Here is a 137,634-nt window from a genome sequence, read left to right on the forward strand (position 1 = left end):
TCAAGTTTAAAAAAAATGTTTATTGTGGTAAAAAAATGCAAAGGTTTTAGCATCTTAGCCGTCTCTAAGTGTGCAGTTCAGTCTTGTCACCATCTGAAACATCTCTGAGCGTACAGTTCAGTCGTATTAAGTACATTCACATTATTGTGTTGCCGATCTCTGGAATATTTTTACCTTACAAAACTGAAACTCTGTACCCATTAAACTCAGCTTGACTTTTAACAAAACATTGTTTTGTATGTTTTTCTGTTTTATTAATGTAAAGTTTCTGGACCAGCAGAGCTGAGGGTGCCCAAGCTTGTTCTGAGGCGACTCAACTGAGGTAAGCTTTCTTCTGAAGTCCCCTGTGGACCAACAGCAGGTCATGTCCCTGACCCCTTGGGTCCCCTGGGCTTCAGGGACCCAGTGGAGATGAAGACTGACACCTATTTCCACCTTAAAGAATTGGCTCTGGGCACTCATGATTGGCCATCCTCACCCAGGTGGTTGTGTGCATGGCCATTTGGAATTACTGCACAATAGTGGAAACGCTGTTCCCGTAAAAGGAGTAGTAAGCTTTGAAGCCAGGGGCGCTCTCAGGCACTGGAACACTGGTGCAGTTTTCTGGAGGGCAGTTTGCCAGACTGTGTATTGAAAGCCTGAGCCACGAGCCTCTTCTGAACCCATGGTCAACTAAGATTTTATTTTAAATGAAAATAAAAGTATGTACAAAGATAGATACACAGGATGTCCATCACAACATTGTATATGATAGTAAGAAGTCAGAAAAACCTAAATGTATAAGAGTTAAAGATCAGTTAAAAAAAAACAAGTTCCAGGACTTCCTGGTAGTCCAGTGGTTAAGACTGTGCTCCCAGTGCAGGGGGCATGGGTTTGATCCCTGGTTGGGGAAGTAAGATCCTGCATGCCTCATGGCATGGCCAAAAAAAAAAATTAAGGTCTATCTACATATGAATATGAAGCTACATATATAAATTGTGATTTTTCCCTTGGCATTGGAATAAGTGTTGTAATTTATCTGCATTTCTTCTCTCCATTAAGAAAGTTTATTCATTATGTGTAATTTTTAGAAAGAAAGAATTTGATTTATATCTTTAATTCAGCAAAAATGTATGCTAACCTGCAGGTGATAGAATTGTGAGTGATTTCTGTGTTTTCAAAATATTTTACCAAAAGCATATATTACTTTTGTAATCAGAACAAAGAGTAAAGTTCACTTAAAAATTAAAATAGGGGAGTTTCCTGGTGGGCTAGTGGTTAGGATTCTGGGCTTTCACCGCCATGGCCCAGGTTCAGTCCCTGCTTGAGGAACTGATCCTGCAAGCTGAGTGGCACAGCTAAATAAATTAATAAATAAAACAAATAAAAATCTCACATGCCACAACTAAAGATCCCACATGCCACAACTAAGATGGAAAACCGCTTGTGCTGCAACTAGGACCCCACACAGCAAAATAAGGAAGTAAAAATACTTTGTGTGTGTGTGTTAGTCGCTCACTTGTGTCTGACTCTTTGCAACCCCATGGACTGTAGCCCACCAGGCTCTCCTGTCCATGGAATTCTCAGGCAAGAATACTGGAGTGGGTTGCCGTTTCCTTCTCCAAGATAACCCAGGTCTCCTGCATTGCAGGCAGATTCTTTACCATCTGAGCCTCCAGGGAAACCCCCAAAAAAGATTTAAATAAATAAAAATACATAAGTAAAATGTAGTGAGTTTATTATTAAAAAATAAAATCTTTAGAAATGGGATGGCATCATGTATTTTTCACCTTATGATTGTTTCAGGTCAGCCCCATGGCTATTCCACATGCTTCAAATGAAACTTCCTATTTGCTGCCTCCAAACAAGGAGGACTGGGAAGGGCAGGGCATTCCTGACTTTGTCTACGGGCAGGAGGATCTCGTGATGGAAGGGGTTCAGTGGCCAAGGGGTGCACTCAGCCTCCTGAACACGCCGCCACTGTCTCACTTTGACTCTGCCCTCTGCTCAGCCTGGAGGCAGCGGATGGAGCTGGGGCTGTTCCGCTACCCACTGGGGGAGCTGCCAACCCAAACCCTCCCTGGGACCGTGGGTTTTGTGGCTCAGCTGAACGTGGAGCGAGGTGTGCAGAGAAGGCGCCCCCAGAACATCAAGAGTGTGAGGCAGGAGTTTGACCCTGAACAGTTTAACTTCAACCAGATCCGGCCAGGAGAGGTCCTTTTTCGTCTGCACCGGAAGCAGGATTGCCCCGGCACTGTCCAGCAAGAGGACATCCTGGTGGTGATCAACGTCAGCCCCTTGGAGTGGGGCCACGTGCTGCTGGTGCCCGAACCTGCCCGAGGGCTCCCCCAGCGCCTGCTGCCCGGGGCGCTGCGGGCCGGGGTCGAGGCTGTACTGCTGAGCTCACACCCGGGCTTCCGCGTGGGCTTCAACAGCCTGGGTGGCCTGGCCTCGGTGAACCACCTCCACCTGCATGGCTACTACCTGGCGCACCGGCTGCCTGTGGAGGGGGCCCCCAGTGAACCCCTGGACCCTCGGGGCCATCTGCATGTGCTCCAGGCCCTCCCAGCTCCCGGCTTCCTCTTTTACACCAGTAGGCCAGGGCCTGACTTGGAAGCCTTGATAAGCAGGGTGTGTCGGGCCACTGACTACCTGACTGACTGTGAGATTGCACATAACTTATTTGTCACCCGGGGGGCCCCTCCTGGAAAGACATCATCTTCCTCAGCTCTCTCGGGAGTCCGGGTCATTCTGTGGCCCCGGAAGCCCAGCTTTGGGATAAAGGAAGGTGAGGCATTCAACGTTGCCCTCTGTGAGCTGGCTGGGCACCTCCCGGTCAAAACGGCCCAAGACTTCAGCAGCCTGACAGAGGCGGCCGCTCTGGCCCTCATCAGAGAATGTCTGCTGCCCCCAGCCCAGGCAGAAGATGTGCGGGCTGCGCTGGTGGCCTTGATAGCCCGGGAGGAAGAGTAATCCTCCCAGCAGTATTCTAACTGATCGGAGAACTGTCCATCGTGGTGCTGTGAGCGCGTTCATGAATGCCTTCTCACTGGTTTCAGCATAAGGGGAGGGATAAAGAACCGGTAAGTTGTCTCTTTAAGGAGGGAGATTGTTGGAATAAATGGCATGAATGAGCCCTCTTGGATGTATCTGCCCCTTTTCACCTTGCTTCTTGGACAAGCCCCAGGGATGTCAAATCTGTTACTAAGAAGGGAGTATGTGCAGGAGTTACATGCTCCTGACTCTGTATGCTGACTTTAAGTGTTAGCAAAGTGATAGTTTATCACTTGTTCTGTTCTTGCCTCTGCTGGTTCTGCCTCTGCCCACCACTGAGTTGTGTTTCTTCATTCTGCTCCTGTATTCATCCCCTCCATCCATACACTGTATTTGTAGGACATATTTTGCCTACCTGGGCACCTCGAATTTCCTCCAGCCCAGTGCTGAGCTAAGTGTTCTTAAGGTATCCTCACAACTTGAGTGTTGCACATCCTTTTAATAGCCACATTTAGCAGATGAAGAGATGGAGACTGACAGAAGTTTAGTAACCCATCCAAGGTCAGGTAGCTCAAAAGTAGTGGAGTCAGGATGGCGACACAGGCAGTCAAGACACCATGAAGCTGAGCTGGGGCTGTGCACCTGTGACCATCATGTTAAAGTCTCCTTGAAATGAGGCAGAATACACATCACAACCCATTTCATAAGAAAGTGTAATCTTGAAATTCCTCTGAACATTTTGGTCATCCTCAACGTGCCTGTTTTTGGCAACTGCAGTAATTTTAGCTCAGTACCTCTCTCTACAAGCCTTTGCAAGTACAGGCTCTAGAAACATCACTTTATTTTGCTTGCTTACTCTGAAGGGAGTGCAGTGACCATTATAGCAAAGTGGACTTTGAGTGCTTAAGGTGCTGAGTCCAAATACCAGGATTTCCCCAGCTTTCCCTTAGGACTGATACTCAGAGGAAAGCCTTCTTCTGGTCCCAAATAAATCTTTACACAAAAATTAAAAGATAGGTTTTCTTTATGGTGGTACTTCTTAGCCATGTATACTTTGTGAATCGTCAAGAAAGGGATTTATGGAAGCCTTTTCTAAGCTTAAATATGGAACTTGGGAGCTGCTTTGTACCCAGGGCCCTGGGCTTTGAGCACAGTAGGACCATAAGAAGGGGTGATCCAGCTCAGGGCCTCTCCACCTCTTTGCTTGCTTTTTGCTTGTTTATATGTTTGTTTCTTGCTTTTTGATGGAGGGTCTCTTGTCCTAAGGGGTGTTGGACTTGAGCTAATGGGAAACCTTGAGTTTTAAATTGAGGGGTAACAAATTTGCATTTTAGCTGGGATGGATGGATGGATGGATGGATGAAGGAGGGAAGACAGGGAATCCAATTAAGATCCTGCTGAATGCTGGCAATTCAGGCAAGCAATGATGATAGTTCAGGTACTAGCAACAAAATATTTGTCTAAATAGTGAGAAAAGTGTGCGTCCTGCAAGGCAAGGGACTCCAAAACATTTTAAGGAGGAGGTAATAAAGTATCATACACTGAAGGAGGATCCAGAAATCTAGGAATCAGGAAATGTCCATGTCTTTTTAAAGGAGAGAAAAATTTTAAGTGTTCTTTAGATGTAGGCACATGGTACAATCTTAAAGTGACAAATTTGGGCTGAGTTTGGTAGAAGTGGCAATCAGAAGTCAAGAGTGGGTGCACCTCAGGAAGAGATGGCGATGGTGAAGGAGCAGTCTGATAAGCACCTGAAGGGCACGTGTCCTAATCACGGCTGTCCCTCCCAAGTGCCGAGACCGTCCAAGATGTGGTTACTAAAAACACTGAAGGAAGACAAGCAGATATTCATCCCAAACGCTGAGGTGGCCTAATTCCAGGGCCTTGGCCTGCGGGTTCAGGAAAGGATGGGAGTGGGACTTGTGTGAACTGGTGTGAAAAAAAGGATAAGTCTGTCATGCACTGGGTCAGCTGTGGCAAGAATCCACTCTTGAGTGCAGTGTGCTTAATTGCCCTTCCACTGCCAGTTCCAGGAGCAAGGAGGAGGTCCCAGAGGCCCAACACCTGGGAAAGAGCAGGAGCCGGCTGAAGGGCCGTCATGAGCCACCAGCTGAGTCTAGCACCGATAGGGCTGATAGGTCTTCAGCTTTTTTTTTCAAAGCGAAGTTACCCCTAGTGCTTCCAGCAATCGCCCGTCACAAAGAAAGCTCAGGTCACGGCCAGCTCAGCTCAGCTCCTGCACCCCAGAGTGCTGTATGGAGTGATGCTGGATGAGTGGGGCTTGTCAACAAATCTAACATTGCACAGGCACCCCCACAGACCCCAAACCTAGTGGAAAACATCCCATTCTGTAGTGGAAGTTTCTGTCCTTAAGGAACATCCCCTTAGAACACCACAAAGGTCCTTACCCCCATTCTTCTCCCCTCAGAGTCTAAGAGGATGGAGCTGAATACCTGGAAGACCAGTGAATCAGAAGAGGAATCTGAGGAGGAGAGTGTAAAAGGGGAAGCTGCCATCCCTTCTAATGCTTTTCAGCAGGCACGCTCAAAGGCTGACTACAATACATTTAGGAACAGAGTTCCTTTATACACTGTAGCCAAGAAAATACCAAAGAAAATTGTAACCCCAGCTGAGCCAGATGTCTTAGAAGTTGGGAGGAGAAAGAAGGCAGAAAACAGGTAACTGTCCCCTGGACCCCCTCACTTGCCCAGCTCGAGAATAACCCTCTGCCATTCTGCAGTTGGGCAAGGAATCCAAAGTTTTCCCTTCAGCCTGGGAAAGAGGACAGGAAATACAAGAGATCATTAGTCTTTTGGTACAACAAAATCCAGAACCATTTGCGCTGGCTTAATTTAGAATTTCAGCACATTTATATCATCCTGGTCTTTCCCAGGTGGTGCTGCTGGTAATGAACCAGCCTGCCAATGCAGGAAACATGGGTTTGATCCCTGAGTCAGGCACATCTACTGGAGGAGGACATGGAAACCCATGCCAGTGTTCTTGCCTGGAGAATCCTAGGGAAAGAGGAACCTGGAGGGCTACAGTCCATAATGTTGCAAAAGAGTTGGACACGACTGAAGCCACTTAGCACGCATGGTCTTTCCTTTAAGTGGCTTCTAGAGAGAATGAATCTGTGGGCTGTCTCTTCATCTGGGTGTCTGGTACCGCAGAGTCCTTTTCTCTCTCCCTGATTTCTGCTCTTCCTCCATTCCAGAACCCTGGCCATCAATCTGACCAACTGCAAGTATGAGAGTGAAGCACCTAGCTCATCACTCAAATGACTGGGCATCAGAGGATATTTAGGGTTGCAGTTTTCACTCTGAAGACCGTTCTCGCCATTTGCTCGCAGCCCCTGGATCTCGTTCAGTTCAGTTCAGTCACTCAGTGGAGTCCAACTCTTTGTGACTCCATGGACTGCAACATGCCAGGCCTCCCTGTCTATCACCAACTTCTGGAGCTTACTCAAACTCATGTCCATTGAGTCAGTGATGCCAACCAACCATCTCATCGTCTGTTGTCCCCTTGTCTCCCGCCTTCAATTTTTCCCAGCATCAGGGCCTTTTCTAGTGAGTCAGTCCTTTGAGTCAGGTGGCCAAAGTATTGGAGTTTCAGCTTCAGGATCAGTCCTTCCAATGGATATACAGGACTGATTTCCTTTAGGGTTAACTGGTTTGATCTTGCAATCCAAGGGACTCGCAAGAGTCTTCTCCAACACCACAGTTCAAAAGCTTCAATTCGTTAGGCTTACAACTTGTCATCTCCGTCCTTCAAACCTTAGCCTAGATTTACCGCTAAATCTGGACTCGGTGCAGCCCTGGGCTAGAGGTCATCCAGGCGACAAGAAGTCCGTTTCCTAGAGGAGTCCAGTTCCCACAGCTCGGGGCTGTCGCCATCAGAGAACCGCTGAGGGGACGCCCTTCCTGTGACCGTGGCGGAGACAAGCCGGCCTGGGCAGCCCTTCGGGTAGAGGGGCGGCTCTTGGCCAATGAGCTCCTCTTTAAAATTAATCGCGTTTGGCAGGAGCGTCCTCTCTCTCATTCTGGTTCCGGGAGTTGCAGGGAAAACACCCGCCCTCGCCCCGCCCCGCAGTTATTATCAGAAGGGCTGGGCCACAGAGGGGTTTAAACCCAAAAGCCACGCCCTCAGCCTGAAGCCGGAAGAACCGCGACCTCCCCCGCTTTCGCCCCCGCGTACTTCCGGTTCTGTCCCGGACTTCCGGTCCTGCCACTCCGCGGGTCGTGAAGGGAGGGGATTTTCCTAAACATGGCGTTTCCCCTGAACGTTTTGCTGGGCGGGCGTGTCTGCGCAGCGGTCGCTCGCTGTGGGTTTGCTACCCGAGGGGTGGCCATCCCGGGCTCTACCGGCCGAGAACCGGACCCCGATTTCGACTGGGAACCGGAGGAGCGAGAACTGCAGGAGGTGGAGAGGTACCGGCTCCTTCCCGGGCCCTCAGCCTGAAGCAGGCCTCGGTCTGGGCGCCCTTGTCCGCGCCCGGTTGGCGCTGGGCGTCCTGCAGCAGCCCTTCTCACCCGTTTTTAGGGGCGCAGGGGCAGGTGTTAGATCCTTTGGGACCACAGGTCCTTTCACCAAGGATGTATTTCATCACCCGACTAAAGAACTCAGCAACAGCTTATGGGCTGCTGTTCTTGGTGTTAGACTTCTGGGGCGGTGTTCTGGCTGGGCGACATGGCCAGGTAGTGTTTGCAAAGTGAAGTGCGCTGGACGCTCTGTGACTGACCCCAAGGCTCGTAAACCACCCATCTAGCGTCTAGGCATGGTTTCTGCCATTGGTTCTCTCCCCCAGCGCCCTGAAACGGCAGAAAAAAGCCATCCGGTTCCAGAAAATTCGAAGGCAAATGGAGGCGTCAGGTGCCCCGCCCAGGACCCTGACGTGGGAAGCCATGGAGCAGATCCGGTAAGACTATTAAAATTTTTGTTTTGAATACATAGTACATTACATGTGGCTCAAAATTAAAGCAGTATAACTGCATGTGTGTTGAGAAGTGTTAACCCTCCTAGTCTCCTGTATTTTTAATAGTTTCCTTGTGTCACTATCTAGGTTTCCTTCTGCACATTACAAGCAAGCTCATGTGAATGTAGAATTTTATTTTCACTTTCGTAGTCTCAAACAGAATTTATAAATAACTTTTCTACACTTTACTTTGTTCATTTAATATATTCCGAAGATCTTTCAACTTCCCAAGAGAGAGCTCCTCATTCTCTTTTGTAGATGCTTAATAAATTGTAGTTTATATTACTGGTCTTTTATGGTGGGCATTTGAATTGTTCCCACTCACTCACTGTAACAAATAGTGCTCTAGTGTGTACCCATCAATGTACATATCTGCCAGAAGCATTAGACACATTCTCAGAAGTAGGGTTGCTGAAGCCAAAGGTAAATGAATTTGCATTTTGATAAATATTGCTAAATAGTCTTCCAAAGGTCATGTTCCATTTTTCTCACCAGAATATTTCTGGAGTTGAGACTTAGAATAAGGGGGATTTTATAGAGATGATCAAGATTTCATGAGCCTACAACAACTCTCTTCTGTCAGCTTCCTCTCTTGTCTTGAATGCCAGCATTTTTAACCCTTCCATCTTCTTACCTGTCACCTCCCCTTTGGGGATCATTAAATAATCTTTTTATTTCAGAGGAAAATCAGGCCATTAGGTAAAAAGTTGTTAAAGCTTCTTGGACTCCTCCTTACCTTCCACTTTCAGTCTTGTATTCTAGTCATGTCACTGGGGAAGTGGCAGTACTTCACTTGTCTAGGACCAGTCCTCTGGGTGCTCTAGGTCAAATCCCTCCCTAATTCCTCAGGTACCTTTTTCTGTCAACTTTTCCATGTTGTGCGCTGGGCTCAGTCTACCTAAACAACCAGTGCTGTGGCTGGACCAGCTGTTGTGTCTTAAGATTACAACATGCCCTTCAATGACCTCAGCTTTGGCTGGGGATGGGTGGAAGTTTATTACTTACAGGACTTGAAAATTAGACAGCCCACCTGAGGCCACACAGCAGGGCCATGGCTAGAGAGAGTTGCAAGGGCCTGGAGTTCTGCTTTTACTGGGTTTGAACGCTGGGGCCTGAGTTTTTTTTTTTTGGGGGGGGGGGTAGGGTTTTTGAGGGCTCACTCTTAATTGGCGAATTCAGTGGGAATTTAAAGCACAGGAAGAGAAAAAGCACGTGGCCCAAGTGGTTAATTATTGAACTCAACCATGATCTCTAAAACAAAGGTGCCTCAGTGGGGTGGCTGGAGCCTGGCTTTTTATCTAGTTGTGTGGCTGGCAGTGTGTTTATTGAAGACAGCCATCTTCAAAGTGCGTGCCTTGGCAAGCAAAGCTTAAGTCAGTCACTTGGATTACAAAAAAAAAAAAGGAAACCCAACTGTCAAGTTTACTCTACACTCCCTCCTCCTTTAGTTCCCTCCTGGCTCCCTGCTGTCATTTTTGTTTGTTTGTTTCATCATGACAATGAAACTGCTCACAAATAAACCAGTGACTTCCTCAGTGCTAGGCATAACTGACTCTCAACACTTTAGCTTGTCTAATACTTCTCAGCATTTGACCTTGTCTGCATTCTTGAAATTCTCCCTTGACCCTTACAGGTTATTATTGTTCATTAATATACAGATTATAGTTCAGGGAATCTAGCTGATGACTGCACCCTGTTAGTTATAACTATCACTGGGTTGAGCTTCAAAATTTTGAGCAATGAAAATGTGCTCATGGTGTTCTGCTGCTTAAAATTCTTCATTGCTTCGCTGTTCTGAGATAAACTCCAGAATCCCTAAACGAGACATGGTCTTGAACCAGGGGACCACTCACCTCTCTTCGTAGGACTGGTTTTCTGTTTGCTCTCTGGGCTTCCCTTCTTCCTCCGACACCTTAAGTATTGTAGATTTTTACAGTGTGCCCTAGGGCTTTTATCTCATTTTGCATATTTCCCTGCCAGATGCCAGGTGGCTTCAACCACTCCTGCTTTTGGCTTATGACTTCCAGTTTTCTCATGTCCAGGCCACGTTCTTCTGAACTCTGTAGTCAGTTGTTCACTAGACATCGCTGTTTGGCTGTCGCACAAGTTCCTCAAACTCAACATGTACAAAATAGAATTCATCATTGTTCCCTGACAATTTCACTCTTCTATTTTTGCTATATCCCTGAATGTTCCCACCAACTACCTACTCAAAAAATACTGACTCTCAACCTGTTTCTTAACCCAGTATTTAGTTCCTTACCAAGTACACCTATTTGGCTTTCTTAAAGTATTTCTCAAGTCTCTCTCCTCTTCTGCTCTCATTGTCCCTGCCTGAGTTCAGACTTGCCTGAATTCCTGACAGCCTCTTGCCTGATCTTTCCACCTCTGGTCTTGTGCCAAAATTTACTGTTACTGAACCAGGTAACTGAACCACTTTCGTTTACCTGATGCCCAGCAAGCCAGTGCTGAAACCTTGAGGTCTGCAGCAGAGAAAGGGTTTATTCACAGGCAGCCAAGCAAGGAGACTTGAGAACAAATCTCAAATTGGCATCCTTGAAGGAGGAGAGGGTTAGAATATTTATGGGGTAAAGAAGCAACAAGGGGGACTTCCTGGTGGTCCGGTGGGTAAGACTCCACACTCCCAATGCAGAGGACCCGGGTCCAATTCCTGGTTGGGGAACTAGATTCTGCGTGGCACAACTAAGACCCAGGGCAGTCAAATAGATAGATATTAAAAAAAGAGAAGCAGGGTGGTTTGAAGCTTCAGGAAAAGTTATTGATGCTTAGAAAAAGGTGAAGTAATTGGAGCTCTGCACAGGGGTATCTGAGTTATGTGGTTCTTCATGGGATGCACGTTCAGAAAATGCTGGGCACCATTAGCATGATCTCAGGATGGAGATTTTGGCCCTTGACAATGAAAGGGCATTCATTGAACACTTACACAGGCCCAGTTGAATGGTCAGGGGTCTCCACTGGCTTGAGCTGGGCAAAACTAGCCCCATGGCCTGAACAGCAACTTAAGCAACTGTCACTACACTGACCCCTGCTCAGAAGTGTTGTCTACAGGGGGCAGTTAAAGGAATCGTGTGAGATAACTGTCTAGGCTGTGAAGCTGGGAGGGTATGCACTTTGCAGGAACAGTTAGCGCATGCTTGGTCAGTGAAAGCGAGTTACAGGTTATTGTTCATTAATATACAGGTTATAGTTCAAGGATACTAATTGATGACTGCACCCTGTTTCATTTTGAGCTTCAAAATGATTTGCTCATGGTGTTCCGCTGCTTAAAATTCTTTCTTTGTTCACTGTTGCTCTGAGATAAACTCCAGAATCCCTAAGCGAGGCATGGCCTTGCTCCTTCTCCCACTGTCACACAGATAGAGCTCTTCCCGACAAAGGGGATGTGCTGCTTTGTATTTCACCTGCTGCCTGCTCTGCCATCAGTTCTTTGACTCCCTGTTCCTCTCCTCCCCTCTCCCAGCTTCTTACAACTGCTCATGTTTTCAGACCAGCGCTAGGGTAGACTTCCTGAAGAATTCTTAGGCTGCCCCACAGGTGTGGTGCTAGCCTGTCCCTGCCTCACCCTCCCTGGTTCTCTCATAGCATCCTCTGCTGAGATCCTTCTCATAGTGTTGCTGGTTTTGCTGGGTTAATACATTTGTCTCCACCACCAGATTGTATGTTTGTTGTTTTTTTTTAATGAATGTCTATTTAGGGATAGGCCCTGGGCTGAATATTTATTATACAATCAATAATTTATTAATAGCCAATTTAATAATCAATTTATTACTCAGTCAACGCAGCAGTCTTTTCTTGCTTTGTTTTTTAGCTGCATAGTGGGGCATGCAGGATCTTACTTCCCTAAGCAGGGATCAAACCTGCCTGCATTGGGTCTTCCAGCTCCCTGCATTGGAAGCACGGAGTCTTCATCACTGTACCGTCAAGCATGTCTGGATTGTATGTTCTTTGAAGGGAAAGACCGTCTTGCATCCCGTGGATCTTCCTGGGGCCTGTCATGCAGTGAGAGGAATCCAGTTGACATTAAATGACTAAAAGTAGTTGGGTGTTGCTGTCGGCACAGAAGAATTGGCTGCAGACATTTAGTGGTACAAGACAGAGACTGTGTTTGCAGTTTTTCCAAGCCTTCTTCTTTTCATGTATTAATCACTAGTGTTACATAATCTGTTAACTGTTGTGATAGGCGATGTCTTCACAGATGGAAAACCTGCTTCTTTTTTTCACAGGTATTTACACAGGGAATTTGCAGAGTCTTGGTCAGTTCCCAGATTGGCTGAAGGCTTTGATGTCAGCACTGATGTGATCCGAAGGGTTTTAAAAAGCAAGTTTGTACCCACATTGGAACAGAAACTGAAGCAGGATCAAAAAGTCCTTAAGAAAATCGGACTTGCCCGTTCGCTCCCGGAGCTCCCAGGCCCTGGAGATTCCTCCAAACCGCTTTCTGCAGGCCAGTCTGTATCAGGCTCTTTGCTGTTGCCTGGTGATGAAGCCTCATCCAGAGGCCATGGTCACAGCACAGCTTTGAAAGCGATTGAATTGAACACTCAGAGTACAAATGTAACAACGGGACAGACGGAAAGGAATAAAGGAGCCCAGGGCCTGGAGGCGGGGAAGAACTCTGTGCCTGTTGCTGCAGATCACCCTCCCAGCACTTGTAGGGGCGCCAGAGGAACTGACAGTGGTGGATTACCCAGTGACAAGAGGCTGGAAGAGCTGAAGGCAGGGGAGGTAGGTGACCAGATCTTCAGCAAGAGAGTCGTGCAGAGGGGACGAGAGTTCTTTGACAGCAATGGGAACTTCCTGTACAGCATCTGAGCCAGAGATGTGCCACGTGACACACAGCTGGGCGAGTATATTTGGTTCTGCCTGGATTTCTGTGCGTGGATTTCCACCTTGGAAGTGGGGCGGAATGATGAGCCTGTAATGTGGGATGAAAGGTTTGAATCTGACAAAGGGCAGAGGACTCACAGGGCAGATGTGTCCGGGAGCAGGGCAGTGACCCGCCAGGTAGAGTCCAGCTTCCTGGAGCACAGCCCCTGCTCTGACCCACATGCATCTTCAGGATTCACCCTTCTCCCTTGGGCTGTCCGTGTGTTAAAAAACCTGTATTGCATGTGTTGTTACAAGTTTCTGTGATACTTGAAGTATATTTGTGAGGAGAGTAAGTTTGTCTTCTCACCTCGTTTACTTCTTGATTAATGAACACTTAACAGTTCTGGAACTGCTTAGTCAATTGGTTGTCCTCATTATGTGCAAAATAAAGCAAAATGAAGCAGTCTGTTTCGATTGGTGCTCTGTGGGATTGGGAGGGTTTGTTTACTTGGGAAGGGAAGGGAAGAAAAACAGAGCCTCTAAATGTTGGGAGAGAAATGTGGCCAGAGATATCGCCAGCAGAGGGCTCTGTGCTCATCAGCCCTGCTTAGTTACAGACTTGGACAGTTAAAAACTGGCCATTAGGCCTCCCCTAAACACTATAAGTCTAAAGTCGCTCTTATAGTTGCTGGGGCCCTGAAGATCAGGGTGTGGGGTCTGTCCAAACACAATAAATACAGGGCAGGCACAGGCTTTACAGGCTCTCAACATAATCTCCAGCCACTTCCAAAAGCTTAAATAGAATCTTATTTTACAGTTTTCATCAGATTTTTACAAGGCTCTTGTGATCTAGACAAGAACAGATAATAGATGACTTACAAATTTGGTATCCAGGGTTTTTGGATATACCCACAGCCATGCAGCTGTGAGTGAGGGACAGCACAGAACTGGGACTTGAACCCAGGTCTCACTGTTTAGGTCTTCTTAAATTCCTGGAATCCAGCATTGCCTGGCATGATTTCTGTTAACTCACTGATTCTTTTAGAAATAGTTGATGAATATAATCACCAGAAAGTGATTATCAAAAGACAGAGACATATCCAGGCAACATGAGTCCAGCGGTAGTTCTCAACAATGTCTCACTTTAACAATTTACCAGCAAAAATAGGCTAGTCAGAATTTAAATGTATGCAGAATGTTTTTCTAATAGAGACGTAGATATCCCAACCCTGTCATTCATGTATCTTGTTGCTATTTCAGATGTCATTAATAGCAATTATAATATCACTGATTGCTGTTAACTGGAGCATTCGCTCGGTATAAGTGGGCAAGGCCCTATCACATGCCAGTCAAAGTTAGGGGAATCCAGGTTCTGGTAATAGAGTAGTGGACACACAAGGCCCTCGTCACTGCTCTGTCACTTTCAAGTAATTTACAAACAAGTATTTTTATGATTTAAAAAATAATTTGCCATGAGAACCTTCGAGCAGCAAAATGCTATTTGATTGCTTAAACAGGCATTTCTAACGCCTGCACATCATTTGACTACGCCCTTTCCCCAGGGGGTTATGAAAACAATAGAAGCTTTTATTACTAGCTTAGATATGTTTTCAATTTACCTCATCCCCTAGCATCCTAATGCTCACTAGCTTAAATATTTTGTTCTCCGTTGTAAATGCCAATCTTAGGCTTTTGCGCCTACTAGTTCGTTGTGGGCAGGTTTTCATTTGGCTGGATCCTTACCATTCAGGTCTCAGGTCAAATGTTACTTTCATAGGCCTTCCCTAATCACCCTAGTCTAAAACAACTCCCTTCATGGTCTAGCTATCCGCACACCCTGTTTAATTTTTCCCAGTATTTGAAATGTATTAGTAATGTATTGGAGAAGGTAATGGCACCCCACTCCAGTACTCTTGCCTGGAAAATCCCATGGATGGAGGAACCTGGTAGGCCACAGTCCATGGGGTCGTGAAGAGTTGGACACGACTGAGCAACTTCACTTTCACTTTTCACTTTTCATGCATTGAAGAAGGAAATGGCAACCCACTCCAGTATTCTTGTCTGGAGAATCCCAGGGACAGAGGAGCCTGGTGGGCTGCCATCTATGGGGTTGCACAGGGTCGGACATGACTGACGTGACAGCAGAAGCAGCAGTAATGTGTTATTTGTCATCACCTTCCTTGCCCCATTAGCAAGTAGATCCCATAAGGGCAGGAGACCTGTCTGTTCATTGCTGTAGTTCCAACCGGACGTAGATTTTTTTTGCAGAGTGGCAAGTGGTATTTTAGTTCCATGACCAGGGGCTGAACTCATGTCTGCTTAAGTGGAAGCACGGAGTCCTAACCACTGTACCTCCAGGGACTTCCCCTAATACAGATTTCAATATTGGTTGAGTGAATGAAAAAATGGCTGGGAAACCTTACATGTGTACTCATTTGCTTCAATATCCAACTCTGCGACCCTGTAGACTGTAGCCCACCAGGCTCCTCTGTCCATGGGGATTCTTCAGGCAAGAATACTGGAGTGGGTTGCCATACCCTCCTCCAGGGGATCTTCCTGACCCAGGAATCCAACCCAAGCCTCTTAAGTCTCCAGCATTGGCAGGTGGGTTCTTTACCACTAGCCCCACCTGGGAAACCCAATCTATCAGCCAATTCACAATGGCAGAAAGTCCAGCCTTTTACCTTTGCCTGTCAAGAAGGCCTACACTTCCTACAGGTCAACCTGTCCCTGCTCTATACGGTCAGAGTCTCGGATCTTCACCCACTGGCACTGAGGTGTTTGGGGATACTGTCATCCTCTCCTCCCTGGTCCCTCACTGCCCCAGCCCAAGCTGGGAGGCTGGACAGGGGAATGGAGAATCCTTGGGCAGGGGTCAGAGGACTCCATGGTGCCCTATCCCCAGTCCTAGTTCTGGACACAAAGGACTTTCACATCACTGGATGAGGGGGAGCTGCATTAGGGGGCATAGGTGGGGCATCTGTGGAGGAGGCAACAAAAGACAAGATCCCCAAGCTGGAGTGAAACAGACTGTGGCTGGAATGGGCAACTCAGAGCAACTTTGGGGCCAGATTCAAGAAGCTAGCAAACATGATAGAAGGGACTAAAGTCCCTGTGACCTGGAGGGTGTATATGTCACTCATCTGTGAAGGGCAGCTTCCTTTCTGTGCAGCTGAGATTTGATCTAACCAAAAGGGAGGGGGTGAGAGGAAGCTCAGTGAAAAACACTTGATGAGCATAAAAGCTTTGTATTGTATTTTTTTTTAAGTTTTCAAATATTTGAAAGCAGAATATTGTAATGCAATGAACCCCTGTGTACCCATCACCCAGCTTCAGCATTTAACAAAATGGCCAAACTTTCTTTGTTAACATGCATGCCGCAACTAGTTTTCAGCCACGACAAAAAAAAAAAAAAAAAAAAAATCCCACATGCCACAGCTAAAGAGCCTGCATGCCTCATCAAAGGTCAGAGACCCCACATGCTGCAACTAAGAGCCAGTGCAACCAAATAAAAATAAAAATAGCAAATTTGAGACGTATTATTTCATCTGTAAGTACTTCAGTATGTGTCTCAGAAATAGGAACTCCTTTTTAACACAAGACATACGAACCATTTCTGTACCTTGAAAGTTTTAGTAATTCCTTATTATCAGCTAATATTCTGGTTGATTTCTTTGAATTAGGATCCACACAAAGTCCACACATTGCAATATTGTACTGTGTCATGTCCCAGAAGTCTTTTGATTTTAAAGGTATTTCCCCTTCCACTTTCTTCTCTTTCTCATTTGACAAGTTATTTGACCCATAAAATTTTGTGCATTTTGGATATGCTTGATTTTATCCTTATGGTGTCTTTTATCACGTTTCCACTACCTTCTGTATTTCCTATGAATCGGCAGTTAGATCTTGAGGCTTGATCAGGTTCAATTTGTACTTCCTACGCATCTCACCAGGAGATGAGTTTGCGATGTCATGATTGGTTAGTGAGTTAGGTATTGTCAGCCAGACCTGTCCATTATAATGTCTCTCATAAGCTTCTTAAAAACAAACCAAACCCCCAACAAGGTAGATAGAGATCTTTATCATCACCCGTGAAACTCCCTAAGCTTCCCCAATTCAATCACTTTTCTGAAATTTTCACTATAGTTTTTCCTGTTCAAGAACCTGTTGTAAATAGTAAAGAAGCCACTTTTGTGTCTGGCTTCTTTCATTTATTCAGTTATTTTTACTGTATGACTATGTCACAATTTATCCGTTTTCCCACGAAAAGCATTAATGAGTCAGAACTCTGATACTGAAAGGTGGTGAGACTCAGCTTCCATTGGCTCCTAACGCGTTCTTCTCTCCCTTCACACCCGCCTCCATCTCCGGCGTCTAGCCTCCCACAGGTCAGAAGCGGGAGAGCTCAGAGCTCGCCGCTAACTTTGTGGAGTAGATGTAATCGACAGCCAAGATGCCGGGTGATCAGTGCCCTCCGGATTCCCAGTTGGTTTCGCCCATTTCACGAAGTTCTGAAAATGGAGCAAGTGCCCAACGCTTCCTTGCGTGAGCTAGGAGAATTGGGTGTACCTTTCAAATTTAGTTTAAGGTAAAATCCTTTTATCACAGGAACACTCGCCTCTGGTCCGGGAAGACACTGGAACGTTGACGCGTTGCCGCGCGTTTTCAAATGTCCCTTCCAGGACGCCGTCCTTTTCCGGGTACCCTGAGCGGCGCTCGAGAGTACGGGACTTCCGGGAGTACGCCGCCCCTCTCTTTGGTATCTCTACAGGTGTAGACCCGAATCCTGCGGACAGGCGGAGTGGACCGGGAGGGGCGGGGCGGGATACGGTGACTGCAGGCCTGAAGCAAGGTCCCTTTGGCTGCAGCTGTCTGGCCGAGAGGTGGCCGGCCATTCATTCCTCCAGTGTGGCTGACGAGCGAGGGCCCCTTGGGGGGCTCTTTCGGGTTCTGTGCCCTTACCTGAAGGAGAGCCATCCTGCGCTTACCCGGGCCGCTGCGGGTCTCCTCGGAGCGGAGGGCGTCCCCCTTCTTCCACCTTGCGGCTCAGGTGACCCCCGCCATGGCTTTTCCCCATCGACCGGACGCCCCAGAGCTGCCTGACTTCTCCATGCTCAAGAGGCTGGCCCGAGACCAGCTCATCTACCTGCTGGAGCAGGTCAGTGCCCGCCACGTCGGGGGCCTTTACTGCATCAGTAGTTTAGCACTCACTGGATGCCTAGTTCTTTCTTACTGAATTCCGTTGATCTTGCCTTGGTCCTTGGAGCTTCTGTGGCAGGTCCAAAATGAAGCACAGGTCCTTTTTTTTTTTTTTTTTTAATACGGGCAAGGGAGACACCACTAGTGTCAGGCATCACTGGGGATGGAAATATGGTTAAAACAACTTGGACCTTAGGGATCTTACTTCCTGATCTATTCATAGGCATTACTGGGAGCCTATGAAGCACAAATTAGAACACATAGGGTATCCTGTGGTAAATGAATGACAGCTAGGGTTCATGAAACAGTCATTTCTAGCTGGAGTAATCGAGGAGTTTCGAGGAATGGAGTGTGAAGATAAACATACTTTAATTAGAGATGGGAGAGGGTATTCCAGGCAGATGTACTGGTAGGAGCAAAGTTGAGGAACCTGGAAAGGACAAGGCATGTAATACATGGAAGAGAGGGATGAAATAGACAGTAGGCATTAGGTAGCTACTGAAGGTTTATCCCTGATTCCCACCATTCCCTGACATCCAAGATTTCTCAACCTTGGTAACACTGACATTTTGGGCTGGTTAATTCTTTGTGGTGGGACTGTCCTGTGCATTGTAGGATATTTAGCAGCATCCCTAACCTCTGCCAGTAACACCAGATGTCAGTAACACCCCCTGGCCTAAGATGAGACAACCTAAATGTCTCCACACTTTGCCAGATATCCCCTGAAGGGCAAAATCAGTCCTGGTTGAGGACCACTGCTTACATGCACCTTACCCATCAGGCAAACTGAACTGCTCTTCTGCCCTTGCCATTCAGCCTGTTAGCTTTCCCTGGCCTTGGCTGAATTACCATCTCAATCTGTCACTGCCCACAGCCTACCCGTTTGTCAAAATCATGTTGAGAGGAAGCTTTCAATGACTTCACCCTCTCTTCTGCTCAGTGTGACCTCTCCTTCCTCTGGACAGATGAGAGAGCAGCGTCAGGAATGGTGAAGCAGGAAGTGGGTGGGAGGGTGAGGACTGCCCTGGGCTAAGTTTTCTGCCTTGAACATTGGTTCTGTTTGTAATTAGAAATAAAATGCCATTTGAAGAGATGTTTGGCAGTTGGTTGTGGGGTTGCAGGACACACGGTGCAGTTTCGTTTTGTTTGGCTCTGTTCAGCAGGAGATCAGTCGGTTTTTCAGGAGCTGTAGAGGAGGAGGCAGTGGAGCAGAGGAGCAGTGATGTAGAACAGGGCCTCAGGCGAGCAGGAGGGTTGAGTGAGAAGGATGTGACCTTAGAAGGTGAGGGACTTCCCAGGCAGTCCAGTGGTTAAGACTCCAAGCTTTAGTGCAGGGGGCATGGATTGGATCCCTGAGCAGGGAACTAGGATCCCACATGCTGCGTGGCCATAAAAAAAGATGAAATATCTTTCCACTGGAACCAATAATGAATAGAAGACAAAAATAGGTGAATATGTAAAGAAATGCCAACTGTGGCTATAGACAGTAAATAAGGTGCTGGGTTAGGTGAGGTCTAGTGCCTTTCCAAGGAACTCAGAGACTTTTTTTTTTTTAATGATTTTCTTTATTGACTTATGGCTGTGCTGGGTCTTCGTTGCTGCTCCTGGGCTTTCTCTAGTTGTGAGCAGGGGCTACTCCTCATTGTAGTGCATGGGCTTCTCACCGCGGTGACAGTTTTGTTGCAGATCATGGGCCCTCAGGCATGCAGGCTTTAGTAGTTGTGGCACACGGGCTTAGTTGTTCCACGGCATGTGGGATCTTCCTGGACCAGGGGTCAAACCCATGTACCCTGCGTTGGCAGGTGGATTCCTGTCCACTGTGCCACCAAGGAAGTCCCCAGCTCAGAGACTTCTATTAAATGGATGACTGAGTGAACTCTCTACTGAGGGGCTTGTATGACCTGAGAGTGATCCAACATACTGTGTCTCCTTCAGCTTCCTGGAAAGAAAGACTTGTTCATTGAGGCAGATCTTATGAGCCCTTTGGATCGAATTGCCAATGTCTCCATTCTAAAGGTAACTTGCCCCCATTCCCAGGTGGATCAGGCCCCTCTTTGCTCATTAAGCAGTTTTTCTTTTGATGAATGGTACAAATTACTGAGGAGTAATTACTACCCTTCTAGGGTAAATATATGATAGCAGAGTTGAGTGGACTGGGGGGGGATTGATCCTCTTTGTGTTGTTTTTGAATTATTTAAATGTTGATTTTTCTACTGACAGTTTGAGGAAGGTTCAGTGGAATGGTTGTTAGGGGGGCATTTTGACTCCTAGAGTTAGTGTAAATAGGAGGAAGCCCTTTCAGAAGACCCCTGTCTTTGTATCAGGCTTCAGGTTCCCAGTCACACTTACGTCTGTTGTTTGATTTGATTCTTGTCTGTAGCAACACGAGGTAGACAAGCTGTACAAAGTGGAGAACAAACCAGCCCTCAGCTCCAGTGAACAGTGAGTGTCCGGGAGCCTCGGTCCCTGCACATTTGCCTTTGATCGGTCCTTGGCTGAGATCTAGCCCCATGACATTTGTGATATCAAAGCATTTCACTTCCCTGCACTTTTACAATTTCTCCCCTAGGTTATGATTTATCCTCCTAATTGGTCTCCTTGTCTGCAGTTTCTCCTTTGTCCTCTTCTCTCTCTAACCCAATCTACCAGCTCTAACCACATTGATTGAAAGAAAGTGAAAAAGTCTCTCAGTCATGTCTGACTCTTTGCGACCCCATGGACTACAGTCCATGGAATTCTCCAGGCCAGAATACTGGAGTGGGTAGCCTTTCCCTTCTCCAGGGGATCTTCCCAACCCAGGGACTGAACCCAGGTCTCCTGCATTGCAGGTGAATTCTTTACCAGCTGAGCCACAAGGGAAGCCCAAGAATACTGGAGTGGGTCGCCTATCCCTTTTCCAGTGGATCTTCCCGACCCAGGAGTTGAACCAGGGTCTCCTGCATTGCAGGTGGATTCTTTACCAACTGAGCTATCAGGGAAGCACTCCCCCACCACACTGATTAATCTTTCACAAATAATTTCCTTGTGATCTCCTCCAGAACCTTCAGGCCTTCCCTTACTTGCCCACTAAAGTCTCCATTGCTCATCATAGATTCTAAAGCTGCCTCCCAGAAGGCCTTGCACCCTCTGTCCAGCCTGGCCTCTTGCACATACTCTCTCACCTGATGCACTTTCGTGTGTTTCCCCGCCCTACACACAAACCTCCATGCTTCAGGCCACTCCACCCACTCTGCCTGACTTTCTCTCCTCTCCTCACTGTTCTCGTGACAGACACCCAGCCTTCAGAGCCCAGCCCCACCTCCTCCACAAAGCCATCCCAGGGTTGCCACCCCGGGGTGATTGTCTCCTCCCCTGGATTTGCATGGAGCTCAGTGTTTGTCCTGTTCACCTGGCACTCAGTCACATGCTGCCTGTTGTCTGGTGTTTGTTTTTATTTTCAGTATTTCTCAACTTAAGTCATGTACACCCTCCCTTAGAGGAAAAAACCCTCCTAGATACATGGAGAATACATCCACAAATCCCAGTTTGAAAAACATGTCACATACTTCCTTGTATTATTTTTGGTTAATTATTTTGGTTAATTATTTTTGATGGTTAATATACTCCATGCATACGTGCATCTTATTTTGCCCAATAAACTGTAAATTATTTGAGGGCAGAAACTTCTGGGTCCACCATAAGGCCAATAAGTTCCCCCAGCTCATCACAATATACCTGCTTTATGTTTTTTAATTTACTCTTAATTGGAGGATAATTGCTTTCCAGTGTTGTTTTGGTTTCTGCCATACAACAGTGTGAATCAGGCACAAGTATGCATATGTCCCCTCCCTCTTGAGCCTTCCTCCTGTCCCTCACCCCATCCCACCCCTCTAGGTTGTCACAGATCACTGGACTGAGCTCCCTGTGTTATGCAGCGGCTTCCCACTAGCTATCTCTTTCACATGTGGTAGTGGGTTTATGTTGATGTTCCTCTCAATTTTTCCCACCCTCTCCTTCCCCTGCTATGGCCACAAGTCTGTTCTCCACATCTTCATCTCTATTCCTGCCCTGCAAATGGGTTCTTCTGTACCTATACCTGCTTTACTGAGGGGAGTCTTCTGTGGTGAGTCAGCCGAGAACGCTGGCGTGGCTTTGGCCGGCTGAGAACTGTAGCACATGGTGAGAGTTAGCATTACTATCACCAACTTCATGATTTTTCTTCACTAGGATTTTCCCCCACTTCTCTCCCATAGGTTGTGCTTCCTGGTGAGACCTCGCATCAAGAATATGCGGTACATTGCCAGTGAGTGTGTCACAGCGTTCGCTGTCACTAAGACCCCGGGGAGGGCGGGAATGTCTGAGGGCCGTGGCCAAAAGAACCCTTTCATAAGGAAAGAATTGTTCGGGTTGGCCGTGCCCCGAGGCTCGTCGCTGCCTTGCTTCTAGTCTAACGTAAGGCCCATGGCTTTCTGGGCTGCATCCCTTCTGTCTGTAGGTCTCGTCAATGCTGACAAAATGGCTGGCCGAACTCGGAAATACAAAGTGATCTTCAGTCCTCAGAAGGTGAGTTTGGACCCATGTGGGCGTGAGATAAGGTAGAAGAGCATGGGGGACTGGGACGGGGTAAGGGGCCAACCGCTGTGTCTCCCTCTAAGCGAATTCTGTGTGACTGAACAAAATACCTGCCATTGTCTTTTTATTAATGTAGCAGAGAGTCTCCTATCAAATTTCCCCAAATACAGATAGTACAGTGGTGAGAGGTGGCCTCTACATGAGTGTGTGTATGCTTGGTTGTGTCTGACTCTCTGTGACCCCATGGACTGTAGCCCTCTAGGCTCCTCTGACCATGGCATTCTCCAGGCAAGCATACTGGAGTTGGCTGCCATGCCTTCCTCCAGGGGATCTTCCTGACCCAGGGATCGAACTTGAATCTCCTATGTCTTTTGCATTTCAGGTGGATCCTTTTACCACTGTGCCACCTAGGAAGCTATCCTGTTTAGGAATATAAATATATGAAGTATAACATTATGACTAGGGCAAGAATATTATTGAGTAGGATAACCAATCAGATTACAAAATACTTTTTAATGTTATTTAAAGGAGCTATAGTAGTTAATTTCTAGTTTGGGGAGTCTTACAGAACCCTTTTTTTCCAGTTATACTTCCAAGGACAGATTTGTTTAAATAGGAAACAGAACAAGTTGGTAACAGTTTCAAATAATGCTGCAAGCCTCCATAACACACAGAAAAACAAAACTGAGATTTTAATGAATTTTTTTCTTTCTAACACCCTATCTAATCAAATTCTTTGACCTGATTTTCCATCACAGGACCGTCTCTTTAGTGGCTGTAGGGAGGAGGAGATCTCTCTTTCTTCCTGAGCTCCCTCTGTTAATTTTGAAGATTGGCAGTTTGCCAAGTGGGCAAAGGAATCCCATTAGTTAGAATTCAAAATAGGCCTATAAGATCTCAGGTTTTTTTTTTGCAGTGAAATAGCTAGGTATTTTATTTATAAAAGTAAAAATAAGATTTGAGTTTTGTGAATCAATCAGTTTGATCTTTAAAAGGAAAAATATGGGAAATAATATAAAAGATGTCAATTTATATAGCACACAAAAGTAGGCAGAATAATTTTATACAATAAACATTCATAGCAGATGCTAACAAAGTACTGGATAATATGCCACTTAGTAAAGGAAAATAACCTACACAAAGGTTAAAAATTGACATAAACCACTAACATAAAAATTATGAAAGCTAAACAAAATTGGGAAAATATTTATAAGTATTGCTATACAGAAAACTCACAAGTACCCGTAAGAAAACTTTGATTCTAATAAATGAATTAGCAAGAGTATTATTTTAATTACAAAAGGAATGGCTTAGAAACATTTGGAAAAGTCAGCATCATTAATAAAACAATGCTGATTATTAGATTTAACTATTTTTTGGACCTATTAATAAAGTTGTTTTCCCTTACTTTTTTTTTACTATGTCAATTATATATATATATATTTTAATATAAATTTATTTATTTTAATTGGAGGCTAATTACTTTACAATATTGTATTGGTTTTGTCATACATTGACATGAATCCACCATGGGTGTACATTGTGTTTCCCCATCCTGAACCCCCCTCCCACCTCCCTTCCCATCCCATCCCTCTGGGTCATCCCAGTGCACCAGCCCTGAGCATCCTGTATCGTGCGTCGAACCTGGACTGGTGTTTCATTTCACATATGATAATATACATGTTTCAATGCCATTCTCCCAAGTCATCCCACCCTCGCCCTCTCCCACAGAGTCCAGAAGACTGTTCTATACATCTATGTCTCTTTTGCTGTCTCGCATACAAGGTTATTGTTACCATCTTTCTAAATTCCATATGTATGCATTAGTATACTTCATTGGTGTTTTTCTTTCTGACTTACTTCACTCTGTATAATCAGCTCCAGTTTTATCCACCTCATTTAAACTGATTCAAATGTATTCTTTTTAATGGCTGAGTAATACTCCATTGTGTATATGAATCACAGCTTTCTTATCCATTCAACTGCTGATGGACATCTAGGTTGCTTCCATGTCCTGGCTGTTATAAACAGTGCTGTGATGAATATTGGGGTACACGTGTCTCTTTCAGTTTTGGTTTCCTTGGTGTGTATGCCCAGCAGTGGGATTGCTGGGTCATATGGCAGTTCTGTTTCCAGTTTTTTAAGGAATCTCCACACTGTTCTCCATAGTGGCTGTACTAGTTTGCATTCACACCAACAGTGTAAGAGGATTCCCTTTTCTCTACACCCTCTCCAGCATTTATTGCTTGTAGACTTTTGGATAGCAGCCATTCTGACTGGCGTGAGATGGTACCTCATTGTGGTTTTGATTTGCATTTCTCTGATAATGAGTGATGTTGAGCATCTTTTCATGTGTTTGTTAGCCATCTGTATGCCTTCTTTTGAGAAATGTCTATTTAGTTCTTTGGCCCATTTTTGATTGGGTTGTTTATTTTTCTGGAATTGAGCTGCAGGAGTTGCTTGTATATTTTTGAGATTAATTCTTTGTCTGTTGCTTCATTTGCTATTATTTTCTCCCATTCTGAAGGCTGTCTTTTCCCCTTGCTTATAGTTTCCTTTGTTGTACAGAAGCTTTTAATTTTAATTAGGTCCCATTTGTTTATTTTTGCTTTCATTTCCAATATTCTGGGAGGTGGGTCATAGAGGATCCTGCTGTGATTTATGTCAGAGAGTGTTTTGCCTGTGTTCTCCTCTAGGAGTTTTATAGTTTCTGGTCTTATTTAGATCTTTAATCCATTTTGAGTTTATTTTTTTGTATGGTGTTAGAAAGTGTTCTAGTTTCATTCTTTTACAAGTGGTTGACCAGTTTTCCCAGCACCACTTGTTAAAGAGATTGTCTTTTCTCCATTGTATATTCTTGCCTCCTTTGTCGAAGATAAGGTGTCCATAGGTGCGTGGATTTATCTCTGGGCTTTCTATTTTGTTCCATTGATCTATATGTCTGTCTTTGTGCCAATACCATACTGTCTTGATGACTGTGGCTTTGTAGTAGAGCCTGAAGTCAGGCAGGTTGATTCCTCCAGTTCCATTCTTCTTTCTCAAGATTGCTTTGGCTATTTGAGGTTTTTGTATTTTCATACAAATTGTGAAATTATTTGTTCTAGCTCTGTGAAAAACACCTTTGGTAGCTTGATAGGGATTGCATTGAATCTATAGATTGCTCTGGGTAATATACTCATTTTCACTATATTGATTCTTCCAATCCATGAACACAGTATATTTCTCCATTTATTAGTGTCCTCTTTGATTTCTTTCACCAGTGTTTTACAGTTTTCTATATATAGGTCTTTTGTTTCTTTAGGTAGGTATATTCCTAAGTATTTTATTCTTTTCATTGCAATGGTGAATGGAATTGTTTCTTTAATTTCTCTTTCTATTTTCTCATTATTAGTGTATAGGAATACAACGGATTTCTGTGTGTTGATTTTATATCCTGCAACTTTGCTATCTATTTTCATTGGTTAGCTCTAGTAATTTTCTGGTGGAGTCTTTAGGGTTTTCTATGTAGAGGATCATGCATCTGCAAACAGTGAGAGTTTTACTTCTTCTTTTCCAATTTGGATTCCTTTTATTTCTTTTTCTGCTCTGATTGCTGTGGCCAAAACTTCCAAAACTATGTTGAATAGTAGTGATGAGAATGGGCACCCTTGTCTTGTTCCTGACTTTAGGGGAGATGCTTTCAATTTTTCACCATTGAGGATAATGTTTGCTGTGGGTTTGTCATATATAGCTTTTATTATGTTGAGGTATGTTCCTTCTATTCCTGCTTTCTGAAGGGTTTTTATCATAAATGGATGTTGGATTTTGTCAAAGGCTTTCTCTGCATCTATTGAGATAATCATATGGTTTTTATTTTTCAATTTGTTAATGTGGTATATTATATTGATTGATTTGCAGATATTGAAGAATCCTTGCATCCCTGGGATAAAGCCCACTTGGTCGTGATGTATGATCTTTTTAATGTATTGTTGAATTCTGTTTGCTAGAATTTTGTTAAGGATTTTTGCATCTATGTTCATCAATGATATTGGCCTGTAGTTTTCTTTTTTTGTAGCATCTTTGTCAGGTTTTGGTATTAGGGTGATGGTAGCCACATAGAATGAGTTTGGAAGTTTACCTTCCTCTGCAATTTTCTGGAAGAGTTTGAATAGGATAGGTGCCAGCTCTTCTATAAATTTTTGGTAGAATCCAGCTGTGAAGCCGTCTGGTCCTGGGCTTTTGTTTGCTGGAAGATTTCTGATTACAGTTTCAATTTCCATGCTTGTGATGGATCTGTTAAGATTTTCTATTTATTCCTGATTCAGTTTTGGAAAGTTGTACTTTTCTAAGAATTTGTCCATTTCTTCCAGGTTGTCCATTTTATTGGCATATAATTACTGATAGTAGTCTCTTATGATCCTTTGTATTTCTGTGTTGTCTGTTGTGATCTCTCCATTTTCATTTCGAATTTTATTGATTTGATTTTTCTCCCTTTGTTTCTTGATAAGTCTGGCTAATGGTTTGTCAATTTTATTTATCTTCTCAAAGAACCAGCTTTTGGCTTGTTGATTTTTGCTATGGTCTCTTTTGTTTCTTTTGCATTTATTTCTGCCCTAATTTTTAAGATTTCTTTCCTTCTACTAACCCTGGGGTTCTTCATTTCTTCCTTTTCTAGTTGCTTTAGGTGTAGAGTTAGGTTATTTGACTTTTTTCTTGTTTCTTGAGGTATGCCTGTATTACTGTGAACCTTCCCCTTAGCACTGCTTTTACAGTGTCCCACAAGTTTTGGGTTGTTGTGTTTTCATTTTCATTCATTTCTATGCATATTTTGATTTCTTTTTTGATTTCTTCTGTGATTTGTTGGTTATTCAGCAGCATGTTGTTCAGCCTCCATATGTTGGAATTTTTAATAGTTTTTCTCCTGTAATTGACATCTAATCTTACTGCATTGTGGTCAGAAAAGATGCTTGGAATGATTTCAATTTATTTGAATTTACCAAGGCTAGATTTATGGCCCAGGATGTGATCTATCCTGGAGAAGGTTCCATGTGTGCTTGAGAAAAAGGTAAAATTCATTGTTTGGGGGTGAAATGTCCTATAGATATCAATTAGGTCTAACTGGTCTATTGTATCATTTAAAGTTTGTGTTTCCTTGTTAATTTTCTGTTTAGTTGATCTATCCATAGGTGTGAATGGGGTATTAAAGTCTCCCACTATTATTGTGTTATTGTTAATTTCCCCTTTCATACTTGTTAGCATTTGTCTTACATATTGTGGTGTTCCTATGTTGGGTGCATACATATTTATAACTGTTATATCATCTTCTTGGATTGATCCTTTGATCATTATGTAGTGTCCTTCTTTGTCTCTTTCCACAGCCTTTGTTTTAAAGTCTATTTTATCTGATATGAGTATTGCTACGCCTGCTTTCTTTTGGTCTCTATTTGCGTGGAATATCTTTTTCCAGCCCTTCACTTTCAGTCTGTATGTATCTCTTGTTTTGAGGTGGGTCTCTTGTAGACAACATATATAGGGATCTTGTTTTTGTATCCATTCAGGCAGTCTTTGTCTTTTGGTTGGGGCATTCAGCCCATTTACATTTAATGTAATTATTGATAAGTATGATCCCATTGCCATTTACTTTATTGTTTTGGGTTCAAGTTTACACACCCTTTCTGTGTTTCCTGTCTAGAGAAGATCCTTTAGCATTTGTTGGAGAGCTGGTTTGGTGGTGCTGAATTCTCTCAGCTTTTGCTTGTCTGTAAAGCTTTTGATTTTTCCTTCATATTTGAATGAGATCCTCACTGAGTACAGTAATCTGGGCTGTAGGTTATTTTCTTTCATCACTTTAAGTATGTCCTGCCATTCCCTCCTGGCCTGAAGAGTTTTTATTGAAAGATCAGCTGTTATTCTTATGGGAATCCCCTTGTGTGTTATTTGTTGTTTTTCCCTTGCTGCTTTTAATATTTGTTCTTTGTGTTTGATCTTTGTTAATTTGATTAATATGTGTCTTGGGGTGTTTCACCTTGGGTTTATCCTGTTTGGGAATCTCTGGGTTTCTTGGACTTGGGTGATTATTTCCTTCCCCATTTTAGGGACGTTTCAACTATTATCTCCTCAAGTATTTTCTCATGGCCTTTCTTTTTGTCTTCTTCTGGGACTCCTACAATTCAAATGTTGGGGCATTTAACATTGTCCCAGAGGTCTCTGAGATTGTCCTCATTTCTTTTAATTCGTTTTTCTTTTTTCCCTCTCTGTTTCATTTATTTCTACCATTCTATCTTCTACCTCACTTATCCTATCTTCTGCCTCCATTATTCTGTTGCTTCTCTCCAGAGTGTTTTTTATCTCATTTATTGCATTATTCATTATATATTGACTCTTTTTTATTTCTTCTAGGTCCTTGTTAAACCTTTTTTGCATCTTCTCTATCCTTGTCTCCAGGCTATTTATCTGTAACTCCATTTTGTTTTCAAGATTTTGGATCATTTTCAATATCATTATTCAGAATTCTTTATCAGGGAGATTCCCTATCTCTTCCTCTTTTGTTTGGTTTGGTGGGCATTTATCCTGTTCCTTTACCTGCTGGATATTTCTCTGCCTTTTATCTTGTTTATATTACTGTGTTTGGGGTGGCCTTTCCATATTCTGGCAGTTTGTGGAGTTCTCTTTATTGTGGAGTTTCCTCACTGTGGGTGGGATTGGACTGGTGGCTTGTCAAGGTTTCCTGGTTAGGGAAGCTTGTGTCGGTGTTCTGGTGGGTGGAGCTGGATTTCTTCTCTCTGGAGTGCAATGAAGTGTCCAATAATGAGTTATGAGATGTCAGTGGGTTTGGTGTGACTTTGGGCAGCCTGTATATTGAAGCTCAGGGCTATGTTCCTGTGTTGCTGGAGAATTTGCGTGGTATGTCTTGCTCTGGGTGTCTTGTTGGCCCTTGGGTAGTGCTTGGTTTCAGTGTAGGTATGGAGGCTTTTGATGAGCTCCTATTGATTAATGTTCCCTGGAGTCAGGAGTTCTCTGGTGTTCTCAGGATTTGGACTTAAGCCTCCTGCCTCTGGTTTTCAGTATTATTTTTACAGTAGCCTCAAGACTGCTCCACATATACAGCACTAATGATAAAACATCTAGGTTAAAGATGAAAAGTTTCTCCACAGTGAGGGACACCCAGAGAGGTTCACAGAGTTACATGGAGATGAGAAGAGGGAGGAGGGAGATAGAGGTAACCAGGAGGAGAAGAGGGGGAATCAAAAGGGGAGAGAGCAAGCTAGCCAGTAATCACTTCCTTATGTGCACTCCACAGTCTGGACCACTCAGAGATGTTCACGGCATTACACAGAGAAGAGAAGAGGGAGGAAGGAGTCAGAGGTGGCCAGGAGGATAAAGGGGGGAATCAAAAGGAGAGATACAGATCCAGCCAGTAATCAGTTCCCTAAGTGTTCTCCACAGCGCAGAACACACAAAGAGATTCACAGAGTTGGGTAGAAAAGAGAAGGGGGAGGGAGGAGATAGAGGCGACTTGGTGGAGAAAAAGAAGAGTCCAAAGGGGCAGAGAGCAGTCAAGCCAGGAATCTCGCTCCCAAGTAAAAATGGGTACTGAAGATTGGGTTCTTAAAGGTACAAAGTTGATAACATGTACCAAAAAGCATAGATTAAAAATCTAGAGTAGAGGTTGGATTCTCAAAAATACAATATTAAAGAAAAAAACAAAGTCACAAAAGTTATAATATATATATATATGAAGTTTGCTTTAAAAAATAGGGTCTTTTTTTTGCAAAGTAATAGTAGGTTATAAAAATGAAAATTAAAGGAGTAATAGAGGACTTGAAATTTTTTTTTAATTTAAAGAATGATAATAGTAAAAATATATCTTGGACTTTCTCTGGTGGTGTTGTGGACAGTGTGGGGTCAGTGCATTTTCAGATAGTTCCTTGATCTGGCTTATATTTCTCAAGATCTATAGGCCCCTTCCTATGTAGTTGGTGCTAACTACAGGGTTTTAATCTATTGCACCTGTCACTTCCAAGGCGGTTCTCTCTGTTTTGGCTTCTCCTGTTTGCTGGTCTCTTCAGTGTCTAATTTCTGCCCTGACACAAGGGGGCGGTGGTGGACACTTTTTTATGCTCACTTGTTCAGTAGTGCTGTGGGGAGGAAGGAACACTGCAAACAAATAACACTGGCGTGTGCTCGCAGTGTCTCAGCCACACTGCATTTTCCCCCGCTCACGGCGTGTGGGCTTTCCCTGTCTACACTCCTTAGGCTGTAGGTTGCTCTGCCAGGAACTGAGGCCAGCCCTGGGTTGTGTGCACTTCCCCAGGTCTAAGCCGCTCAGGTTCAGGTATTCGGGTAGTCCTCAGAGGTGCAGACTCGGTTGGGCCTGCGTTTTGTGCCCTTCCCAGGAGGTCTGAGCAGCTCAGGTGACCAGGTGCTTGGCGAGCACAGTCGCCCCCCAGGTGGTGGCTGCAACTTACGCCTCCCCCGTACCTGCCGCTTGGTTTTCTGGGTGTACAGCCAGCACACCTTCTCAGGTGTGCCATGTGTCTCTTCTGGGGAGCTGATCTCTGGCTGTGACCCTTCCGGCAGATGTCGACTGTCCAGTATCCCAAGAAGTCTTGGTTAGCAATGAAGCCTTGCAGTTTGGTCGAGGATGCCTCTCTAGGGCCGCGATTACCCCCTTCCGGCTCTGGCTGCCCTCGCCTGCCTGTCTCTGGTGGGGGATGGGCCAGTCCACAGCCGGCTAGCTCTGCTCAGTCCTTTGTTCTGTGAGCGGCCCTGGCGGTGTCTTAGGTTAGGGCTTTTTGCGGGATAGCTATCCCACAGTCTGGTTTGCTACCTCAAGTTAGGTCCCTCAGATTGCCCTCAGGGCATTCAGGCCCAGTCCTTACTCTAAGCAATGCAGCCCGCGCCTCCCTGCCCAGCCCCCACTTGCTAGTGGTGGATGCTGGCGTCTGTGCTGCTTCCCCACTGGGGGAGTTACCGTTGGGCATGTAATCTGTGGGTTTTATTTATTTTTCCTCCTAGTTATGTTGCCTTCTGAGGTTCCAAGACTCTCCACGGACTCGCCAGTGAGAGTGTTTCCCGGTGTTTGGAAACTTCTCTCTCTTTTAAGACTCCCTTCCCGGGACGGATCTCCGTCCCTACCTCTTTTGTCTCTCTTTTTATCTTTTATATTTTTTCCTACCTCCTTTCGAAGATGATGGGCTGCTTTTCTGGGTGCCTGATGTCCTCTGCCAGCATTCAGAAGCTGTTTTGTGGAATTTACTCAGCATTCAAATGTTCTTTTGATGAATTTGTGGGGGAGAAAGTGGTCTCCCCGTCCTATTCCTCCGCCATCTTAGGACCGCCCCCGATTTCAGTTTTTATTTATTTGGCTGGGCAGGGTCTTGGTTGTAGCATGCTGCATCTTTAGTTGATCCATGTGGGATCTAGATACTTGACCAAGGATTGAACCTGGGCCCCCTACATTGGGAGCCTGACACAGATATCACTGTATTTGACCACAGAGATCTAGGGCGTCTAGATAAAAAGATGAAGGTGGGTGTGAGGAAGCAGAAGCAGTGGTATCAGATAATTCTTCACAAACCCAGTGATGTCTGTGTTGGGCTCTTCTACCTAACATCTCTGGCATTGGAGACGGCTGCCTGTTCTTCCTTGAACCTCTGCCTTTAGAGATGCTATTTAGAGGCTCTAGTTTCTCTGTTCCCGCCTCTGTGTATTCTTTCTTGGTCTTCTCTGGAAGGTCTTGGACTGTGCACTCTTAATTTTGGTTCCCTAGAGTCCCGTCCTTAGCTCTCTTTTCTGTGTTCTTTTGAACAAACTACCTACTTTAAATGTAATGTATGTGCCATGAACCCCAAGGCTGTCTGTCCAGACCTCCCCCTGGTGTCTGCAGAGGTCCCATGGACATGTCCTAACCAGAACTCCATCCCTCCCCTCTCCACCCAGCTGCTCTTTACCTCCACCTGCTCCTCCTCCTCTGTTTCTATAGCACTGTCACGCCCTTCTTCTGAGCTCTACCTCTGGGACTCACTTTTCCATGACAGCTGAATACCCTCTCCTTCGTAAAGCTTTTCCAGTCATTCAGGGAGAAAAGAGCAATTGACTTAATAAACAGATAAAATGGATGGAAAGGAAACATAGTATTAGGCAAGATGATTCCAGTGGTCCTTTCTAGATCTGAGAGTCTAGGTTCTCTTGTCTTTTCAGTAACTGTGGTCCTCATCAGTGACCACAGAGGAATCCAGAGAAATGGAAAGAACAAAGAAGGGGGTTACTAATCAGCTTCCCTCTGTCTTTCAGTTTTATGCGTGCGAGATGGTGCTTGAGGAAGAGGGCGTCTATGGAGGTGAGAGGAGATGAGTGAGTGGAAAGGGGAAAGTAGGTGTGGGAGAAGGCCCTGCGGGTTGCCCCCTGCTGTATCTCCTCCTTCTCGCTCGCTGTCTCATTCCTGTTGGCATGGCAGGAGGAGAGTGTCCTTAGAGTGGGAAGAAGGACCCCAGCTTAGACCACTAGTGGGAGAGTATGGAAGGGATCCTGGGGGGTGTGCTCTCTTCCTTCCCTCCCAAGACCCCCACAAGGAAACCGTGTGCCTTCCCTCCTCTGTGTGCAACACAGACCTGGTCCCCAGTCCTTCCTGCTGGAAATCCTGCTCGGAATAAAGCCCAGAGCCCTCAGTGTGGCCTCCTGCACTTCTCCGGTCTGGCCCCTTCCTGCCCTTTAGACTCATCACGTGTGCTCCTCTCTCCTGAGTCACCGCCCTCCAGCCATGGGGACTTCACACATCTGTTCCTGTTGCCTAGAATATTCCTCACCCTAAGCTTCTTTGCCTACCTGAATCATACTTGAATTCTAAGCCTAAATGTCACTTCTTTAGGGAAGTCTTCCCTATATCCCTGGTTGGGGTTAGATCCTTGAGCTGTTTGCGCTCTTAGGTTGCTGTTTCTTCTTTGGAGCCTGCAACTGGAATCCTGTTTGTCTGCTGTGCACCCTCCCACTTCACTGTGAGCTCCAGAAGTTAGGAGCGTGTCCCCAGTACCTAGCCTAGTACCTGTACACATGCAGCTTTCAGTCAGTACTGTCAGATGATGCATAGATGAGTGAGTGTTTCATCAGCACTCTTGGTCGGCACTCTAATGGAAATACACCACTTACCACATTGTATTACAGGCTGTTACACACACATGTCCTCTCCTTATCAGCCTGTGAGCCCCTTCCGGGCAGAGACTGTATCTTACTCATCTCTGAGTATCCCGGGCTTAGTACAGTACCTGAGGCACTGGGGCAGGCCCTCGGGAAGTCTCACACGACTGCGGTGGACCTTCCCTCTTCATGTGGAGCCGCGTGCCTTTGGCAGGAAGGCTGACGCTCTCTGTACCCACAGATGTGAGCTGTGACGAATGGGCCTTCTCTCTCTTGCCTCTTGATGTGGATCTGTTGAGCATGGAACTACCAGAGTTTTTTAGGGACTACTTCCTGGTGAGTGCAGGGCACTTGGGTCTTGGCATCGATGAGTGGGGACAAACATGGGGTCCTGTGGGCTATGGATTCAACCTTCTTCCAGCTCATCTCATGTATCATGAGTGATACTGATTTGGAGGTGGAATGCTGCTGACTGATATTCACGAGGCTTCCTTTGGGGCCAATGAAAATGAACCCTCTGAAGCATTGCTGAGACCCTGCCCTTCTGCTCCGGGGCTTCTGGGCCTCGCCCCTTTCCAGATGAATCTGTCAGGTTGATCTATAGCTTTGTGGCCTACGTGGTTCCTGCAGGAAGGAGATCAGCGTTGGATCAACACTCTGGCACAAGCTTTGCACCTCCTCAGCACTCTATATGGACCCTTCCCCAACTGCTATGGAATTGGCAGGTGTGCCAAGGTGAGAAGTTCTGTTGCCCAGATAGCCCGTATTTCACCCGTTTTCTGCCCACTAAGATTATTCAAGGGCATCTGTGATGTGATGTATAGGCTTTTGTTGCTTCAGAAGAGGTCCCCAGAGCAGAGAACTCGTGTGGCTAACAGAACAGCAGGACACCCCTGGGTAGCATTCCTAAATATTTGGGGGCAGTGAGACTCCTTCACTGCTGTCAGGAAGGATGGGGAGGGATGGGAACAGATGGAGTAGAAGAGGTAATCATGTTATAATGAGCTCTTCCTTGGGGTCAAGGAGAAGGATTGCATGGAATGGGTTGGGTTCTATAAGTGTGGGGCTGCAGAAGGGACCTGGACTCAAGACTGAGGATGTGTTGGGCCCTAGCAGATGTCATATGAACTGTGGAAGAGACTGGAAGAGGAGGAGGATGGTGAAACCAAGGGCCGAAGGCCAGAAATTGGACATATCTTTCTCCTGGACAGAGGTGAGCTCTGTCAGCACTCCTCTCTTCCATGGACCCGAGAAAACATGGGAATATCGGGAATATAGCAGACATGGTGGCACAGTTGGGATCCTCCAGCGGGGGCTGTGAATCCCAGCATTGACCACGGGGAGGGGCGGCGTGGGCACTTGGGCCCCATGGACACTGAGCTGCTAACTGGGTGGTAGGCTGAGTCGAGGAAGACCCTCATGGTTGGGGATCTCGATTTCAGACGTGGACTTTGTGACCGCACTTTGCTCCCAGGTGGTTTACGAGGGCCTGGTGGATGACACCTTCCGCATCAAGTGTGGTAAGTGGCATCTCGGCGAGACAGAGGTGTGTTCGACTCCTCGGGCCTCCCCGAGACCCAGACTCAAGAGTGAAATGCTGGCTTCCAAATGGTTTGTGGTGGCTTTGTTGCAAAGTCCAACTCCTTTATGACCGCGTGGACTGTAGCCCACCAGGCTTCTCTGTCCATGGGATTTCCCAAGCAAGAATTCTGGAGTGGGTTGCCATTTCCTCTTCTAGGGAATCCTCCTGGATCAGGGATCGAATCCGCATCTCCTGCATTGGCAGGTGGATTCTTTACCGCTGAGCCACCACTGTGTGCTCAGTCATGTTCAACTCTTTGCGACCCCATGGGCTGTAGCCTGCCAGGCTTCTCTGTCCATAGAATTTTATAGGCAAGGATACTGGAGTGGGTAGCCATTTCCTACTCCATGGGCCACCAGGGAAGCCCCCAAATAGTTTGGGGGACCTTTAACTCATTTTTTTTTGCCCTGCTTTTGGGATCTTAGTTGCCTGACCAGAGATCGAACCCAGGCCCCTGGCAGTGGACCTAACCAGAGCCCTAACCACTGGACTGCCAGGGAAGTCCTGGGGACACCTTTCACGGCAGTTCAGGAAAGGGTGGGGAAGGATGGCTTCCTTGGAGATCATCAGAGCTGTCCCCTCTGCTCTCAAAGGGAGTGTTGACTTTGGCCCGGAAGTCACGTCCTCTGACAAGAGCCTGAAGGTGCTGCTCAATGCCGAGGACAAGGTGAGCATGCAGGTGCCCGCAGACGATTTCCCAGGCTGCTGCCACCACGAGGCTGCGGGCCCCGGTGCTGGGAGGGGAGGCTGAGTCCCCGGAGGGAGGGCCACCCCGCCAGCTGAGAGGGCACCCCAGGGCACACAGCAGGGATCTGACGCGTCCTCATCGAAACCGGCTCAGCTTTCTCTGCTAGAACCGCTGAGCGCGCGCCCTGTACTGTTGCTGCGCCGAGGAGGCAGGAAGACGAGAGGTCCGAGTCCGTGCAGTCATCTGTTCCTGTCGCATTCCCGTCACAGGTGTTTAATGAGATCCGGAATGAGCACTTCTCCAATGTCTTCAGCTTCCTGAGCCAGAAGGCCCGGAACCTGCAGGCCCAGTATGATGTGAGGCTCCTACCTGGGGCCTCTGTCTGTTTCCTTGGTGGCTCCCAGGCTGCTGCCTCCCTGATGCTACCGCTGGGCAGGGATTGGGGGGGACCTGCGGGTGTGCAGTGGTCACTTCTGTGTGAGGGCAGAAGGCCTGACTTCTCCGGCAATCCCCACAGCGCCGAAGAGGCATGGACATCAAGCAGATGAAGAACTTCGTGTCCCAGGAGCTCAAGGGACTGAAACAGGAGCACCGCCTGCTGAGCCTCCGTACGTTTCAGCTTGAGGCCAGGGTGAGGGGAGGGCTGCAGAGGAGCTCTGCCTCTGGGAGGAGATCCCGTTCATCTATCAAATAGTGCTTTAAAAAAAGAATTATTTTAATAATATCAGTGTTTCTGGTTGCTTTAAAAAAATTATTTATTTATTTGGCTGTGCTAGGCCTTATTGCAGCATGTGGGATCTAGTTCCCTGACCAGGGGTCAAACCTGGGCTCCCCTGTGTTGGGAGTGTTAGCCACTGGTCCACCTAGGAAGTCCCAAATAGTGCTCTTATTTGCTCTGAAATGGAAAGAAGTGCTCCTGCACTTTGCCTGAAGAAGTTTTTATTCTCCTGGACAGTAAAGAGACCTCCTTCCAGAAACAGGAATGTGTCAGCTCCCCTTTTGTCCTGTCTGCAGATATCGGGGCCTGCGAATCCATCATGAAGAAGAAAACCAAGCAGGACTTCCAGGAGCTCATCAAGACTGAGCATGGTGACTTGGCTACCTCTCCTGCTTCCGCTTCCTGGACTCCCGGCCCCAGCCCATCCTGAAAAGATGCTCTTTGGCACTTTCCAATGCTGGTTCCTGCTAGAAGTTCTGGGGGCCCTTTAACCCACCCCAAAAAGGATGGAGAAAGAGATGGGGAGACAGATGCCCATTAGCATAGCTGGCAACAAGCTGAGCCATTCCCCCAGTAATAGGCTCTCCTCTAATTCCTTGCAGCGCTGCTGGAGGGGTTCAACATCCGGGAGAGCACCAGCTACATTGAAGAGCACATAGACCGGCAGGTGAGGCAGGGCGGGACAGAGCGGGGAGCGGTGGGACCCAAGCAGGGGAAGAAGAGAGAACGTGTGTTACGGAACTTGAATTCTCCGACTCTTTCTTCCTGTGCAGGTGTCGCCCATAGAAAGCCTCCGTCTTATGTGCCTTTTGTCCATCACGGAGAATGGTGAGTCCCAGGGACCAAAGGTTGAAAAGTATACCTTAGGGACAGAAAAAGTCATTTTGAAAGAAAAAGAAATGTCCTAGCAGACAGAACATTCCCCTGTAATCTCATGGATTCTATTCCCTGTAATAAAGCAGGTTTTTGTTTGGGGTGGAGCATCCCCAGGTCGTTAAGGTGATTTATCATTCCAGCCCTAAGGAGGTCTGCATCTAGTCCCCTTCTCTGCAATAAGGCCTGTCCCATCGTAGGACTGTCAAGGGTAGAGCTGAGCGACGTGTGTCTTGTTATTCCATCTGGACTCCTACCCTCAACATGATTTCATAATCAAGACACAGTTCAGGAAAAACCAACTTCATAAGCATTTTAGCAGCTCGGATTCTGCAGCTTTTCATGGCAACTTGTTCTGAGTTTTGAAGTCTTCCAGTTTACAAATACTTTTAAAATTTGTTTATTTTTGGCTGCCCTGGGTCTTTGTTGCTTCAGGGTTCTCTTGTGGCACATGGGCTTAGCTGCTCCACAGCATGTGCCCCGGCACTGGCAGGTGTATTCCTAACCACTGGACCACCAGGGAAGTCTTGGCAGATATTCTTTAAGGTTGCTTTTTACCCAAAGAAGTCATTTGCTTATTCTAAATCCCCTTTATTGTAGTTGGAAGCCCATTTCCTCTTACATCTGAGAGTTCCCTGTCGCACTTTGGGAACCCATGTGGACACTTCTCCCATTCCTCACTTGCTGTTAAGCAGTTCCTGGGAGGACTGGCCCCTAGCCAGGGAAACACGCACAGGAAGGCCCTTCTCCCTGGGCTTGCATTCCCCTCCCCCACTCCACCCCCATGGATGAAACTGGCATTTGTCGGTGTCCCTTCGCCAGGGCTCTTTCTTGGAACCCTCAGATCCAGGCTTTATCTTTCAAAAAGCAGGCTTCAGTTGAGGAGTCAATTTAGAATTGACTACACAGGATACAAAGTTAATATCAAATCCAACTCCTTCCTTCTCATTCAGTTCAGTTCAGTTGCTCAGTCATGTCTGACTCTTTGCGACCCCATGAATCGCAGCACGCCAGGCCTCCCTGTCCATCACCAACTCCCGGAGTTTACCCAAACTCATGTTCATTGAGTCGGTGATGCCATCCAGCCATCTCATACTCTGTCGTCCCCTTCTCCTCCTGCCCCTAATCCCTCCCAGCATCAGGGTCTTTTCCAATGAGTCAACTCTTCTCATGAGGGGGCCAAAGTATTGGAGTTTCAGCTTTAGCATCAGTCCTTCCAATGAACACCCAGGACTAATCTCCTTTAGGATGGACTGGTTGGATCACCTTACAGTCCAAGGGACTCTCAAAGTCTTCTCCAACACCACAGTTCAAAAGCATCAATTCTTGGGTGCTCAGCTTTCTTCACAGTCCAACTCTCAACATCCATACATGACCACTGGAAAAACCATAGCCTTGACTAGACGGACCTTTGTCGGCAAAGTAATGTCTCTGCTTTTTAATATGCTATCTAGGTTGGTCATAACTTTTCTTCCAAGAAGTAAGTGTCTTTTAATTTCATGGCTGCAGTCACCATCTGCAGTGATTTTGGAGCCCAAAAAAATAAAGTCTGACACTTTTTCCACTGTTTTCCCCATCTATTTCCCATGAAGTGATGGGACTGGATACCATGATCTTCGTTTTCTGAATGTTGAGCTATAAGCCAACTTTTTCACTCTCCTCTTTCACTTTCATCAAGAGGCTTTGTAGCTCCTCTTCACTTTCTGCCATAAGGGTAGTATCATCTGCATATCTGAGGTTATTGATATTTCTCCCAGCAATCTTGATTCCAGCTTGTGCTTCTTCCAGCCCAGCGTTTCTCATGATGTACTCTGCATAGAAGTTAAATAAGCAGGGTGACAATATACAGCCTTGACATACTCCTTTTCCTATTTGGAACCAGTTTGTTGTTCCATGTCCAGTTCTAACTGTTGCTTCCTGACCTGCATACAGGTTTCTCAAGAGGCAGGTCAGGTGGTCTGGTATTCCCATCTCTTTCAGAATTTTCCACAGTTTATTGTGATCCACACAGTCAAAGGCTTTGGCATAGTCAATAAAGCAGAAATAGATGTTTTTCTGGAACTCTCTTGCTTTTTCGATGATCCAGCAGATGTTGGCAATTTGATCTCTGGTTCCTCTGCCTTTTCTAAAACCAGCTTGAACATCCTTCTCATTAGGGTGTGTGTTTTTTTTTCTGCGGGGAGGAGGGTTTGTTGATTGGTGGGTTTGGCTATACACGTTAGGACACCCCAACTGGCTCCTGAACCTTTATCTTTCTTACCCTCAGGTTTGATCCCCAAGGATTACCGATCCCTGAAAACCCAGTACCTGCAGGTAAGGCCAGGAGAATGTGTTCTTGAGGGAATTTGGTGGACATTTTTGAAATAGTTGAAGAATAGCCCCTTTCTGGTCCTGGTCACCCTTCTGTTCCCATGCGGCCCCGCTCTCAGCACAGACACCCTTCCCGCTGCCCTCATTCCATTCTGCTCCCTGCTGTATGTGGCTAGCGTGGGAGGGAATCTGAACAGTTCAGCTGTTGGAAGCAGTGGTGAGGTCTTGCTCTTGGACCCTGCCTCCCTTCAGCTCCTTGTGAGGCATCTATACAGGTTTCCTTCCAGGTCCTTCTCAAGTCCTGCCTTCTCTGTGACGCCTTCCCCCCGCCCCTCCCATCCATAATTTTCTGTGTTCTTTACTTGTTTCGTGCTGCCTTTATTGTCTGTTTGGCATTTGGTTATTTCTGACGTGACTTCCCCAGCACAGCACTATAAAGCAGTGATCCCCCAATTAAAAAAAAAAAAATTCTTCCCCACAAACAAGTGTGGGCTTTTCAGGACACAGACCGCATAATCCTCCTCCTCCCCACCTCCGTATCACCTCACAGGGCTAGGCCCTTGGTGGATGCTTGGTAGAGAGCTGAATTGCATTTTGTTCAGAGCTATGGCCCCGAGCACCTGCTGACCTTCTCCAACCTACGGCGAGCTGGGCTCCTAACAGAGCAGGCCCCAGGAGACACCCTCACAGCCGTGGAGAGTAAAGTGAGCAAGCTGGTGACGGACAAGGCCGCAGGTGAGCAGGGAGCACAGGTAGCCCCTTCTGCCCTCCCTGGCCCTCGGTGCCTCTTCTCTCAACAGGTGGAGCACGCTGGCCAAGGGGAGGACGAGCTGGGGGAGGAGAAGGCGATTCCTTACTGTCGCTGCCCTTACCGCCACTCCTCCTGCTCTCTCGTTAGAACAGCTTCCAGTTAGTGAACGCTGATGTGCTAAGCCTTTTAGATACACTTTCTCATGTAATCCTCCCAAACCCTCTCCATGGTAAGTTGTATTATCTCCATTTTACACATGTGGAAACCAAGGCAGAGGGAGGTTAAGTGACTTGTTCAGGGCCCCTCAGTCAGTCAGGTTTGACTCCAAAGGCCACACACTTAACCAGTAAACTGTAGCTCACCCTGTAGATTGCATTTAGTAGAGGTGCCCTATAGAAGGAGGAAGACTGTGGGTGGGGAGAGAAAGGTAGTGAATGTCTTGATTGGTTTCAAGGAACTGTAGGTAATCTGCTTTGAGGAGGGTCTTCAGGTGTGATAGGTCCTGCTCTTTGAGGAGAGGCGGTCCTGTCACTTCCTGAATGGTATCACCCAGAGCAGCATCGTTAATCCTTAAACCTTAGATAAAACCCAGCACAGATTTCTTTCCCAGGAAAGATTACTGATGCCTTCAGTTCCCTGGCCAAGAGAAGCAATTTCCGAGCCATCAGCAAGAAGCTGAATTTGGTATGTGGATCAGGAGTGGATAGGGGAGGCAGTGGGTTCAGTCCTTTGTGGAATACTTTGAGCCCGCAAAACCATTTCTGTTACTTTGTTTTTATAAAGATCCTATTGTTTGGGAACTTCCCTGGTGGTTCAGTGGTTCAGACTCCGAGTTTCTAAAGCAGAGGTGTGGGTTCAGTCCCTGGTCGGAGAGCTAGGTTCCCACATGCTACCAAAATGCAGCCAAAAACTGAAAATTAAAGGAAAAAGATTCTTTTGTTTGGTAGCATTATAGCATGAGTTTAATTTAATAATGAGACAAGACACAAAGGTTCATTCATTTGGTAAACATGTAACACATACCTACGAGTATCAGAGAATGAGCCAAGTGCTGCTTCAGTGACAGGCGTGTCTTATGTCACTGCTGGAGGGTCACAAAGGGGCACTCTTGCCAGGGCACATGCGCCCTCATTCAGCAGAACTGGCAGGTACTGAAGAGCTTCCATCTTTGATTATGGAGTTTTTCCCCAGCCCATCAAGGCTATTGCTGCTTTTCCCTTTAGTTGAAGTAAGAACTGCTCTTAGGGGTACACCACTTTTCTTTGACTCTGTAAAGGACTGGAAGGCCGAGTTGCCGCTTGCCTCCTGTGTTTTCCTTTACCCTCCAGATCCCACGCGTGGATGGCGAGTATGACCTGAAAGTGCCGCGTGACATGGCATACGTGTTCAGCGGTGCGTACGTGCCCCTCAGCTGCCGAATCATCGAGCAGGTGAGAACGTGGCCCTCTCCCATTCACATTTCCTGCTCGCTGCTTTCTCTTAGTCCCTGGCCTGGCCCAGCTTGTAACTACCCGAGCAACTAGCAAGAAACGTGACAGTCTGGCTGCTGCTGGACTTGAAACTAGTGCTTGTGCCTTCCCAGGTGCTGGAGCGGCGGGGCTGGCAGGGCCTGGACGAAGTGGTGCGGCTGCTCAACTGCAGTGAGCTGGCCTTCACAGGTGCATGGCCCTCCTTGCCCAGTGGGGGCGGGTGAAACAAGGGGAGGGCGCGATGCACCACCCAGGATGCGCCTGCGTGGCCAGTGAAGAGCCAAGTCTGGTCTGGTCTTTGCAGACATGACCAAGGACGACAAGGCCTCCAGCGAGTCCCTGCGCCTCATCTTGGTGGTGTTCTTGGGTGGCTGCACGTTCTCTGAGATCTCAGCCCTCCGGTTCCTGGGCAGAGAGAAAGGTGAGAACAGGCCTCAGTGGGATCTGGGGGGCCAAGGGCAGACCTCAGGAAGGCTTCTTTACAGGCCTCTGGGTACCACCTGCTGCCATCTTGCTGGGGACCGAACAGCAGGTAGCCCAGTTCCACCCAGCGTGGCAAGTTGCTGGGCCCAAGAGCATGGTGCTGGTGCACCTGGGACTACAGACTGGTGCTCTGACCCAGCCCGGCCTGTGGAACTGGTGGGGCCCCACATGGCTGGTGTCAGGGGCTCAAATCTGCCCTCGGTCATGTTTGGTGGTGCTCTTACTCCTTAGGGTACAGGTTCATTTTTCTGACGACAGCAGTTACCAACAGTGCCCGCCTCATGGAGGCCATGAGCGAGGTGAAAGCCTGAAGTTTTCCCTGCCAGTGTTGATGTCTTTCCTGGACGTGTTCCTCAGTGGGATGCAGGAGTCTGACTCGGAGCTGCTAAGAAAATGTCTACCAACTACCCGCCTAAGAGCTGGGGAGCAGGGGACTTTCTTGGGATCTAGAGAACCTATCTGAGGAGAGAGTTCACCTCCTGCCCCCCAGGACGTTTCTTTTTTGTTCATGAAGTACAGCCCCTGCTAATAAGATAAGGAGGATCTTTTTCTAAATCCTCTTTGAGTATCACTGTAAATAAAGCCTCTACTCTCAACGTATTATGTTTAGTTCTGGACAGGCACTTTCACAGTTTATTGGGGGGAGGTAGAGGGGGCTTTATATAGCAGCTTTGTGTGCTCCGCAGCTGGGACTGGGTAGTTGCTCTGGGCCTGTTCTGTTTCTTCCTTGAAACTTGCCCTGTAATTCATTTTCTTCAATCATAAAACGGAATAGATGATCAGTAAGCACCCTTCCAATTCTAAAATTCTGTGATTCATTGTATTTTAGAAAAATGAGTTTGCTATTGTTTCAACATAAGGAGGCACTTGAATTTTAAGCCTTCTGTTTCTTATTGCAGAAGGAAAGATGTGTCCCCTGTTAGAGCAGTTTTAGGCACTGTGCTCCTCTAAAGGCCACTAGTGCCCCTGTAAGTGCTAATTCTCAGGGCCTCTCTTTCCCTTCACCCTTTAAAAATGGTGAACTCTAACCACCATCTATTAGTGGTTGTCTTCTAACTTGATCTCACTGTTAATCCCCTTTTCCTTCTTGTAAGGCTTCCATGACAGTTTGGTCCTCGTGCGTCTCCTAGGCTGTATTTCCATCTCCTGTGTTTCCTCTGTCTGTGGATCCTCCTTTGTTGCCGTCTCCTTCTCTGTCTTTTGTTGTTATCCGCTTGCCGATCCCAAGCTTTTGTCTCACTGCTGCACTTCACGCTGTTATTTCCAACATGACCATTCCACGGGCAGTTGAAATTCAGCACGTCTAAAATAAACTCTCAAACTGAACTTCATGTCTCCACGTGGGGCCCCTACACCTGCCTCTCTTCCTCTGTTTCCCTAATTGACATTCTCATCATCTGCCCTAGTTTTGTTCATGCAAGAAATTATATCCTTGACCTTAGATTTTTTTTTTTTTCTTTTTATCCACCACATTCAGCTGGTCCCCCTACCCATTATTTCTAAATGCTTCTAGTTCATTTCTCTTCACCATCCCCATGGCAGATGTACTTGTTTTGGCCCGGGCTTTTTGCAAAACTGTCCCTTCCATTTGCTTCGCCTCCAGTCTGTTCCCCAATCCACAGTGCTGCCACTTCTTAAAAGAAAGATCCAGGGATTTCCCTGGTGGTCCAATGGTTAAGAGTCTGCCCAGCAATGCAGGGGATACAGGTTCGATCCTTGGTCAGGGAACCAAGATCCTACATACCTCAGAGCAACTAAATGCACATAACTAGAGTTATGCCAAATGAAAGATCCTGTGTCTGTCAACTGAAACCCAGCGCAGCCAAATAAATATTAAGAAAAAAAAAGAAGACCCAAATCTGTGTTGTTAGGTCATCAAAAGTATTCTTTCCACAGGAAAATGACAATGCTGTGCTGAAATTCCAAGGAAAATGCATACCTCAAGTATCTAGCTAGAAGCTTGACGATGTTACACCAAACTAGTGTGCAAGATCAAAGACACTGCTGACAGGACTGTTAGTTTGTAAAAAGAATTACACAGTCAGAAAAACATTCTATGGCCAAAGGAATAAATGGTGGCAGTGCACTGCACTTAAATTCTAGAACAGTACAGTTCACTAGGACTATAATATGATCCTTTTGTATACATACATTTCAAAGTGTTTTACATGCTGAATATATGCCCTGAATTATCTTCCAACGGTTCTATGACTTTGTTAGCTTCAGAACTACAGTGTAAAGCACATGATAGCAAAATTGTCTTATCTCGGGAAACTTACAACCCTGGCCACCTGTCTGAAGATCACAGTTTTTGATGCTTTCTGGAAAACTCTCAACTTGATCAACAAAGAGAGCAAGAAATTTTAAAAAGTGGTGCCTGTAAGCCACGTAGTGGTGCAAATGTTTGGCACACTGCTAACAAGTTAAAGGATGTTGAAAACAACAATGAAGTTCTGAAAGTGAAAAAACACACTGTCATGAAGGTTAAGCAAACCAGCATCTTTTACTTTTCTTTCATGGAAAAGGCAAATGAGAATTCACTGACACTACTGTTGGCCAATAAACATGGGGAAAATGTGCAATTTCCGTTATTAGCAAGCAAGCAACTATTCTTATCAAGCAAAGAAATGTCACAAGGACAGCAGTACTCCATGCTGCTGAGGGTAAGGAAGGTATTCTTCCAGCGAGGATGCCTTGGTGGTGAGGGCAAATTAATAAATACAACCTGTCTGGAGAGGGAGCATAAAGTAATTACACTAACCCTAAGAAAGAATGAAAGATGCCGAGACTGAGGTATGAAAACATTTGTACAAATGACACCTAAATATTCATCAACTGTAAAAGAGTTGAATTATGAATCTACACGACCATATATTACACAACCATGAAAAAGTGATACGTAAGCATTAAGTGCTTCCCTGGTGGCTCAGATGGTGAGCCTGCAATGGCGGGAGAACTGGGTTCAATCCCTGAGCTGGGAATATCCCCTGGAGGAGGACATGGCAACCCACTACAGTATTCTTGCCTGGAGAATCCCTACAGACAGAGGAGCCACAGGTCCGTGTGGTAGCAAAGAGTCGGACACACTCAAGTGACAGCAGCACACAGCTGCAAGCAACTTTGTGGAGTTTTGAGTCTTTAATTTTTCACAGGACAATTATATAAACCCATGTAGTTTTTTTTTTTTTTTAACCCATGTAGTTTTAAAGAAAACCACGATCCAGGTAATCTCATTTATTTACCAATCGTTACCTGGGAAGTCACAAACCTTGTGGAGATACTTCCTTCTATAGAACGGTGGTGTTTACCTAGCAGGATGGCTGGGCTTCCCAGCTGGTTGAGTGGTAACGGATCCGCCTGCCAATGCTGGAGAGGCAGGTTGGATCCCATGGACAGAGAAGCCTGGCAGGCCACAGTCCATTGGGGTCGCAGAGTCGTACACTACTTAGCGACTAAACAACAAAAGTAGGATGGTTGGGAAGATTAAATGAGATCACCAGAAAAGCACCGGCCGGTGAGCAAGGTCCAACGTCCCTCCCTGTCCCCTTTAGGTCCTGCTTTCTTCTATCTGGGGAAACGGCCACCAAAGCTCTGTCTCCAGGACTGCTGCCTGAAAGAGCGAGGGAAACATATTAAGGCGCCAGGCTTTTCTGTGACTCCTGCTCCTGTCACCCCGCCGGCCGAGGGCGGCAAGGCGTTTTAAACGCACCAAGCCAGGGAGACCGGGAGACTCAGCGGTCTCTAGGCTGAGACGCGCACTTTGAAAACCGCGCCCAGCGCGCAGCCCCCGCCCCAAACCGCGGCGCGCTGGTGGGCGGGGAGAGGGCAGGGCTTCTAGAGGAGCGACGGGACGGGGAACCAATCGTGGGGCTTTTACCGCCTCCGGTTAGGTTTGAAATTCTGCCGAGACCTAACGGCTCCCGCAGCTGCGAGCTGGAGGGACGCCGCTGGTGCTTGCCGGGGGTTGCTGCGATCCGCCCGCGTGGAGAAGAAGGTCGGGGGCCTCGACGCCCGCCCGCTTGGAGCGTCCGTCATGAGGAGAAGGTGCATGTTTGTGGGGGGCGTCGAGGGGGCGCGGGAGGGAGCGACTCCCCTTCTGGGTGTGGGGCGGTGCGGGGTCCGAGGGGCCGCCCTCCACCCGGGGTCGGGGCGTCCTGTCAGCCGCGCCCGAGTGAGGCCGGGAGCGGCCGGGCTCCGCTGGGAAGCTGTGAGCCGGCGCGAGGGCTGCGGGCCGCTGGCGGCGGGGAGGCCACACCTGACGCGCCCTTGCCTCGGCGGCCTCCGGCCCCCGCAGGTCCAGCCGCCCTTAGCGGTGCTGATCCAGGTGCCCGGGATCAGCGGCGGGGTGGGGAGGCCGGTCGGGCCAGCGGCGCCGCGGGTGCGGGGCGGTCGGAGCTGGAGTCCGGGAGCCCCACCCTCTCCACACACCTAGCGTCTCAGGTGCTGCTTATTGGCACCGACGGCTTGTTTTATGTATGTCCTGAGTTTTTTGTGGTCAGGGTTTCAATAAAGCGGTCAAGTTTTAAATTTAGCGTTGCATTTCAGTGTCTCAGGGTTGCAGTGTTAATACTTTACTCGAATTGGAAACATAGCTTGGTTTTCTTGCAAGTTCAGAAACTCCCAATTAAGGAATACTTGTCCGGTCGTTTTAGCAACTTTTCAGGCATTGCGGGAGAAGGGGGGGGGGGGGTGGGGGGGAAGGGGTGTCCGAATTGAAATTGCGACCGGACTCATCACTCCGCCTCTTACCGGCCTTGTAACTTTGGGCAATGATGTTGAATGTCAGTTTGCTAAGTCGCTTCAGTCGTGTCCGACTCTGTGCGACCGCAGCCCACTAGGCTCCCCCGTCCCTGGGATTCTCCAGGCAAGAACACTGGAGTGGGTTGCCATTTCCTTCTCCAATGCATGAAAGTGAAAAGTGAAAGTGAAGTCGCTCAGTCGTGTCCGACTCTTCGCGACCCCCAGGACTGCAGCCTGCCAGGCTCCTCAGTCCATGGGATTTTCCAGGCAAGAGTACTGGAGTGGGGCGCCATTGCCTTCTCATCACTAAAATGAAAACAATGCCAGTGCTTGGATTTTTGTGTTAAAAGTGATACAGATGTTAACCTTATTTTCTGAAAGTAGTGAATGAAGCATTGTGATAATTCATTATTAAATAATTTGTAGTTATTGGTCAAACTGGTTAATGTATGGCTTTGAAGGTTCTTCCTTCTATGGTTAATGATTCTGACGGTTCTTTTCAAATGCTTGTCCTTGGGAGAATGGGAATGGAGTACAAATCACTGGTACCACTGGAAAACAGATGTTGGGTGTCAGGTTGTGGATGACAAATAACTTTTTAAAAGAGAGCACAGTTAAGCTGCTGTGTGTTTCAGCTAATGACACATTCTGCTGCTGCTACTGCCAAGTCGCTTCAGTGGATTGCCATGGCCTTCTCTGAATGACACATTCTGAAGACTGGTAAAATTTTAAATGACATTTTACACAAGACTCTTACTCCCAACTCCATTAGCAGTTTTTGGATTGTTCAGGCATATACTGCTTTCAAGAAAGTGAATGATGGGGAAGGAAAAGTTATCAATTAACTTTGGTTCCAGCCTGACAGATCTAACAACTGGAATTACTAAGCTAACAAAACCAGACTTTCAGGTAATCTGGTTTCAAGTATTCATATTTAAAGAAGACTATGAGAAATATGCCTGAAAAATATGGTTATCAGAATGGTCACTGAATTAACTATTGGCTTGATTTCTGAAGCAGGTTGTACAGAGGAGCTTAACAAGCTTTTTTAGAGGGCTATTTAGAAAAAAAATAGGATGGTAGATCAGTGGAATGCTGCCAGAAGGTAGGAAATCATTTAAAGGGCCATTTAGTATATCTTCTGGGCTAGTGACTTAAGAGTCTCCAGACTGGAAAAATCGGCCCCTTTCAACCTCTGTATTCTTGAATGGTATTCTGGTAGGCACCCTCAGTTTTTCAAATGATGTAGTATAAGAAAAAAATCTCAAATTTACACCTTTTCAGGAATTACCTGAAACCAATTAGCAAGGCAGTACATAATTGTACCATGGTAATTTTTTTTTACATTTTTTATGCTTTTAGTTTCCTTTAAAGTTTTATTGAAATACAATTGATTTACAATGTTGTGTTAATTTCTGCTGTATAGCAAAGTGATTCAGTTATCCATATATTCTTTTCCATTATGGTTTATTCCCAGGGTATTGAATATAGTTTTGTGTGCTATACCGTTTGAATCTGCTAATCCCAATCTTCCAATCCTTCCTTCCCCCTTGGCAACTGCAAATACGTTCTCTATATCTTTGAGTCTGTCGTGTGTCGTATTTTAGATTCTTGATAGCATGTGGTATTTGTCTTTCTGATTTACTTCACTTATGATAATCTCTAGGTCCATTTGTGTTGCTGCAAATGGCATTATTTTCTTTTTTATGGTGGACCAATATTCCATTGTGTGTGCATATATATATATATACACCACACCTTCTTTATCCATTCATCTGTTGATGGACATTTAGATTGTTTCCTGCTATTGTAAATAGCAGTGCTGTGAACACTAGGGGTGCATGTATCTTCAGATTATAGTTTGGTCTGGGTATGTGCCCAGGAGTAGAACTGCTGGATCATATGGCAACTCCGTTTTTTAGGAACCTCCAAACTGTTTTCCATAGAGGCAGCACCAACTTACATTCCCTCCAGTAGTGTAGGAGGGTTCTCTTCACACCTTCTCCAGCATTTGTTGTTTGTAGACTTTTAATGATGGCTGTTCTGACCAGTTATGAGGTGGTACCTCATTATGGTTTTGATTTGCATTTCTCTACTAATTAGTGATGCTGAGAATCTTTTCATGGGCCCATTGGCCATCTGTATGTCTTCTTTGGGTAAATGTCTATTAAGGTCTTCTGTGTATTTTTTGATTGGGTTGTTTCTCTTTTTTTTATTGTTGTATGAGCTGTTTGTGTATTTTGGAGATTAAGCCCTTGTCTGTCACATCATTTGCAAATATTTTCTCCCCATTCTGTAGGTTTTCTTTTCATTTTTTTTATTAATTAATTTTTGGCTGTGCTGGGTCTTTGTGGCTGTTTCTCTAGTTGCGTTGTACACAGTGCCTGGACTTCGCATTGCAGTGTTTTCTCTTGTTGCAGAGCACAGGCCCTAGAGCATGGGCTCAGTGGTGGTGCGCACGGGCTTAGTTGCCCCAGGCATGTGGAATCTTCCCAGAGCAGGAATCGAACCCATGTCCCCTGCGTTGGCAGGCAGATTAACCACTGGACCACCAAGGAAGTCCCAGTAAATTCTTTTAAACACTCTTCATTATGTGTGTATTGATATTGCCATCTGATATAGGCAACTAGTATCTGTGCAAAAGTTTTTCTTCAACTAGGACAGGAAACATTTACATTGGAATTTCTTGGCTAGAAAAATGTCTTAGAAATAAGTATATTAAAACTATGGAGAAACTGAAGTTCATGGCGATGTAGGCTGGTGATTCAGAACCCCTGAATATGCTGTAACAGAGAGGGGGCTAGTGAGAGCCTCTAGCCTCATTTCTTGCACAGAAGAGCTTCAGTGACTTGTTCCAGGCCTCCTGGCTGACTGGTAGCAAAGCACATCCAGAGTTTAACTTTAATAGATACTGCCAACAGTCTCAAGATGGTGTACTAATTCACTCCAACCAGTAGTGTGTGAAAGTTCTGGCTTTTCTATATACTCATCAACACTGATCAGGGGTTAATATCCAAAATATACAAAGAATGTATACAACTCAACATTAAGAAAACAAACACCCTTACTAAAAATGGGTAGAGGATCTGAATAGACGTTTTTCCAAGAAAGACATACAGATGATCAACGGGCACATGAAAAGATGCTTAACATCACTAATCAAAAGGGAAATGCAGATCAGAACCGCAATGAGATAATCACCTCACAACTGTCAGAATGGCTTTTATTAAATATAACAGATAACATGAATTGGCGAGGATACTGGGGAAAGGGAACCCTTGTGCACTGTTGGTGGGGATGTAAATTGGAGTAGCCAGTATGGAAAATAGTTGGCGATCCCTCAAAAAATTAAATATAGAACTGTCAGAGCCTTCCCTGGCCATCCAGTGGTTAAGAATCTGCCTTGCAATTCAGGGGATATGGGTTTGGTTTCTGGTCAGGGAACTGAGATCCCATATGCCACAACGAAAAGATCCTGCAGGCAACAATGAAGATCCCACAGCAACAAAGACCCAGTGCAGCCAAATTAAAAAAAAGAAGAATACAAACTTCCAGTTTCAAAATAAATGAGTTACAGGTATGAAATGGATAGTGTGCAGAATGTAGCCAAGAACTAGGTAATATCTTGTAGCTAGAGACCTATTGTAGCTAGACTTATTCTGGTGATCAGTTTGAAATGTATAGAAATATGTTCACTAATATTCACTGTGTTCTCTAGCAGGAATTAACATAGTGTTATAGGTCAATTATATTTCAGAAACAAGCAAATTCAGAGAAAAAGAGATTAGTTTTAGCTTACCAGAGTCTGGGGGTAGGGGGAAGGAAGAATTGGATGAGGGCAGTCAGAAAGTTATAAGTCAGGGTTTTAAAAAATTTGTATTTAATCAATGTATTTTTGGCTTTGTTGGGTCTTTGCTGCTACGTGGGCTTCCTCTAGTTGCTGTGAGCGGGGCCACTCTCTGGTTGCAGCGCGCAGACTTCTCACTGCAGTGGCTTCTCTGTTGTGAAGTGCGGGCTCTAGGGTGCGTGGCTCAGGTGTTGTGGTGCACAGACTGTTGCCCATGGCCTGTGGCAGGGACCAAACCTGTGTCCCCTGTATTGGCAATCAGAGTTTTAACCAACGAATCACCACAGAAGTCCAGATAAATCAGTATTAAGTAATAGGGATGTAATGTACAGCATGATCAATATAATTGGCACCACTGTATGTTATTTATGAAAGTTGTTAAAGAGTAATACTGAGTTCTAGTCATAAGAAAAATAATTTTAAAATTTAATATTTTACCTATATGAAATGATAATGTTTACTAAACTTATTGTGACAACACTTCATGATGTATGTAAATCAAGTCATTGTGCTGTATACCTTAAACTTATACAGTGCTATATATTAATTATAGCTTAAGAAAACTGGAAGGGAAAAAGATGAATAACAAATTTGCAATAAACTTCCAGCTGTTTTATAGGAGCTGACATTTTTGTCTGTTTTTCCATAATATACTGCCATAGATAGAATCATTGATTGAAGTCCAGATTCTGAGTATTATTCAAAAGATTGAATTTATACAGTGTAAGATTGAATTTCTACAATGTAACATGATACTGGATTTTGCTTTGCCAGGGTTGTGGTGTTTGTGGGGGGAAGGATAGGGGAGTAGTTAAAGATGAATTAAGTTGAATGCTTGTTTCCAATTTTTTTAGCCTTGAGCCCACTGATAAACTAGTTTTAGTTTCTGTAAATACAGTTTTTAGACTGGAGGCAGTGGCTCATGTATCTGGCTTCTCTTTTGCTTTTTAGTGAGGTGCTGGCAGAGGAGTCCATAGTATGTCTCCAGAAAGCCCTGAATCACCTTCGGGAGATATGGGAATTGATTGGCATTCCAGAGGACCAGCGGTTACAAAGAACTGAGGTTGTAAAGAAGCACATCAAGGTGAGTTTAGTAGCACTGGCCTCTTTGCAGTGGGACAGGGGTAAGGATGTTGGTGTCTCATCTAAAATAGAATATAGAAGTGACGCTAGGATGTCACAGGCTCCTCCCAGTTTTGTTTGCATGTTTGTTTTGGCCAAACCATGGGGATCCTAGTTCCCAGACCAAGGATTGAACCTGGGTCCTCTGCACCGGGAGTATGGAGTCTTAACCACTGGACCGCCAGGGAAGTCCCGTTTTTTTTTAAGTCCTTTCTTAAAAGTTTGAAACTGTGAGGTTTTTGGTGTTATTTGTTGTTGTTTGACGCTAATGGGGGAGAACCCAGGACTTTTACAGGACTGTTTTCTCTCTCATAGGACCTCCTGGATATGATGATTGCTGAAGAGGAAAGCCTGAAGGAAAGACTCATCAAAAGCATAGCCGTCTGTCAAAAAGAGCTGAACACTCTGTGCAGCGAGTTAAATGTCGAGCCTTTTCATGTATGTGGCAGGGTGTCAGGGGATCCTGTTTGGGTCTGAGATTGAGGGAAGAACTTTGATTTGGAGCTCCAGGTGGAAAGTTTCCTTATAGGGCTGATACTGGACATGAGAAATGGGTGGAACATGTTGCCTAGTTACTTGGTTCCAGCAAAGCTATTTTTTCACTTATATAAATAAGTTGCCCTGTTGAGAGGTGAAACACCTAAGTGTTGCAATGTTTCAATCAAAAACAAATTTCATATTCCTATCAATTTGTAGGACATAATTTTAACTCTGAGCTTAGTTAAAAGAGGAATAGATGATATAATTCCATTCTTTCTGTGAAAGAAAATGAAAAGAGCTACTTAAGAAACAAAAGTGATGAGTGATATAAGGGAAAGTTACCCCCCAAACCTGCCTTTGTGGATTTTTTCATACTTGAAAGCTGCACACCACTGAACCAGCCAGAGTGGCCACATGAGAAGAAATGTTTCCATAGTAGGAATATCAGGAGAGTGAGGTCAAACCCAAGGATGCTCATCTGTGTTTCTTGCTGCGAGTTTGCTGTCCCGTGCTCCAGCACGAGTCAGACATGAACGCAGACACCAGTAAGCATGACATGAACGACAGAGAGACCCCAAAACATAGCCCTGGTTAGAACCAGTAAAAACAGTGTTGGGATCATAAAAATGAAGACAGTGAGGGTTGGGAAGGTAACTAGAATAGAGGTGGGTGCAGGGACAGCACACAGGGGGCTGATGTGGCGCCAGTAAGGTCTCAGGCCCCTCTCCCTGTTACAGAAAGAACTGCCTGGGGATCTAGATGGAGGCAGCCTTGGAGGAGGACACTGTTTAAAGAGTTAAGGATAATTAATATCTTGTAGCCATGAGCAATCAGGCAGACTCAGACATCAACACAAATGGCATAAATATCATTGATTTTGAACAGAGATTCCTTTTAAAAAATTTTTTAATTGAAGGATAATTGCCTTACAGAATTTTGTTGTTTTTTGAGATTCCTTCTTTAGTCTTTTTTTAAAAAACTTTTGATATGAAATTGGATGAGAAGTTAGGTATTCAGTAGTACATCTCCCTTAAATTATATGACAGTTCCTAGTTTAATGTTGAATAAAATTTATAGGACATATAACTGCCACTTTTTTCTTCTGCTTATCAGGAGTAGAGCAAGGAGTACAAAATGGATTTTTATTGGTTAAGTGATAACCTTCAATTATTGGGATGGTTAAGTGATGTTCTTAGGATTATTGGGATAAACATTTAGTTAGGAGCTAAATAACCATAGCTAACTCAAAGCAAGTTTTTCAACCATTTTTACCTCTGATAAAATTGCCCTGGCACCTTTCCTTACTGGGGAACGTTGTTATGGGGCCCTCTCTGTGCCATATTCTGTTAGGTTAACAAATAAGTTAACTTATAAGTTTAACTAAAAGTCTGTCATCCTAGTCTTTTTTTTCCATGGTCTTTCTCCTCCTTTGAAGAAATCCACTTGGCACCTTAACAGTGGTACATTGTCTCCTACAGGAAGAAGGAGAGACAACCATCTTGCAACTAGAAAAGGATTTGCGCACTCAGGTGGAACTGAGGAGAAAACAGAAAAAGGAAAGAAAACAAGAACTGAAAATCCTTCAAGAACAAGATCAAGAACTGTGTGAAATTCTTTGCATGCCCCATTATGAAATTGACAGCACCTCAGTTCCCAGTTTAGAAGAGCTGAACCAGTTTAGACAACACGTGGCAACTTTGAGGGAAACAAAGGTATGCTAACATTGGTGTTTTTGTTCAGTTTGCCAAGTAGCGTGTGACTCTTTGTGACCCCATGGACTGCAGCACACCAGGCTTCCCTGTCCTGCACTATCTCCTGCAGTTTGTTCAAATTCATGTTCACTCAGTCAGTGATGCTGTCTATCCATCTCATCCTCTGTCACCCCCTTCTCCTCCTGCCTTCAATTTTTCCCAGCATCAGGGTCTTTTCCAATGAATCGGCTCTTTGCATCAAGTGGCCAAAATATTGGGAGCTTCAGTTTCAGCATCAGTCCTTCCAATGAATATTCAGGACTGATTTCCTTTAGAATTGACTAGTTTGATCTCCTTGCAGTCCCAAGAGTCTTCTCCAGCATCACAGTGTAAAAGCATCAATTCTTCGGTACTCGTCCTTCTTTGTAGTCCAACTCTCATACCTGTACATGACTACTGGACAGACCATAGCTTTGACTATATGGACCTTTGTCAACAAAGTGATGTCTTTGTTTTTTAATATTCTGTCTAGGTTTGTCATAGCTTTATGTCAACATTCATATGTCCTAAAAGTCATTTGACTTTCCTCCAGGTATCTTATAATCACCTTCTTTCATAGGCATCTAGGCGTGAGGAGTTTGTTAACATAAAGAGACAGATCATACTGTGTATGGAGGAATTAGAGCACATGCCAGACACAAGCTTTGAAAGAGACGTGGTGTGTGAAGATGAAGAAGCCTTCTGTTTATCTCTGGAAAACATTGCAACACTACAGAAGTTGCTCCGGCAGGTAATGTCACTCAGATTATGGCCTGGGATCTCCACAGTATCCAGCAATTTGGAAAAAAAAGTGCGGTTTTTTCCTTTAAGATAAAGATAGTATTGTGTGAAATACAACCTTGAATTTTTTTTTTAAACAAAAACCTTAATTTATATGTAGTTCTAAGAATATGAAATACAGGATTTGGGTGGAAAACTGAGTTATTTGAATTAGTTTAGTGTTTAACTGAAAAAAAAAATTTTTTTTTAGTTAAAATTTAAATCCTTATTTTGGAGATCTGACACCCTACTACCATAATAGCAGCCTTATAGTTTGTTTTCAGAATTCATGAAAACACAGCTCTTCACAGTCTTGTGAAAGTGCTTCTTCTCCGTGGGGGTAAAGATGTATCTTTGTAGGAAGCCAGAGGGCCAGCTTTCTCTCTGCTGCTGTCATTGCTGTAACCCCTGGCTTTCCTTGCTACAGCTGGAAGTGCGAAAATCACAAAATGAAGCAGTGTGTGAGGGGCTGCGTGCTCAGATACGAGAGCTCTGGGATAGGTTGCAAATACCTGCAGAAGAAAGAGAAGCTGTGGCCACGGTTATGACTGGGTCGAAGGCCAAGGTCCGGAAAGCGGTAAGGAACCCTAAGGGCACTGGGTCAGCTTTTTGGTGACAAGTGTGATATCTCTGAGGCTTCCCTAGTGGCTCAGTGGTAAAGAATCCACCTGCCAGTGCAGGAGATGTGGGTTCAATCCCTGGGTCAGGAATATCCCCTGGAATAGGAAGTGGCAACCCAGTCTGGTATTCTTGCCTGGGAAATCCCATGGACAGAGGGGCCTGGTGGGCTACATAGTCCATGGGGTCCCAAAGAGTGGCAGGCAGCTGAGCATGAGCACACACTGGTGTCTTCACCAGCTTCTGCCTTGCATGAACCTGTTTTTTTCTTTCTTTCTTGTTTTAATATTTATTTATTTGGCTGCATCAGGTCTTAGTTGCATGCGGAATCTAGTTCCCTGACCAGGGATTGAACCTGGGCCCCCTGCATTGGGAGTACAGAGTCTTAGCCACTAGACCACCAAGGAAATCCTGACTGAGCCTGTTTTTAAGACAAGCATCAGAAAAGGGTGGCAGTAGCCTGATCATCTGTTATTTCGTGTGTATGTTTCTTACATTTCTGACTCCTAGGATATCATTGTTATAGAGTGTTGACTTGCCACTGTGGTTTTGTGTTGTAATTTTATTAAAACGGGCTTTCCTTGTGGCTTAGCTGGTAAATAATCTGCCTACAATGTGGGAGACCTGGGTTCTATCCCTGGGTTGGGAAGATCCCCTGGAAAAGGGAAAGGCTACCCACTCCAGTATTCTGGCCTGGAGAATTCCATGGACTGTAGTCCATGGAGTCACAAAGAGTTGGACACAACTGAGCAACTTTCACTTCACTTTATTAAAAAGGGGGAAAATATTTTGCAAATTTACATAAATATGAAGCACTTTTAACAGGTCTTTTTGTTTCAGCTGCAATTAGAAGTGGATCGGTTGGAAGAACTTAAAATGCAAAACATGAAGAAAGTGATTGAGGCAATCCGAGTGGAGGTGGCTCAGTACTGGGACAAGTGTTTTTACAGCCAGGAGCAGAGACAGGCTTTCGCTGCTTACTACTCTGGTTCGTACAGAAGTGTCACTCTTCATGCGGCTGCTCACTTGTGTTTTACAAGTGCAGACATTCACTGGGAAGTATTTCCTCTGGAACAGAGGCATAAATTTCCAAGCCATTCAGCATAAATTGCCGTTCCTGTTCAAATAAGCATTTGCAAATGCTATTGGGAAATGAGGGATCTCTGAAGCAGTATAACTCTGTGGCCTGTGGTGTGAAGCTCAGGTTTATCAGGTGTTTACTCTGTGCTGCCAGGTGCAATGCCAGACTCTTAATAGGATTATCTCACTTAATACTCAGGTTAAGGGATGAGGAAGGATACTGAGGCACATAAATGTTGCACAACTTAACCCAGAGACACACAGCAGGTCAATGGCAGAGCCCACTTTTGAGCCCAGGAGTATGCCCCCAAGGGCCCAGTGGAATTCTGGTCTGAACTGAATATAAAGATGCTGCTGTCTTTACTGAATTCCACATTTCTGGACATTTTCTGTGACTCAGCCCTCTATTGGGCAGCATGAAAAGAAAGAATATGAAAGAAACCTAAGACAAGGCAAAAGATGACAGAAGTTTTGAGAATCTTAGTCATATTATTCTACGCCTTAGTCAGTCTCCAGCCCTACCAGGCTGATGGTGACAAACCTGGCTCTTATTATCTACAGCACACAATTACTCGTGTATCACTTTTACTGTAAGGGAGAAAAATCTGCTTCCATTTTAGGGGGATGAGGGGTTAGTAAATTGGGATACTAAACACTGGAGGGATTTCTTAAAACTACTGGGCCTGTATCTTGCAGAGGACTACACAGAAAATCTGCTCCAGCTCCATGATGCCGAGATCGTGCGGTTAAGAAACTACTATGAGGTTCACAAAGAACTCTTTGAAGGTGTCCAGAAGTGGGAAGAGAGCTGGAGGCTTTTCTTAGAGTTTGAGGTACTACTCTAGTTTTTCTCTTTTCCTTAGAGTACAGTGTGGTGTTAAGAAAACATCCTCTGCGTGGAGTCAGAGTCTGTTTCCTTTGCTGTTTACCAGGTTTTATCATTACATCTATAAATTACTGCTAACCCATCTGTATTTGTCAAGCTTAGAAACATGTAAGAGAAAAACCCCAAATTAATTCTTTCAATAAGGCTGAAGTTTCTTGCATAAAGGAAGTCTAGAGGTAGGCAGTGTAAGGCAGGTATGGCCATTCCATAGTCAGTGGGGTCCCAGGCTTCTCCAGTTCATAGCTCCTCCACCACTAAGGGGTGAGTCTAAGCTCAGGTCCACGGTGGTTCTGGAGCTCCCACCACAGCGTTTCACACAGCATGTGAAGGCAGGAGCACAAAAGGCACTGCCCCCCCCCCGCCCCCGAGATCCTTTCCCAGGCTCTCTTCATAGCACCTCCACTTAAATGCCACACCAGCTATGGGTGAGGCTGGGAGAACTGCTGCCGTAGATAAATCCAAGGTCTGTTTCTAAGGAAGGAGAGAAGAGTGGATGTAGGGGCAGGTAACTAACATTCTGTACTGTTCAAACTTTTGCTATTATCTTAGAAAATTGCCTGTTTATTGGGGCACATTTGTGTATTCTGTATTCCTTTTGTTCTGATAGACTTAGCACGAATAGGTTCCCTTAGAGCATTTTAGAGTTCAGAGCTGGGATCAGGTTGAGGCAAGTGAGGCACCTCGGGCATAAAATTCATGAGATTTATTTTTAGGTCCATACCAGTCCTGTTAGAGCTGGAACAGCCCTTTAGCAAATCCGGAGTTTAACTCCAAGTTTACAGGCAGGAAACTAGGACTCAGAAGAAGAGAAAACTGCGTGAGATCTCACAGCTGTTTAAAAGCAAGTGTTCGAGGCCTCCATGCCTCCTTACTTCTGGTAGAAAGCAAGGAGGAGGAGAGTGAAAGTCAGTAAAGAGCTCAACCATAGAAAAGAATGATATTTTGCCACTGGCAACAACTTGGATGGATCTATAGGGTATTATGCTTAGTGAAATAACTCAGAGAAAAGATAACTACTGTAAGACACCACTCATATGTGGAATCTAGAAAATAAACTAATACATATAATATAACAAAAAAACGGACTCACAGACATAGAAACAAACTAATGGTTACCAGTGGGGAGGGGGAAACTGGGAGTATACCGGCTAGGGGATTAAGAAGTACAACTACTATGTATGAAACAGCTAAGCCACTGGGATACATTGTACAGCATGGAACACTGTAGAGCATAGCCAGTATTTCATAGTAACTAAAAATGGAGTATGACCTTTAAAAATTGTGAATCACTGTGTTGTGCACCTGAAACCTATATAATATTGTAAATCAACTATAATTTTAAAATATATATATATAAAGCTAATAAAGAACCAAATATGCAACCCTTGTTTACATGCCAATGTTTAAGGAAAAATAAAAAACTAATTACCATTCCTTTTAGATATGCTTATAGAAAGTTACTAATCAAACAGCCTGGAAAGGAAACAGGATTTATCAGTTTGGCTCCCAAATTGTCAAGACTATTTCTAAACATTTTTGATTATCTGCCCCGTTTTTTAGTGTATTCACCTAATTTGTATTTATAAATTATAAACTTACATTACTATTCTGATATAATGTAGAATGTAACTAAAAACAGTAAAGTTAAAAAGAATAAGAAGCCTAACATTTTATATTTCTTGTCCATTTTGTGAGGGTTAATTTAATAAAAATCACACGATCTGTAAACCCTTTCACTGAACACATTTAAGCTGTGTTGTTTTAATACAGTGGGAGTGGGCAAGTTGGGGAGTCACCAGCAAGCCCTCTGAGTGTAGACCTCCTGCTTGTCCCCCTGCACCCCCCATTTCCCTTTGGTGGCCTCTGAACCAAGGAAAGGAGCCAGTGACATTGTGCAGTAAATATGAAAGCCTGTCTTACTTTTTAGATGGAAAAGGAAACAGTAGTTTTTCTGCACCCCAGTGTATGACCTTGCATCCCCCTGGGAGTAGTCATACCCCACTCCCTGCCTTAGAAAGTCACCGTGTCTCACTACTCAGAGTGGGTGGAGATGAAAACTCTGAAGTCTCCTTACAAATATGCATCCATTTATGAGAGCATGGATTCTAGCAGAAGTGACTGACTGACAGGCATTTACTAATTAAAATGTGTTTTTCACAGAGAAAAGCTTCAGATCCAAGTCGATTTACAAATCGTGGAGGAAATCTTCTAAAAGAGGAAAAGCAGAGAGCCAAGCTCCAAAAAACACTCCCTAAGGTAATACTGTTGCTGAGAGTGTTTGGTGCGTGACTACAAAATATCTCACTTTTTATATCCCTTGCTTTGAATCATTTTGCTCCCAAACTGTATTCTCTTCCAAAGGTTAGGCAAGGATAGTAAGTACTTGCTGGGTCTGCCTAATATCAAGTATTCCTTGATAACTGAATATCAAGTTTTATTATGTTTTTAGGACTGCCACAACAGAGTAGCAGAGACTGGGTGGCTTAAACAGCAAAAATTCATTTTCTCAGTCCTGGAGGCTAGAAGTCTGAGATCAAGGTGTCAGCAGGGCTGGTTTCTTCCGAGGCTTCTTTCCTGCCTCCACACAGTTTATCTTCTCCCTGTATCTCCACACCGTCCTCCTACTGTATGTGTGTGTGTTTAAATTTTCTTAAGTTGGATTAGGACTCGCCCTTATGACCTCATTTTAACTTAATTACATCTGTGTTCAAATAAAGTCACATTCTGAGGTACTGGGGATTAGGACATCAGCATATGAATTTGGCAGGGGGCACCATTGATCCCATAACACAAGGTGACCTTTTGAGAAAGTGCTTTGGACTTCATTAGTATTCTCTATTTTAATAATAATAGTTAACATTTATTGAATTAAGTGCCAGATACTATCTTAGAGTGCTTTCCATTTATTAATTCACTTAATCCTCACAACATCCTTAAGAGGTTGGTATTATTATTTCCGTTTTTACAGATGAGCAAACTGAGGGACTAAGCACTTAAGCACCTTGCCCACCTCTTCAGAGCCCGTAAGGGGTGGATCCCAGGCTGCAGCCCAGCCAGTGCTGCTCTGTGAACACTGTCTGCTTAATGTTGCAGCTTCCCCCGGTGCTGCCTCCAGCTTCCGGCACCAGAACTTTAGTGGTCAGGCTCGGGGTTCTCACTTTTTCCCGCCTTCAAGTATATTATGGATGAACCATGCCAGACTGATTTCTGGCCGCTCCGGCCTATTTCCCATATGGGTCCAGCTACCTGAAGTCAGGCTAATGATACTCTGAGGGGGTAGGAGGCGTTCTTTGGGAGAATCATTTCTTTTAGGTTTCACACCAAAGATTTGATGTAATTAACATGTCCTTGTTTCTGGTCTCAGTTGGAAGAGGAGTTGAAAGCAAGGATTGAAATGTGGGAAGGGGAGCATTCAAAGGCATTTGTGGTGAATGGGCAGAAATTCATGGAGTACGTAACAGAACAGTGGGAGATGCACCGATTGGAGAAAGAGAGAGCCAAGCAGGAACGAGTAAGTAAACCCAGCTTGGGAAGTGGGGCAGAGCAATGAGGGAGCGGCCCATAGTCTCTGCCAGGGCTCTCGGTTGGCTAGAGAAGTCGCAGCTCCCGGCAGCTCTTTTTAGCTCTGGGTGTAGACACTTGCATTGTATTTCTGGCCCTTCCTCTGCCCCCATCCCAGAGCTGTTCTCTTTCTGGGATTTATCACTCTTGCCCCTGACTTTCACATAGCAACTAAAGAACAAGAAGCAGACAGAGACAGAGATGCTCTACGGCAGTACTCCGCGAACACCCAACAAGCGCCGAGGACCGACACCCAGCACTCCAGGCAAAGTGCGCAAGGTAATGCGGAGCTGCCTGAACTGCTGGGCTTTGATGTGTGTCAGATGTTGAGTCCCGGATTAAACTCGGGGTGCCGGCAGCTGCCAACATTCTATAATGATGAAAACCTTCAGAGGTTCATTCTGTGATTCCGACAAGTGACCATGGCACTGTGTGAAAGACTTTCATGCCTGGCAAATAGAGTAGCTAATGCTCCTTAATCTCCAGACCAGGAAACCAGGAGTCCGTCCTTTCCTTCCTTCCCTCCTTTTTTTTTTTTAAACCTTTTCTTTGATAAATGGAGTGCTATTTTCCTCTTCGCTCCTCAACTCATACTTTATAACATATAAAATGTTTTTTAAAAATCACCTATAGTGTATAACTCCAGAAGCACCAATGAGAATATTTGGTGTTTTTCCTGCTTTTAAAAATAGTGTATTTTCATAAAATAGAGATCACATATATAATTTTGATTTCTGCTTTTTCAGAGAATTAAACTTTCTTTAAATATGCTCATTATTAGCTGATATATTCTGTTTTTTTGACATTCTGTCATTTATTAAACTAGTTCCCTATTGTTTGATATTAGGTACTTAATTTTCTATTAGAAAAATAATGTGATGAAATTTTTAGAACATGTTATAAATTTTTACCCATCACACCCAAAGTTTCCTTTTGCCCTTTTATATACTCTTTGCTTTCTTTACCCATCCCCCCAGCTCCTGGCAACTACAGCTTTGTTCGCTCTGTTACTATTGATTAGTTTGCATTTTCTAACATTTTATAGAAATAGAATCATACAGTGTGTATACTTCTGTGTCTGATTTTTTTCATCTGTGTTATGTCAGTAGGTTACTCTTTTTATTATTGAATAGTATTCTACTGGATGTATACCACGATTTGCTTATCTAGTTGCCTGTGTTGATGGATATTTAGCTTATTTCTAGTTTTCTGGCTACTACAAATAAAGCTGCTGTAAATATTTATGTGTAAGTCTTTGTATGGATATATGCTTTCATATCTCTTGGGTAAATACCCAAGAGTGACATGGCTGGGTCTTAGGATAGTTGCCTGTTTAACTTTTCGAAATAAAATGGTTGTCCCATTTTACAATTCCACCTGCTGGATGGAACACTGAACACTTTTCTAGACTGCTTCCCTGCTCACAGGAGGACTGCTCACTCCTCTGTAATATAAGGATGGGTTACTCAGCACCTTGTCTCATGTCAGTAATCCTGTCTCTTGTTGTAGCTGAACACTACCACCATGTCCAATGCTACGGCCAACAGCAGCATTCGGCCTGTCTTTTCGGGGACAGTCTACCGCTCTCCTGTGTCTCGACTTCCACCTTCTGGCAGCAAGGTCAGTATGCTCTGTGTACAAGCACATCTGCAACACCGGCTGGGCCTATGCACTCCAGGGTCTTTTAGGAGGCAGAGATACTGAATACTGTCCTCTGGACTGAGAAGGAGCTTTGAGACCGAAAAACAAAGCAGGTAGCTTCATCAAGTGCAATTATGAAGTTTACTGTGGGTAATTTACATACAGGCAGGATCCAGCGGACAGTGACCCAGAGGCATTTGCACCTGCACTCAAGCACCGAAAGGGGTAGAGAGGGACTTAAAGGGGCCAAAGCTTAAAATGTAGAAACATCTAGGAGCAGCGCGTCGGTACTGATAGGCACTGTGCAGTTTTCCTTCTCCCAGGGTCTCGAGACCACCACACCTGCCTCAGCGAAAGGCATTCTGCAGTTTTCGTATCAGGTGAAGGTCAGACTTGATAGGAACTTTGTCTGGCTTGGGCACATTCCTATGTGTAGATTGAAGGTCAGTCATGCAGGACGGGGAGAGGGTGGGACTGCAGGCCTAAGGTGGAGCTGACAAAAAGGAGTCAGTGTGGTTCAGCCACACAAGGGCCCGCCCACCTGTTCCAGTTTCTAAGGTCCTTGCATCTGGTTATCATTGAGATGCTGAGAGTTAACAGATGGAAGCTAACTAGTCTCTCAAAGACTAAATGAGAGAAGAGGAGAGAATGGTCATCCTGAGCCCTGACTAGTGTTGTGGAAGCACTGGGATGGCTGGGAAACCGAAGTCTCCATAGGCTCAGTTGAAAGCCTGGTCTTCGGTGCTCCTGTGTGAGGTCTCTGCATGTGGGTTCCAGCCCAGTGACACTGGATGACTAGGTGCAGACAGGAACTCTCACCCCAGGAGAGGGGTGAGGAGTGTGTGCTAAAATGTGTTCAGTCTTTCAAGTATTCTACAGACTATGCTCAAGATAAGGGTTCTGCAGATCATTAAGAATTTATATGTGTTAAACCAGAAGAATAGGATTACAGACACATGAATAAAGACGGTGTCAGCCTTTGATAACGTGTGTATGTGTAGTCATTATAAGGGTGATACATTGAAGGATCTTTTATCTACAGCCAGTCATCACTTCCACCTGTTCGGGGAAAAAAACACCCCGTGCCGTCAAGCATGGAGCCAACAAGGAGAACCTGGAGCTCAATGGCAGCATCCTCAGCGGTGGGTACCCTGACTCGGCCCCCCCACGGCGCAACTTCAGCATTAATTCTGTTGCCAGCACCTATTCTGAGTTTGCGGTAATTCACCTTTTCTAATATCTACCAGTCCATGGGGAGCACACAGTTGGGGCAGAGAGGGTATCTCCCCAGGGGCACCCAGGCTGTTAGTTCGGATGGAATTTTGGAGGCTGAGAATCCCTTTCCTGACATGACCATGGCATGAGGTGGGGGTGGTTTAAGGGTGGTATACAGGAAGAAAGATGGCAGCAGCAACCAGACATTTAACCTGGATCCTTCTGCTTAAGAAATACCATTCCCTGGCTGCAGGAGGTAACCTTTTTAATCACTGCCCTGGTGCTCTCTTGGTGGAGTCTTGGTAATTGTCTTAATTCTTTGTTCTTAGAAGGATCCGTCCCTCTCTGACAGCTCCACTGTTGGGCTTCAGGTCTGTATGGCAACCCCTGCATGTCCCATGTCCCTTTTCCAAGCTGATCTGTCATCTGCTGGCTTCACTCCAATGTGGGCACAGGGCTGCACTAACCAATAATCTCAACTGTACTATCATAAGACTTCTTTTTTTTAACAAAGGAAGCAGGAATCCCTAATACAGATTTCAAAAATAGTAAATATCTGGCTTAAGTCCCCAATAGACTAACTAAACAGACTAACCTGCCGATTAACTTGTTCAGACTTGGATTCTCAGCCCCATCTAAAGTTAGGCAAAGTTTTTTTATCCTGTTATTTCACAACAGAGAATTTCCACCCTCCCCAGTTGTGACATTAAGGGCCTCCAGTGTGCTAGAAAGGAGAGGCCCTATCACGTGGGGAGGGGAGCCCCAGCTGTGTGCTGCCTATCAGGTTTTTGGCCTGTGTGCTGATTATTTCCTGGAGTATATGTCTTACTAACCCCTCGGAGCTGCACTGCCAACTTTCTGTCTGCTCTGGGCTAGCCCATGCTCATTTCTTTGCCTTTGCCTATTTCTACCACATTGAGCTGCTAAAGAACATAGGAGGCACTGGAAGAAAGTTCTTTTTTCCCCACAGTGCTCTTCAGCTCCTAGTAACCTACTTCACATTTACCGACACTTAACTGCAGTGCCCTCTCCTTAGTGAGCCCTGAGTATCTTAACTATTGAGAGGCGAGGCCGTCCTTCACCATTGTGGGGGATATTGAGTGACAGCCTAGGGCATCAATTGTCTTTCTGCAGTAATGAAGAATGTGACAGCTGCCCAAGGCTACAGCTCATTTTGAGCTCTGAAGCTCGCTTTATATTCTTTTACTTTTGTCAAGTTACTTTTTTTTTAAAGAGTTGTTTTATTATTATTTTGGCTATGCTGTGTGGCATGTAGGACCTTAGTTCCCCAACCAGGGACTGAACCTCAAGCTGTCTTAAGCACTGATCTACCAGAGAAGTCCCTATCAAGTACTTGACTGTTGTGGTTCTACCTACAGAAGTGAGTACTTGTCACTGTGGTTAGCTGACTGCGGGCCACAAAGTCCAGCTTTCTCTTTCCTGTTTGCTCAGCCAGCCCCGCTTCATCCACTCAGTGCTTACATGTATCTGTATCTGTCTTTGGCTCAGTCAGGAAAGCTCCCCTGGTTTGGGCTGTTGTGGCCGTGGGCTCCACCAGGCAGCACTGAAGCCAGGAGACTAACCTCCACTAACACCTGTCCTTTCTCACTGGCTTTGTCTCGCATGCTTTGTCTTTTGCTTTGGTACCATGTGCTCCAGCACGAGATGAAATCACCAGCAGGTTAACAGGCCCTCAGCCCCAGGGATTGGTAGATATACACTCTGGCCCGATGTTTCATAAAGGGCTCAAAAGACCAAAGTTTGTTGCCTATCTAGCTTGACAACTCAGAGTACTTGGTGAAGTCTAAGGGATTTCTCTTCTGTGAGGTTTTAACAAAATGGACTGGCTGAGGAAAGCGATCAAGGCACATATACGCACCTGCTTAATCTGTGACTAAGCATTCCCTTCCCTTGGATTCCTAACAGCCTGTGCTGGGCTAGGGCCCACTGTCTTAGAGAAACGCCCTCAGAGGGCCATGTGCTGACATTCACTCGTGCTTATTTACCAGGGCAGGGCATGCATGAGAGGGGTCAGTCCTGCCATTGATGTTGTTTATTTTTCAACAGCGCGAACTTTCAAAGGCTTCCAAATCTGATGCTGCTTCCCGAATCCTCAATTCAACCAACATCCAGTCCTGAGAAGCCCTGATCAGTCACCCCTCTGAAGTTTTCTGGCCTAATTATACAGGGTGGCTTTAATGTTTCTTCAGTTTAGATGCTTGAAAGCCTGGACACGTTCCATTACCATGAGTCTCACTTAGAGAAGTGAATGAGTTACAGATGAAAGTATCATAAGCTTAGTGCGTCCTCAGACATTTGGTTTTGACTCAAGAAATACATTAAAACTTAGTTCATAGCAATAAGTGTAAATTTTAGCATATGGAACTTAATTTCTTTTCCTGCCCCATAACTGTACTTGCTGAAGTATGATCAAGGGCTTGTTATATTTCACCTTTGAGTAGGAAAATGACTGTGTCCATCCTTGGGGTATGGGACATGAAGCAGTTTTTTGTCTGTACACTTATAATTAGCAATTAACATCTTTTTTGTTTAGGGATGTCCAATTAATGCTACAGCTTCAATAGCTTTGTTCTCACCTAAAGGCCTGTCCCCACCACACAGGACAGCCTTCCTCCTGATGAAGATGTCTGTGTGTCAGAAGTTTTGATGGCCTGACTCACTGCCAAAGAGGTGACAGGGAGGCTGGGAGTGCCTTTGTTCAGTCGTGTAGTTTTGTCATGTGGGGCGATGCTGTGGGTCGGGGGTGGTGTATGAACACACGTGCTTGTCTGAACTTCTGGGCCCAGTTCCCCCATCCCTGCGCCCCTGTGCCTGAGTCCCTCCACCCTCTGCACTTGGTAGACAAGTAGGGAGGCTGCTTGGTGGGTTGGGCCGTTCCTGTTCCTGTCGTGGAGACCTGGAACTTTGCACATGTCAGTACCAGGGAGTTGTTCCTGCCATAGCGTCCACGATGAGGCTCCTCCTTTACCTACCCTATCGATCACTACTGCGTTCCCTGAAACACTATTTATTTTCCCTCTGCCTGCACCCCTAGTACTGTCAGCACAGTAAAATGGTTCTTGGAAGCTTACAGGTGTGGATTTGGTCTGTTAGTCACGCGTATACATGTACTGATTTTAAAATATATTCTTAAATTAAAATGTATACTTATATTTCAGAAACATATCGTAGTGGTGTTTTCATTGTTTCCCAATCAATTTTGGTTGGTTTTTGTCTGAAAAACGACTAAAAGAACATGCAAGAAATTTTTAGTCAGGATCATGATTTTTGAGTGTTTCTAAATTAAGAACATCTCTTGTCCTGAGAAAAAGTTTCCTGAGAGAAATAAAAAGCCTAACTCCCAAGTTTTCATTGCTAGTCTCTGTGTACAGCTGTGTTTTCTTTTGGGTAAATACCTAGGAGTGAAATGGCTGGATCTTACATATGGTAGATGTATGTTTAACTTTTTAAGAAACTGCCAGTCTGATTTCCCAAGTGGTTGGCTTATTTCACATTCTCATGATGTATTAAGGTGCCAGTTTCTTCACATCTTCTGCGACACTTGGTATGGTCAGTCTTTATGATTTTAGCCATTTTAGTAGCTGTGAAATGGTATCTCAATGTGGTTGTAATGTGCATTTTCCTAATGATGGTGTTTAACTTTCTTTTTTAATTGTTTAACATCTTTTTTAACATGCTTCTCTGTGATCATTCTTCTCTGAAGTACCTGTTGAGTTCATTCTTTTTCATACAGTACCCAGTTGTCTAGCACCATTAGCTGAAAAGCTAAACGTTCTCCCGTAAGTTTCTGTTCCACTGATCTGTCTGTCCTAATGACAGTACTATACGACCCTGTCTTAATTATGAGGATTTATATGAATTCTTAATATCAGGTAATGTTAACTTTCCAACTTTGTGTTTTTAAACATCATTTTGTCTGTTACAGGTCCTTTGCATTTTTGTATGAGTTTTAGGGGAAAAACCTTGTCAATTTCTACAGAGAAATCTGGTAGAATTTTTATTGGCATTGCATTGAACCTGTAGACCAACTTGGGGAGAACTAACAACCCACAAACAAGGCATCTCTCTCCATTTATTTCGGTTTTCTTTAATTTCTCTCAGCAGTATTTTATAGGTCATGTGTACAAATATTTCACATCTTTGTCAGATTTATCCCTAAGTATTTCATATCTGGAGGCTATTGTAAATGGTATCTTTTAATTAGAATTTCTGGTTGCTATTTGGCTACATATATAGTTGATTTTTGTATATTGCTCTTGTATCCTACAACTTGCTAAAAACTCACTTACTAAAAGAAAAATGAGGGAAAAAATATATATTCATTGTGTTGGAGCAAGTCTTTAATGCTTAGCCAGGCCATTCTGACCTAGAGAATTCCATGGACTGTACAGTCCACGGGGTCACAGAGTCAGACACAACTAAGCGACTTTCACTTTCAGGCCATATACAACTGTGCCTTAGCCTTCGGTTCTTGCTGTGTGGAGCCTGAATCCTAGGCAGAAATGAAAATTTAAGTGTTTTCTCAGGCATTTTTGAGCAAATATCCAACCCTGAGCATGTGTTATGCTTTAACTCCCCAACTGATCATTTCACTTGATGTAGAAAAAGAAAGATTCCACAACCTTTCATGATAAAAACTCAATAAAATAGAAAAGGAGACTACTTCCACACAATAAAAGCCATATATGACAAGCCCACAGTGAACATAATACTCAGTTACTTTTGCTTTAAGATTAGAACAAGGCAACGGATGTCCACTTTCAACATTTTTAATCAACATAGTCAGAGCCATTAGGCTATAAAAGAAATAAAAGGCATTCAAACTGGAAAGAAAGAAGTAAAATTATGTTTGCAGGTGAGTGATCTTATATGTAAAAAATCTTAAAGACTACCAAAAAGCTGTTAGAATTAATAAATGACTTCAGCAAAGTAGCAGGATACTAAGTCAATACACAAAAATCAGTTGTGTTGGGTGTGGGCGCAGCCGCCCCGGCCCTGGCAGTGCCCAGGCGGGAGTGTGCGACCCGGTGCGGAGGGGCTCGGAGGAGACGAGCGGGCCCGCAGTGGGCGAGGGACCCGGCCGGAGCCGCGGCGGCGAAGCTGCCGGGTCCTTCATGATGAGAAATCTGGGGACACTTCTCTCCTTTGTGTAGTTGATAGTTTGGGCGGTAAAGAGATGGCTGACAGTGTCAAAACCTTTCTGCAGGATCTTGCCAGGGGAATCAAAGACTCCATCTGGGGAATTTGTACCATCTCAAAGCTAGATGCTCGAATTCAACAAAAGAGAGAGGAGCAGCGTCGAAGAAGGGCAAGCAGTGTCCTGGCTCAGAGGAGAGCCCAGAGCATAGAGAGGAAGCAGGAGAGTGAACCACGTACTGTTAGCAGAATTTTTCAGTGCTGCGCTTGGAATGGTGGAGTTTTCTGGCTCAGTCTCTTGTTTTATCGAGTGTTTATTCCCGTCCTTCAATCAGTGACGGCCCAGATTATTGGTGACCCATCGCTACACGGGGATGTCTGGTCGTGGCTGGAGTTCTTCCTCACATCAATTTTCAGCGCTCTCTGGGTGCTCCCCCTCTTTGTGCTTAGCAAAGTCGTGAACGCGATTTGGTTTCAGGATATAGCTGACCTGGCATTCGAGGTGTCCGGGAGGAAGCCTCACCCGTTTCCTAGTGTCAGCAAAATAATTGCTGACATGCTCTTCAACCTCTTGCTTCAGGCACTCTTCCTTCTCCAGGGGATGTTTGTGAGTCTCTTTCCCATCCATCTTGTTGGCCAGCTGGTTAGCCTCCTGCATATGTCTCTCCTCTACTCACTGTACTGCTTCGAATATCGTTGGTTCAATAACGGAATTGAAATGCACTGGCGGTTGTCAAACATAGAAAGGAATTGGCCTTACTACTTTGGATTTGGTTTGCCCCTGGCCTTCCTCACAGCAATGCAGTCCTCCTACATTGTCAGTGTCTGCCTCTTCTCTATCCTCTTTCCTTTATTCATTATCAGCGCCAATGAAGCAAAGACCCCTGGCAAAGCATACCTTTTCCGGTTGCGCCTCTTCTCCTTGGTGGTTTTCTTAAGCAACAGACTCTTCCACAAGACAGTCTACCTGCAGTCAGCCCTGAGCAGCTCCACTTCTGCAGAAAAATTACCCTCACCGCACCCGTCTCCTGCCAAACTGAAGGCTGCTGTAGGCCGCTGAGTCGGTCACCCGCCATCTGGAGGGGCCGGGTGGGATCGGAAGGATGCTGTGGCAGCTCTTCTCCTGGTTCACCTCCATCCCCTCCCAGGGAAGGCAGGGCCCACCCTGCCAGGGGCCCTGCCCACATTCCCTTCTCTCTGAGGAATCCAGATTTTTGTCTCTGGTGCATGTAAGGCAGAATCTTCCTGCGACCAGTATGGATTTTAAACACTGGTGAGTCTGAAAGGTCCACAGGTGTTGCTGCAGCTCTTTTCTAGCATTTGTGAGCCCCGTGCCTGGACTGATTTGAATACTCTTTCTCCCTGTGCCATTTTCCTTCCATTTTCCCTTTCTGCCTCCCACCGCCCTTGGATGAATGGATTTTTGTAATTTTAGCTGTTGTGTTTTGTGGACCTGTTTTTTGTTTTTCTGTGAAGCACATATATTGGATGTGGGAGGGACAGGAGGCTCCGCTGCTCCTGGTCACTCCCTTTATAGCCATCACTGTCTTGTTTCTTGTAACTCAGGTTAGATTTTGGTCTCTTGCTTCACTGCAAAAAAAAAAAAAGAACAAAAACACAAGCCTGACGACATGGGACAGAAGAAAGACCTCACAGCCAGATCTCCACTGGGTTTGAGGAATGACTTTCTTTTTTCCCCTTGCAGGGGAAAAAGCTTTTTTCACTGGTACATTTAAAGCTCCCCAAAGATAGGGAGGTACCAATTTCGGACAAGTGCCACTGCAACACAGAATGCTCAGAGAACCTGAACTTTTAAACTCTGGAGGTCTGATCTTGACTGTTGGCCACTGCTGGGTCTGTCTGGTGTTTCAAAGGAATATTGGGTGCTGCAAATAGGAACTGAAGGGGTAAACTTATTAAACCCATTAAACCTGTAAAAAAAAAAAAATCAGTTGTATTTCTATACACAGTGAACCATCTGAAAAGGAAATTACAAAAATGATTTAATTTATAATGGCATCAAAAAGACTAAAATACCTGGCAATTAACCAAGGAGGTTAATTGCAGAGTTCCAAAGAATAGCAAGGAGAGAGAAAAAATCCTCCTCAGTGATCAGTGCAAAGAAACAGAGGAAAACAATAGAATGGGAAAGAGTAGAGATCTCTTCAAGAAAATTATAGAGATACCAAGGGAACATTGCATGCAAAGATGGGCTCAATGAAAGACGTAAATGGTAAGGACCTAACAGAAGCAGAAGATATTAAGAAGAGATGGCAAGAATACACAGAACTGTACAAAAAAGATCTTCACCACCCAGATAATCATGATGGTGTGATCACTCTCCTAGAGCCAGACATCCTAGAATGCGAAGTCAAGTGGGCCTTGGGAAGCATCACTACAAACAAATCTAGTGGAGGTGATCAGAATTCGAGTTGAGCTGTTTCAAATCCTAAAAGATGATGTTGTGCAGGTGCTGCATTCAATATGCCAGCAAATCTGGAAAATTCAGCAGTGGCCAGGACTGGAAAAGGTCAGTTTTCATTCCAACACCAGAGAATGCTCAAACTACCGCACAACTGCACTCGTGTCACATGCTAGCAAAGTAATGCTCAACATTCTCCAAGTCAGGCTTCAAAAGTACATCAACTGTGAACTTCCAGATGTTCAAGCTGGATTTAGAAAAGACAGAGGAACCAGAGATCAAATTGCCAACATCTGCTGGATCACTGAAAAAGCAGGAGAGTTCCAGAAAAACACTATTTCTGCTTTATTGACTATGCCAAAGCCTTTGACTGTGGATCACAACAAACTGTGGGAAAATATTCAAGAGATGGGAATACCAGACCATCTTACCTGCCTCTTGAGAAATCTATATGCAGGTCAAGAAGCAACAGTTAGAAATGGACCTGGAACAACAGAAGACTAGTTCCAGATCAGGAAAGGAGTGCATCAAAGCTGTATATTGTCACCCTGCTTATTTAATTATATGCAGAGTACATCATGAGAAATGCTGGATTAGATGAAGCACAAGTTGGAATCAAGACTGCTGGGAGAAATATCAATAACCTCAGATATGCAGATGGCACCACCCTTTCGGCAGAAAGCAAAGAACTAAAGAGCCTCTTGATCAAAGTGAAAGAGGAAAGTGAAAAAGTTGGCTTAAAACTCAACATTCAGAAAACTAAGATCATGGCATCTGGTCCCACCACTTCATGGGAAATAGATGGGGAAACAGTGACAGACTTTATTTTGGGGGGCTCCAAAATCACTACAGATGGTGACTGCAGCCATGAAATTAAAAGACACTTGCTCCTTGGAAAAAAAGCTATGGCCAACCTAGACAACATACTAAAAAGCAGAGACATTACCTTGCCAACAAAGGTCCATCTAGTCGAAGCTATGGTTTTTCCAGTAGTCAATATGGATGTGAGAGTTGGACTATAAAGATAGATGAGTGCTGAAGAATTGATACTGTTGAACTGTGGTGTTGGAGAAGACTCTTGAGAGTTCCCTGGACTGCAAGGAGATCCATCCAGTTCATCCTAAAGGAAATCAGTCCTGAATATTCACTGGAAGGACTGATGCTGAAACTCCAATACTTTGGCCACCTAATGCGATGAACTGACTCATTTGAAAAGACCCTGATGCTGGGAAAGATTGAAGGTGAGAGGAGAAGGGGACGACAGAGGATGAGGTGGTTGGATGGCATCACCGACTTGATGGACCTGAGTTTGAGCTGGCTCCAGGAGTTGGTGATGGACAGGGAGAACTGGCGTGCTGCAGTCCATAGGGTTGCAAAAAATCGGACACGACTGAGCAACTGAACTGAACTGAAGTGACCAAGTAGATGAAAGACATGTATGATGAAAACTGTTAGGTTAGCCAAAAAGCACATTTGAGTTTTTCCATAAGATGATACCAAAAAAAAAAAAACTTTTCGGCCAACCCAGTGCAAAACATTGCTGAAACACATCCCATGATCATGGATTCAGTTCAGTTCAGTCACTCAGTCGTGTCCAACTCTTTGCGACCCCATGAATCGCAGCACGCCAGGCCTCCCTGTCCATCACCAACCCCCGGAGTTCACCCAAACTCATGTGCATCGAGTCGGTGATGCCATCCAGCCATCTCATCCTCTGCTGTCCCCTTCTCCTCCTGCCCCCAATCCTTCCCAGCATCAGGGTCTTTTCCAATGAGTCAACTCTTCTCATGAGGTGGCCAAAGTACTGGAGTTTCAGCTTCAGCATCAGTAAAACTTAATATTGTTAAAATATCAGTAGCACCCAAAGCAATCTGTAGATTCTAGCAATCCCTAAAATCTCAAGAACCTTTATGCAGAAATAGAAAAGCCCTATAACTCATGGGATCTCAAGGAACCCCGAACAGGCAAAACAACTTTGAAAAAGAACAAAACTATAGGACTCACACATCCTAGATTCAAAACCTACTGCAAAGTGATAGTAATCAAGCCAGTGTTGACACAAAAGAGACAAGGCATATAGAGCAAAGGAACAGAATAGAAAGCCTAGAAATAAACCCTTGAATATATAAGCAGATGATTTTTGACAAGGGTGCCAAGGCCATTCATTGGGGAATGGACAGTCTTTTCAACAAATGGTGCTGGGAAAACTGGATATCCACATACAAAAGGAGGAAGTTTGACCCTTACCTGTCACTATATACAAAAATTTAACTCAAGATGGATCAAGGACCTAAATGTAAGACCTAAAAAATTAAATTCTTAGAAAAACATAGGACAAAGCTTCAAGAGACACTGAATTTGGCAATAATTTCTTAGACATGACACCAAAGGCGTAGGCAACAAAAGAAAGTATAGACAAATTGGACTTCATGAAAATTTAAAGCAATGCAGAGGACACAGGTTTGATCCCTGGTCTGGGAACTAAGATCCCACATGTCAGCGGCTAAGCCCATGTGACAAGACAACTGGAGCCCATGCACCGAACTACTCAGCCCAACAACCAATGCAACCAAAACCAAATAGTCACGCAAAAGAGACCCTATCAATAGAGCGAAAAAGCAACCAACAGAATGGGAGAAAATATTTCCAAATCAGTCTGATGAGAGATTAATACCTAGAATATATAGAGAACTCCTAAAACAACACACACACAAAACCTGATTCAAAATGGGCAAAGGACTTGAATAGACATTTCTCTAAAAAAGATATGTAAATGGCCAATAAGCGCATGAAAAGATACTTAATATCACTAATCTTTGGGGAAATAGCAAATCAAAATTACAATGAGATAACCACTTTTTACCCATTAGGATGGCTTGCACTTCCTTGGTGGTCCAATAGTTGAGAATTCACCTACCAACACAGGCGACACAGTTTGACCCCTGGTCTGGGAAGGTTCCACATGCTGCGGAGCAACAGCCCGGTGCCACAACTGCAAGCCCAGCCTCTACAAGAGAAGCCACGGCAGCAAGGAGCCCACACACCGCAACCAGAGTGGCCCCCGCTCACCACAACTAGAGCAAACCCACATACAGCAATGAAGACCCAGCGCAGCCAGAAATACATGAAACATTTTTTTAAAAAAAGCAAAAACGTGTTGGGTAAGGATATGGAGAAATTGGAACCCTTGTGCACTATTTATTGGTGGGATTGTAAAATGTTAAAGCCACTGTGGAAAACAGTAATGTAGGCTCCTCAAAAAAGTAAAAATGGAATTACCATATGACTCAGTGATTCCAGGCAGAGTCTTAAAGAGGTATTTGTAAATCCATGTTTAGAGTAGCATTATTCGCAACAGTTAAAATGTGAAAGCCACCCAAGTGTCCATCAACCAATGACTGGATCAACTGAACGTGTCTATACATACAGTGGAACATTAATAAGGCCTAGAAAGGAAGGAAATTGTGCAGTATGCTACAACATGGATGATCCCTGAGGGCATTATGCTAACTGATAATAAGCCAGTCACAAAAAGACAAATAGTGTTATGATTCCACTTACATTAGGTAGAGCAGTCAAGATCACAAAGAGAGACAAAAGGTATAACGATAGTTGTCAGGGGTTGGGGAGAACGAGGAGTTTTTTTTTTTTTTAATTAATTTTTTTTATTTAATTTTAAAATCTTTAATTCCTACATGTGTTCCCAAACATGAACCCCCCTCCCACCTCCCTCCCCATAACATCTCTGTGGGTCATCCCCATGCACCAGCCCCAAGCATGCTGTATCCTGCGTCAGACATAGACTGGCGATTCAATTCTTACATGATAGTATACATGATAGAATGCCATTCTCCCAAATCATCCCACCCTCTCCCTCTCCGAGTCCAAAAGTTCGTTATACACAGCTGTGTCTTTTTTCCTGTCTTGCATACAGGGTCGTCATTGCTATCTTTCTAAATTCCATATATATGTGTTAGTATACTGTATTGGTGTTTTTCTTTCTGGCTTACTTCACTCTGTATAATCGGCTCCAGTTTCATCCATCTCATCAGAACTGATTCAAATGAATTCTTTTTAACGGCTGAGTAATACTCCATTGTGTACATGTACCAAAGCTTTCTTATTCATTCATCTGCTGATGGACATCTAGGTTGTTTCCATGTCCTGGCTATTATAAACAGTGCTGCGATGAACATTGGGGTACATGTGTCTCTTTCAATTCTGGTTTCCTCGGTGTGTATGCCCAGCAGTGGGATTGCTGGGTCATAAGGTAGTTCTATTTGCAATTTTTTAAGGAATCTCCACACTGTTCTCCATAGTGGCTGTACTAGTTTGCATTCCCACCAACAGTGTAGGAGGGTTCCCTTTTCTCCACACCCTCTCCAGCATTTATTGCTTGCAGATTTTTGGATCGCAGCCATTCTGACTGGTGTGAAGTGGTACCTCATTGTGGTTTTGATTTGCATTTCTCTGATAATGAGTGATGTTGAGCATCTTTTCATGTGTTTGTTAGCCATCCGTATGTCTTCTTTGGAGAAATGTCTATTTAGTTCTTTGGCCCATTTTTTGATTGGGTCGTTTATTTTTCTGGAATTGAGCTGCATAAGTTGCTTGTATATTTTTGCGATTAGTTGTCTGTCAGTTGCTTCATTTGCTATTATTTTCTCCCATTCAGAAGGCTGTCTTTTCACCTTGCGTATATTTTCCTTTGTTGTGCAGAAGCTTTTAATTTTAATTCCCTGCCCCCCGAACAGCGCCCTTCCCAGAACGAGGAGTTATTTAATAGCTGTAGAGTTTCAGACTTAAAAGATGAGGAGAGATGGGACTGGATGGTGTTGATGGCTGCACAGCAGCGTGAGTGTATTCAGTACCACTGAACTGTACACTTAAAAATGGTTAAGATAATACATTTTTTGTTATGTGTGTTTTAACTCAGTAAGAAAAAAGAAATTAGTATCAACAAGAGAATATATAAACTTGAGGTATAATTTATGTAATGGAGTGAAAGTACCACAGATGAATCTTACAGTGCTGATGAAAAAAGACACAAAAGAACATACACAGAATGACCATTTACCTAAAGTTCAAAAGCAGACAAATTTTACTGTATAAAGAGGCATACACGGAATGGTAAGATTCAAAGTGAAAACAGTTCAAATGAATAACAAAAGATGACCTCTAGCAGTTCCGAGTCTTAGCACTACCTCAAAAATCACCTGGGATGGGGCAGCTTGGCAAGAATACTGGGGCATGTTGCCATCCCTTCTCAAGGGAATCTTCCTGACCCAGGGAGGGATTGAACCCAGGTCTCCTGCATTGCAGGCAGATTCTTTACTGTCTTAGCCACTAGGGAAGCCCTTTAAAAATCTACCCACGTCTACGTTCTACACCCTCAAGTTCACGATTTCATCATGTCTATGATGCCGGCCCTGGCTCAGCTGGTAAAGAATCCGCCTGCAATGCAGGAGACCTGGGTTCAGTCCCTGGGTTGGGACGATCCCCTGGAGAAGGGAAAGGCTACCCACTCCAGTATTCCGGCCTAGAGAGTTCCATGGACTGTATAGTCCATGGGGTCCAAAGAGTCCGACATGACTGAGCGACTTTCACTTTCTCTTCAAGATGCGTCTCTAGGCATCCAGTTACAAATCTCCTGGTGTTTCTCTTTTTTTCTGGGAGTGTGGGGCACACAAACCCTGCAGCCTGTGGAATCTTAGTTCCCCGACCAGGGATTGAATCTGCTCCCTCAGCAGTGAAAACGCAGAGTCCTATCCACTGGACCACCAGGGAGTTCCCTCCAGGTGTTTCTAATGAGGGGACAAAGTTGAAGATGCTGCCTGCTCGAAGGTGGAGCAAGAGGGCTGTGACCGGGAGAGGCCTCTGGGTGCTGGCAGTGGTTTTCCTTGCCCTGTGGGGAGTTTCACAGGTGTTGGCTGTATAATTTTCCACTCTACTGTTCTTTTATGCCCTTATCCATAGGTCAGCTCTTCTCTTTCTCCACAGCATACACATAGGTGTTCCAGGGCCCACAGCTCACAGTTCTTACTTGGAGTTGCTTATCTACAAAGTACTCCACACGGCAGGGCCGGTCCAAAGTAGTTGTGTCCTTGTGGCCGAGCTGTCCATATTTACCTAAAGTGAAATGAGCCCCTTTGCCATCCTCTGCTGGGCCCTGTGGCTTCTCCCCTCCAGGAAGGAAAATCAGCCCATCGACCAAAGTGCTGGGCTTAGGCCACCACTCCGCTGCCCCTGCTCTGTGAGTTCAGACCAGCACCATAGAGCCAGGCAAATCGTCCAGGCTCCCCACTCCTAAAGCTCAGATGCCCAGAGATTTTCATTCTACCTTTTTCTCTTCCCAGGGCCAGACCAAAAGAGGTCTCAGAGATGCTGGCGAGATATTCCCTTGGGATACATACTTTTTCAGAAAGGTAGATGGGAAATACTGATACTTCCTGTTTCTCTGAGCTCTGCCCCTCTGAGTGTGCCTAGATTTGTTCCAGAGAAGGGAATAGACGGCTTTTCAGTCCAGCGGTCGTGCTGAGACCCCTGCTTCCACTTCTCTTCACAGCTGTTGTCACTTGCCCGCTACCCGCAGGTCTTTTCCTCCCCTTAGTTTAAGCATCACAAAAGCAAACCCTTTACTTACCCCAGCCCCAGGTGTAGAGCTCCCCCGTCCCTGCAACCGAAAGGACAGTAAAGGGGCTGTTGCCATGCTCTGACAGGGCATGAGTCCAGCTCAGCCTGCTACAACCCACAGCCAGCTCACTGTGGCCGTTGTGCGATTTGCTTGGCAGAGCAACACATATTCTCTCTCCTTTTTTAACAATAGTCACATGTCAGGAAGATCCCCTGGAGAAGGGCATGGCAACCCACTCCTCTGTCCAGAAAATCCCATGGGCAGAGGAGTCTGGCAGGCTAGAGTGTCAAAGAGAGTCGCAAAGAGTCGGACACAGCTGAAACGACTTAGCACACAGCATGCACACAGGCTAGTCACGTTCGGGGTGGTAAAGGATCCAGACTGAACAAGTTCACCTTCCTATATGCCCAACGGCTATGACTCACAGCCAAATCTGGAGTCTCAGGAGCAGGGTTGGGCAGACCCTCCTCCGATGCAAGGCTGGCAAACACTAGCCTCCCCCCAGAACCTTCGGGGCCTGACAGGCTGGGTAGCCTCTGTGAAAGACCCCAGGGAGTGAGGCTGCTAGTCTTTTAAGGGACCACACCCTTTCCTGCAGCCGCCAGCCAGACTGTGCAGAGGGGGCTTCCTGCTCCATCCTGAACCAGCCTACCTGGCCCCACTCACCTGTCAGCACTGCCGTGTGCCGGGATCCGCAGCTGACCTTGACTGCCTCTGAGCCCAGGCTGAGATCCAGTAAAGCTGGGAACGGCTGGACCGCTATGAAGGGGGCAGGGGCTCCATCCTCACCCGCAGAGACTCTCTTCACTTCGGAACCATCTTCATCCAGTCCTGAGGCTTCAGAGAAGCAGTAAGAGTTATGATGATAATGATGGTGAACACTCACTGAGACCTGATCTACACCTCGATCATAAAAAATAATAAACCTCATTTATACACACAATAGCTGAAGCCCCTACTCTAGCTCCAAAGCTGTCGCTTCCAACCCCGAATTCCCTGGGAAGTGCTGGAGCTGACAGGCTTGTGGGGTGTGCCGCAAGGACACTGGCATCAGCCTTGCCATGCTCCCTCTCATAAGGGGTTCAGAGTCCTTCAGCGTGTCCTGGGGACCCAAGGATATCGCATACCCCTTCTGAGCCCTGTAGCTCTCAAGCCAGCCTATGGCCAGGAGGCAGGAATGACAGAAATGTGTGGAAATCAACAACTGACTCTCACCAACAGACTTGTGGTTGCCAAGGAGGAGGGGGTAGGGGAGGGATGGATTGGGAGTTTGGAGTTAGCAGATACAAACTATTATATATAGAATGGAAAATACAATAAGGTCCTAATCTGTAGCACAGGGAACTATACTCAATATCCTGTGATAAACTGTAATGGAAAAATATAAAAAAGAATGTATGTGTAGGTATAACTGAATCATGTGGCCATACAGCACAAGGTAACACAACAGTGCAAATCAATTTGTACTTCAATAAAATAAATTTTTAACAAAATCGACCCTCACCTTCTCCTGCAGTTGTCTTTCCATCTTCTGCCAGGCTCTTAGTGGGTAGGGCCAGCTGCCCTGATTCATTCCAGCCCCAGATATAAATATCTCCTGTCTCTGAGGCAGAGAGAATAGGGTCCCATTAAACAGACTCAGATCACCCCTGGATCCATCCACACTCCCTGTAGGAGTGTGGCTCCTGAGAGACAACGCTTGCCTGCCCCACCCAAGTCAGCCTTCCAGATTAAGTACTTCCCTCGGGGCCCAGCAGCTTCCTTGTCTCAGCAGGACCTTTCCCCCTTAAGTGCTTTCGGTCACCCTATTCTTAAAGGACACCTCTTATTAGGCTTTCCTCTCCAGGGTCACTTTTCCCCTTTGTTGTTAATTCCCAGCTCCCACCTCCAACATGCAATTTGGAAATGAGTCCCTGGAAGTTCCCTAGTATCTTTCTTTCACACCCACTGAGCCCAGGCCCCTTTCTTCAGCCCTACCCATCACTGGTCCTGAAGACTTGTTTTAAAAAATGTGTTTGTTTTTTAAATTGACACAGCATTGATTTAATTGACACAGCATGAAACTTTTGTGTAAGTTTCATGTATACAACATTGCGTGTATTTTGACATTGCGTGTAAGTTTCATGTACACAACATTTTGCGTGTATGTACTACAGTTCGCTTATCACCAAAAGGTCGGTTTCCAACTGTCACCATACAGTTGACCCATTACACCCTCTCCCATCCCCGAAGGCCTCTAGAAGCTCTCAACATTGCTTGCCTCCTCCCACAACACTATATAGTTTGTTGGCTGGAGCAAGAGCCCTAATGCTAAAAATTCACTAACAGTAGTAGCTGGTTTTATCAAGTGTTTAATCCGTGCCAGTGTTTTAAGCACCATATATCCACTCTACTCCAGAGAAACTTGAGCGGTGAGGTGTCCTGCCCAAGATCACAAGCGGCAGACTGATGCTGATGTGAACCTGGGAGGTCTGGTTTGAAGCAGCAGTGCTCCAACCACATGACACTGAGGCCTCAAACTGTTTTTGGACCTTAGTGTGAGACTTCCCATTGCGCTCACTTTCTAGTCCTCTCGTCTCCTTCCTCCTGCCCAGCAGTTCTCAAGCCTGGCTGCCAACCCAGGCCCATTAGAATAGGGAGGGGAGAGTGCAGGCCTAAGTCATTTTTAAAGATCCCGAGTGAAACCATGCCCCACGGAGTTAACAGAAGGTGATAACTAAGGAGAAATTCTTGAACTTTCCTTGGAGAACAGATGAAGAGCACACTATTAAAACTCCTTTGCTTACTGTAAAGTGCCTTCATTAAGTTCACTTTGGTTACTTTTCTATTTTTCCCTTAATTGCATACAGTTTCATATAACCCAGCTGTTTCACAGGAACTTGGAGTCAGCAAAAGCCAGCTGGAGACTAGATGGGACCACTGACCCCAAAACTGGGTCTGTGCACGTGGCCAGTGAGTGGTGTTCTGATATCAGAAGGCTCGAAAACTCCACCCTCAGATCATGCTAATTGCCTCCCCCCCCACCCCCCCGCCGCCTGCGTGGCTTGTGGGATATTAGTTCCCTGATCAGGGATTGAACCCAGCAGTGAAAGCTCCGTGTCCTAACCACTGGACTGCCAGGGAAGTCCCAAAGCACCTCCACTTTGAAATCTACAGAACCATGTTGACTCAGGTATGCCTGCTCATAACACTGATTACCTCACCCTCTTCCCTACCTCCAATCATCTTTCTCCATGCCTAAGACCACCTGGCTTATGCCATAAATAACCCAAACCTTCAAGGTGGCAGATTGGGGGCTTATTCTCCTATCTCCTCGCTTGGCTGCCTTGTGAATAAACTCACTCTTGGCTATCAACCTTGGTGTCTCAGTGTTCGGCTGGCTGCACAACCCGACCTGGTCAGTAACAATATTAAGTAGTGGCCAGAGCCCCTGATGCAGATCCTTGCAAAAATCATCTACCACCAGCCCCACCCGACAGCCTAGCTATCAGCTGCACCTGGATCTCCTGCCAGAGGGGTGAACACAATCTCAAGGGACACTCATTCCCATCCTGGATGACCAGCCAAGGCACCACCAGAGCTCACAATGACCACCATCCTCCTCCGGGTGGGCCTCCCAGTGTCCATCCTGTGCCATGCATTACAGCCACCTAGGCAGCTGCTACCTTTCTTCTCCGTCCTCCTTGTCTCGGCTGCCCCTCACCCCTCCATTCTCCCTTGGGGACCAAAATGACAGCCCTGGATGGAGGCAGATGGATGGGAGGGGTAGTGAGACCAGAAGACGGGAAACAACCGCCAACAGTCCGGATTGTGAGGGTGGTGATGAAGGAGCGGGGTGGGGGGCGGAGGCGCTGAATCTGAGGCATTTGGGAGTCGGGAATGACTGGGCTGATGGATGCGGGATTAGCTTGGAAGGAGGCCTGGCTAGGCCACCCACCAGATGGGGAGAGGAGGAGGAAGGTTTGGCGCCTGCAAGATCCTGAGCTGGTTTTGGAAAAGCCCTAGGTCACGCACCACTCAGGCACACAGAATGCCAGCCACCTGCGGCGATTTCAGCCATGCGTAGGCCCTGCAGCGCCTCCAACAGCCTGGGCTCTGGCTCTGGCTCCAGGGTCCCGTGGCCCAGCTGTCCATGCCTGAGGAAAGGAGGTCCCATCAGCTACAGTCACACCAAGAGGTCTCCTCCCTGTCCTTGCCCAATCACTCCCTCCAGCCACCTGTATGCTGACCTCCCACTCCGAGGTCACATTTACCGACCCATCAACCGCGGCATCCCAGCAAAAGCCCAGCGGGCCCACTTGGCCAAGCCCCACTCACCTGCCCGCGCCCCAGGAGAACACCTGGCCCGCGGCGTCCAGCAACAACGCGTGCTCGGCGCCCAGCTCCAGCCGACGCGCCCGCAGCGTGGGGGCCAGAGGCCGGTAGAAGGGCGGCCGCGGGGTCACGTAGGCGCGAGCGCAGGGCAGCAGCGGCAGCAGCCCCGCCTGGGTCTCATCTCGGTTGGGTCCGTGTTCTGCCTCCTGCACGGCTTGAGACCAGAGGGGCTCCCCGCGCAGCGCCGAAACGGGCGCCCAGGCCTGCAGTTCCGCCCCGGCTCCCGGCCCCGCGCGCAGCAGCACCAGGAGCTCCTCCGACGCCCACGCGTCCGTGTATCCGTCCGCCGCGCCGCCCGCCGCGCCTGACAGCTGCACCCGGCCTCCACCTGCGGGGGGCGGAGAGCGGGCTGGGGACGGAGGGGGCGGCGCGTGCGCCGGGGGCCGGGGCGGGGACGGAGGGGGCGCTCACGGGTCACGAAGGCTGTGTAGCTCCAGCTCGCGCTCACGCGGCAGACGTCGACGCTGCCGCCCGGCGTCCTCACCGGCTCGGGGCTGTGTACCTGGCGCCCGAGCCCCGAGCCCAGCGCCTGCCCGAAGCCGCAGAAGCCGAAGCCGAACCAGGTCCCGCGACGCTCCTCGTCCATGCCCCGCAGCGTCTTTGGCTGGCTGCGACCTGGCTGGAGCGGCCGGCTAGACGGAGGGTTAGGGCAAGAACCCGGAGAGATTGTTCCAGACGAGCCCTTGCCAGACACTGCAGCTGCCTTACGGGTTAAAAGGGGGAAAAGCCACCACAGAGGCACACGACGTGCATTCCATCGACGTTCGCTGAGCGGGCGTCCTTACCAGACTTAGAACGATTAGGAGCTGTGTTAAGTGGGGCCCTTTCCCTGTCCCTCCCTTTTGACTCAAGCATATTCACTGTCCCACAAAGTGGGCACCAGGTAGTTAAATAGCCTCTCCTTTAGGCATCGGACTAGGAAACTGAGTCCTTCCCACTCCAAATTCCCAATGTCAGACACATTATCCCATGTAATCCTGGGAACTAGAATTGTCTCCGTTTGACAGTGGAGACTCAGAGAAACTGACCCTTACACAAGAAGGTAACAGCACCGAGAGGGGCAGAAGGCTGAACTCAAGATACATCATTTCCCACCAGTGAAAGGCAAAGGCAACGCCCTGTAAGGGGCAGGACCGGTTCCAGGGCTCACGTTTGCCTCTGCAGCTAGCAACGCCTCTGTCCTTAGCCAACTCACTTGAGCTCTTCTCAGTCCAGTTCAGTTTCTTCAGTTGTACAAAGCTGGGCAGCAGGGGCGGGTGATGTTTGTACATACCTTGTGGAATTGCTATGAACAGATACAAATAAAGGTTTCACGTGCTGGCACATAGCGCGGTAAGCACACAGTGTCAGCTTGTTAAATCCAGTATTTAAGAGTTGATAAATTTTTTAAATGGTCACTGGGTTTTTAGGGACCTATGTAAACACAGTTTCAACTGGACCTTGTCTACTCATTTATTCATCTCACACGCATTTATCGATCCTTTGTCGTTGTTCAGTCGCTAAGTCATGTCAGACTCTGCGACCCTATGGACCCCATGGACTGCATTGATCCTTATTCTAAGGCAATGAGGAGCACCGCTGACGGCTTTCAAGGCCCTCACGCATAAATGGGGAGACAGAGGCAGAGTCCGGTGACACGGTGTTGCCCCTTTCTGCGTTTAACTCTTTGAAGCCACATCCTGCCTGGGCTCCTACCCCTTTTGGGCCAATCCCAGCCCAAGAAGGCCTCTGACCTTAATCCTGACCCTGTGTCCTCCACCCCCTCAGGCAGCTCGATCCGATGGGCCGTCTAGAGGGAGGAAAGGCCGAGAGGTAGGGCAGCCACCAGGAACCGGTCGACAGCTGGACCACGACTCGGCTGGCAGCCAGGAAGGAAAGGTTTGAAGAGCCGCGCCCTGAGCCAAGCGCCCATTGGCTTCGGAAGCCTCCCCGGGGCCAATCGCCGGAGAGCTGCGTGACCTCCCCGAGCAGGGCGGGCGGCAATGGACGTGCTCACCTGGGTTCGAGCAATTCCGGCCGCGGCCTGTTCAGCCCTAACTCGGTCGAACCGGTCCCGACGCCTCCGCTAGGCCGAGGCGGCCCTGGGCAGGGAGTGGGCCAAATCCCCGGCGGGCGTGGCTCGAAACGGAGGTTGGACCAGATGGTCCCGCCCCCCGCAAGCTCGCACGGGGCCGCGGAGCCCGAATTACAAGCATCTGGGGGACACTCACAAAGAACTAAGGGGTCGGCTATGAGCGACCCCAGGGACGAGTGCTGCCAGTCCTTCTTTTTAGTCTGGGGCGGCAACAGCTCGCTCCCAACTCGCGTGGGTCTGCTGCCCAACATGCCGCAGTCGTACTAGGCGGGCGGCGGGCAGCTTTTACCAGCCATTGGCTCTGGAGTCTGTCACTTACCTCCGTGAGCCAATGAGAGTCAAGCTGGGCTTGGCCCGCAGAGCGGAAGCAGGCGCTCTGGGACCATCCGTCCAGCCAGGTGGGGGTGCATGCGGCGGCCAGCTCCAACCCGGCTCAGCTACTGGGCTTCTCTTCAGCGTTTTCCCAACCCTAGATCCCGAGTTCTCCCTGACTGGAGGCCGTTGAGAACTCTCACTACAAAAGCAGAAGTACTGAAAGGCCTATTAGCTCAGATATGCAGATGACACCACCCTGAAGCAGAAAGCGAAGAATAACTAAAGAGCCTCGATGAAAGTGAAAGAGGAGAGTGAAAAAGTTGGTTTAAAACTCAACATTCAGAAAACTAACATCCCGGCATCCAGTCCCATCACCTCATGGCAAACAGATGGGGAAGCAACGGAAAACAGTGACAAGACTATTTCTGGGGTCTCCAAAATCACGGCAGACGGTGACTGCAGCCATGAAAATAAAAGACCCCTGCTCCTCGGAAGAAAAGCTGTGACCAACCTAGGCAGCGTATTAAAAAGCAGAGACATTACTTTGCCAACAAAGGTCCGTCTAGTCCAAGCTACGGTTTTTCCAGTAGTCATGTATGGATGTGAGCATTAAACTATAAAAAAACCTGACCACCGAAGAATCGATGCTTTTGAACTGTGGTGTTGGAGAAGACTCTTGAGACCTGGACTTCAAGGAGATCCAACCAGTCCATCCAAAAGGAAATCAGTCCTGAATATTCATTGGAAGGACTGATGCTGAAGCTGAAACTCCGATACTCTGGCCACCTGATGCAAAAAACTGACTTGCTGGGAAAGATTGGAGGAGAAGGGCAACAGATGGACATGAGTTTGAGTAAACTCCGGGAGTTGGTGATGGACAGGGAGGCCTGGTGTGCTGTAGTCCATGGGATCACAAAGAGTTGGGCAAGACTGAGCGACTGAACTGAATGCATTTATATCCATGTAACTAAATACTGATTTGCTCCCCAATGTTTACCCTTTGACCTTCTAACAGGGATGAGCAACTCAGCGGACCTGGGGTGGGAATCCATTTGATCCCTTCCCTAAAGGTGGCTGTGTTGCTGTAAAGCTACCCACACTACTCAATCATGCCCAGCACCTGCTCCATACTCTGGCCCACTGCCAGCCATCCCTGCCTGCTGACAGAGCACCTACTTGAGTACCACATACTTTCTTTTATTTTTTTGGCCACACTGGCACATGGGACCTTAGTTCTCTGACCAGGGATCGAACCTGCAGCCCCTGCGTTGGAAACAAAGTCTTAACCACTGGACAACAATGAAACCCCTCCACAAGCTTTTATTAGAGGATCAGAAGTGGTCCTGCTAGCAGGTTCGGGTGATGCTCATAGCTGGTGAGGCTGCTTGCTGTGTCCTTCCCAAAGCCAGGAACCCACAGGCTGAATTAGGACATGCTGTTCTCATTCCCAGCTGTCCTAGTAGTACAGGAGAAAGTGCCCTGCTGCGTGTGGCCGGAGGCCAGAGGCCGTGCTGGGAGTGCAGGGCTGTGAATATGCTCCCTGACTCAGAACAGAGGACATCAAAGGGCAGCTGTGGAGCAGAGGCCAGGTGTTTGCATCCCAGCCCCCACCAGCCAGTCTGTCCTTGCTCCTTGTGCTGCAATGGGTAGCGTGTGTGAGAGGCAGGCCCTCACTTTCCATCCTGGCTGGGTTTGATAAGCCCATATTCCACTGCTTTCCCCAGACAAGCTGTGGCTGCCCTGGTGACTGGGCTCTCCTTGTCCTTGGCCAGCACCGACAGGATCTCCAGCACCTCGCTCTCCATCAGGGTGCTGGCGATCTCCCTCGAGGCCTCCACCATGTTCAGCACCACCACAGCACCCCGGTGCTGCAACTCCTGGCTGGGGCTCAGAAGCAGAGCCTGCAGGATCTCCAGCCAGTGTGTGGTCTGCAGGAAACAGGGCAGTGTGACCACGGAGCAGCAGGGAACCCCAGCGCAGCAGGGAACCCGGCAGCGAACACCACCTGCACACCCTGGGGCTGCCTCCCACCAATCGACTGCCAGCAGGCTGGGGGATCCTGGCCCACCTCCCCCGGCTCCACCAAGAAGAGGCACTGACCACTTGGGGGATGCGGCTGCAGAGCGAGGGCCGCATGGAGGTGAGCATAGCCAGGCCCCCGGCGGCTGCCCGCCGCAGCAGCTCGTCTTCCTCGCCGCTGTACAGCACCAGCAGCTTCAGCCGGTCGTTGCCCGTGGCTTCAAAGAGGTCCTGCACCTGCGGCCAGAAGCGGGGAGGGACCAAGTCAGATGGGGCAGAGCCCAGCTGGGCCGGGTACTCCTGCATGCCTGCCTGGCGTGACCGCCTGGACCAGCCCTCACCTCTTTGCTCATGGCCAAGTTACACATGCACTCCGTGGCCGCCCGGCGGAGCATTTCGTGCTCCTCAAACATGTAGCCCTCGATCATGGGCAAGGCCTTCTCCTTCAGGATCTTCTGCCTGCGGGGCCGAGGGCGGAAGCATTGGCATCGCCAGAGTGTTAGCACCTGTCACTCCCCGCCCCATTTCCCCATACATACAACAAGCCTTGGGCCAAGGATCTCCCTGGGCAATATGCAGAGACCACCCTGCGCAGGTTTGAAGCCACCAGGCAGTGGTTTCCAGCCTTCTAACCCGGCCAAGGAGACAGCATGCAGGACCTTGGAAAACGCTCTCAACTAGGAGTTAGGAGACCTGGGGGTGATGATGGCGATGCTAACATCTAACGTCTGAGCACTCACCCTGACCCAGCACTTGGACGATCTTACTTAATCCTCACCACAGGGATTTCCCTGGCAGTCCAGTGGCCAAGACTCCATGCTCCCAATGCAGGAGGTCCAGGCTCCATCCCTGGTCAGGGAACTGGATCTCACATGCCACAACTTAAGATCCTGCATGCTGCAACTACGACCTGGTGCAGCCAAATAATAAATGTTTTTTAAAAAATCCTCACCAAAGCCCTATGGTAAAGGTGCTCGTGTGATTATCACTCCTGTTTTGCAGAAGAGGAGACCAAGACTGAGACGTCTCACCGTCAGTGGCGTAGCTGATACATACTGCTTGGACACACTGCTAGGAGTCAGGCATCTAGGTAGTCAACGCTTTTACCTGTATTTTCTCATTTAATCCTCACTGCTACTCCGTGCGATAGGTATACGACCATTCCATTTCACAGAGGGGGAAACTAAGGCACAGAGAGGTTAAGTTACTTGAGAGGTTACACACTAATAACCAGTGAAGCCAGGATTTGAAAGCAGGTGGTCTGACTCCAGGGCCTGCACTCTTACGGCCTAGGTCCTTGCCCTCTCGCAGAACACTGTACAAGTCATGCCTCTCGGCCTGTCTGGCAAATAAGTAGCTGAGGAGTGCTCTCCAAACTGTAAAGTGCTGGACTTCCCTGGTGGTCCAGTGGATAAGAATCTGCCTGCCATGCCGGGGACATGGGTTCGATCCCTGGTCCGGGAAGATCCCACATGCCGAGAAGCAACTATAAGCCCATGTGCCACAACTACTGAAGCCTGTGCCGGGGCTCCTAAAGCCTGTGCTCTGCCACAAAAGCAGCTAACACAAAGAGAAGCCCGGCACAGCATGAGGAGTGGCCCTCGCTGACCGCAACTACAGAAAGCCAGTGTGCAGCAACTCAGGCCCAGCACATCCAAAAACAAAATAAGTAAATGAATAACAATAACAACCAAAAAAACTGTACAGAGCTTTCCTGGGAATGGTCTAAACCATGGTGCCCTGCCCAGGTCCCGCAGCCCCGCGGACCTCACCGGAGCCTCTCGCTGATCCCCGCCAGGTTCGTTAGAGCCATGAGCGCCTCAAAGTTCTGCAGGCCGGAGCAGTTGAGGTGCAACAGGGAGACGAGGGGCCGGACCACCTCATAGATCTACGATACACACCCATGCATCAGGGCTACCTGCCCCGGCTCTCCTGACCCCACTGGCCCTGCAGATGGGAGTCCAGCCCCCAAAAGGTCTCCCTCCCCACCCCGGGGCCCCGCGGAGGAGCCACAGCCCGAGTCAAAGGCCAGGAGGGCCCACCGAGGGGGTGGAGGACAGGCTGGGGCTGGGGCAGGAAGACACGCACCCGCTCGCTGGGAAAGGTCATCTCTGGGTTGGAGGTGATGGTGAGCTTGGCGAGAGCCTGGGCTGCCTTCGTCTGCCCCACGTCGGTGCCTTCCAGGGCCAGCGGGAGCAGAGCCTGTGGGATGGGCCCATCAGCACCCAGGGTGCAGCCAGGACCGTGAGGCCCAAGGCCCTGACTGTGCCGCCCTCACCACTCCCGTCTCTCTTCCCGGGCTTGACCACGTGCCCACTCACACCCTCTCACCTCCTAGGCCTCCCAGCAAGCTACCCAGATGCTTCTGGAAACACTTATTAAGGGCTAGACGTGGACTGTGCCAGGCATGGGGCTGTGAAAGTCAATGACACAGGAGCCCTCAGACCCTTGTAGGCACAAAGTCCAGGGCCCTTCAGCATCACTCACGCGTCAGGAAGACATTCCTGCTGGCAGCTACTGACACTTCTCTGTCCCCATCCAACACCCACCTCTGCTGTGGCAGCCCCTGAGTCATGTTTAATGGCCTATCCTGAAGGAGTCTGAACCAGCTTACCTTGCCCCCTCCCTGAGCAACCACAGTGCCGCGGTCCTCGACCTCTTCCACCAAAGCCAGGAAGACCCTGCGGGGAGAGTGCCGGGCTGGGCGGGCGGGCCAGGCTCTGGCGGGCAGACCTTCCACTCCCGGGTGCAGCAAAGGCAGACTGCCAGGTGGGTGGCCCCTCTTGCTCCAGGAGCCCACTGCACCAGCAATGGCTCACTCTGTAGTTTCATCAGCAGCGGGGAGGCTGACGGGCAGGGGCCAGGCTCACCTGGAGAGCAGCTCCCTGCAGCAACTGGTCAGCACAGGGCTCTCGGTCTTCACCATGCAAGTCATGGCCGACACCACGCCGGCCGCCAGCAGCTTCTTCACCCGAGCTCGCACGAAACTCGGCTTGTCCTGGGGAAGGAGGCAGCTGAGTAGAGGAACCTCAGCCAATCAGGCAGGGCAAAGGGCAACGCTTCTCACGACACATGTTGATGGCCATGGCAACAAAGGGAAAGAGGACTTCCAGGGCGGTCTGGTGGTTGAGAAGCCACCTGCTGGTGCAGGGCACACAGGTTCAATCCCTGGTCTGGGAAGATCCCACGTGCTGCAGGAAACTAAGCCCACGCGCCGCAACTACCGAGCCCGAGCTCTGGAGCCGGTGCTCTGCAACGAGAGAAGCCACCACAGCAAGAAGCCCGCAGACAGCAACTCGAGAGTAGCCCCTGCTCGCCACAGCTAGAGAAAAGCCCGGGCAGCGACAAAGACCCGGTGCTGCCAAAAGTAAATATATAAATTAAGTTAAAAAAAGACTAAAAGAGAAGGAAACCCACTTAAACAGAAGGTGCATCTGCTGTGGATACCTCGGGTCAACAGGCCCCCACGACGCTGGGGTCCCCTCACCTTGGGGTGCTGCTCGGGCACGTGCTGCTTGGCATACTTGGCCAGCTCCACCATCTTGGGGTCCGGCTCCTCGTAGTCATAGCTGTTGGTGCAATTCACCAGCGCCGAGGCCACCGCGAAGAGCACCGACCTCTCCTCGGACTGCCGGGGGGGGTGCAGAGGGGCCATCAGCAGCCAGCCCGGGGGCAGAGCAGGACTGGGGTCAGCGCTGCCCAGGCTCCCAGTTCTACCGTTGGCTGGGCCCCCTGGGCACCCTAGGATGAATCCGGGCACGTCCCAGGCCCCAGGGTGGCCCCTGCCTTTGAGAGCTCATGCATTTGACCTCCCTGACTCCTCCTAAGAGAGCATCCTTTCTGACACCACTGGCGCAGGTCAGAACACCCAGGCCACACAGGGCAGTCACTCGGGCTACCAGCCCTGTGTCACAAACGCCGCTGGCCACAACCTGCCAAGAAAGCCCTTCGGGCTCTAATCCTAGTCAGCGTCCCTGGACCACTGCAGGAACCCAGGGGCTACCTTGCTGAGCTGGAACAGAGCCTTCAGAGCAGCTGCATCCTCCACAAACTCCTCCTTCACGTCAGCATCGAAGGTGAGGTAGGCCAGGCCCTCCACTGCCCAGCGCCGCGTGCCCACGTCCATCTGGTCATTGCACAGCCACCTGGGGGCGTGCAGGGCACTGATGACTACCAGAATGGGCAGGGGGGTGGCGGGGGGCGGTAGGAAGGGCGCCCCAGGACCCAGGGGGGAAAAGCCAGTGGCTGGGGCATCCCCACCACATACGGAAGCAGTTCATGTGAAGGGTCTGCCTGGGGAAGAGAGGGCAGTGAGGATTCCCCTCTTCTCTTGAGGTCTGGCCAGCAGGCAGAGAGCCACGGCCATGCTAAACCACTCACTTTCGACACTGCTTGGCCAGCTTGAGAGTGGAGCCTTCGGCAAACTGCTTCATGCTAAAGTCGGTCCCTCCGGCTGAGCCGAGCTTACAGAGCCCCTGCAAGAGAGGATGAGAACCAGCTGTTGGCCAAGGGACGGAGGCAGGGCAGGGCTCCCCGCCAGCTCTCTGCCAGGCTCCCTGGGGGCCAGGCACACCCCCACCAGGCTACCAGCTGAGCTGTGCTAAGCTGCTTCAGTCGTGTCCGACCCTTTGCGACACTATGGACTGCAGCCCGCCAGGCTCCTCCGTCCATGGGATTCTCCAAGCAAGAATACTGGACTGGGTTGCCACGCTCTCCTCCAGGGGATCTTCCCAACCCAGGGACTGAACCCACGTATCTTACGTCTCCTGCACTGGCAGGTGGATTCTTTACCACTAGTGTCACCTGGGAAGCCCACAAAACCAGCTGCTAGCGTGGCCGTGTGATAGCATCTGGGAGAGACTGACATGCTGACCACATGCTGGCCTGGCCTCCACCCCCCCAGCCCGACGTGCACCAGACTCGCTCTGTCCCTTCCCCCCTCATGCCAAGGGAGCCCTTGACGGGCAGACCTAAGATACGTGTGGGGAGAAGACAGGCACCTCAGCCAAGGCCAGGACCCCCATGGGAGGGAGAAACCCAGGACAAGGTGCCCCGAAGAGGAGGACCGGCTTCCTCCAGGGGCAGGGCTGCACAGGCACACAGGGGTCAGGTGTTCCCTAGACCACCAGCTCTGGGGGCTGCCTGGCAGCCCAGCCTGTTCACACAGCCCTCGGGCCTGCCTGGCCTAGTATGTCCTCCAACTCCTCCCAGAGCCGCTCCTACCGCCCACAGTGGGCAGCCTGGGCAGCCCTGCATTCTTAGAGATACTCTCTGTCCAAGCCTCACCTCCTCCTCCTCCTCCCCAGGAGGAGCCAGGGCCCTGCTCCGGCCTTGACAAGGCCCTGAAAGTGAAAGTCGCTAAGTCATGCCCAACTCTTTGCGACTCCATGGACTGTAGCCTGCCAGGCTCCTCTGTCCATGGGATTCTCCAAGCAAGAATACTGGAGTGGGTTGCCATTCCCTTCTCCATGGGACCTTCTCAATCCAGGGATAGAACCCAGATCTCCCACATTGCAGGCAGATTTTTTACTGTCTTGAGTGACCAGGGAGGCCCTTCAACAAGGCCCTGCACATCCCCCATCTTCACCAAGCGTGTGCTGAGGCTGCACTCAGACGGGCCAGCCGGGGCCCCCTGTCTGGCTGCCTGCTGGCTCAGCCCAGGCCTGCCCATCTCACCACCAGTGCCCGGATGCGGATGCTGTCCTTCTCGCTGCGCTTGTACAGGTCTTTCAGCAGCGAGACGCCGTTGGCTGTGATGAACGAGGCCCGCTTGGCCTTGCCGGCTGCATGGATCAGGGCCTCCACAGCCACCAGCTGCTCCTCCTCCTGCTCCGAGGCGCACAGGGCGATCACGCTCTCCATGACGCCGTTCAGCTCCAGGGCCCGGTTGCCAGCATCACATGGGCCCTGCAGGAGGCAGGACACTGTCTGGATGGCCCGCAGCTTCCCGGCCAGCCCGTGGCCCTCAAACCAGCTCCTGCGGGGTACAGGGTGGCAGCTATCACATCACAGTCAGCACAGAGAGACTGCCCTTCCCTCCGCCTCCTCCACTGGCCAGGCATCTACAGGATGTGCGCAACAACAGCAAGAAAAGCTGCCAGCGGGAAGACCAGGACAGCAACCCTCTGGACAGCAGCCACCGGGGTTCTTCATCCGGGCTCTCATTCGAGCCCCACCCCCAGCCCCGATGACCTGCCATCTAACACAGGTCGCTGTCACTCACGCCACCCTGTCTGTACCCTGTGGTCACTGAGGTCCGAACTTGGGCCACTCACTCCGTGACTTGTCGTCCATCAGTCTGCTCCTAGCTGTGAGCCCTTAAGGGTGAGGATTGTGAAGCAGCACCGGTGTGTCAAGACGAACACACAGCATGTGCTCGGTGCACACTACGTGCTGGGGGACACCAGCTGCACTAAGACAGCTTGAGCTTGTGCGTATTTAGTCGTGTCCAACTCTTTGTGACCCCATGGACTGTATCCCGCCAGGCTCCACTGTGCATGGGATTCTCCAGACAAGAATACTGGAGTGGGCTGCCATTCCCTATTCCAGGAGATCTGCCCGACCCAGGGATTGAAGCCGTGTCTCTTTCATCTCTTGCACTGGCAGGCAGATTCTTTAGCTATGAGCCAGCTGCACTGGATGAGAACTGACATAAGAAAGAATATCCTTGGGGACCTCCCTGGCGGTCCAGTAATTAAGACTGTGCTTCCACAGCAGGGGGAATGGGTGTGAGCCCTGGTCGGGGAACAGATCTGATATGCTAAGCAGTGTATAAATAAGAAGGAATGTCCCTGCAGAGAGACTCTGAAACAACAAGTGGCCCTTGGGACCATTCTGACTCTCACAAGTCCTCCCCAAGGCCATTTCTCTGATGGGAAACCTTTCACTGCTGTCTCTCCCCGAAGAGTCAGCACTCTCGAGGGAGCCCTGGCTACAGGAGGGCTCCCTTACTTGATGTAGTTTTCACATAGTCGGTGGAAATTCTCCCTCTCGGCATCACACTTCAGGTCATCGAAGAGCTTGCTAAGCAGAATGGAGGCGCTCATGCGGCTGTTTGCTGTCACTGTGAGCTCCCCAGGAGGGTCTTGCACAGAGCCTCCCACCTCCAGGATCTTCTTCAGACCTGAAAAGACACCCTATTCAGACAGCAGAACACGAGCTCCAACCCCGATGGGCAAAGGGAAGAGGTGTCCGCTCGCACGAGCTCACAGAGTACAGGCAGGCTCACAGAATTGGGCTGGCGGACCCGCTGTCTACAGGGGGGCAGGTCTGGGGTCAGCAAAGGACCTCAGAACTTAAGGCCTGTGGGCTGGCCCTGCCTGTGGAGCCAGATGCTCTGGAGCACAGAGGTTCCTGACAGCTGAAAAACTGCAGGGAAAATAACCTCCTGCCTCATAGGATCATTGGGATAAGAAGAAAAGATGAGTTCCCAACAGGCGTGCTCACGCTGGGACTCTGCCAACCTTTCCTTGTATTTTTTTTCGGGGAAAGGAGAAGTGTGAACTTCTACATTAAATCGTAAGATTTTCCCCGTGTACAGAAGTAACACACACTCAATGAAAAGAACTTGACACAGAAAGCTGACCCAGCCTCCATTAACCTGCTCACGGGCCTGCCCGACGTGTGGGCGAATGCACATGCACGCAGCTGAAGCGCCCAATGCTGCCGAAGGGCACAGCACGGGGCACGTGCGCTTCAGCACAGACACACATGGTGGGTGCAGTCGCTCTCAGGGTCGCGCAGGCCCAGCCATCTGAGCAACATGCCACACACATGCTTGGTCTATTTATTTACTACCTCTAAGTGTATGGCCAATAACTGTTAGTCGCTCAGTCATGTCCAACTCTTAGGGACCCAACGACTGTAGCCCACCAGGCTCCTCCGTGCATGGGATTCTCCAGGCAAGAATACTGGAGTGGGTTGCCATTCCCTTCTCCAGGGGGTCTTCCCAACCCAGAGACTGAACCATGTCTCCTGCATTGGCAAGAGGATTCTTCACCATCTGAGCCACCAGGGAAGCCCTATTTACCATATTTCTATTTTTTTACTTATTTATATGCTGTGCCACATGGAATCTTCGTCCCCCAAACACAGATTAAACCCAGGCCCTCGGCAGTGAAAGCGCAGAGTCCTAACCATGGGACTGCCAGGGAAGTATCTTTCTCTTTTTCAAACTCTGTCACCTACCTTGGTCAATAACCCAGAGGGTAAGGCTGTTGTTGGGGTCCTTGGGAGACTTCCGGGGCACCACTTTAATCAGGAGGGTCAGGGCATTGTCTCGACCTTGGCCCGAGACCCCCACCTCCGTCAGGAGCTCCAGGAGGTTGCTGATGAGGACCTTCAGCTCTCGGGCGGGATCTGGCAACAGGAAGACATTCACTGGCTCTACAGTGGCCCAGCCCCATCTGACCCTGAACTTCCCTGGTAGGGCGAGGGGACCTGCAGCTGGGCGCTAGTTTCTAGCCTATCCCAGAGGCGCCCCAGGTCCTCAGAACCTAGAGTGAGATACCATCAACAAGCCTTTCTCCTGAACAAATTGCAGGTGCAGCCAGCTTGGCTGCTCCCCACAAAGACACCAACACCCAAAGGACACAGACTGGCTTCCAGTGACTCACCCACGATGATGGCGCCTTCTTTGCCGCGGAAGCCCTTCTTGACACCTTCCTTGAGGGCATCGAACATAACCTGCAGCAGGTGGCAGGCAGCCAGGGACACGGCCTGGTTTTCCATGCCCAGCATGGAGACCACCCGCCGGGTTCCCAGCACGCTCAGGGTGGCCACTGTCTGGTGGGGGGAGAGAGGTGGACAGAGCTTCCAGTTGGCAAAGGGCAGCTTCAGTGATCCCTAACTGGGGGTCGCAGAGGGTGCCCAGAGGGGAGAAAACATGAGTGGAAAGAGCAGCTCCCTGGGAAGGCAAAGTGGGTCTGCCTAAGGGCGAGACCTGGGTGATACCCGGATTCTCTTGTTGGAAGGGCTTCCTAAAGAAAACACTCCAGAGACTTCCCTGGCAGTCCAGTGGTTAAGACTCTGAGTTTCCACTGCAAGGGGTATCGGTTCAATCCCTGGTCGGGAAACTAAGATCCCAAAGGGATCCCAGGAAGGCTGCAGGAGGTGGGCAGAATTCACGTGCTTTTACCAGTTTTAGTTCTGGGAGACCCAGAAACAGAGCCCGATCTTGGCCTGACTAGTTTTCTCAGAATGTTTCACATTTCCACCCCTGATCTAGGAACTGTGGGCCTCTAAAATCTATTGAGGGTCAAGTCCTTGTTCCCCGAGTCCAGCTTGTGCAGGCGAGAGCCAGAGCAGGGACTTGGTGACAGCGGCCTGGGACAGGGCTGTGCTGGCTGAACCGTGTGTGCGGAACACCCACAGTCTCCACGGAGAACCATCTCAGGGCCTGCCCTGCACATCTGGTCACTGACTCGATGGTGAAGATGCCGTGGGTCACATGACCCACCACGTCACACACTGTAAGCACCCCTGTCCAAGCAAAATGCCAGCCTGGTGGCAAGGGAAGGACAGGTGCCTCGTTCTTTGCAAGCAGCGTGATTTTACCACATGGACAAGGAGGGCATCAGTGACCAGGCACCTCTGAGAAGAGCCGAGGGCGACACTTGTGAGGCTTCTGACACACATGCTCAGGGTGTCCTCGGGCTGCTTACACTCTTTCTTGGCCTCACTTTGTCCCAAATCATGCTGGTCTTTTTGTCATTTTAATGTTGCCTCTCTTGTTATGTATGTTCCTATACCTTGCCTTGTAAGTTGAGAGCTATGGGACTTCCCTGGGGGTCCAGTGGTTAAGACTCTGTGGTTCCAATGCAGGGGCACAGCTTCAATCCTTGGTCAGGGAACTAAGATCCCACGTGAGTGGATGGACAGACAGACTGACAGAGACAGTAGCGAGACCCTCCACCACACCCACCCGTGACTGGTGTTCAGAGCAAATGCCGACTAGAGTGCGCAGGGCTGCCAGCATCAGGTCGGGCTCTCCCGTGTCCAGCAGGCGCTGCAAGAGCTGAACCCCATTGCTCCGGAAGATCTTCTCGGCCCCAGCATCCTCCCGGGCCAGCACCACCAGGTTCTGAGACGCCTGCGTCAAAGGAAGAACATCGAGACGCGAACACGGCACGGAGAGAAAAGACCACCTGAGCCTCACTGCTCCCCCTGAGCACGGGGACCTTGGCCATGAACTTCAACTCTTTGAGCATCAGCTTCCCCCTCTGCAGGCAGAGGGAAGAGCTCGCTCTGGGAGTTGATGGTTAGCATAAACGGAGTCTTACTGCTACTGCTGCTAAGTCACTTCAGCCGTGTCCGACTCTGCATGACCCCACAGACGGCAGCCCACCAGGCTCCCCCGTCCCTAGGATTCTCCAGGCAAGAATACTGGAGTGGGTTTCCTTCTCTAATGCATGAAAGTGAAGTCCCTGGCAAAGCCTGAAGGGCAGAGTCTGGGACTCAGACGCCTCTGTGCACCTGGCTCCTGGCGCGAGACCTGAGCGCCAGGAGGTGCTCCAGGAACACTGGCTCCCTCTCCGTGGCCCACACTGAGGCCCCAGGCCCTCTGAGCCCCCACTCATGCTCTGTGAGCCCAGCGGCACCACCTAAGGGGCGATGTGCCAGCAGGGGCTCCTGGGCCAACATCATACACACACAGGGAGGGCTGGGCAGCACTAGGGGAGTTCCGCCCCCACTCACCCAGGTCTTTACCTTTTGCTTTTTCTCGGTGCCTTTTTCTTGTGGGTCCAGTAGTATCTGAAACATCTGCTCTACTTTGGCATCCGTTGAGGACATGTATCTCACCTACGACAAACCAGCAAAGCATGGGAGGAATCGCCTCTTGGCCCAGACAACACATTTCCTCTTTGTTCTCTCCAGCTCCTCCCTAGGCCTGGCTCCTGACTCCAGAGGGCACAGCACAGATGTCTGGGCCCAGGTCTCGCACCCAGATACCTTGGGCAGGAAGAGACTCGCCTGGCAGCTTCTCCCTAACTTCCCTAGGCTATTTTCTCCTCTGAGCTGTTTCCTCCTTGGGCAGCAGGGAGTGGTGCCGATGCTGAAGGCCGTGCGTCCTGTTAGCCACAAGAAAACCCACTCCCAGGGGGCCATGCATTGTATGGCGGTCCAGGTCCACGGCCCATGGCACTGAATGGGAATTTATACCTCCTGCAAGGGAGCCAGCAGGTCATGATGGAGTTGCTGGTACTCTGTTTAGGTCAAGGATTCTCTTTTTGATGGAGTTTTAAAATAATCTGATGACCAACCTCATCCTAGGCCTTTTCCTTCCCTGGGGTTCTGGGCGTGGACAGCACATATGCCTAACACATGTGTGCCCACTGCCCCTCCTGCATCCATGGTCGACAACACTGATCCATCCCCTTCCAGGCCCAGGCGACCTGCCTCCTAACCCTTCTCAACACAGAGCTCGAGGCAGCCCCTGGAGATCAAACAGAGCTGACGCTGAGAGGAAAATAATTTGCTTTCCCAAGTCTCAATCTTTTGATAAGGTGTCTGCCATCATATTACTTGCTTCCACTGGGTCAGCATATTAACACCCAATTGTCAAGCTAATTCCAACTTGAAAGTAGTTAATGATGCTCTTTAGGTTCTCTTCTCAATTTTTAAATATGTGAATCATAAAAACATCGTCTCTTTATTTTAAAAAATGAACAGATGAAGCAAAATCTCTTTTGAAAAGCCCCTGCAAGCCCATTCCTTTCCCTAGCAGTCACACTGTTATTATCATTGTGATGTCTCTCTTTTAAAAGATTTTCCTTTGTAATGATATACCCAAGTGTATCCATGGAAAAAAACATGGTATTATTTCGGGTGCATATATGGGGGATTGTTTTAACATAGATGATATCACACTGTCAACTTTCCAAATCCTTACATGACGATCTTCCTATTCTCAACAACTACACATAGGTATCTGTAATAAGGATGTAACTCAATCTGTTTAGCCATTCCCCTATTGCTGGGCATTTTGGCAAGTTCCAATTTCTCATTAGTATGAACAAGGCTGAAACAAACATACACACACCTGCTTGCGTACATGGACAAGGCTTCTCTAGAGAAGATAGCAGAAAGTAAACATACTGAATCACAGTATATGCTCAAATTTAAGAGATGTGCTAAAGGACTCCCAAAGGAGCTGTACCAATTTACACCCCCCAGAAGCAGTCATGAAAAAGCCCACGATCCCCCCAACCTCACCCTATAACTGTCTGTCTCCCTCATTCTAGCAATGTGTACAAACTTTAAATGTCTGCCACACGGGGCTTCCCCGGTGGCGAGTGGTTAAGAATCTGCCTCCCAATGCAGGGGACATGGATTCAATCCCTAGTCAGGGAACTAGGATCTCACATGCAGAGTGGCAATTAAGCCCAGGTACCACAACTACTGAGCCCGCCCACTCTGGAGCCCACACACCACTAGAGAGAAGCCCATACATTGCATCAACGATCCTGCGCGTGGCAACTCAGACCCAAAGCCGCCAAAAATAAACATACATTTTTTTTTTTATGTTAAAAAACGTTTGCCAAACAGATCACTGAAAAGAACTGCACCCTGCTGTTCTTTCAATGTGCTTTTTCGTGTCCACTGACAAGGTTGCACATCCTTCTATAGGGTCATTTGCCATCAGTATCCCCTCTTCAGAGATCTGTGATTATACCTTTGCTCCAGATCCACTTCCCAGTGCCCCTCTACCACTGGTCAATGCCTCGCTCTCCCAGTTACTCACGTACCTTCTCCTGAATCTGGCCCGCGATGTTCCGCAGGGCCTCCTGGAAAACTTTGTTCTTGGGCTCCAGGCTCACACATCTCTGCAGATCGAGGACGGCCTGGTCGAGACGGCCCAGTTTCTCTAGGGCTTGGCTCCTCCGGTAAAGTGCTTTGATGTCCCCGCCGTCCTTTTCGATGGCTGAGTACAAACAGGAGCTCTGTCAGCACCCAAGAGGCCACCATCTCCAGGCAAGAGCAGAAGGGAAAGATCTCGAGGGCTAGAGGAAGGTGGGGGTACGGATGTGGGGCTCAGTATTTCAGCCTCAGAAAAGGGGATGCCTAGGGAAGTGGGGGAGAAGAAGGCACATGTGTTTTAGGGGTGAAAGGAGAAGGAAAAAGTGAGGGCTGCCCACCCCAGAAGCCCCACGGCTCCACCCAAGGGCCCTCATTCTCCTACCTTTGGTTGCCTCTGTTTCTGCTTTCTCGTACTCTTCCTGAAACAGAAAGAACAGGGCTTGAGTTGCTGGTCATCTCCTTTTTCGGGCAAAACTGGGCAACGGGGTTGTTCTCGAGTCAACCTAAAGGCCCAAAGGCCATGTGACAAGTGTAGGGGCCGCAGCACCGGCGGGGTGGGCAAAACAGGCCCGGGCAGGCGAGGGGAAGAGCAGCCGGCTCCCTCACCAGCTTGAGGTGGCAGGCGGCCCGGTTCCGATGCAGAATGGCCTGGTCCTGGGGCGTTGCGCCCAGACCTAGGGCTTGCGTGTAGGCCGTCAAGGCACCTTCGTAGTCCCCACATTTGAACAGCTCGTTGCCATCCTTCCGCAGCTGTTCCACTGAGCTGGCCTGTGGAGGGAACGGGGCAAAAGTCGCAAGTGAGCTCAGGGTGAGCCGAGGAGCTACTGGGGGAGGACGCTGAGGGTGGTGGGCGAGTCCCATGGAGGGCCAAATTGAGAGGGAGGAGGCAGCGTGGGAATCGTCCGAGCAGGTGAGAAGTGGAGATAGCCCAGGGGGATGGGTAACTGGGTACGCACCCCGGGGCCGGCAGACTGGGGCTTGGGGGGTCCCTGGACCACTCACAGTCATCGCGCCACAGGCGTCCCGGCGCGCGCAGGCGCAGTCTCTGGAGTAGGGTGAGTCGAGGCTCGGGAATCCGCCGCCGGCTGCCCCGCCCCAGTCTTGCGTCAGAGGCGGGGGCGGGGAACGGGCGGGGCCAAGGAGAGAGCGCGCCAGGCGCGGGGCGGTGCTCGGCCCGGGTCCGCAGGCGCAAAGAAGCCCCGGACGTGCTTAGTCTGTTCCCGCCGAGACCTGCAGGGGGCGCGCGGTGGAGGACCTAGAGGGACGCCGGTCGCTGCTGGGGCTCAGGTCTCGGCATTGGCCCCGGCCCCGGCCCCGGCCCCGAACGCGGCAGAAATGCACAAGGTCTGCAGTCATCAGGGCCACGAGCAGCAGGCTGTAAAGGCTCAGCGCTAGGAGCGGGCCCGGACCCCTGTGAGAAATGGGAGGGTATCAGGATGCAGGCCCCAGCCGTTCTCGCCCGTTCATGTGCGTTACAGAGCCCCCGACAGTCTGGAGAAAGCGACCCAGAAAAGTGCAGAATGTGTAAATACAAACTCAGGGAGCTCACAGGTACCCTGAAGTCATCCACAGACAGATTCAGGATTGAAAACCCCGACGATAATACATGTTTGATCAAACCCCGTCTGCAAGGAGATCCAACCAGTCAATCCTGAAGGAAATCTGTCCTGAATATTCACTGGACGGACTGATGCTGAAACTCCCCAATACTTTGACCACCTGATGTGAAGAACTGACTCACTGGGAAAGACCCTCATGCTGGGAAAGATTGAAGGCAGGAGAAGAAGGGGACAATAGAGGATGAGATGGTTGGATGGCATCGAGGGACATGAGTTTGAGCAAGCTCGCCTGGCGTGCTGCAGTCGGACACGACTGAGCAACTGAACTGAACTGATAATACATGTACTCCAGATTGCTCCAGATACTCTTTTCAGTATTGACACCCGTCCAAACCCACCTACCATACAACACCTACAGGGACTCCCTATTACCGGTTCTCACAGCCCCCTGAACTTTTCCTTCACAGATTGTTTTGCAATCATGTAATTAGGTGATTTTATGTTTGAGATCTGTCTGTAAACTACAAGCCTTCCACCCCAGAAATTAGGAACAGAGTCCAAGATACTGGAACACCCTGTCAGCGTTCCAGGACTCTGGGGTTGGAGTTCTCACCTGAAGATGGGAGGAGGCCGAAGGGCAGACAGATTGACCTGGTTCAAGGCCTCAAATTCAGCCTGAGTGCAGCAGAAGCCCCCTGCAGCCTGCAGGTGGCAGCAGTAGGCTTCCTCCGGAGTGTCAGAGAGCCGAGGACAGAAGAAACCCGGGTAGCGATGGCCGTCAGCATCCCAGGTGGTCTGGCACAGGTGGGGGTGGTGGGCCAAAGCTGAAGGGAGGGGCGAGGGGGGCTGGAGACAGGCAGGAGTGATTACCCACATCCCACTCATCCCTTTTGGAGACTAAAAGGGGCCCACTATTATCAGAAAGGCAGGCTTTCTCTCTCCTTACCAGCTCCCCAGAGTAGTGTATGCCTGCTAAAAGAAGAAGTACCGGAGGGGGTGATGGGCAGAGGAGAGGGCTGTACCTGCGAGGGAGGCCGGCTGAGCACGCATCATCCAGCTGAAGACCAGCAGTAGCCCCACTGACAAGCCTGTCAGCAGAGGGCCTGCCCTCTGGAAGCCCATGAGAGGTCACCTCCACTTCCACCTCAGCCCTGGTCCTAGAAACCCCAACAGCTCTATTTTTAAGCCACAGATGCAGACAGTAAGGAAATAAAAATCAAAGCACCGTTAACACAAACCTGAAGCTTCTCTGTCACAGACCTCTGCTGCTGCTGCTAAGTCACTTCAGTCGTGTCCGACTCTGTGCGACCCCACAGACAACAGACCTCTAACGAGAGATGAAAGTGACTGAGTTTCTATCTTCTGTTGAAAAACATGGGGATTGTGGCTCCACGCTGCCTAAGGTTCTCTGAGCTGAAGGGGAAATGGCTCAGAAGGCTGGAGGGCCGAATGAGGAATGAGCCGAGTCGAGCCACTAGCCTGAAGAACAGACACGCATTTAGAACCAGATATGTTTCTCTCCACCCACTCTTAACTTTCAGGCTGCCACGGAAGCCATGGGAATTCAGCTTGTTCCATTTCAGGCCCCAGAGACCTTGTTTCCAGCGTTTGGGGCTTCCCTCTCTAACTTCTGCATCGTGGCAACCACCAAGACCAGCTGAAAAGCAAGAGCGAGTGCTCTCGTTAACTTGTCCCCCGAGTCCTCATCGGCCCCAGCTACCAGCCAAAGTACAAAAGCTGCTAATCAACTGGAGTAAACTTAGCAATCAGCCAACTCCACTTCACAGGGACAGCTCTTCCAGGGTCTCCCGGTCTCAGCAAACCTTATACTTCATAGGTACTGTCTGCTGAGAGAGGGGATTTCTCCAAAAGACCAGAGGTCACCAGCCCACAGTGTTGTGTTGCTGTAGTGTCTACGGAGGCCTGACAACAAGGTCATGCTCTCAGAACAACGGTGACAACGCTCATAAGCCCAGGGGCCCCACAGCAGTGCCTGGGGACTGAAGTAGGAGCCCTCATGGCACAAGAAAGACATGCAGGTTTTGTTCCTGGCACCTGAGAGCAAAGAAAACAGTTCCTGAGGAAACAGCACCGCGGCCTGGGAGTCTCTCCGAAACCATCACGGAGGGCTCCCACTGTAAGCTCCAATTTCCAGGTCAGACCCCAGGGGCGGAGAAGGCAATGGCACCCCACGCCAGTACTCTTGCCTGGAAAATCCCATGGACGGAGGAGCCTGGTAGGCTGCAGTCCATGGGGTCGCTAAGAGTCAGACATGACTGAGGGACTTCACTTTCACTTTTCACTTTCATGCATTGGAGAAGGAAATGGCAACCCACTCCAGTGTTCTTGCCTGGAGCATCCCAGGGAAGGGGGAGCCTGGTGGGCTGCTGTCTATGGGGTCGCACAGAGTCAGACACGACTGAAGCGACTTAGCAGCAGCAGCAGCAGACCCAAGGGGTCTTCTGGACCCTAGTGTGAGGCTCCTTTGCCCATAGCAACCAGGCCATTCTTGCAGGGAGAACTATTTTTAGAGCACTTTGAGAATGTTCAGAGCATTGGCAGCTTGAAAATTGTCTTTTCATGACGGGAGAGGGTCCTCCCCAGAGAAGTTCTCTCTGGCCCAGAGGCTACATGATTTGCTCTCCCTTCAAGTTACCACAGTCCTCTGGCGCCTTCCTGCTCTGGACACAGTGAGGCCACTGTCTTCTTTTCTGTTTTCCTCCTTCTCCCAGGCTGCAGGCTCCCAGAGAGCCAGGCCATATTCTTCATGCACCCTCAGCAAAGCACACTGAACTAGCAGCTGCGAAGCTGTGGGCAGCAGCTTCCTACACCCAAGGCCCACCCATCAGACCCGGAAGAACGCGTCCGGACCAGACTCCACCACCTCCCGGACCTCCGCGGCGCCAGGGGGCGCTGTGGACGCTGGGTCCACGCTCCCCGGGCGCCTAGGACCTAAAGTACCCGCCCCACCTGCGCGATGGGCTCCGAGGTGGCCCAGCTGCTGGAGGCTGCCGACTTCGCGGCGCGCAAGCACCAACGGCAGCGGCGGAAGGACCCCGAAGGGACCCCCTACATCAACCACCCTATCGGTGGGCGCTCCGCCGGGGGAGCCACGGCTGTAGCCTCCAGGGGTTGGGGACCGGGAAGGGAACGCGGAGGGCGTGCAGCTCCTCGGGCACCTAGTCGGTATCTAGCTTTGTGCCAGGCACAGTTCGTGTTTAAGACTCACAGCGACCTGGGGCGGTCGGCATGGCTGTTCTCTGTGTACAGTGGACATCCAAAAGAAAAAGAGTAAAGGACTTGCCCAAGGTCACCCCGCTAGTGAGGGGCAGCCACCTCTGGCTCTGCGAACCCACATCACGTGGCCCTGAACTCCCTCCTGACTTCCTGCTTTGCCCCGTCAGGTGTGGCTCGGATCCTGACCCACGAGGCGGGGATCACTGACATTGTGGTATTACAGGTAACTTTCCTCCTCTGCTAGGAGGCTGGGTTGGGGATCAGGGGCCCCAATCAGCTTCGGGCACCCCTTGGCAGGTGTCCCAGGACTGAGTGGGAGCCTGTCCGCAGGCAGCCCTGCTCCATGACACAGTGGAGGACACAGACACCACCCTGGATGAGGTGGAGCTGCACTTTGGGGACCAAGTGCGGCGCCTGGTGGAGGAGGTGACAGATGACAAGACTCTGCCCAAGCTGGAGAGAAAGCGGCTGCAGGTGGAGCAGGCACCCCAGAGCAGCCCCGGAGCTAAACTGGTGAAGCTGGCAGATAAGCTGTACAATCTGAGGGACCTGAATCGCTGCACCCCAGAGGGTACGCTATCCCCCACCTGCTCTGAGGGGAAAAGGAGGGGTAGCCATCTTCTGAAGGCACAGGTTGGTCAGTTCCCCTGGAATAAAAGCCCAAGTGTTCTTGTTGATTCCCTAGACTAATCTTACTAGACCCCTCTGATCTTTCATACAGTAGAAATACAGAAGCTGGGCCAAGGGGAAGTTTTCAGTACAAATCCATCAGAACTCATGGCCCTGCACCAAGCCCCTCAGGAACTGGGCAAAATCCAGGGCACTGCTGGACATCAACACGAGCGGTTTTCTGTCGACTCTTATGCAGGATGGTCTGAACACCGAGTCCAGGAATACTTCGAGTGGGCGGCACAGGTGGTGAAGGGGCTCCAGGGAACAAACCGACAGCTGGAAGAGGCTCTAAGGCAGCTGTTTAAGGAGCGGGGGCTGACACTCTGAGTGGTGCTTGGAGCCATTGTTGCCCAGGCCAGAGAAGATGCATACTTCAGCCTTTCCATGCCTCCCAAGCTCCCTCCCTGGTTCGCTCAGCACAGATATTAGAGACCAAATTCACGTGTCTTTTCTGAGTCTGAAGATCTGCCAACTAAGCTGAGCCCCAGATTGTGGGATGATGTGCCCCATCCATTCCTAATGCATTCACTGCCCCGCTTCAGGCCTTGGGTCTGCTTGTTTTGCACGGTGGGATCTCTGGCCCCTCAGGGACTTAGGCTTATCTATAAACGCTGGTCTGAAAGTCATTACGCAAAATAAAACATTTGGATAAAGCTTCGAGTTGCTGCTGCTCCTCCTCCAGCCTCCCCAGTGGGGAACCGATGTGTGTGTGTCGGGAGGAGATATCTGCCCTTCAGTAGGGCAGGGTTCCAACTGTGTGCCCTCTGGGACAGGTCCCTCAGGTTGAGGGCCTGAACCCCTTGGAGCTTGGTTTCCTTATCAGTGGGATAGGTTGTGTAATTATCAGGGTTGAGCTAGGTGACATGCCTGACACATAGATGCTCAGAAATTGGTAGGCTTCCTCACTGAGGAAGTCAGGTGGGAAAGAAGTTGACATATGTATTGGAAAGAAGTGCCACCCTGCTTACTGGCAGATCTTGCTGAGCTCAGCAGAGTCCTCAGCAGCAACATGATAGGGCCTGTGAGGGGGGAGGGTCCCTCATACCCCAGGTTGCCACGGAAACCTGCTGCAGTTGGCACCCCACCCTGTCTCACCACCATCCCATCTCTGATTCCTTTCGTTGCTAAGCCACAAGAACTTCTGGGTGCCCCAGGAAGAGGCCTGGGAACTGACCAACCCTTGGAACCCATCAGGGTCTGGGAGAAGGGGCAGAGCTTTTTGAGGCATCCACCTGAAGGATCAAGTGAAGTGGTGTTGATCGCTGCTGAGCAGCTGAGGGTTATTAGCCCATTCTAAACGGGTACACTTGCTGGGGTGAGGAGGGCTGCTTGGTCAAAGGCCACTTTGTGGTCACAAGGTGATTGATGTTTTCTTTTCACATGTGTTTCCTAATCTGTTCTTTATAATAACGGAGTGAGATAGGCAGGGTAGGAATTATTGTTCTCATTTTACAAAGATGAAATACGAAGCTCAGAGAGGTGAGAAGACCTGTCAATGATTAAACAGAGGAGTAGTGTCAAAATCAAGACCAGAATCCCTCTTTTTGCCACTGTGGGCCTTTTTTAGCCAAACAAGATTGCCACAATTGAGGTTAACTCCAACCATGCTAGGACTTCCCTGGTGGCTCAGTGGTAAAGAGTCTGCCTGTCAAGGCAGGGTACAAGGGTTCGATCCATGGTCCAGGAAGACTCCACAAGGTGTGGAGCAACTAAGCCCATGTGGTGCAACTACTATCCCCACGCCCTAGGGCCTGTACACTGAACTACTGAGCTCACATGTTGCAACTACTGAAGCCTGCACACGCCTAGAGCCTGTGCTCCATAAGTGAAGCCAAAACAGTGAGAAGCCTGCACACTACAACAAGCAGTAGCCCCTGCTTGCCACAACTAGAGAAAGCCTTCGAGCAGCAACACCCACCCAATGCAAGCAAAAATAGTCTATATAAACCAAAGTACGACCATCGACATCAGGAAATCAATGTTAGTACATCACTACCTTAAATCTCTGATGACAGAGGGCTTCACGATTTACTTGTATGCTTACTTTGGCTTTTGCTGGGCTGGGAATATGTCTGGGGACCTTCCACGCAGTCTAGTGGTTAAGACTCTGTGCTCCCACTGCCAAGGGCCTGGGTTGAATGCCTGGTTGGGGAACTAGAAATCCCATAATCCTTGCAGCACAGCCAAAACAAAAACCAATGTTACTTCTGGCCTGGAATTAGGTCAACAGAGATTCCTGGCCCCTCCGAGGATCTGTCCTTAAGTGGACTCCGTTTCTCTGGACCTGCATGGCCTCGTCTTCTATTCACGGCTGTAGTTCTCCCCACTCTTAGTCAAAGGAGATCGCCTTTTGAGTATGACTACGCTTTTACATTTTTAATATTGAGCACTCTGAGGCACTAGGTGAGGGGGCAGCAGGACAAGTGTCTACTCATTCAGTTTGAATGCACATCCTCAGGCGTTCTGACAAAGGAAATCTGTCTTTCCTCCATCAGTGAGCGTCTCAGGCCTCCATGCTGAATGCTGTGTCTTCCATCTTCAACCCTGTCGTGTTCTAAACGCCAAGGAAGCCTCATTTCCAACCCCACATAGGCTTCCTGTGCCTCGTTGTTGTTCAGTCGCTTAGTCTCAGATGCCTTTGCAACCTCATGGACTGCAGCATGCCAGTCTTCCCTGTCCTTCACCATCTCCTGGAGCTTGCCCAAACTCACGTCCATTGAGCTGGTGATGCCATCCAACCATCTCATTTTCTGTCATCCCCTTCTCCTCCTCCTTTCAATATTTCCCAGCATCAGGGTCTTTTTCAATGAGTCAGCTCTTCGCATCAGGTGGCCAAAGTATTGGAGCTTCAGCTTCAACATCAGTCCTTCCAGTGAATATTCAGGATTGATTTCCTTTAGGATTGACTGGTTTAATCTCCCTGCAGTCCAAGGAACTCTCAAAAGTCTTCTCCAATACCATTGTTGAAAAGCATCAGTTCTTTGGCACTCAGCCTTCTTTATGGTCCAACTCTCACATCCACACATGACTACTGGAAAAACCATAGCTTTAACTATATGAACCTTGGTTGGCCAAGTAATGTCTCTGCTTTTTAATATGCTGTCTAGGTTTGTCATGGAGAAGGCAATGGCAACCCACTCCAGTATTCTTGCCTAGAGAATCCCTTGGACAGAGGAGCCTGGTGGGCTGCTGTCCATGGGGTCACACAGAGTTGGACATGACTGAAGCAACTCAGCATGCCTGCATGCACTGGAGAAGGAAACGGCAACCCATTCCAGTATTCTTGCCTGGAGAATCCCAGGGACAGAGGAGTCTGGTGGGCTGCTGTCTATGGGGTCGCACAGAGTCGGACACGACTCAAGCGACTTACCAGCAGCAGCAGCTAGATTTGTTATAGCTTTTCTTCCAAAGAGCAAGCGTCTTTTAATTTCATGACTGCAGTCACTGTCCACAGTGATTTTGGAGCCCAGGAAAATAAAGTCTGTCACTGTTTCCTGTACCTACTCTAATTTCAGAGTTCTTTCAGTTCAAGTTTGTTCTCAACTAGCAAGGTCTAAATCAGGAGCCAAAAATGGATGGACACTCTGCAGAATCACTTGGTCCTGGCAACTGTTACGATCAGCTTCCCTCTGACCCTAAGTAAAATTGAGGCTTGATGTGAAGGATCTAGTCTGTCCTCTATCATGTTTTGTTTTTTTTTCTTTTCCTGTGAGAATTGCTCCTTGAAGTGTTTGTTCTTTGTACACATTTTTTGTTAGGGAAAAGCAAAATTTTAGTTCAAAAATCTCTCTTTGGGATGGGAAGCCTCATTCCTACCACTCACACTATGATTTCCTTTGAGTGCATGGGCATCATTAGTTAAACACGGTGACAGACAGTGTGGTACGCAGGTCAATTTCAGGGTAAGGATGTCACTCTCTCCACACAGGGTACACTCATCCCCTGGGCAAGCTGAATCAGAGTGCAGTATAGCCTGCCCACCCTGTGCAGGGGGACCCAGTAAGTTGGCCGTTCTCTTCATGGTTCCAGCTGGCCACCTTAGTCCTCCTTTCTTCCTGGAAACACAATGGCTCTTCATGGGGAGAGACAGAGAGGAATAGAATCCTATCCATTGCCAGTGGTTGAAGTTGTTTCTCTCGTGTGCTGGCTCTGTGTTTTGCTTTTTTTAATGTGTTTTATTTCACTGAAAATGGATTCGTGTAATAGCCTGGCATCGATACTGTATACTGGAAAGAACACTGAATTGGCTCTGCCACTGGCATAGGGGAGTTCATGTAACCTCTGTGGGTCTCAGCTTATTTGTAAAATGAGAGGGTTGGACTAAATGAGCTCTACATGCCTTTCTGGGACATCATACATGTTTGTAATTGAAGAGAAATCCCATATTCCTTAACAGAGGATCCTGCATTGAAAGCAGGCATTCACTCATGGGCAAATGGTATCTGCCCCCGTGGCTCTCTTTCCTCCCAATTTCTTCCTTACGCCTAAGGTCCCTGGTTAATTTTTTAAAAAATAAAACACTGAGAAATATTAACTAGAAGTTAAACATTAGGTTATCAAATTATATTGACACAATGATCTCTAAGTTCTTTCCAATTCCAGAGTATGATTTATAGGTTAATGCACTTACATTCTTAATTCCAGGCACTGATCTTTTTTTTTCCTGTCATGCTACATGGCACATAGGATCTTAGCTCCCTGATCAGGGATCAAACCTGGACCCCTTGCAGTGGAAGCCCAAGTTTTAACCACTGGACCACCAGGAAAGTCCAAGTATTAATCTAACCTAGAAAGAGACCAACTCTTAATCCCATGGTTTCTAACAAGGCTATTGTATTCTGAACATCACATTTTATAAACTGGATTACTTACATACATATTTTAAGTATTTCTGAACTGGAAATATGCATTCTACTACAAAGGGCAAAAGAGGCATCATTTTTTTCTACCACATACCATAAAGGGAAATCTGTCAGAACAAAGATGGTAGTTATGAGTCCATACAGTGTTAATACTTAAAACAAATCGGATCAAAGTATGTAAAATTTAGCATCGTTTAAGAAATGGAAGCTGAAAAGTCTATTTAAAAAATTTCAACCAAGCACAAGTAATCCACCTTCCTGAATTGCAAACACCTCCTTAAGTATACATTAGGGATCTGGTTCTGGTTTTGATGTAACCCTCAGAATTGTGAGGCCTCAGGGCCAGAGCTCCATGAGAAAGGGTTACTGCTAGCCTTAAAACAGCAGGCCCTTTTCCAAGTTACAAGCGCAGCAGACTCACCTGGGAGCTTGTTTTCAGTGTGGACTCTTTGGTCCCTGCCCCCAGAGACTGGTTCAACAGGCTGTGCCAAGGAGTCTGTTTCTCCTCCCGCGCGCTGAGGGAGGGTTTCGTTTCTTGTTCTGGTCACAAGTCAGTCTTGGGGACCCGTGGCTCTGCTGCACAGACGCCCCTTCAGTGTGCCGGCCAGCACAGGCCGGGCAGCTGGGCTTTCAATGAGTAATTCTGGTGATGGTGGACCACACCTTGAGCAATGCTGCCTAATGGGGTTCTAAGAGGCCAGTATGTAGGAATGAACACTTCAGTCCCTGGCAGATGAATAACCTCTTTGCACATCTAATACCTCCAAAGAGAATAGCCTTTATTTTACTAATTTCCTAGGGGGTTTGCCCTTAAAACTGGATTATAAGTTATACTAGTAAATAACACCAGCTATAATGTAATTGCTTAGCATCCTTAATGAACATGACTGTAGCTCATATTTACTGAGCACGTCCCTGGTGGTTCAGATGGTAAAGTGTCTGCCTACAATGAAGGAAACCAGGGTTCAATCCCTGGGTTGGGAAGATCTGGAGAAGGAAATGGCAACCCACTCCAGTATTCTTGCCTGGAAAATCCCATGGATGGAGGAGCCTGGTGGGCTACAGTCCATGGGGTCGCAGAGTTGGACACGACTGAGCGACTTCACTGTATTAAATGTACCAGGCACTGTGCTCAGCACTTCATTCTTTGTGTGACCCACAGAATGTGTCACATTCTCTGATAATCTTCATTCTTTCACTGTGACACAGACAGGATGCCACGTGGCCTGGCCTGGCAGCAATGATCCTGGGCGACCCAGAAAAACTCAGCTGGTCACTGCTTAGTAGGCCCCATGACTTGCTCTAAGGAGCTCAAAGCAAGTTATTCTCCTGAAGTGATTGTACACACCAAGTTTTGAAGTGCTGCAAATATTTTTCCCAGTCATTTGTGTTTTAACTTGGTGGTTTCCATCATAAACAAACTTTATGCATATTTTTGGTGGTAAAATCTGTTTATCTTTTCCCTTATTATAGCTTTCAAGCCTTCTGTTCAGAAAAGACCTTTCTTTCCACACTGGAATATAAAAATATCCTATATTTTCCTCAGTAATTCTGGAGTTCAATTTTTTGTTTTTTCCCTCTGGTGCTACTTTTTGTGCAAACTGTGAGGTAGAGAGCTCCTGTTTTAATAGGCAGTTATCGTGGTCTTCATTAAATAGTCCATCTTTTTCCCACTTAGAACACTCCCCTGTCCTGCACTGAGCCCCTCACGCCTGGGTCTGATGCGGGCTCCCCCTCCGGCTCCAGCAGTCTGATCCTGCCCCAGGGCCCCCGGGAATCTAGTGTCTTTCACCCAGCACCACTGCCCCACCCACCCGCTGTGCACTCAGAGTTTTTAGTAGTCTCACACGTTTATTCTTCCAAACGAGCGCTGTTGCTGTTCAGTCGCTAAGTCATATCCGACTCTTTGCGACCCCATGGACTGCAGCATGCCAGGCTTCCCTGTCCTTCACCATCTCCCAGAGCTTGCTCAAACTCACGTCCATTGAGTCAGTGATACCATTCAACCATCTCAACCTCTGTCATCCCCTTCTCCTGCCTTCAATCTTTCCTAGCGTTAGGGTCTTTTCCAATGAATCAGCTCTTTGAAATCAGGTGGTCAAAGTACTGGAGATTCAGCATCAGTCCTTCCAAAGAATATTCAGGGTTTGATTTCCTTTAGGATTGACTGGTTTGATCTCCCTGCTGTCCAAGGAACTCTCAAGAATTTCCTCCAACATCACAGTTCAAAAGCATCAATTCTTCAGCGCTTAGCCTTCTTTATGGTCCAACTCTCACAATTCGTAAATGACTGCTGGAAAAACCATAGCTTTGACTATACGGACCTCTGTCAGCAAAGTAATGTCACTGCTTTTTAATATGCTGACTAGGTTTGTCATAGCTTTTCTTCCAAGAAGCAAGCATCTTTTAATTTCATGGCTGTAGTCACCATCCACAGTGATTTTGAAGCCCAAGAAAATAAAGTCTGTCACTGTTTCCCCATCTGTTTTCCATGAAGCAATGGGGCTGGATGCCATGATCTTAGTTTTTTGAATGCTGAGTTTTAAGCCACCTTTTTCACTTTCCTCTTTCACCTTTGTCAAGAGGCTCTTTAGTTCTTCTTCCCTTTCTCCCATAAGGGTGGTGTCATCTGCATATCTGAGGTTACTGACCTTTCTCCTGGAAATCTTGATTCCAGCTTGTGCTCCATCCAGCCCAGCATTTTGCACGATGTATTCTGTATATAATAAGCAGGGTGACAATATATACCCATTTTTGAACCAGTCCATTGTTCCATGTCTGGTTCTAACTGTTGTTTCTTGACTTTCATACAGGTTTCTTAGGAGGCAGGTAAGGTGGTCTGGTATTCCCATCTCTTTAAGAATTTTCCACAGTTTGTTGTGATCCACGCAATCAAAGGTTTTAGCGTAGTCAATGAAGCAGATGTTTTTCTGGAATTTTCTTGCTTTTTCTATGATCTAACAGATGTTGAAAATTTTGGAACCTGTCAAATTCCAAAAAGTATCTAATCTCACTGGAATGCATCGAATTTATGGGATGATTTGCAGAAAACCAGAATCTTTACAGAAATGCAACATGCATTGTTTGAATCGACATACAGAATGCTCTATTAAGGTCTTGAGTTGATCCTCTTGGATTGTATTGGATGGCTATTTTGGAACTTTTGCTCACCGCTCCTATCTGCCACACTGCAGGGGTTAGTAGTGCCAGAACACAGCTAAGTAACTGTATAGCCTTGGTGAACCTCTGACTTTACTGGGAATGTCTGTGGTGGCTGGATCTTTAGAATGCCACTGACTGTGGGTTTCAGATGGAGACACCCTTTATCTAGGTTAGGATGTTTCCGCCTAACCTTTAACTTACTAAGAGTTTAATAAGGGATGGATTTTAAATTTTACCAAATATTGTTTAATAAGGGACAGATTTTAAATTCTACCAAATGTTGTTTCAGCGTCTGTAGAGACTATAATAAATTTTTCTCTAATAATCAAAGCTGCAATGAAGGCTGATGAGCAGCCACGGTGCCTCCTAATTTAGTTTATGTCTCCCTAGTTCCCCGCAAAGACTTCTGCAGAAGGATGTGCAAGGAGAAGCTTCAGGCCTGCAAGGATGATGTCGAAAGCCTTCTCAAGTTGGAAGCTTCACTTTCTTTCCAGGGAAAGGAAATGTGACGGATCAAACGCTTCTGTGATAGGAAGTGGCTCCTGGGGAGAGTGGTGGACAGCGTGCAGGAACCGAAGAGGAGTCAAGCAGGGCGGCCCCTCCCTCACCCCACAAATCAACACGCAGACCAAGTGCCCAGTCTGAGATGGGGGTTTTGGTACCTGAAGTGTCCTATGCCCTGCGGCCATGACAGTCACGAGTCCTTCCTGCCACACGGCAGCCACAGCTACCCCTCGGTCCCCAGCCCCTCCGCCTGGTGTTGCTCCGCTCCTGCTCGTCACATCAGGACATGTGTCCTTACACAACGACGGGACTCCCCTAGAGCCAGCTGCCGCCCACTGTGAGCCTGACGCCAGGCTCTGGCCCACTCAGCCTCCCCTGCTTCTCCTCCATCCCATTTGGGGGAGAGGGTGGGTGCCTGAGCCGGTGCCCCACGAAGTGGACACAAACCCCCAAAGCAGAGGCCGGCATTGCCCTCTCTGAGCAAGGGCCTTCCCTGCTGCATCTCAGCGCGCTGCCCTACCTGTCCACCCAACACGGGGCCTGTGGGCTGCCCCTGCACAGAAGCAACGATAAAGGGGAAACGAGGGCAGAGCCCAGTCTGTCGTGGTTCTGAGAGGTAGATCGGGACAGGATACCGGGTGTGGCTTGCCCAACCCGATCTCATGTGACGAGACCAGTCTCCGTGGATGAATCCTCCCTTCAGGCCACAAGGAGACCTAGCCCAAGCGAAGGCGGAAGGTGGCGATCTCCATGGGCTCCACATAGACGTCAGTGCTATTGGAGGGCGAGGCCAGAGGGTACAGCAGGGTCAAGGAGGTTGGCTGCAGGAAAACCACATCCAGGCCGTGGAAGAGGCTGCCCAGGGCCACCTGTGTGGAGGGAGAAGGCGCAGGGCAGTGCTGGGTGCTGGCCCGCCTCGTGCTGCTGCTCTTCCTCTGCGTGACCTGTATGACCCTCACTTCAGCACGGGCCTCTCCACACAGAGCAAGCGCCTACACACGCACTCAGTCTGCAGAACCTCAGGGTGGGAACTGCTGCACTGAGCTGTGCGGTCTCTGACGACAAGGACTCTGTTTTTTCTTTTTCTTTCCACACCGTGCGAGGCTTTGCAGGATCTCAGTTTCCCAACCAGGGGTTGAACCTGGCCCGCAGGAGGGAAAGTGCTGAGACCTAACCACTGGACTGCCAGGGGAGTCCCAGCAGGGACCACGTCTTGATTTACCTCTGAATCACTGGCACCAGCACACAGACGCATTGATCAGTGCTAGTCTTTGCCGGCTTAAACAATGACTAGAGTATGACGGCTTTTGGTTTTTAACTCATGGTGTTTCTGTTTGTTTAACGCAGGTTCATACACGTGGAACCAAAGTTCTCTACCTGGACACCTCACCTGGAACCAGCCCCTGCCAGGCCTCAGAGGCCTTGAAAACACGTCACCAGCTTCTCCCCCTTCTCTCCATGAAGTCCCAGAGTAACCCTGCCCACCTCCCCACTGGCTGCCTGCCTCACCGAGCTCTCTACCCACTGTTCCTGGTGCTCTGTTTCCCTGCCCTCTGCTCCCTTCCCACACCAGGGCCCTGCTCACCTTGCCTTGGCTGGTGGTGCAGTTGAAACCCAAGTTCTTGGCCTCAAGGCCACAGTCAAAACCCTTGCGGTGTAAGAGGAGCGCAGTTTCTGCCGAGGGCAAGCCATCCTCCTGGTGACAGACACACGGGGCAGTGCATGTGTGTGTGCGCGTGTGTGTGGGTGTGGGGGCATGCGTGTGGGTGTGGGGGCATGCGTGTGGGTGTGGGGGCATGCGTGTGGGTGTGGGGGCATGCGTGTGGGTGTGGGGCGGGGAAGGGCCTCTGCAGGGCTCACAGGTGGGCAGCACCTCTGCCAGGAAGGCAGGGTTGGATGGAGTGGAGTCTGGAGGAGGAGAGGCAAGGTCCACTCAGGAGATCCAGCGCTGAACTAGACACTCACCTCAGCCTGGAGCGTCCGCACGTTGAGCAGGTGGAAGTCACAGGGCAGTGAGGAGGCCAGAGGGTGAAAAGAGCGCAGAGCAGGGCCGGGGGCCTGCCTCCTGGCCACAGGCAGGGCGAGCACAGGGGTGTTCAGGTACATGGAGGTCAGGTGGCTGAGGAGGGACGGGAAGCTTGCAGAGGAGCCCTCGCGGACCTGCAGGATGGGTCGAGGTCTGGCTGAGGACGCAGCACCAGGGGAGCAGGAGGATGAAGCACAGCCTGTCGGCTCCTTTGCAGAGAGCGTCCCTGACGTGTCTGGGTACATGGGGTACCTGACTCCAGAACCCTTCAAATGCAGTCGCTTCCGGCCTCACACAGCTTAGGACAGGTGACCTCACCAGGCCACCACACCTCTAACTCTGGGGGCTTTTTGCTTCCTCATGCTCCCATCAGCAATGTCTCCTACCATGGAGATTCTCAGAGTAGGGAGAAGGGAAGACAGACACTTCACCACGAAGGCTGGGTCTCTGATGGAGAAAGCCTCTGGGGCAACCCCAGTTTCAAGCTTGACCCACCCTGATGCTTGAACCCAGCGGTCCCCACTCCTTGGTCAGCTAACGGGGATGTCATGCTCACAGGCCTGAGCTCAGCTTTCTAAATCATGCTGGTAGCGTCTCCTTCCTGTTGTCCAAATCTCACCCTCCCCTCAGACGTGACCGCCACTCCCCCTCGGCAGGGCCCTCAATCCACCTCCAGTCCCTCCCTCCCAGGGCTCAGTTCAAGCCACCAACACTGCTTCCTGCATAAACAGCCTCGAAGCAGCCACCCTGAAAACCCACCCGGGTCCCCACTGAGGGAGTGATATGCCTTGAGCAGAGTCCTCGAGCATTCCTTCAGCTCAGGTGCCTACTGGCCTCCAGGAGAAAGTCCAAAGTCTTTGCCAGGCACTCCAGGCCCGTTTTGTCTGCCCCAAACCACCCTCCATGGCAGCTCACACTGGCCACTAGAACTTTTTGCAGCCGTGGAAATACGCTACATCTGCACTAGCACAGCAGGTACCCCTTGGAATATGACTAGTCTGAATGAAGAACGGAACCTGTCATTATATTTAGTTTTGAATACATTTAAATGGCCACACAAGGCTAGTGGCTGTCACACCGGACAGGTGGCTCTGATCCAACTGAATGAATTCATGGCCCTTACCCTTCACATTCTTTCTTGCCTCCCACCCTGTGCCTTGGTTCAAACGTGTAGGGCAGACCTCCGCTCAGAGACGCTCATGGATGACCCCTCCTCCAGGAAGCTGTCCTGGATTCCACTACGTTCTCTCATTCCTCAGGACCCGGGGACATACCCATTTCCTACTTTTAATCTGCACACACACAGCTCATCCCCCACCCCTACTCACGAGTCAATTCCTAGAGCGCAGAGTCAGTATCATATGTATTTGCTGCCCTCTCAGCACAGCAAGAGCCCAGCAGCTATTTGACGAGTGAGCGACCAAGCCCCAGACGAGGGATCGGGCAGCAGGCTCTGCCACCAGGGACTCCAACTCCAGCTACACATCACTAAGGCTAGTTTGACACCCCATCACTGGCCCTTACCTCTCGGTTCCTGTTCCTGCTGCTGTGAAAGATCAAGCCCCTAAACATGGCTGCCAGTTTGGAGAAAAAGCCAGGCTGGTGGGGGCAAAGAAAGCCGTGAGATGATTGGGGCAGCAACAGAGAGGGGAAGAGGACACAGGGAAGGGTGGGGAGGTGAGAGATGAGCACATGGAGGCACAGACGACAGGGAGCTGTGGAGAGGGAGGTGCCAGGCTGCGTGAGATGGAGCAGCAGAGCGTCAGACTCACTTCCCGCCGACCCAGGATCAGGCCCTACTCTGGCTACACCTGCGCGCCTCGAGGAGGCTCCCAGGCCGGGGCTGGAACCCAGGGCTACCCGCGGGCCTAGCCTGACCTGGCTCCCGGGGGGAGGCCCAGAACTCACCTCCCTGCCCAGGGTTCGCCGTTCCAACAGGAGGCGGAAGTGGTTGCAGGTTCTCTTGTTGTCCTTGAGCCCTTGGCCAAGGCCCCGGTTGTCGTCCTGCATCAGTCTCCGGTCCAAGATCACCTCTAGCTGGCCTGGGGGAGTTCACTGTGAGCCCCCGGCCTGCCTCCCTCGACCCCAAGCAGATGCCAGCCTCTGGAAGCAGCCCACCCAAGGCCCGAGGGGAAAGCCTGGCTGCAAGGCGAGTCACTCAGGGAGCAAAGCAGCCAAGAAACTGGGAGCTGGAAAGGGCCGAGGGAAGGGTGTGACTCTGGCGGCTCACTGCCCGTGTGTGTTCCATGGCTCAGTAGTAGGACCGGTCTGGGTGCCTAGGCAGGGACCCGTCTCTGGGCTGCCTATACGCAACAAAGCAAGCAGCAACCATAAAACCCTGTGAACTGCCACGGGAAGCTGCTGCAGAGACCCTGACCCAAGCCAGGTTTTGTCAAGTTGGGCAGATTCTGTTGTGACTGGAACACATGCTTCCCACTGTGGTTCTAGGCAGGACAGATCCCAACTCCGCCCACCATCAAAACGAGGGAGCGAGAGAACAGTCAAACAGCAGGTGATCGATCACCTCTCCTTTCCTTTAAAAATATTCCTGGGGGAGGGGCTCAAAGCGTATCCATGTGGGAACGAGGATTTTTCCCAGCACCTTTTTTTTAAGACTCTCTTCAGGGGAGCCCATATAGAGAGCCCTACCTGCCCTCCCGTGTCCCCTTCCCAGACCCCAACTTCTGTACCTCCTTGGTTTTCACCCTGAGCAACCTCAGAAACACACCCCCGATCCTAAAACAGCTCCCTTGCAGGTAAAGCCACCACCGTGAGCACACTGTTTTCCAAAAGGGCAGGGGGCTGAGGCAGGACACTCGGCTGAGTGGGGAGTCTTATAGCCGGGGTGACCACGGGCAAAGGGGCAGCAGAGGCACAGGCCTTCCAGCAGGGGCCAGGTCCCCACTGTGCTCGCTGCGGGCCCCGCGGAGCCTGGATCGGGCACACTTGGCTCAGCCCTGCCAAACGTTCCAGCCCAAAGGCGGCCAGCCTGACGGCCTCGGAAGGCCCCAGGTGCCGACTGTTCGCTTCACCCCAGGACACAGGAGCCACCTGCGCTGCCCGGGCGTCTGGCTTAGGTCGGTCCTCTCAGGCCCTCCTTCTGATTCTCGAGACCGCCCTTCTCTCTTTTTGGTCATTGTCTCTTAATGACGGCTAGCAGAAAGACAGGACACATTCTTCTCTTTTGCTGAATAATTCATCCTAACCCTGAAGACACTGTTCCACCTGTCCCTACCCTGGCCCCCAGGAGAAGGCGCACACCCACCTCAGCGGACGATCCCCCTCACTGCCCACTGCTTCTGGAAGGGATCCAACAGGCCGCCCCCTCCCGTCACCCCCACAGCTGCCGGCACCAGGGAGAGGGGGCGACAGCAGGGAGCTGCCTTCCTGTCATCCTCCACTGGGCTTGTGGCTGACAGGGAGAGGACCACGAGGGGACAGGGATGGGCTTCTCAAGCTTGCCCTCTACACCTCTCCTACCACACACACAAAGCGCCTGCTCCCTACTCACCATTGTGGAGGCTGGAGACACCCAGGGCCTGGGCTGTGTGCAGCGTGAGGCGGTTCTGAGCGTCCTGGAGGTAGGCCATGACGGGCATGGGGTAGAAGTTGGCCTGCAGGGGCAGCTTCTTCAGATACCGTCGGGGCTGCACCTGTGGGCGAGACCAGCCGATCAGGGGCGTCCCAGCCCCCTTTGGGCCCCCATCATGCTCCGATTTCTCCTTCTCTATCAGAGCAGATCACCCGCCAGGGCCTGAGATGCAGGCAGTAAACACTGTCAAGCTCTGTACTCCGTGGGGTCTCTGGGCCCCGGGCCTGAGGCGTCACCTGAAAGCCGTTGAGGTCCGTGAAGAAGATGCCCTGGCTGTTGATGTCAGTGTGAATGCGCAGGGCCAGCTCCTTGTTGACGTAGTCCCGGATGTCCACCAAGGAAGACACATCCAGGGACAGCCCCTCCACCCCTGGGTGCAGGACAAAGACAGAGGCTGAGTGGAACGAGCAACAGCCAGAGAGGGTGCCCCAGGTGAGTCCCAGCGCTTCCGGCCAAGCTCTACTCCAAGAAAGCTCAACAACATGCTTTCTGGGGACAGATGTGCGAACAGACACAGACAGCGGGCAGGGGCAAGAGTGTGTCACAACCCACGGAGCCACGCCTCCCTCCCCACGTTCTCCGTCTGCAGGGCTCACCCGGCAGGTTATACAGCCGGACCACCTGGTGAACATGCTCGTAGCAGGCAACCACCTCTGAGAAGAAAGGGCCTTCTGTGACGCGCAGCACGGGTGGGTCCCTGGGGACGTAGGGCTGGGAAAAGAGCAGGGGGAGGCTGAATCCCCGGCATGTGAGCAAAATAGGGAGAAGCCGGCTGGGGTCAAGCAGCGGGACTTGTTGCCAGCAGGCTCTGGGCTGAGACCCAGGCCGAACCAGGCCCAGGCCCTGGGTGGTGCTCCTCGGACCCCCACCCCCCGCGGGGGCAGCGGGTGAGGCGCCTTGGCAGGCAGGAGACGCCTGGAGGAAGGCCCATGCCCCTCCTCATGCCCACCGCTCGTGAAGCCTCCCAGGGCCCCCTGGGGTCTGTGGGGTGTCCTCAGGGTACCTTGGCCTCGCCGTCAGGCAGGAAGAGGTAGGCTCCACTCTTGTCTTTGGACGAGCGGGTGCCATAGACGAGGAACTCCATGTCCACCCGCTGTTCCTGCTCCTCATCCACCCTTCGGACGCTCTGCCAAGAAACACAGCCCTGACCCCTGGCCCCACACCAGCACATCAGGCCTGCCCCCTGGGAGGGCACGGACGAACCTCCCCAAGGAGCCCAGCGCTGCTTCCCTGTGCTGTTGGCTCGGGGCTGGCACGGTCCCCTCCCAGGTCCACCGCCAGCCAGGTGGCAGCGCTCACAGGCTGGAGGCAGCTTGTGTGACCCGCTCCAGCGCCCAGCCCCTGGCCCTTTACCTTGAGGAGCCCGGTAAGGCCTGAGAACCAGACCTGCATGTAGCGGTTGCTGAGGGCAAAGTCACTGGTGCCAGAGTCAATGACACGGAGAGGGAACGCCTCGTTCCTGCTGACAGACAGCGGCCGCCCATGTAGGTAGACGCGCACGGAGGAGGGCAGAGTGCGGGGCCCATCCAGGCCCTGCTGCAGCTGCAGCACGCCAAGACCCAGCGCTGGCAGGCGGACAGGCACAGACACCTGCAGGCACGAGAGGGCTGATGGCCTCGGACACGGGCCTGGGGTTCTGGCCCAAGAGCCCAAGCAAATCCTGCACCCACTGGGGGGGGCCTTTGTCACCTCTGAAAGGGCAGGTGAGGCGACTTGCCCCTCATCAAGACTTTCATGAGTCTCCAATGATACCCAGAAAACCATGAAATGGTAACCACACGTAAGATTTCAAGATAAATCTGCTGAAAGAATGAATAATGGAACAACGTAACTGCCGTCCTTCCTACTATCACACTACAGCAAACGTCACCTTCCTCTCAAGGACAGACTCAAACCCCAGGAGTGACCAAACTCCAGGCGACTCCTCTCCTCAAGACGCCAGTCCCCAACACAGGGAGTAAGAAGGCTGCGAGCAGGAGGTTGGGAAGCCAGTGTCAAGAGACAGCCTGAGGCCCCGGGGAGGGGCCGAGGATCAGCAGAGAGGGCAGTGGCAGGGCCCCACATGCCAAGCCCCCCTCACCTGATAGACATCAGGGACCATGTCGGTGGCAGAGCTCCAGTGTGCGCTGACCTGCACGGCCAGGGGCTGACCCTCCTCCGAAAGCACGCGCACCCGGGGTGAGCTCACCAGCAGGGACACCACGCTGAGCCGCTCCTGCTCCAGTGGGTTGAACAGCACCACGTACCTGTGAGCAGAAGGCAGGCTCGCCCAGGAGGCCCCTGCTCTGGAGGAACAGGAGCAGGAACACGGCCAGGCCAGGAGTCCCTCAGAGTGCGGCGGCAGCTGGGAGCGGCGGAGAGCCAGGCTCACCTGGGTGAGGATTCCAGCTGGATCACTGTGCGCTCTGGAAGCGTGTCGTGATTTAAGCGGGTGTCATCCTGGAATTAAGTCAGGGGGAGGGGAGAACCATCGTATGGCTCAGCCTGACTCAGAGACTTGCCTCCCCAGACCCCAACCTGTCCTGATGGGGACCAGCAGCCGTGCTGGGCAGGGATCTCTCACCCCAGGAAGGGAGGGAAAAGAGCAAGGCCCTTGCACCACAGCTCTCGGCCTAGGCCCGCACACCAGAGGTCCCCTCGGGCAGACGCAGCAGTGGGGCTCACCATCTGCAGGAAGGGCACCTCTGGGTCAAAGTGGTAGGCCTTCTTGTCCCCCAGCACCAGGTAGTGAGCTGCGTTCATGATGACCTGTTTCAGGCTGACAAGGGAGCGCAGAAGCCTGGGAGGGCGGGCAGGAGAGGGACCAGGGGAGAGGTGACCACTGAGAGACTGTCCACCGGCTGGCAGGGCGAGCCCCCAGCAGGCCAGCCCACCGACCACCCGGTGCATTCTCATATTGGGGATGGTGGGCAGCAGCATAGAGTGGATGGGGAAGAGGAGGGGACTCCCACCTGACCCCATAGTCCACCACAACGGCCTCCTTGGCAGTGCCCGTGATTGCATCATGGTGCTGGAAGAGCCCCAGTGTGCGCCGAGCGTCCATCAGAAGGGCGAAGTTTGAGAGTGGGAACTGGCTGGCCAGTCCAGCGCGGCGGGCGTGAGCCACAGCCAGGCTGTACAGAATCTCTGCACCCCTGCCCAGATAGACAAGTCGGCCTCCTGCCACACAGCTCCCCTGGGCCCACTCTCGCTCTGCAAGCCCCACGCCTCTTCCTTCCTCCCCTTCTCTGTGTCATGGTCTCCATGCCCTTCACGTCCCTGCTCAGCCAATCCAGCACCCCCTTGAACCCTTCTCCCTCCAGCCTGGAAGCGGGGCGTCTCACCGCAGGTGTGCTTCCAGGACGCGGTCCAGGTTCTTGTAGAAAGGCCGTGAAGTGTAATAGCCTGTCCAGTAGTGGTCCTCCCGGTCCGCGTAGGAGAAGAAATCCCCACTCAGCACAGGGAAACCTGGAGGCCGGGCCCCCGGCTCCACCCCTGTCCTCTTGTATAGAGCGTCAAAATAGTCGGAGAGGGTGCCAAACTGGGCCTGTGGGGACCCCAAAACCCCCTTCCATCAGCTCCAGAGTCTTCTGGGAATTCTGGCTCCCCGCCACAGCTGGGGGTGAGGGGGAGCAATCTGGTCTATGCAGAGGGTAGTCCCTGTGTGGCCTGGACCTCACAGAAGCTGGGGAGCCTGGGAAAGAATTGTGACAAAAAAGGAAAAACACACCCAAGAATTGCGAATGTACCCCTGCTCTGGAGTGGTCTCGGGGAGCAGGAGACCGCACAGAAGGGCTGGGCTGCAGCCCCACCGAGGCCCCTCCCCAGCTCGGTGTCCCTTCACACCTGCACATGGAGATCAGGCTTGCTGTTGAGGAAGTCGAAGAGCCGCTGGTAGTTGAAGAACTGGGCGTCCCACTCCTGGGGCTTGTCGTAGCGGAAGTCATCGCCCAGCGGCACCAGGAGCACGTTGCTCCGGAAGAGCCGGGACTTCTTCCTGTATTGGTCCAGGAGCAGGCCTGCCCTGTGGGTGGGGAGGGGAACCGGCTCACGCGGAGCCTCACATCACCGGATCCTGAGGGGAGCCAGCCCGAGGGGCCCCCTCATACACCCCTGTCACCGGCTCATTCGGCTCGTGGGTGGGAAACCCAGCCCCAGGGAGCCCGGGGTTCTCTGGGCGACTAGAGTTCTTCCCGAGGCATGGCTTCAGTTCCCTGGCCCCAGTTCTGCCCTGGATGCTGCAGAGAGCAAGTCAGCCCTCCATGCCCATGTCGGTCCCTCAGACAACCAAGATGTGGGAGCGTTGCCCCGGGCTTCCTCGTCAGGCTCTGCAATCCCCGCTCTTCCGTCTCTCTGGCTCCTGCAGGGCAGCTGGGAACCCTCTCACCGGCACGTCTTTGAGTAGCCCATCGGCCAGGAACCCGGAGTGCAGGGCCCAGCACTGACCAGGCACGTCCACCGGAGGCAGGCCACCCTCCTGGGATGGCCAGAGTGGCCATGTGTTCACACAGGCGTGTTTGGCAGCCCCCATGCTCACCCCACCATGCTGACGGTGCCTGTGGCCCAGCAAGACCTTTTCTCATCCTGAACTTTCCTATCCTGTTTACGGACGCTAAGGGTAGAACCTTACAGTTATATAACCTCTTGAGATCTTCTGGGACCCTGACTCTGACACTCCAGCTTCACTCTGTCTCCAGTGACGCAGCACAGCCCCGGAGTGAAGAGACCAGACCGGGGGGCCGGACGGCACCGACACCAGCTGGGCAGGCACTAGCTGTGCAGCCTTGGGCAACTTACCGAACCTCTCTGGGCCTTGGTTTCCATCCAATGAGGAGACTGCCTATCATCAGGGCCCACTATCACAGTATTGTGAGATTTAATATGAACTAGTATTTGTTAAACACTTAGAACAGTGCCTGGCACATAGCAGTAACTATATATAAACATGTTATTTTCTTTTTCATCCCAATCACTAATATAATCAATAGAAAAACAGCCCTGTTGCATTAACACCGCTCTCTTTTTAGACAAGTCTGGTGAGGGGCATGTCACGTGTCACAGTTCAACCAGCCACTAATGGACTTGGTCCAGTTTGTTCTTTGCCATCTTGTTCTCAAGGACGGACTCCTCAAATACCACCTTCCCCTAATTTATCAGCCCTGTAAGCCTTTTAAAGGAGAAAATGAGGCTATTTCCCATGACTTGCTCTGTAAACCTTGCCTACCCTTAGATCACAGCTGCTGCTCCAAGAAAAAGTGTGCCTTAAAAGCTTAAGGTTTTTACTTGGAAGCAGCATTTAGATTTTTGGATTCTAGAAACAGAAGACTACTTTCTTTTGCTTTTGGTCACATGTTTCACCTCTTGGATGTCATGGAAACTGGAGTATTGCAACACAAAAACCAGTTCAACTGGTTACATTCTTAAGGCCAGTCCAATTCTGGCTGCATCAATGTCTAGCTCTCTCTTAACCCACCTTTTCCTGGGGGAGCCATTTCAGCAACATCTTTAGGGGTCCCCAAGGATTTTCTCAAAGGGAATGGGTCTGTTTTCTGTGGGGCAGGACAGAATGTGCATCTGAATGAGACTCCAGGTGCACAGAGCCTGAGGATCCTGGCCGACTTCAAGCCAAGGCAGGAGGCCTGAGCTTAATGAAGGCACAGCAGGCTGAAGGTTGGAAAGCGCTGCACTAATCTGAGAATCATTTGCCTCTGAGGCAGTCCACTGGCTCCAACATTAGTTTCTGAGGACCCTGGAAAACATGCTCATTTGGGAAAATAAAACCCTCCTGGAAAAGGTGGTTCCTTACAGCCACTCTGGTTTTCCAGGAAAACGCACTAAAAGAATTGTCACTGCAGGGGCTGTGGGCCTGAACTCACCAACAGACCCTGCCCCCATTTTATGACCATGGAACCTGAAGCCCGCCTTGCAGCACAGCCCAGACGTGTCTGCACAGGGAGAAGGGCACCACCACACCCAGTCCAGGGCTGGGACCAAGCACCTCTCAGCCACATTGGCCTCCGTGATAGCCCGGGGCGGCACCTTCCAAGGGCAGCTGATACGCCCACCAGGCAAGCGCTTGAAATCAAACTGGCAGCAGATCTTGGGATCCGGGCCACACGTATGGGGGACATCGTAGCTGTAGAAAGGCATCATGTGGCAGAAGATGTCTGTGTTGGCGTCCGAGTCTATGGAAGACAAGCCAAAGAGTCAGGTCCTGGAGCTGGGCTCAGGGAAGCCGGCGGGGGAAGTAACTACTCCAGCTAAAGGCGGGAACTACCATCAAGGCTGCGAGGACATGCTGGCCAGGGTCAGGATCAAAGAGGGCAGGGGAGCCCATGGCTCCTCCAGGGGACAGACAGGCTCTGCAGCGGCCAGGGATATCAATGCTATCCCCTACCTAACCTGAAGGCGAGCGCTTCTGATGGTCTACACCAGTGCTCTGAAGGACTGGTGGGTCTTATTTCTGAAACCCCTGCCCTTCCCCCGGGAGAACTACCACTGCGACCCCCTCCACCCTACCTGGCCTTACCCCAGGCCTGCCTCCACATGAACTCCAGGCTGTGGCTGGCAGCAAAGTGCTTCTTGATGGCGTAGTGTACCCTCTGAATGAGCATGCTGGTCAGGTTGGCACGGCGCAGCAGGTAAGGCATGGTGGGGCTGTATCCAAAGGGGTCCACCGCCCAGCCCGAGCGCGGAGTTGCACCTGGGCAGGGGCACAGAAGTCAGAGGCCTGAACGCCCCAGGACTTGGCCACTGGGTCCTTGGCCCCACAGCCCCTCCTGCCATCTCCCTGCAACCATGCTGGTGCAATCAGCCTTGAAAGGAAGCATCCTCTGCCCACCCTGGGCCTTACAGCCCCACTGCTGTCCTCTGGCCCAGTGACAGGAGCAGACTCCGGCTCCTGAGCCTGGACTCACCCAGGTTCTTCTCCAGCCACTGGTGGCCCTCAATGAGCTGGTCAATCAATGCAAAATAGTGGGAGTTGGCCTCATCCGGCATCACCCAGCCTCCTGTTGCAATCTCCAGCTGCCCGTTTCCCACCAGCCTGGAGATAAGAGCGCACACTCAGCATGGGGTAGAGACCCTCTGCCCAGTCCTGCCAACCAAGGAGGCGACCTGTGTGCACTGGCCTTACTGAGCCAGTTTACCTGAACCCAGGACCAACCACGAGAATAGACACGCGCCCTCCTTTCCCTCCAGCCAACCTCCAGCTGTTCTGGCTCTGTTCATCCCTGGACTCAGTCTGCATTTCCAGGGCCAGACCCTCCATTTTCTACCCCCTACTGTGATTTTTCCTAATACTCAGTTCAGTCGCTCAGTCATGTCCGACTCTTTGCAACCCCATGAATCGCAGCATGCCAGGCCTCCCTGTCCATCACCAACTCCTGGAGTTCACTCAAACTCACGTCCATCGAGTCGGTGATGCCATCCAGCCATCTCATCCTCTGTCATCCCCTTCTCCTCCTGCCTCCAATCCCTCCCAGCATCAGAGTCTTTTCCAATGAGTCAACTCTTCACATGAAGTGGCCAAAGTACTGGAGTTTCAGCTTTAGCATCATTCCTTTCAAAGGAAGGAACCCAGGACTGATCTCCTTTAGAATGGACTGGTTGGATCTCCTTGCAGTCCAAGAGACTCTCAAGAGTCTTCTCCAACATCACAGTTCAAAAGCATTAATTCTTCGGCGCTCAGCTTTCTTCCTAATACTAGTGACCCTCAAATCCATTCCTGCCTCCTTGTCCCTGGTCCCTCTACCACCACACCTCATCTCTGCCGTGTCTCCTCTTGCCTCTCCCTGGCACCCACAGCTCCAGGAAAGGACTTCACACCCATCCTAGGACCCAGAGGGGCCTCCTGCCTCCCCAGTGGGCACTGGCCTTCGGACTGCTGCTCTCTTGTGGGCACTGATGTTGTCCCACCACTTGGCGAAGAAGGAGACTTCTGCCCAGATGAAGCGCCGCCGGGGATCCTCCTGCAGCTTGGACACCATGTTGTTGAGGATGTGCTGGGTCTGTTCTGTGTAGTACTTGTCAAAGGTCTTGAGCCAGCCTGGAGGAGCCAAAAAAGGGTCCCCTGAGGATGCTACCATCTTCTTCAACTGTCCCTCCCTTACTTTTGCCACCAGAAGGCCCACCCAAGCCAAAGCAACCTTGAGAAGGAAAAATGGGACTGGAGCAACCAGGTTCCCTGACTTCAGACTATACTACAAAGCTACTGTAATCAAAACAGTATGGTATGAGCACAAAACCAGAAATCAATAGAGTAAGATAGAAAGCCCACAGATAAACCCACACACCTATGGTCACCTAACCTATGACAAAAGGGGTAAGAATATACAATGGAGACTAAACAGTCTCTTCAGTAAGTGGTGTTTGGAAAAGTGGACAGCTACATGTAAAAGAATGAACTCAGAACATTACCTAACACCATACACAAAATAAACTCAAAATGGATTAAAGACCTAAACCTAAGACCAGATACTATATACAGCTCTCAGAGGAAAATGTAGGCAGAACACTCTCTGACATAAATCACATCTTTTTTTGATCCACCTCTTAAGAGTAATGAAAATAAAAACCAAAAATAAGCAAATGGGGCCTAATTAAACTTAAAGGCTTTTGCACAGTAAAGGAAACTATATGCAAAACAAAAAGACAACAGAAGAAAATATTTGCAAATAAATCAACCAACAAAGGATTAATCTCCAAAATAAACAACTCATGCAGCTCAATACCAAAAAAATAAACAACCCAATTAAAAAAAGGGCAGAAAACCTAAATAGACATATCTCCAAAGATATACAGACAGCCAAAAAGCACGTGAAAAAAACACTTAACACTGTTAACTAGTAAAGAAATGCAAATAAAAACTACAGTATGGTTATCACCTCACACCAGTCAGAATTCCCATCATCAAAAAGTCTAGCTAGACAGGGTATGGAGAAAAGGGAGCCCTCCTACACTGTTGGTGGGAATATAAACTCATACAACCATGATGGAGAACAGTATGGAGGCTCCTTAAAAAAAACTAGATATAGAACCACTGTATGACTCAGCAGTCCCACTCCTGAGCATATACTTGGAGAAAACCAGAACTCGAAAAGATACACACCCCCATGTTCACTGCAGCACTGTTACTATTAACCAAGACATGGAAACAACCTAAATGTCCCTCAGCAGAGGAATGCATAAAGGGGACGCGGTGTATACAAACAATGGAATATTACTCAGCCATAAAAAGGAATGAAAGGAATACCATTTGCAGCAACTTGGATGGTCCTAGAGACTGTCATACTGAGTGAAGTTAAGTCAGACTGAGAAAAACAAATATCATATGATACTGCTTATATATGGAATCTAAACAAATGGTACAAATGAATTTCTTTCGAAAACAGAAAACAGACCCACAGGCATATAAAACAAACTTATGGTTACCAGGAGAAAGAGGGGAGAGGAATAAATTGGGAGACTGGGATTGACATAAACACACTACTGTATATATAAAATAGATAGCTAACTGTAGGACCTACTGTATAGCATAGGGAACTCAATACTCTGAAATGACCTATAAAAGAAAAGAATCTATGAAAGAGTATACATATGTATAAATGATTCACTTTGCGGTACTCCTGAAACTAAAAGAACATTGTAAATCCACTATATTCCAACTTAAAAAAGTAAAATAAACAGGGCTTCTCTGGTGTCTCAGTGGTAAAGAGCCTGCCTGCCAGTGCAGGAGAGATGGGTTCGCTCTCTGGTCCAGGGTGATCCCACATGCCCACGTGCCACAGCTACTGAGCCTGTGCTCTAGAGCCTGGGAGCCGCAACTGCTGAGCCCAGATGCTCTAGGGCCCCCTGTGCTCTGCAACAAGAGAAGCCCCCACAATGAGAAGCCCTCACATAACAACTAGACAGCAGCCCACGCTCACCACACCTAGAGAAAAGCCCGCCTAGCAACAAAGACCCAGTGCGGCCACACAAATCAATTTAAAAAAAGACCAAACGCTCTCTCCTTGGGTCCCGGGGCGTGCTGGGCACTCACTCACCGGGGTCATTGTGAGAGTGGGGGACCACAAACACCTGCAGGTCTTCGGTGTCCCAGTCGTGCGGGCTGTAGGAAATGTCGAAGCCTTGCTTCCACACGCCACCATCCACGTTGTCAAACGGTAACTCCTCTGATACAGTCAGCATCTGCCAGGCAGGAGGAGAGCAGCTCAGTGCCCCGGCCACGGCCACTGGGGGTCCCTGCCGGCTCTGACTCTTACCTGCAGCTCTGGCTTCTCGCCGCGGCCCCCCAAAGCAAACTGGCAGTCTTGAGGGGAGATGGAGAAGAAGCTGGGCCGGGGCTCTGGCGGCACCACCCAGGAGCCGTTGGCCACATAGTAGGGCAGCAGGGCGGGTGGGCCCTCTACGTTGGCTGTCAGCTCCAGCACAGAGTCTTTGATGTGGCTGATGATCTCATGGTTCTCCTCCAACAGCTGTTCCAGCTGTTCAATGCGGTTCTGAAGCACAGATATCTGACTCTGCCCGCGAAAAAGCAGAAAGCAGTCACCTCCAGCTCCCTACGTCACAAGGAGGATCACTGCATGCGGCTCACCACCTGAGGCCTGACTATGATCCTTCCTTCCCGAATCGAAGGCAGGACCAGAAGCCTACAGGGCCAGAAGGTAACAGGTGTGGTCTGATTCACTACTGAGGACTGCAGCCCACTTGGGCTGGGAGCATCCTCACTCTCTAGCTTACGGATGGCAAGGATTTCACCTCCCATGCCTATTCTCGACAATCGTGCTGCCTACCTGGAGCACCGTTTGCTGACAAGGATTGCACCGGGGCTTAGTGGGAGGGAAGGCTGCAATCCACAAGCAATGTCTGCCAAGAATTCAGGCGGACAGAGCAGCAGTACCCAGTGCCATTCTTTCCTCTCTCCTTCCTTTTTTGCCATCATTGCCTACAGCTTTCTAGAAAATCTGCCTGTTGACCTGGGCTGCCATGACTCTCCAGCTGGAGCAATAACCTGATCCTGGATAATCTATACAGGCAGACGTTAGCAGCCAGGACTGACTCACCCGGGGGAAGTTCCCACCGTTCTGGTGTCGAGCAGGGTCATGCTGTACTCGGTCCAACATGAGGTAGAGCGAGAAGACAGCCACGCAGAAGATAGCAGCCCCACACACTGTCACCTGCTTTTTCAGCTTCATACTGGCCTCCACACACACCTGGCTGGAGGGGCATCAGATGTAGCTCTGGCAAGCAAAAATCCCTTGGTGGTCTTTCCACCAAATGTCCCAGTGAGTTCCTGCTCCTGAGGGACACCAATTTGCATGACTCCAAAGGAACAAAAGCTTCTAGTGCTCTGTGACGACCTGGCAGGGTGGGATGGGGAGGCAGCTGGAAGGGAGGTTCAAGAGGGAGGTGACGTATGTATACTTATGGCTAACTCCTGTTGATTCACTGACTCAATGGACATGAGTTTGAGCAAACTCCCAGAAATAGTGAAGGACAGGGAAGCCTGCCGTGCTGCAGTCCACAGGGTCACAAAGAGTCGGACACAACTTAAGAGACTAAACAACAATTCCTGTTATGGCAGAAATCAACAAGACTCTAAAGCAATTATCCTTCAATTAAAAACAATTTTAAATATGGGAGATATACATTTAAGAAAAGAAAAGACAGCTTCTAAGCACGGAATCCTAACACTGGCTATGGACCCAACCTGGGTTGTATTCTCCTGGCTGAGACACAGAAAGCACTAGTAAGACTAAGCACATCTGAGGGCAGTCCAGCCTGGTCATGGTAGCACCTCTGCCCCTAGGGTGGATGTGACACTCTCTCCCACGTGGATGCCATTAAAAAACAACCGGATCACAAAACTTTCCAGCTGTGACTCCTGAGCTAGCCATACAACTTCTTGGTATAACCAGCCGCCCACAGAGCTTGCCTACAAGAAAGACACAGCCAGTGAAAGGACGCAGGTGTCCAGGCTCCCTGGCCATGAGTCTCTAATTTCAGAGGAATAAACTGGTATCTATTTTGATTTAAAGGATACAGCCAAAGCTCCAAGAGACTAACAAGAAAGCCTTTCTCCCTGCCTGCTTGGATCAGACTGGTACTCACCAAAAACACTTCCTGGCACAGCTCCTCTTATTCAGGAATAGAGAATGAATTAAAAAAAAAAGCAGCAGCCACGGCTTATGTTTCGAACAGAGTCCTCTCCCTGTTCTAACTCCCACAGTGGGCAACTTTCAGCCTCTGCTTACAGAGCATTTAAGGGACCCCCTCGGAGGCCCGCGGTGATGATGTCGAAGATCCCCTGGGTGGGGAGAAGCTAGGCACAGCTGCGAGGCTGTGGGGGGCATCTTAAGAGCATCAGCGCCCTCCACCACCGCCCGTGGCCCGCACTTGCCTGCGGGGCTGAGAGAGCTCTAGCAGCCGGGCGAGCGGGGGCGGGAGCGGCCGCTCCAGAGCCTTCTTCCAACCTTGGGGCTGAGACGCTCTACCGCCGCAGCGTTGTGCCCTACTTAGCACGATCTGATTCCGCTCAGGAGCGTCCGGGCAATATTTTTAGCTCTGGTAGGCTGGGTCCAGGGCACAGGAGGTGGAGAGCTGGGGAGAGAAAGTGGGATCACCGAGGAGGGCCGGCACCTGCCACAGGGTCTTCGGCCACTGGCCGGCCCGCCCGCCTGCCGCCCGCAGCCCTCTCCCGGCCCTCCCAGCCCGCGGCGCTCCGGGGCTCGGCCGGGCGCAGGACCGCAAGGGCCACTGTCCGGTGAGGGGGCCAGAGCCACCTCCGACCCCGAAGCACCACCACCGTACGCGCTCCTGACGCCCAGGCCGACCTCGGCCGGGGCCGCCGCCGGAGCCCCGTCCGCGCCCGCCCAGCGCGTTACCGTCCGCGGCGGGCCTCCGCGCCGCCCTGGGCCCCGCCGGCCGCGCTGCGCGCCCTCACACCCCCGGGGCCAGCGGCCCGCGCAGTGACGCGGCGAAGGCGGGCGTCTGCCCTCCGGTCGTTCCCAGAGGGGCCCGACTGCCGGGGCGCCGGGCTTCCCCTCTCACGGCCGCCGGCCCGAGCGGCGTGCGGGGCGAGGACAGCCTCGCCGCGCCCCCGCGCCGCCCCGGCCCCGCCGCCGCCGCCGCCGCCCGTGGTGCGCCGCGCCGAGCCCGGCCAGTCGGGCCACGCGCGGCCCTCGCTCGGCTCCCGCCGGCCGGCCCGGGCGCTTCCGGTGCGGTCTGCGCCGTGACCCCTGGCGCCAGCAGAGGGTCCGCAATGCGCAGCCGCAGCCCGGACCCCGGCCTCGGCGCGCCGTGGAGCCGCGAGGACGGACGCGTGACTTGATGTTTCCTGACTCTTCCTAGATGTCAGCACCTGAACTACCAATAGCAGAAACAGCCCTCCTCTATTTCACCAACCGAAGGGTGGAGAGCGTTTTCCGGCCCCCTCTCAGCTCCGTGGAGGTATCCTTCACTTGATGCAATTACGCTCCTCGGGCAAAGGGAGTGCTGCCTCCTGGTGGTACCGTGCGTTAATCACAATTCCCTCTCTGAGTTTGCAATTAACGAAGACCCATACATTTCTCGCTTGTTCTTTTACTGGACATCTGGGTTTATAATTTCGCAGCATACTAAACCACACTAGTGAACATCACTATGAATCCCACATTTGTCTTCTTTTAAAATTATTACCTTGGGATGTGCGTGGTGGTCCAAGGGTTAAAAATCTTCCCTGCAGTGCAGAGGACTCAGGTTCGATCCCTGGTTGGGAAAATAAGATCCCACATGCCACAGGGCAACTACTGAGCCCACGAACCACAACTAAGACCTGGTGCAGCCAAAACTAAATAAATATTTTTAAAAATTAAAATTATTACCTTAGGACAAATTTGCAGCTGTGAGGTTACCTGCTCAAAAGATTAGGACTGATAAGACTGAGGATACTTGGCATTCTATTGCTCCCCAAAAGAGTTGTGCCAGCTTCCACCATCAATTACAAACTTGGAAATTGCTTAAGCAGCTTTTTTGTTGATTAGCCAGATTTTCAAACCCACTTCATTGTTTTAACTCCCATTTTCATTTATTACCATCAGAAACATTTTTCTAGGTTTATTTGCTAACTGACTTGCCTGTTACTAAGGTTTTAGAGGTAATCTGGATCCATTATCCTCTGTGTTTCTGTGCTTTGTCCTTGTGGTCTAGGAAATTTATCTTCCAACCTGTCTATTGAATTTTTCATTTTGGCAATCATAAGCTTATTTTCAAGAGCTCTTATTGGTTCTCTGGTAAGTTTTTTTTTTTAACTTAGACACAACAAAGTATGTGGCACAAGTCTTACGTATACTGTTTGATGAGTTTAAAACTCAAGTATAAATGAATATACAGGTTTAATCATCACTCAGATCAAAACAGAGAACTTTCTCATTACTCCCAAAGGTTCCCCTCTATCAAGAGGTCAAGGACTTCCCTGGAGGTCCAGTGGTTAAAAAGCTGCCTGCCAATGCAGATGACATGGATTCGGTCCCTGGTTCTGGAGGATTCCGCAGAGCACATGCTGCAGAGCAACTAAGCCTGTGTGCCACAACTACTGAACCCATGAGCTGCAACTAATGAAGCCCAAAGGACCTAGAGCCTGTGTTTGGCAACAAGAGAGTAGGCCCTGCTTGCCACAGCTAGAGAAATCCCAAGTGCAGCAACCAAGACCCAGAGCAGCCAAAAAAAAAATTTTTTTTTTAAAGTCAAACATTCCCTAAGTGCAGCATGGTAGCCAACAGGGCCACAAATCATTGTGCACAAATCTGTGCATACACCTAGCAAGATGTGTCTACCATACTTCTATGAGATCCAGCTAGTAAGGAGATGATAAGCCCCAATGGATCAAGACTGCTATTACTCACACAGACAGCAAAAGCAAGGCCAGCCTCGTGCCAGCTTTCCCCAGCCACAGGATGACACTGAACCAGAGGGACCAGATGACAGGGAGCTTTATGGTAGATCTCTCTGCAGCTGAGAAGCCAACTATTAATAACTCAGCTGCAATCAGACAATTTTATGACCTGCCCTTACACTCTAAGTTGGGGGAGAAGGGTGTGGCAAGGTGGAAAGGCCTACACTTCACTGAAACTAGGCAAAGGGATGAGAAATGGCTTTATGGAATCTCCCAAAAGAAGGTGGCTCTTTACCAGGCTGCTTATCTCCCCTTATTCCAGGAGGAATCATAATGTGTTCTGACAAGACTCAAATTGGACAGTGGTCAAGCCTCCACTTTACCTTTACCTCCTGTGGCAAAGTTGTCAGGGCAGTGTATCAGAGCCATTTCTAAACAGCCTTCCACCACCCTGCCCTTTCATGTATCCAGCAAAGAATTCTTTTCAGGAGCATCAGTCACCCCAAGAGGCAGTCCAATTCATTGCGCTGGTGGGAGCTTGCACCAATAGGAGCTTGCTGCCTATTTATCTTAGGCAACATAAGTTGAGAGGGACCACAGCTATGCCTCCCAGTAGGATGATCAGACCCACTTGCAGGGTAGACCACAGCCAGTCTCCTTATCTGTAGCCAAACCACTGTATCCCAGATGTTACTGGGGATCAACCTTAGACCCTCCCTGTTTATGAGTCAAGAGATAGAGTTAGGACTTCCCTGGTGGTTCAGTGGGTAAGGGTCTGCCTGCCAGTGCAGGGGGCATTCATTGCATCTGGTCTGGGAAGATTCCACATGCCGCAGGGCAACTAAGCCTGTGCACCACAGCTACGGAAGCCTGCACATCCAAGAGCCCGTGCTCTGCAGCAAGGGAAGCCACCACATTTCCCTGCCTTGGGTAGGTATTGGGCTCTCCTATCTAGGGCAGTTTGAACTAGTTAGTTTTTCTAATTAGGAAGTCATCGATAGAATAATACCAAGGTGCTTCTCATGGGATTCCAGCCTACTCCGTGTCTTGGTCTATCCACTGGTGGCAAATCACAGGGGAATTCAGGTAGACCTGTGACAGCACTGAAAAGGTGTACTGAAACCCAAGCCAATAAAGACAAGCTGATTTTCATTATTTGGGTATAATGGAATGTTTAGAAAGACATTCGCAAGGTCTGTCCTCTCAGAGCCCAATAACGAGAGAGTTTTCGGAGGTCCTGGTGGTCCAGGGGTTGAGAATCTGCCTTGCAATACATGGCTCGTGGGTTAGGGTTCCCATGTGCTGTGGAGCGACTAAGACCCCTTATGCTGCAGCCAAATGAATAACTACATATTCAAAAACAAACAAAAAAAAAAACGAGAGGTTGTCATTATGGAAAGACTATCACTTTCCTCTTTTGGGACCCCTTGTATAATAGCCAAACCTACGCAGCCTTATGGCAGGTTTCTCTCCTTACTTTGTCCTGTAATGTGTTACCTTGACCTTTGCCGAGGTTTCCATTCTAGGAAAATGATTGCACGGTAGCTGAAGAGTTTCCCAGAGACATCCCCAAGAGCATGAGAAGATGTGGTTTCAGCCTTGGGCTGCCAGGGTTCAGTCTGAATTTGTGGTGGCAATTTCATCATCTACATTTTACCACAGTTTTTTAAAATTAATGGATAGGAAAATCTGCCATACAAAAAGAGTTTCTGTGGAACAACCAATTAACGTGCTTAGGAGTATACAACTTCACTCCCTCAAAGATTTGAGACAGCTTTCAAAAATATGTGTAGTACTAAAAGATTAGGGCTTTCCTGATGAATGAGCAGGTAGAGAATCTGCCTGCAGTGCTGGAGACACAGGAGACTAAGGTTCAATCCCTGAGTCCAGAAGATCCCCTGGAGGAGGGCATGGCAACCTACTCCAATATCTTGCCTGAAAAACCCCATGGACAGAGGAGCCTGGCGAGCTACAGTCCGAAGGGTTGCAGAGAGTTGGACACGACTGAACAACTGAGAACACACATTTCATCATCTGGGTATGCAAGTCTCCATACTGAATCCAGACCGAGGTCACAGCGGACTAAAAGGAAGTGCCTACTTGGCCACATTGGCACTCAGTGTGGGGCCGAAAAGGTCACATCCCCTTTTTTGGAGCAAAGACGGGGCTCCGTGGGCTGTCAGGTCAAGTGTGGGCTAGAACTCTGGCGCAAGGATCCAGACAGCTCATTACTCACACCAACAGCAAAAGCACGGCCAGCATGGTGTCCAGTTCTCACCCCCCTAGTGCTATAGGCTGACACTGAACTGGAGGGACAGATGACAGGAGGCATGGTGGTAGGCCACTCCGCAGCTGTGGAGCCAACTCTAAACTACGGCCAAGCAGTTGTGGGGCCTCGGGCCTTACTCTGCGAAGGGAGGGGGCCAGATAGAAAACCTGTACTCAACTGAAACTAGAAAGATGGATGAAAAATGGTCTCCCACAATATAGGAAGGCTCCCCTCTAGGCTGCTCTGTCCTCTTGCTCCAGGAATCATAGTGGCATGTTCTGTCAAGACTGCAGTCACCATGCACAAACCTTGCCCACATGGTCAATGTAGAGACATGCAAGGTTGTAAGGGCACCAAGGCAGTGCTGTTTCCCTACACGCTGGCCACTTCTGTTGGTACCCCTCAGACAACCACTGTTTTCATTTCTCTATAGCTTTGTTTTGCCTGTGCTTGAACTTCCTGAAATGGAATCACAAGCACTGCTTCACGCAGAGTTTCTTTACTCAACCTGTCTTTGAGATCCATCAGTGTTTGGTGCATGTACTTATAGTTTGTTCTTTTTTATTGCTATATAGACATTTGGGTGATCCCCAGTTTACTCTGGTTCTAGCTCCTCTCTCTCCTTCTGGAACTTCAGTTACCTTGGAGTCCCACATGTGTCTTAGGCTCTGTTCTTTCTATTTCTTCTTCTCTCTTTTTTAGTTTAAAAGTGAAACTATTAATTGCTCAGTCATGTTGGACTCTTTGCAACCCCATGGACTGTAGCACTCCAGGCTCCTCTGTCCATGGGATTTTCCAGGCAAGAATACTGGTGGTGGTGGTTTAGTTGCTCAGTCTTGTCTGACTCTTGGCAACCCCCTGGACTGTAGCCCACCAGGCTCCTCAGTCCAAGG

General features: G+C 49.0%; 9 protein-coding genes and 1 non-coding gene across 18 annotated transcripts in view; 6 read left to right on the forward strand and 4 right to left on the reverse strand.

The window, feature by feature from the left end:
• GDPGP1 (GDP-D-glucose phosphorylase 1) overlaps positions 1 to 3,030 on the forward strand; it is an 8,907-nt gene extending 5,877 nt beyond the window's left edge. Inside the window, exons 2-3 of one of the 2 annotated variants that reach the window (XM_068991460.1) lie at positions 266 to 322; positions 1,786 to 3,030. In XM_068991460.1, the coding sequence (XP_068847561.1) occupies positions 1,795 to 2,952 (1,158 nt within the window). In that variant the 5' untranslated portion in view covers positions 266 to 322; positions 1,786 to 1,794 and the 3' untranslated portion in view covers positions 2,953 to 3,030. The remainder of the gene's footprint in view (positions 1 to 265; positions 323 to 1,785) is intronic. The other variant, XM_068991461.1, reaches the window with a different exon arrangement.
• A 4,164-nt stretch (positions 3,031 to 7,194) lies between these two features.
• Positions 7,195 to 13,201, forward strand: NGRN (neugrin, neurite outgrowth associated). The gene is made up of 3 exons (XM_068991298.1): positions 7,195 to 7,400; positions 7,778 to 7,888; positions 12,190 to 13,201. Exons 1-3 carry the CDS (start codon positions 7,237 to 7,239, stop codon positions 12,776 to 12,778), a joined length of 864 nt encoding a protein of 287 aa, XP_068847399.1. The 5' UTR covers positions 7,195 to 7,236; the 3' UTR covers positions 12,779 to 13,201.
• Positions 13,202 to 17,554: 4,353 nt separating this feature from the next.
• Positions 17,555 to 43,023, forward strand: VPS33B (VPS33B late endosome and lysosome associated). Of its 2 annotated transcripts, XM_068991040.1 has the most exons (23): positions 17,555 to 17,933; positions 19,910 to 19,990; positions 20,355 to 20,416; positions 22,207 to 22,256; positions 22,449 to 22,516; positions 32,801 to 32,846; positions 33,882 to 33,976; positions 34,271 to 34,375; positions 34,757 to 34,853; positions 35,083 to 35,160; positions 35,816 to 35,889; positions 36,180 to 36,266; positions 36,428 to 36,518; positions 36,925 to 36,999; positions 37,231 to 37,295; positions 37,402 to 37,456; positions 39,768 to 39,814; positions 40,414 to 40,546; positions 41,173 to 41,246; positions 41,891 to 41,992; positions 42,145 to 42,220; positions 42,336 to 42,452; positions 42,746 to 43,023. In XM_068991040.1, the coding sequence occupies exons 1-23, from the start codon at positions 17,838 to 17,840 to the stop codon at positions 42,823 to 42,825; spliced, it is 1,854 nt and encodes a 617-aa protein (XP_068847141.1). In that variant the 5' UTR covers positions 17,555 to 17,837; the 3' UTR covers positions 42,826 to 43,023. The 2 variants fall into 2 exon arrangements, with proteins under 2 accessions (XP_068847141.1, XP_068847142.1); XM_068991041.1 differs by lacking the exon at positions 19,910 to 19,990.
• Positions 43,024 to 46,472: 3,449 nt separating this feature from the next.
• On the forward strand, positions 46,473 to 67,257 carry PRC1 (protein regulator of cytokinesis 1). 4 transcript variants are annotated; one of them, XM_068991222.1, is made up of 15 exons: positions 46,473 to 46,558; positions 52,053 to 52,185; positions 52,539 to 52,661; positions 54,182 to 54,415; positions 55,014 to 55,184; positions 55,641 to 55,790; positions 56,672 to 56,819; positions 57,608 to 57,744; positions 59,958 to 60,053; positions 61,162 to 61,308; positions 61,527 to 61,637; positions 62,868 to 62,978; positions 64,042 to 64,218; positions 64,544 to 64,585; positions 66,282 to 67,257. In XM_068991222.1, the coding sequence occupies exons 1-15, from the start codon at positions 46,548 to 46,550 to the stop codon at positions 66,351 to 66,353; spliced, it is 1,863 nt and encodes a 620-aa protein (XP_068847323.1). In that variant the 5' UTR covers positions 46,473 to 46,547; the 3' UTR covers positions 66,354 to 67,257. The 4 variants fall into 4 exon arrangements, with proteins under 4 accessions (XP_068847323.1, XP_068847324.1, XP_068847325.1 ...); XM_068991223.1 differs by lacking the exon at positions 64,544 to 64,585; XM_068991224.1 differs by lacking the exon at positions 64,544 to 64,585 and having other exon boundaries at positions 64,042 to 64,141.
• On the reverse strand, positions 56,166 to 56,238 carry TRNAG-CCC (transfer RNA glycine (anticodon CCC)). The gene has a single exon. It is a non-coding gene; the product is annotated as a tRNA-Gly (tRNA).
• A 2,112-nt stretch (positions 67,258 to 69,369) lies between the features above and the next one.
• Positions 69,370 to 70,481, forward strand: LOC138095333 (etoposide-induced protein 2.4 homolog). Of its 2 annotated transcripts, XM_068991380.1 has the most exons (2): positions 69,370 to 70,079; positions 70,192 to 70,368. In XM_068991380.1, the coding sequence occupies exons 1-2, from the start codon at positions 69,412 to 69,414 to the stop codon at positions 70,307 to 70,309; spliced, it is 786 nt and encodes a 261-aa protein (XP_068847481.1). In that variant the 5' UTR covers positions 69,370 to 69,411; the 3' UTR covers positions 70,310 to 70,368. The 2 variants fall into 2 exon arrangements, with proteins under 2 accessions (XP_068847481.1, XP_068847480.1); XM_068991379.1 differs by having other exon boundaries at positions 69,370 to 70,481.
• A 6,551-nt stretch (positions 70,482 to 77,032) lies between these two features.
• RCCD1 (RCC1 domain containing 1) lies at positions 77,033 to 84,895 on the reverse strand. Its single transcript, XM_068991406.1, has 9 exons — positions 84,798 to 84,895; positions 83,997 to 84,086; positions 83,213 to 83,433; positions 82,745 to 83,129; positions 82,442 to 82,563; positions 79,932 to 80,030; positions 79,094 to 79,264; positions 78,437 to 78,466; positions 77,033 to 77,922 (listed from the first exon to the last, which is right to left on the reverse strand). Exons 3-9 carry the CDS (start codon positions 83,385 to 83,387, stop codon positions 77,771 to 77,773), a joined length of 1,134 nt encoding a protein of 377 aa, XP_068847507.1. The 5' UTR covers positions 83,388 to 83,433; positions 83,997 to 84,086; positions 84,798 to 84,895; the 3' UTR covers positions 77,033 to 77,770.
• Positions 84,896 to 86,562: 1,667 nt separating this feature from the next.
• Positions 86,563 to 101,114, reverse strand: UNC45A (unc-45 myosin chaperone A). 2 transcript variants are annotated; one of them, XM_068991005.1, is made up of 20 exons: positions 101,010 to 101,114; positions 100,614 to 100,775; positions 100,390 to 100,426; positions 99,956 to 100,131; positions 97,917 to 98,009; positions 97,132 to 97,299; positions 95,825 to 95,993; positions 95,397 to 95,567; positions 94,161 to 94,332; positions 92,886 to 93,186; positions 91,590 to 91,684; positions 91,213 to 91,354; positions 90,697 to 90,837; positions 90,080 to 90,207; positions 89,824 to 89,890; positions 89,298 to 89,411; positions 88,982 to 89,097; positions 87,551 to 87,668; positions 87,291 to 87,446; positions 86,563 to 87,118 (listed from the first exon to the last, which is right to left on the reverse strand). In XM_068991005.1, exons 1-20 carry the CDS (start codon positions 101,013 to 101,015, stop codon positions 86,861 to 86,863), a joined length of 2,790 nt encoding a protein of 929 aa, XP_068847106.1. In that variant the 5' UTR covers positions 101,016 to 101,114; the 3' UTR covers positions 86,563 to 86,860. The 2 variants fall into 2 exon arrangements, with proteins under 2 accessions (XP_068847106.1, XP_068847107.1); XM_068991006.1 differs by lacking the exon at positions 101,010 to 101,114 and adding an exon at positions 100,964 to 100,985.
• Positions 101,115 to 104,532: 3,418 nt separating this feature from the next.
• On the forward strand, positions 104,533 to 106,093 carry HDDC3 (HD domain containing 3). 2 transcript variants are annotated; one of them, XM_068991416.1, is made up of 4 exons: positions 104,533 to 104,655; positions 104,971 to 105,026; positions 105,134 to 105,374; positions 105,672 to 106,093. In XM_068991416.1, the coding sequence occupies exons 1-4, from the start codon at positions 104,544 to 104,546 to the stop codon at positions 105,800 to 105,802; spliced, it is 540 nt and encodes a 179-aa protein (XP_068847517.1). In that variant the 5' UTR covers positions 104,533 to 104,543; the 3' UTR covers positions 105,803 to 106,093. The 2 variants fall into 2 exon arrangements, with proteins under 2 accessions (XP_068847517.1, XP_068847518.1); XM_068991417.1 differs by lacking the exon at positions 105,672 to 106,093 and adding an exon at positions 105,525 to 105,650 and having other exon boundaries at positions 105,134 to 105,436.
• Positions 106,094 to 110,321: 4,228 nt separating this feature from the next.
• MAN2A2 (mannosidase alpha class 2A member 2) lies at positions 110,322 to 130,795 on the reverse strand. The gene is made up of 23 exons (XM_068990873.1): positions 130,664 to 130,795; positions 129,863 to 130,120; positions 129,644 to 129,788; positions 127,476 to 127,647; positions 126,518 to 126,645; positions 126,130 to 126,303; positions 125,599 to 125,785; positions 123,447 to 123,624; positions 122,945 to 123,147; positions 122,573 to 122,755; positions 122,286 to 122,400; positions 121,993 to 122,060; positions 121,702 to 121,867; positions 120,975 to 121,211; positions 120,625 to 120,747; positions 120,218 to 120,332; positions 119,858 to 119,991; positions 119,541 to 119,682; positions 117,938 to 118,071; positions 117,554 to 117,628; positions 115,969 to 116,163; positions 115,589 to 115,699; positions 110,322 to 114,872 (listed from the first exon to the last, which is right to left on the reverse strand). The coding sequence occupies exons 1-23, from the start codon at positions 130,793 to 130,795 to the stop codon at positions 114,720 to 114,722; spliced, it is 3,528 nt and encodes a 1,175-aa protein (XP_068846974.1). The 3' UTR covers positions 110,322 to 114,719.
• Positions 130,796 to 137,634: the final 6,839 nt, after the last annotated feature.

This window comes from Capricornis sumatraensis, chromosome 19, assembly GCF_032405125.1.
Source record: "Capricornis sumatraensis isolate serow.1 chromosome 19, serow.2, whole genome shotgun sequence".
NCBI lineage: Eukaryota > Metazoa > Chordata > Mammalia > Artiodactyla > Bovidae > Capricornis > Capricornis sumatraensis.

Coding starts and splice junctions, on each gene's coding strand:
- NGRN (XM_068991298.1), top strand. CDS start 7,237: ATGGCGTTTCCCCTGAACGTTTTGCTGGGCGGGCGTGTCTGCGCAGCG. Junction 7,401..7,777: donor GAACTGCAGGAGGTGGAGAG/GTACCGGCTCCT, acceptor TCTCTCCCCCAG/CGCCCTGAAACGGCAGAAAA. Junction 7,889..12,189: donor GAAGCCATGGAGCAGATCCG/GTAAGACTATTA, acceptor TTTTTTTCACAG/GTATTTACACAGGGAATTTG.
- VPS33B (XM_068991040.1), top strand. CDS start 17,838: ATGGCTTTTCCCCATCGACCGGACGCCCCAGAGCTGCCTGACTTCTCC. Junction 34,376..34,756: donor GAATTGGCAGGTGTGCCAAG/GTGAGAAGTTCT, acceptor GGGCCCTAGCAG/ATGTCATATGAACTGTGGAA. Junction 42,221..42,335: donor CAGTGAGCTGGCCTTCACAG/GTGCATGGCCCT, acceptor TGGTCTTTGCAG/ACATGACCAAGGACGACAAG.
- PRC1 (XM_068991222.1), top strand. Junction 60,054..61,161: donor TCCAAAAAACACTCCCTAAG/GTAATACTGTTG, acceptor TTCTGGTCTCAG/TTGGAAGAGGAGTTGAAAGC. Junction 64,219..64,543: donor GCACCTATTCTGAGTTTGCG/GTAATTCACCTT, acceptor CTTTGTTCTTAG/AAGGATCCGTCCCTCTCTGA.
- LOC138095333 (XM_068991379.1), top strand. CDS start 69,412: ATGGCTGACAGTGTCAAAACCTTTCTGCAGGATCTTGCCAGGGGAATC.
- RCCD1 (XM_068991406.1), bottom strand. CDS start 83,387: ATGGACGAGGAGCGTCGCGGGACCTGGTTCGGCTTCGGCTTCTGCGGC. Junction 80,031..82,441: donor GCATTCTGTGTGCCTGAGTG/GTGCGTGACCTA, acceptor TCTCTGCCTCAG/AGACAGGAGATATTTATATC. Junction 78,467..79,093: donor GCACACGGCAGTGCTGACAG/GTGAGTGGGGCC, acceptor TTTCGGTTGCAG/GGACGGGGGAGCTCTACACC.
- UNC45A (XM_068991005.1), bottom strand. Junction 91,685..92,885: donor TCCGCATCCGGGCACTGGTG/GTGAGATGGGCA, acceptor CCTCTCTTGCAG/GGGCTCTGTAAGCTCGGCTC. Junction 87,119..87,290: donor GCAGCCGCATCCCCCAAGTG/GTCAGTGCCTCT, acceptor TGTTTCCTGCAG/ACCACACACTGGCTGGAGAT.
- HDDC3 (XM_068991416.1), top strand. CDS start 104,544: ATGGGCTCCGAGGTGGCCCAGCTGCTGGAGGCTGCCGACTTCGCGGCG. Junction 105,027..105,133: donor CTGACATTGTGGTATTACAG/GTAACTTTCCTC, acceptor GCCTGTCCGCAG/GCAGCCCTGCTCCATGACAC. Junction 105,375..105,671: donor GAATCGCTGCACCCCAGAGG/GTACGCTATCCC, acceptor ACTCTTATGCAG/GATGGTCTGAACACCGAGTC.
- MAN2A2 (XM_068990873.1), bottom strand. CDS start 130,795: ATGAAGCTGAAAAAGCAGGTGACAGTGTGTGGGGCTGCTATCTTCTGC. Junction 125,786..126,129: donor CATGTGGAGGCAGGCCTGGG/GTAAGGCCAGGT, acceptor TGTCTTCCATAG/ACTCGGACGCCAACACAGAC. Junction 123,148..123,446: donor AGCCTGATCTCCATGTGCAG/GTGTGAAGGGAC, acceptor GGGTCCCCACAG/GCCCAGTTTGGCACCCTCTC.